At 44.7% G+C, this 112,030-nt stretch overlaps 3 protein-coding genes across 3 annotated transcripts; 2 read left to right on the top strand and 1 right to left on the bottom strand.

Annotated features, from left to right (window-relative positions):
• The first annotated feature begins 4,788 nt into the window (after positions 1-4,788).
• LOC141095336 (vesicle-associated membrane protein 1-like) lies at positions 4,789-110,083 on the top strand. The gene is made up of 5 exons (XM_073581309.1): positions 4,789-4,995; positions 57,491-57,560; positions 107,106-107,264; positions 108,991-109,042; positions 109,833-110,083. Coding segments are annotated over exons 1-5 (300 nt in total). The 5' UTR covers positions 4,789-4,993; the 3' UTR covers positions 109,850-110,083.
• On the bottom strand, positions 25,613-43,434 carry LOC141095177 (uncharacterized). Its single transcript, XM_073581057.1, has 4 exons — positions 43,055-43,434; positions 33,713-33,865; positions 32,794-33,623; positions 25,613-25,716 (listed from the first exon to the last, which is right to left on the bottom strand). Exons 1-4 carry the CDS (start codon positions 43,432-43,434, stop codon positions 25,613-25,615), a joined length of 1,467 nt encoding a protein of 488 aa, XP_073437158.1.
• Positions 69,620-70,138, top strand: LOC141095354 (uncharacterized). The gene has a single exon (XM_073581326.1). The coding sequence runs from the start codon at positions 69,620-69,622 to the stop codon at positions 70,136-70,138; it is 519 nt and encodes a 172-aa protein (XP_073437427.1).
• Positions 110,084-112,030: the final 1,947 nt, after the last annotated feature.

The raw sequence follows: 112,030 nt of genomic DNA, 5'->3' as shown, positions 1-112,030 counted from the left end.
TCCCTGAGATGTGCAATGGCGTCAGTACGCCAAGCGCGGTGGCGCCTGTTCTTTTACAGCCCCTGATGATGTCACACAGCCAGCCAATCACAGTAATGCCAATACCAAGATGGCTACGGCATTACAGTGACTGGCAGGCAATCCCCATATTCGAGCATTAAATCTGAGCACATCCAAGCACCCAGATAATCGAGTGATCTATTACCGAGCACTTTCGCTCATCACTAATTTCTGTGATTTCAAGTGCCGTACAACACATGTTGTAGTGTAATCTTAGTCTTAGAGATGTGAAGGCCGACACCTTATGATTTCAGAGCGCCTAGTTTGGAGCATTTCCTCCAGGAGCTGTTTCAGTGACATACACTTTCTTTTCTCCCACCAGGCGGGAAAAGAACTGAACAGAAATTTTTTTTTGAAGTGTGTAAGTGATTTTTCAGGCTTTTTTTTGCATGGTTTCACCCCTAGAAATTCTCGAAAAAAATGTTGCTAAGTGTAGAGAGCAGGGATACGCATGCATCCTTCCTCCATCCCTGAAGCCACTCTGCCACCAAGAGCCAGTACCTGCTGTAATTAAAGAAGCACAACACCCTATACCTCTTTTATAAAGGGATTAAATCTATACTCCGCATCATGGAAGCCCAACCCCTACACAAGCACTTATTAACAGTTCAATGTAATTTTCAGATATGGAAATAATACTTGTGCTTCTTCAGTGATCCGCAGATTGCAGTAATGGAAGACACTTTCTTGCGGAGGATCCACTCCTGCTTCTTTCTGGCATTCCTGTCCAAGGATGTGTTCGTCTCCTTGTCCTTCTCTAGATGCTTCTTGTTATGATTGCTCATGTCCAGTGCAGCAAATAAATATAAGATGAGAACCAAAAACCTGCATCAGCAGAAATAAGGATTTATTCAGTGCAAGTGCAAAGCCTCTGATCTCAGTCTAATAAGGGTCAAAAAATGTGACTAATACAGCATTCATGTGCGCCCTCATTTATAGTACAATAACTCCTGCCTCTTGTACCCTCTACTGGAAATGATAATATTACAATTTACAAGTCATCAAAGGAGTCCAGAGACCATGTAAGAGCACAAGGCTGCAAGCTGAGTCTATAATGGTGACTTATAATAGCCTTTAAAATGTATATTTAGGGGACATTATTCATTATAATGCACGCCTCATCTGCTGCAGAGCCTCTTTTCAAGCGGTAATAACTGAAGATTTTGTCTGCTATGTGTATATGACACACTTATTTCTTTCAAAAAGGTCTACAGCATGTAAGATTTTGTTTGGCAGCTGAGACATTTAACCGTATAATATCCACTTCAGATGCTGAGAAGCCTCTTTCTTAAAGGAAATATGTCATCAAGTTTTGCTCTGTAATCTGGGAACAGCATGATGTAGGGACTGAGATCCTGATTCCAGCGATGCATCACTTGCTAGTCTGTATGCATTCATTTTCATACAATCACAGTTTTCTCTGCTGCAGATCTAGCAGTGCTCAGAATGCTGAGCCCTGTATTACCCCACCCACACCACTGATTTGCAGCTTTCTGTGTACACTGTGCATTGACAGAAAGTTGCCAGTCAGTGGCGGAGGTGGGATTACACACACCAGTGGACAAAGAGGCACAAGAGACCTAGTCTTGTAGTGATAACCTCCTGCTGATAAAACACTAATTTTTTTAGAAAGAGCATCACACCACCTTATAAGTGACACATTGCTGCAATCATGGTCTCAGCTCCTACATTATGGTGCTCTCAGATTACAAAGCAAAAACCTGATGCCAAATTCGCTTTAAAGGTAAGCTAATTTCCAACTCTGAAGATTGTTTTGCAGAAATTTCTGCATTTGAAAATAAGTTAAGCTAAGTTCCCACGATGAGTATTTGGTGTGTTTTTGATGTTGAAGATTTTCTGCAGCATTTCTTCCGCTATTAGCTAACTTAATTCTTAAATGAACATGTCAGCACAATTTTGTAGTGTAAAGTAAAGACATGGCTGTAATGGGGCTGAAATACAGATTACATTGAATATTTTAGTGGAGAAATCCTTTGTTTTTCTGCATCTCCTCCTGCCTGTATGTAATTTCCTGGCTCCTCTGCCTGCTCCGGTCTGTGATTCCCCAACTCCCCTCTCCGCCTCTGGTCTCTGATTCCCTGGCCCCTTCTCCTGGCTCCACTCTTTAATTCCCCAGTCACTCCCCCTGACTTCGGTCTGTGATTCCTCAGTCCCTCCTCCTGCCTCTGGTCTGTGATTCCTCGGCCCCTCCTCCTGTCTCCGGTCTGGATTTCCCTGGCCCCTCCTCCTGTCTCCGGTCTGTGATTTCTCGACCACTCCTCCTACCTCTGGTCTGTGATTCCCCGGCCACTCCTCCTGCCCCCAGTCTGTGATTCCCTGGCCCCTCCTCCTGCCTCCAAACTGTGATTCCTCGGCCCCTCCTCCTGTCTCCGTTCTGTGATTCCCTGGCCCCTCCTCCTGTCTCCGGTCTGTGATTCCCCGGCCACTCCTCCTGCCCCCAGTCGGTGATTCCCCGGCCCCTCCTCCTGTCTCCGGTCTGTGATTCCTCGGCCCCTCCTCCTGTCTCCGGTCTGTGATTTCTCGACCACTCCTCCTGTCTCTGGTCTGTGATTCCCTGGCCACGCCTCCTGCCCCCAGTCGGTGATTCCCCGGCCCCTCCTCCTGTCTCCGGTCTGTGATTCCTCGGCCCCTCCTCCTGTCTCCGGTCTGTTATTTCTCGACCACTCCTCCTGTCTCCGGTCTGTGATTCCTTGGCCCCTCCTCCTGTCTCCAGTCTGTGATTCCCTGGCCCCTCCTCCTGTCTCCGGTCTGTGATTCCCCGACCACTCCTCCTGTGTCCGGTCTGTGATTCCCTGGCCACTCCTCCTGCCTCTGGTCTGTGATTCCCTGGTGACTGCTCCTGTCTCTGCTCTGTGATTCCCCGACCACTCTTGTCTCCGGTCTGTGATTCCCTGGCCACTCCTCCTGCCTCCGCTCTGTGATTCCCCGACCACTCCTCCTGCCTCTGGATGACAGGTCACTGCAGAGATTTCAACAGAGAAGGAAAGTCATTCACAGACAGGAGGCAGGTGGAGGGGTCAGGGAATCACAGACAAGGAGGAGAAGACCCAGGGTACCGTCCGGCCCCTGTGCACTGAAATCTAATTAGCAGGAAACTTCAGATGGTGATTACAGGAGAACCAAAAGCTGATTTCTTCACCAAAGATATCAATGGAAGCAGTATCATAGCACCTTTACAGTCAAGTCTATGCTTTACATTACAAAATACTGCTGACATGTTCTCTTTAAATTTTTCAATCCATTTTTTATTACATGTTTGCATGCATTTTTGTCTCCTTTTGGTAAGTCATGTTTTAAAGAAAACGACTTTATTTTGGAAATTATTTGGCTTTGATAAAACTTTATTGATAAAGACATGCAGGATTACTTGCACTTTTAGTACGCTTCCACAAACGCACTAAAACGTGGAAGTACTAAATGTCAATATCTGATCTGCACAAGCAAAGGAACTTCTTCCAAAATTGATCTGTAAAGATGTGATCTGTCGGAGTCATTTTCAGGAGTTGTTTAGTAGAAACTTTACAACTCTCCAAAATTCCCATTTGAACGCCTCTTTATAAAGGTCTTCTCCAAAAACTGCTTTAAAAAATACCGTAAAAGAAAACTTCTGCAAAAACTACTGCTGCAGACAAATATAATGTCCATTTTGCACCACTGACCTCTTTACAATCATCAGGTCAGAATGCGATGTTTATATGAATATTATTATATTCAGATGTCAACTGAAAGTTTTCTATGATGTGCCTTATAGTCCAATAATCCACCACTCCATGATAGTATAAAGCCTACCCCTATTAGTTTCTTCTATAACCTAAATAAAGGAACAATGATCCCTGACCAAATAATTCTCCTACATTATAATAATTTGCCCCAACTTCTATCAGAGTCATTTGTCCTTGGTCCTATTTCATTACAAAGCAGTGTCCTGATCATTTTCTGACCAAATAAATACTCATAGAAATGCCCCAAATCAGGTCCTTCCAACCCGTTTTGAGGCTCCATCATTAATCTAGTTTTTCTACATTCCTTATTGGATCATACTGCCGTCACAGGTTTCCTAAAGTTAACTTATATTTCAAACTCTAAAATTACCTGTAATCTATCCATAAGGTCATCAGGTCAAGGAAACACAGCTAAGCTCCCTCACTGACCACTGAAGTCATTACTCTAAATAATTGGCCACTTGTCAGCAAGTCAATTGTCAAATAGGTTCAGGTGGCCAAAGCAATTTACAAGTCACAGAAGTACAAACCTTCCTCGCGCTTGCCCTGCTCAGCCTCCTCGGTCTGGATGGACACAGTGGTCGGATGTGACTGGCAGCAGGTTCTCCAGAAGTGTCCATGGAGCTCCAGCACAGCCTCCTGCCCCCCTCACTGATCAGTCTTCATTTCCTCATTTTCATGTTCTAGTTCAGATATAATTGCCCATTCAGTCTTTATAATTCAGTTACCGGCCTCAGTAGGAATGTGTAATTTACTAATTATATTTTGGCCAGGATGGATTCTCCTCCAACCCAGGCTTCTGCTACTTGTTGCCCCCACATTATGCTGCCTACAGTGTAATGGCTTAATGTTATTTTCCGCAGTGTTTTGTTTTGTCGGATGGCATTGCCATAGACAACACAGGTCATTAGCTCCTGTTATTAGGACATGGGTTATCTCCTGTGGTACCTACTCAGTGGCCCAACAGTAACAGTAGTGCCTGAACTTTGCTTTATGCCCCTGAGATAGTGCATGTCATGACTCCACCACCAGTCACAGCCTCTCACACCTGCAGCTGGGGAGCCCCCCATGTATTCTCTCACCTCCTCTTATACAGAGACCCTCCCAGAGCTGGATGTTGCCTGCTCCATCACACAGACAGATCCCTGTGAGCTGAGAAGAGAACAGGTCTGTGGACTCTCCAGAAGACAATGTGAGTAGTAGACATGGGAGCTGTCCATGCACTCAGTGCTGATCCCCTTGTGACTATGTGCTGTCTGTGTACTGAGTATTGATCATCTTCACATCTGCTCAGACCCTGGATCTTGTGTATATATATATATTTTTTTTTTCTTCACTGCTAATGTATATGAGGGCAGCTCTACAACTATCTCAATGGTCCTCAGCACTTTTGCTCCCTGACTTACAGTGCAAATATTCTTATCCCCTCACTTCTTCCATGATCTGATTGCATTTATTCTTCTCTCACTCATATGGTCGGAGATCTGAACCCCTGGCGTTATTTCCAGGTCCTCAATATTCACATGTTTATTATTGATACCGTTATTATTGCGAATAGCATGCTACGGTTTGTCTTGTGATATTTATAGCTGTAGTGATGTACAATGCATATTGCCATTCTTATTTCTCAGCTATGATAATGAACACTAGAACACTCATCATTCAGTTCTTCTGATTGCCCACGATGAGGGTGGTAGCCTGTTATTGTGGTTATTAATACTATTGAAACACTGTCAATACCGTTCAGATTACTCTAAGCTCACTGTGCTGCTATGGTTCCTCACGTATCTAGAGATGATATACTAATGTCACTTGTCAGTCCAATACTTGCTAATTTTATTATAAGTTTTCTATCATCACATTTTGCACATGCGAGACTGGCGGATTATTCTCCCCACTCTAATCATATGTCTCCAGCGTATACAATTATCACCCAACACTACATAAAAAGGGCCGGTCACCAAATCAAAAGAGGCCTGTTTTTGCTGTTATTTTATTCCCATTCTTAATTTGATTTTTTTTTTATGTCACCATACGGTTCCAGAGATATGGGACGTATTATTTCATGCTTTGTCTTTGCCCATACAAGAAGATAATGCAGAGCAGCCTAAAGCCATACCCCAGACAACCTCCCTGTGTTACAGACCATAAAAATCATCAGAACTAAATAACAAGGTTCATATTTCTGGAACCATATGGCAGAATTAAAAAAAAAACTTGAATACTTAGGGGCGTAGTAGGAATAAAATAAAAGCAAAGACAGGCTACTATTGGCCAGGTGACTGGTCTCTCTTTAAAGAGTAATACATTTTTATTTTGTTTTTTTAATGATAGATATGTATTGATGAAAATCTACTTTGCTTGTGGGAAAAGCCCTTTAAATGAACAAACCACATTGTCCTTGAAATGATTCCTCTTATTCGTCAGGTTGTGGGGGGGTGGCACTCAGAACAAAATTTTAAAAAAGAATATGGAGAAGGGGCTGCATGAAGGCTCAAGATGGAAAAGGGGCAGCATGAGTGGCCAGCAGAGAGAGCTCAGTATGGAGAAGGGTCAGCTTGGGGTGCTCAGCATTTAAAAGGGGCAGTGTGAGGAGCTTGGTACAGAGAAGGACTAGTGTCAGTGGCTCAGTATGGAGTAGGGGTTGCACAAGAGTCTCGGTAAGGAGAAGCAGTAGCTTCAGGGAGCTCAGTATGGAAAAATACAGATGCCCAGTTAGTAATAGGGGCAGCATGAGTGGCTCAGTATGGAGACTGGGAGGCTTGGGGGCTCAGTGTGGAGATTTGGCAACTTGGGGGGCTTAGTATTGAAAAGAGGCAGCATGGGGGGCACAGTATAAAGAAGGGAAGCATTGGGGGCTCAGTAAGGCGATGAGCAGCATGAAAGCTCAATATGGTTAAGGGGCAGCTTGGGGTCAGTATGTGTAGGGATGTGCTATACATGACATACCTGTTGTCCCGGTACTGTTGTGTAATAAGTATATTAAGCCATTCTTTCTACTGTTAAGATAATTATTCTATTGATTGGTACTGCTACACTTAAATGTGTATTACCATTATGCTTTATTGGTATTGCTACACTTGAATGTGTGTTACCATGATGTGAACTGTGTATAATGTACAATGATGTGTTATTGTGGTCTTACAATAGGGTAAGCGTAGTTCCTAATAGTGGCCACTAGATGGGGGGCATTATAGTGTTCAAGGCTCTCAGCTAGTGTATAGTGTGTAGTATAGGAATAGGGATAGGAAATAGTTAAGATAGGATGGGCTGCTGTTTGGTAAGGCTAGATACAGGAGAGTTAGGGCCAGAAGGTGAGGGAGGCAAGAACCGTCCACAAGTGCTATAGACCCCGGATATAAAAGCAGCCATGCAATGTTGAAGGAGTAAAGCCCAGTCATCCAACACAACAGGACACCACAGCAGCAGGCAGATACAGTTGGGGAGCCAATAGTGGTTCCAGTATGTGGAAACTCATCGCATGGGCAGACACCCTCAGGGCCAGGGGCGAAACAGCTGGGGGAACCTACAAATGCAGTGATTTGGACAGAAAGGATGTGATGCAAGTGCAGGGAACAGCACATAAGGGTAGGGCACTCTCCCAGTGGCTTCTGACTCTGGGAAATAATGATCTTGCGTCTGGGGCGAAACAGACCAGGGGATGCATATTCGTAGCAGAGCTATGCAGAGAGGATGCTGAGGAAGCATCAGGGATGGTCCAACCCGGGCCCATTCCTTGTGATCACGAGCATAGTGCAGGGAAAGAAAAGGAACATTGTTTTGCGAAGCCTGTTGTAAAAGCTGTGAAGACTTTGGATGTGCTGTGTAACAAACCCAGTAAAGATGCTCTTGTTAAAGCTGAAATGGACTGTGTCTCAGTTAATGTAAATCCACCTTGAGAGGGTCCCATGCTACATAGGGAAGATCCTGAAGAAGCCGGACCTGGAGACGCAGGTATGCTGACTAGTGGACATTATTTTTCTGTGAGGGGAGACCAGGACACTAATGCCCAGGAGTCCTCGGCCATGACTACGGTCCTGGCCGAACCTTACATATGGACAAAGGGAAGCTTGACAGGCTCAGTATGGAAGGGGGAAGAAAGGGGAAAGGGGGTTCAGTATGCAGAGGATTGGCATGTGGGGCTCAAAATGGAGAAAGGACAGGATGGGGGTTCAGTATGTAGAAGTGGCAGTATGGGGGACTCAGTATGGAGAGACTGTCCCCCCATGATACTATGTGAAAAGAGGGTTCATTATGGAATGGTTGCAGTTTGAGGGGGACAGTGTGAAGAGAGGGCAATGGGGGGACATTTTGAAAAGGGTAGCAAGGGATGGGGACAGTGTGAAGATCATAGCTTATAACTCAAGAAGCTATGGTGAGTATAATTCATAATGAAGGACAGTGTGATGATTTTCGTTTATAAGGAAGTAATTTTAGTCATAAATTCACAAGGGCAGACAATGTTGAGGTCATAACATACAGTCATGGTCGAAAGTGTTAGCACCCTTTAAATTGTTCCAGAAAATGAAGCATTTCTCCCAGAAAGTTATTGCAATTACACATGTTTTGTTATACACGTTTATTTCCTTTGTGTGTATGGGAACAACAAAAAATAACTGAGAAAAAAAGCAAATTGAACATAATTCACCCAAAATCCACAAAGTGGGCTGAGCAAAATTGTTGCCGCCCAGTTTAATTGGCATTTTGGTTGTAATAGACCCCTTTTAGGCAAGCTTAAAAATCATTTCACCCAAAAAAAATAATGTTCGAAATGAAGATGCACCCTAAAAGGTAATTAAACTTTTGTGAGAATTTTTATATGTTTAGATTCATTAATTCTAAGCAGATCGGTAGGTGACTTGGTCCTGGGACGCCTGGGACGCCTATTGCTCAAAATATCGTGTAGAAGAGCATGGCTCAGGAGAGTGGAGTATGAATGTGTAATGCAGGATGCAATGCACAGAGGACACGAGGCAAGAACAGTCAGTCAACTGTGTGATTTACAGTAATGATCAAACAATCGATGTTACTAAACAATGCAAATTAACAATGAACCATATAACGGTGCAATTGTAATAACAATTAAAGCTTTTCACTACATATTGCTAATGTTGATGAATATAAAACACCAGAATATAATTAACCACAATAATCACAAATATATTGACTCAAAAATGCCATATACCAAAAAAAAGAACATGAGTCACCACTCACCATATATTAAAGATATGCCAATTTTATTGATACAAATTTATCCATTAAATATCAATTGCAAAAACATTAAAAAATTGGTAACATGTATGGAGAAAAATATGATCCACAAGAAACGGAAAATAAGCAGCCGCAAATTAGGACCAGACTAGCATATTGAAACACCAGGAACCACTATCAATTATCATATTATATAGCCACATGGAAAAGAATAAAGTTGGATCAAACCACCCACCCACATGAATTGTGAGGGATTGAATGAATCCACCCAAGCTAAACCATGTATCCAGGAATTTACTACAGGCCGCCTGTGCAAACTGAAGATGTGGATGAACTCTTTATGCATCAAATGGCCAAGTTCTCCAAAAAATATGACATAGTTGTCATGGGAGATTTCAACTATCCAGACATTTGTTGAGAATCTCCCTCAGGCAAAACTAACAGGTCAAGGAAATTCTTATCCTCTCTTGCTGACAACTTCATCTTCCAAAAGGTAGGGGAGAAAGCAAGGGGAACTGCTACCTTGGATCTAATCCTTATAAACAGGGAGGAAATGGTTGAGGAGGTAAAAGTGTCTGGGACCCTAGGAGGTAGCGACCATGCTATTTTAGAATTTTGGATAACTAGAGGAGGAAGACCGGTGAAGACTCAGACGTCAAGGTTAGATTTCAGAAAGGCAGATCTTAAGGGATTCAGAAAGAGAATTGGAGGGATCCAATGGCTGGATATCCTTAAAGACAAAAATGTCCAGGAAGGATGGGTATTTCTTGAAAAATAAAATTCTCAAAGCACAATTGTTAACAATTCCGAAAAGAGGGAAGAATAGGAAGCATTTAAGGAAACCGGATGGATGAACACAGAACTTAAGCACATGCTAAAAAGGAAGAAAGAAATGTTTATAAAACGGAAAGAGGGAGGTATATCTAAAGAAGAATATAATGCTGTCTGCAGAACTTGCAGGGCACAAATCAGATTATCTAAAGCTGATAATGAATTGAGGCTTGCAAGAGACATCAAAAGCAATAATAAAGGATTCTGGGGATATGTTAAAAGTAAAAGAAAAGTCAAAGATGCTATAGGATTTTTACAGGATGAAAATGATGAAATGGTAAGACAGGATGTTGAGAAGGCCGAACTTTTAAATTCCTATTTTGCATCTGTTTTCTCTCAGAAAGGAAATGTAACATCAACTGTTCTTCACTGTCCTATTAAGGGAATAGAAGAATCCAGGATATCTATAAACAGAAGGATAGTGATGAAACACTTAGCTAAACTAAATGAATTCAAGTCTCCAGGTCCAGATGAATTACACCCCAGAGTACTGAAGGAGATAGCAGAAGAAATTTTTGAACCCCTCTCCATAATCTTTGAAAATTTTTGGAGGACAGGAGAAGTCCCAGAAGACTGGAGAAGAGCAAATGTTGTTCCTATCTTCAAAAAGGGGAAGAAGGTGGACCCAGGCAACTATAGGCCGGTGAGTCTGACTTCTATACCAGGAAAGATCTTTGAACAAATTATTAAACAACATGTATGTAAGTACCTGGATAAGAATGAAGTGATTAAACAGAATCAGCATGAGTTTGTAACTAATAAGTCATGTCAGACTAACTTAATTTCCTTCTATGACAGAATCACTGATTGGGTGGATCAGGGAAATGCTGTAGATATAGTATATATTGACTTAAGTATCTCACACAATCCTTATTAAAAAAAATGGCTAAGTATGGAATGGACAAGGCAACTGTTAGGTGGATTCATAACTGGCTTAGTGATCGGACCCAAAGAGTGGTCGTAAATGGCTGCACATCCAGTTGGAAGAATGTCTCAAGTGGGGTACCACAGGGCTCTGTCCTGGGCCCTGTGTTGTTCAACATCTTTATCAACGATTTAGATGAAGGAATTAAGGGTAAACTGATTAAATTTGCTGATGACACAAAGCTAGGACGAATAGCTAATACTAGAGAAGAGAGAGAGAGGATTCAAAAAGATATAAATAAACTGGAGCAGTGGGCAGCAACTAACAGAATGGTTTTTAACAGGGAAAAATGCAAAGTACTACATCTGGGCAATAAAAATGAAAAAAGCATATACAGAATGGGAGGAATAGGGCTAAGCAACAGCACATGTGAAAAAGACTTGGGTATACTAATAGATCACAGACTGAATGAGTCAACAGTGTGATGCAGCAGCAAAAAAGGCAAATGCAATTCTAGGATGTATTAAAAGAAGCATACAGTCTAGATCACGTGAAGTCATTATTGCCCTCTACTCCTCTTTGGTCAGACCTCATCTGGAAAACTGTGTCCAGTTTTGGGCACCACATTTTAAAAAAGACATCAACAAACTGGAGCAAGTTCAGAAAAGAGCGACCAGAATGGTGACCGGTCTGCAAACCCTGTCTTATGAGGAAAGGTTGCAGAAGAGAAGACCTAGAGGAGACTTAATAGCTGTCTACAAATATCTCTAGGGCTGTCACATTGTAGAAGGATCATCTTTATTCTCATTTGCACAAGGAAAGACTAGAAGCAATGTGATGAAACTGAATGGGAGGAGACACAGGTTAGATATTAGAAAAAACTTTTTGACAGTTAGCGTGATCAATGATTGGAACAGGCTGCCACGAGATGTGGTGAGTTCTCCTTCAATAGAAGTCTTCAAACAGAGGTTGGACAGACATCTGTCTGGGATGATTTAGCGAATCCTGCTTTTGAGCAGTGGGTTGGACCAGATGACCCAGGAGGTCCCTTCCAACTCTACGATTCTATGAATCTATGATTAATACAATCCGTAACAGACTTGTGCTTGTCACAAATAAAGCTATCATTAAATGGTATGCAGTAACAAAAATAGAGAAAATGAAGAGTTAAATAACTTTTAGTCCTAGATGCGGCCACAATCCCCGACGCGCATTTCGCGAGTGTGATAGTCGCTTCCTCAAGGGGGCGTGGTTATTGCTAATTTTCTCTTTACAAGGAAGTTATGCCCTTTTGTGGGAGTTGCCACGTAAGTTCTTCCAATTCTAACCCTAGTGGGGTTCATCAGGTTTTCCCTCTAGGCCACAAGACTTTCTGATTGTTAGGCGTCGGATTCCTGCAGCGGCACGACAGGAATCCAGAGCCTCACATGCTGCTCTTTAGCAAGCCATTCCTGAGGCTAAGTCCCTCTGCCGCTCCTCTGAGCATGCTCACGAGACGATTTCCCATTGGAGGTTGGGAGTCACGTGCTCAGGTCCTTCTCCAGATCTGATTGGTCCATCTCAGAGATCTGGAAGGTCCCGGCAGCACACGGCTATAAAAGGCCCGCATGACTGCTCGGCCATGCGCTAGTATAGACTCTTCTTGCTAGATGTGTGAATGTTGATGGATGTATGACTGTGGTGACTGACTTATTAAGATTCCCCTCCCTCTGATATTACGCATGTGGATAGGGACCTAGGGAAAGAGTCAGCGCCAGTCAGTGGCAAGTCATAGGCCACTGTGCGCTCCGCACCTCTACACTAGCATCCGATTGTGTCTCGTCTCACGGCACTATCGTATAGCGGCTGTGTTTGCCGCCGCGCTGCAGTCAGCAGCACTTACCGGTATCCATGGTAGCGACACCGCACGCATGGTAGGTCTAGACGGACACCGACCTCAGCCTTGGGCCTGTGACCGGATACCGCGCATGCAATTTTACTGAGACCTGTGAGTCTAACAGGCTCGGCGTTTATGTTACAGTGCCTCTGTGAGCTAACAAAGTCCGCTCAGTGCACATCAGGTGGCGTTTAACCCATGCACGTTATACCGCCATATAGCGTGTCTGCCATTATTCAGCAGCAGTTTTAACACCTTCTGCATGGTGGACCCCAAGCGGCGAACGCACTTTTTTTATTTAGTGCGCTCCACCGTTCCTAACATTATACTAGCGCCAGGGTCTGGCTAATAATGGCGGACCAGCAGCAGCTACAGCGGTACATTCGGCAGCTGGAGGGCAGGCTGGCAGCCCTCGAGAGTTCCACCTCAGCTGCGGATACTGCTGCGGTCGCTGCCCAGACAATTGCAGAGGCTGTCTCCCGGGCGTCCATGTCCACGTCCATGCCGACAATTTCCCGCCTCCCGTTGCCCGATAAATTTTCTGGTGACAGCGCCACCTGTAGGGGTTTCGTGAGTCAGTGCTCTATCCAGCTCGAGTCACTGGCCGCGGATTCCTTACAGAGTGGGCTAAGGTGGGGTTTATCGTCTCTCTCCTGTCGAGCAGGGCGTTGGAATGGGCCACGCCACTGTGGGAGCATGATTACCCTGTGGTACTGAGCGCTGCTCAGTTTCTAAAATCACTGAAGCAGGTCTTTTTGGGGCCCCGGGTTACTCACGACACCTCTCTCCAGTTACTTGCGTTAACGCAGGGACCCCTGTTGGTCAGTCAGTACGCCGTCCGTTTCCGGACACTGGCTTCCGAGCTGGAGTGGCCTGATAAAGCACTCATCCCTGTGTTCTGGAGAGGGTTGACTGAGCATGTCAAAGATGCTTTATCTACCAGAGAGGTTCCCATAAGCCTGGAGGAGTTGATTGCAATCTCCACCCGTATTGTCCTCTGTTTTACGGAGCACGGGCTGGAACGTACTCAATCTAGACAGAAGCTTAGGGTGGCTCCTGACTTCTCTGAATTTCTTGAACCCCCTGATCTAGAAGTTTTACCTCCTGAGCCCATGGATGTGTCTCGTACCGTCCCAAACCGTGTCCGGCACAGGGCTCCACATGCTGCTACCTGTGTCGACAGTCTGGCTACCTGGCTAACAGGTGTCCGCAGCGATCAAAAAAAGTTCACCTCCAGTAGTAGTTGGTGGGGATCTACCTAATATGAAAACTTTCTCCTCCAAACCGGTATTCCGAGGGACGTTAGACAGTGGAGCTTCCACCTGGGAGGTAAAGGTCACGGTGGACTCTGGGGCAGAAGGAAATTTTATGTCTTCAGCCTTCGCCCAAAAGCACGCTATTCCACTGGTACCACTTCCTCACCCCGTGACCGTCAGGGTGGTCAACGGATCTACCTTACCATCTCAGATTACCCACCAGACAGCACCCCTGGGGTTCTCAATCTCCCCGTCTCATCGCGAGACGTTGTCCCTGCTCATTATGCCAAAGGGCATCGACCAGGTGGTTCTCAGACTCACCTGGCTCCATTGCCATTCCCCTCATATAGAGTGGTCCTCGGGGAGTATACTGGGCTGGAGCAAGGACGGTGTGGGAAGGTGCATGGGGGGCAGTGTCCAAGTAGTCTCTGCGGAGGTGCTCGCGGATCACTGGGAATCTGAGGTCCATGGTTCCGGTCGTCCCTGAGCCAGTACCACCGGGCAAGACCTTTGTCCCGCCTCACTTGCAGTCCAAGGTTCTCGCGTGGGCACACTCGTCCAGGGTGGATGGTCACTTTGGTTACAAGCAAACCACAAAACTCCTGGCTAGCTCTTATTGGTAGCCACACAGGGCTCAGGACACTAAAAAATTCATTCAGGCATGCGCCTCCTGTGCTCGGAGTAGCTCCTCTAAACAGAGGCCGCAGGGTTACTGTATCCCTTGCCGGTTGCAGAACGGGCAATGAGGTCCGCGACAGTCTGGGTCGCACCCCGCATGTCACTCAAATCTCTAAAATGAGAATGAAGACGCCCGCTGACACACTTCGGTGCCCCGCTACAACTTCTGCTCCTGGCGATTTAGCCATCCCTGACGCCTTCCACGTGTCCCTTCTCAAACCTGTTCTCATGTCCCGGTTTTTCAAGTCATCTGCCAGGGCATCAGACTTGTCTTTGGATGAGCCTGAGGCCTATGCCTCTGTGGGACACAAGGTGTACGAGGCAAAAAACTTTATTTGGTGGATTGGAAGGTTCAGGAGGAGGGGGAATCTTGATGTTTGACACATGATATGTGGGAAAAGGTTGAAAAGTTCCAGGGGGGTCGAATACTTTCGCAAGGCACTGTATGTCAGGTGTGACTTGAAATTGCAATTAATCACGGTGCTATGCTTGGTGTCGTATTCGTATACTGATGATCGTTCTGATGATGGTTATAATGCTGCAGCCATGTACTTATGGTGTTCTTGGTGATGTGTTCACGTACTGATGGTGATTTTGGTGATGTAGTCATGTACTGATTGATGGTGGGTTTTACTTTTAGGGTATGTGCACACAGTGTCTTAAATAGGTTGTACTTCATGCAAAGAACTGTGCCCCCTTTTTGTCATCTTTAGCGCCATACAACAAAAATGGTGTAGTAAATGGCGGAATACATTGATCAATTTGTGAAAATATGAGCAAAAAATGGAACAAACTGAATATAAATGGCTCCAATTATGTGACATATTTTTATGTACAGAAATTCAGGTGTTGTAAAAAATCTCCATACAGATGCAGCCATTTATCATGACTTGTAGCTGCATAGTGTATGTTGGTACAAAGGATTGAGATTCATCTGTTCCTACCTACTGTTCTTAAATGTGTGATAATATTTTCTCTCTTTAATTGCAAGTTAATTAAAATTTCACACTGAACTCCTCTCAAAGCTGACAAATCAGGATATTTTTGATGTGTTTATAACAGCTCATTTTAAATATGTGAATGTAACAAGGGGAGATGGGAACATTCCCAGGACCCGGCTTGTTAGGTTCTCTGTAGCACAGGTACTGTGTGTTCCTGAACTCGGAAGCTAAACAATGTTGAAACTATAATGCACATTTACCAGTGTTATAATGAGTATTGGAGATATAATTTCATGTCAATCATTTGTATCCTATATGAAATGGGATTATAAAACCCCCTTCTTTTGTGCAGCTGTAACAGTACACCTTGCTCAGCAGGGGGGGGCAGCCTTATCAGCTTCAGAGAAGAAATTCACACCCCCACCAGCTAGATAGTATCAGGTACCGCTACACATAGCGACGCTCCAGTGATCCCGACAATGACACGACCTGGTAAGGATCGCTGGTGTGTCGCTACATGGTCGCTAGTAAGCTGTCAAACAGCCAGATCTACTCAGTGACGCAGCAATGATATGGCGATCCGTATAACGACCTCGGCGGTCATTGGGACCTTGTCACACAGCAGCTATTCTGACGAGTCCCTCCTGCGTCCCTGAGTTCAGAGTCGCCAACGAGGTCGCTCGTCGTTGTTATGGCATCAAACACAGCGGTGCATGCTGACCAGCGGGACACCAACGATTAAAAAATATCCTAGGACATTTGAGCACGATCAGCGATATCCAGCGAGGGGGCGGTCGCCGTTATGTGTCACACGTAGCGAGATCGCTGATGAGGTTGCTGTTGCATCACAAAACCTGTGACGTTTCAGCAATCTCGCTAACGATCTCGCTATGTGTGAAGTACCCCTAAGACCCCCTAAACTGCTTTGTTGAGTCAGCTATGATTTATTAAGGAGAATATGGACTTACTATATGTCCTGGTCACACACCGATTACAATTTCGAGATCTACATTTTGCAAATGGGTAAAGCATGAACATTGACAATGTTAGACCCTGCGGGTCAATACAATAGCCCTAGATGCCCGATACTATTCTGACAACTAGCAGGGTGGGCAGTGGAAACCTAGCCTTTTTTGTTAACATATGCGTGCACATGTCCTCCCCTGAAGATCTACAAGGAGAAATGCGTTGGAAGGCACACAGGGCTATATAAGGCAAGTACAACTTAGAGAAAGCTGTGGACTGCCCTTGTAACAGTGGGATCTATGGGGTTTCTAGGGCTATTGTATTGACCCAAAGGGGCTAACAGGGTCAAAGTCCTGCTTTTAACCATTTGCAGACCTGATGAGGCTGGTGTCGTTGTATATACTGCTTGAGGCATCTTGCACTTCATCCTAGGGACGACACATATTGGGTGAGAGATTTCCTTTTTTCCATTTGACACTCTTATAATAATATTTGCCTCCATATGTTGGAGTTTTTAGTTGCTATGAGCAAGGGGAGGGGCTTTTGGTTTAGTCCCTAGAGCAGGAGGGGAGTGACCCAAGGGGATAGAGGCTAGTGTAAGGCCATGTGGTCACTCTGTCTGTTATGCTTTGAAAGAGGGGACCAGGTCAAGTAATGTCTGTAAAGGAACTAGAAACCAGCAGGCAGCTCATGCCCCCTGCAGTCAAGCACACACGTTCGAAAATCAAACCGGTAATTGACATGATCCACAAATCCACATGTACGTATTCTCGAGTTAACTTTTCATGCTACTGGAGCATGCTGACAAGGAACTGGTGGCAGTCTGACCAGCTGGCAGCACTCTGTTTCACTGGTGCACTGCTAGTGAAAGGGGTCTGTCAGGGTTGTGAGCAAGCGTGTTGTCACATCCTCCCACTTCCCGAGCCTCCCTGGTCCCGTGTGGATAGGGGGTGTCTGTGTAAAACTGTACCAAGCTGACCTTACGTGTCCCCAGGGGGTGCAGAACGTCACGTTGGTGCAAGCGGGGAGACCTCACTACATGATCCTTCTGATGTAATAGTGACGTCAGGCAAGGTGCGGATTAATCACAAATATCGATTAGACTCATTCCAAAAATCACCAGTAACTATAATAAACCCTTGTTCATTACTGAGAAATTGCATAGACTAGTAAGTATGGAAGAGCAGACTCTTACCTGCAAAATTGCACATTTCTCCCATTGGTTACCTTGAAAATCTGAACCACAAGCTTCACATGCAAAACGGGATTTGGATGTATGCGCCTATGGGGCCATAGACTATAATAGTGCCGGTAGAGCGAAGGTGTGTTCTATGGCCCTATTAGCACATGCACCCAGATCCCGTTTTGTGGATGGTTTGGACGTATGCCCTGATGGGGCCACTAAACGAGTGCCTAAACACAATGTGAAAGCACCCTTAAGCTGGAGTCACACATAGCGACTTACCAGCGATCCCGACAACGATATCAACGTGTCAGGATCGCTGGTAAGTCGCTATGTGATCGCTGGTGAGCTGTCAAACAGGCAGCTTCACCAGCGATCAGCACAGCGATGCCGAGCGCCCGGCATCGCTGTGTTCGTTAGCGCTGATGCCATATCCCTGTAAAAAAATAGAGTTAGTCCAGCCTCTCTCCACGCTCCAGTCCTAGTAATCCTTTGCAAGAATGACCGCAAGAATGTCACGGTCTCGTGGCAGCGCGACGTCTCGTGGTCATTCGTGCAAAGGATCACTGGGATTGGGAGCGTGGAGAGAGGCGGGATGGCTGCGCGGGATGTCGGAAGGTAAGAATAACAATATTTTTTATTTTTTTTAATATTTTTTACAGCTGATTGCTGGTCTTCCGCCTGTCACACGCAGCGATGCGTGCTGGCCAGCGGGAGACCAGCGACGAAAAATATGTCCAGAGGTTTCTTGCAGCAATCAGCGATACCGGCAGGGGGGCCGGTCGCTGATCGCTGTCACACACAGCGATCTCGCTGGTGAGATCGCTGTTGTGTCACAAAAGTTGTGACTCAGCAGCGATCTCGCTAGCAAGATTGCTATGTTTGACTCCCGCTTTATTCCAGAGGAATTCACATTTTCTTATGTAAATGAGCTGTTAAGATTTATGGGATCTTAAGATTCTACCTGAGAATCTACTTCCAAGGCTTATTGTAAATTAAAGGAGGTGTTTCCAGTGTGATGTGTAATGGTTACCAGCGTGATGTGTAATGACTGCTCTCTGCTCTCCAGATCTCACTGCAGAGCTGTGTGTGATTATACCTGACACATCTGCAGGTCCCCCTCAGCTTCATCTTCCATCTCACAGGCATGCAGGGTTGTAATAGTGTTGCAGTACAGCAGAGCTGTGAGAGCTGCAGCTGCTAATGTGTTTGTAAGAAGACGAAGTTCAGTTCTACTGTTCTGTGTTAGTTATATGTTTTTCAATGGTGACACCCCTTTCATGTAAAATAGCTCTGGAGGCAGATTCTGGCCCATAGATCTTAGCAGCTCATTTACAAATCAAGAAAAAAATGGATTTCTCTGGAATAAGACCTTTGATTACAGATGTTAAGGTATATTTTTATTGAAGTTTCTTTGTCCTACACTCCCATATAGATGATTTATGAGGGTTCATCCTACTGACAGATTCCTTTTAAACGCACAGCTGCAAGCTGCCGGTTATCAGATTATTCTGACCTTGATTATTACTTTGTCCTCCTGGTTTTTACTTCTGCTATATACAAACTCATCTGTTTCCTGATTTAGCTCTGTATTTGGTCTGTATTGCCCTCTCTACTTTTGAGCTAGTTAGATGACCCTTCTCTGCCAGTGTGAGGTGATGGGGATTAAGGCGCTGACCATCATCCACCATTAACTGTTTGCATGTAATTTGCAGTTGCTGTGCTATTTCATTACTAATGTACATGGACATTGAGAACAGTTATTCAAAACTTTTAACTCCCTCCTCCACCCAACACTGCCCCCTCCAACCTCCCTCATCTCTGCTGAGGACTTTGCCACACACTTCAAAAATAAGATCGACCAAACAAGGCAAGTCTTCATTGTTCATCCACCACAAACCCTTTGTACAGCAGACCAATGCCCAAACCCCATAACTCCCTCTCAAACATCACTGACAGGGTTCCACGTTGAACTTTCCTCCCACCTCCCATCTAACTTGCTCTTTGACAGTCTACAATCTGGTTTCCGCCCCCATCACTCCACTGAGACAGCCCTGACCAAGCAGGACAAATATTCTATACTCCTGCTTCTAGACCTGTCCTCTGCATTTGACACAGTTGACCACTGCCTCCTACTACAGATCCTCTCTCCTTTGGCATCAAAGACCTCGCCCTATCCTGGATCTCCTCATACCTTTCCAACCGCACATTCAGCGTCTCCCACTTCCACACTACCTCCTCATCCCACCCTCTCTCTGTTGGAGTCCCCCAAGGCCCTGTTCTAGGACCCCTACTCTTCTCAATCTATACACTTGGCCTGGGTTAACTCATAAGGTCCCATGGATTCCAGTACCACCTTTATGCTGATGACACTCAGATCTACCTCTCTGGCCCAGATGTCAACTCTCTGCTGTCCATAATCCCGGAGTGTCTATCAGCCATATCCTCCATCTCCTCTCACTTCCTCAAACTTAATGTTGACAAATCTGAGCTCATCATCTTTCCTCCATCTCACAGATCTTTCTTATCTGACCATTCTATCACAGTTAATGACATCACGCTTTCCCTCGTACCGGAAGTCCGCTGCCTCGGAGTAACCTTTAACTCTGCCCTATCCTTCAAACCGCACATCCAAGCTCTTTCCATCTCCTGCCGCCTCCAGCTCAAAAATATTTCCAGAATCCTCCTTTACTCAACCCTCAATCTACTAAAATGCTTGTGCATGCCCTCATCATCTCCCTCCTCGACTACTGCAACATCCTTTTCTGTGGCCTCCCTGCTAACACCCTCGCACCTCTCCAGTCCATCCTTAACTCTGCTGCCCGATTCATTCATCTCTCTCCTCGCTACTCCTCTGCTTCTGCCCTCTGCAAATCTCTTCACTGGCTCCCATTCCCTCAGCGTATCCAGTTCAAATTACTAATACTGACCTACAAGGCCATCTACAGCCTGTCTCCCCCATATATCTCTGCACTAATATCCCGATATCTTCCCTCACGTACTCTGCGATCCTCCCAAGACCTCTTTCTCTCCTCCAAACTTATTCGCTCCTCCCCCAACCGCCTCCAAGACTTCTCCCGAATATCCCTCATTTTCTGGAATTCTTTGCCCCAACACGTTCGACTATCAACCACATGCGGATCCTTGAGACGGAACCTGAAAACCCACCTCTTCAAGAAAGCCTACAGCCTGCAATGATCCACGCTGCCCCCTCACCACTACTGGAGATATCGCCTCAACCAACACCGGAACTGCTGCAACCTCCCAACCTACTGTCTCCTTCCCCACCATCCTGTTGAATGTAATCCCGAAAGGGCAGGGTCCTCTCCCCTCTCTATCAGTCTGTCATTGTTAGCTTGTTTACTGCAAGTGATATCTGTAATTTGTATGTAACCCCTTCTCATGTACAGCACCATGGAATCAATGGTGCTATATAAATAAATAATAATAATAATATTGCCTGCAGTACTAATCACTGGCCACAGGAGGCCACTGTTTCCCCCATAACTGGTTTATGACTCTGGCTTAAACTAATTTGTGCAGAATTTTTATTCAGAGACAGTTACCCGGTTCTGTGAGGAGAAAGAGAAACAGCGATTCTGTTGGCAGAGACTTGTGTTATGGTAAATGGACTCTGTTCTGCTGGTCTGAACTGCAATTTTAAAAAAAAAAAAACAGATGGCACCCCAGGCCAGAGGGCAGTGCCAGCAATTGGGTGGAAGTGCCTGACAGGGATGGTTTGGCGTCTGTCTTCGGAGAGTGAGGTGAGAGCTGGAAGGACGTGTGATATTTCTGTCGAGCGCCATCCGTGAAACCGTGTGTTCCAGTGAGACAAAGACTTCACTGGGTAGCAGAAGATGTCGTCTTGTTCCAGTTTCACTGACAGGGGAGAAGTTTGGCGTAACGATGCCCACAGGAAGTAGCGGAGCTGAAATCCCCAGGATCCAACATCCGTGACGCACCCGGAAGGCCCTCCAGAAAGTCAGCTGTGGTATCACACACTGGCAGGGCCGGTTTTAGACAAAGTGGGGCACTGGGCAAAAATTTAAAGTGGGGCCCCAAATGTTCACATATTACAGCCAAAATGTTTCTGTGTGATGGTCCATTTACTTGCTCTTAGTTCAGGCCGCTAACGAGTGCGTTCGACAATACTGAAGTTGTTTGACGCTTGTTTCCCAGCCTCTTTAGGGAATGTGCCCACGTTCAGTAATTGGCAGCTCGTTGCGTCCAAAGCGCTGCTAGCTATTGAACGCAGGTGAATCCACATGTATTTATTGAACCGTGAGGATTAACCCCGTACATTGTACGAGTGAAATTTATCTTGCGGAGGATTGTGTCTCCACAAGATAAATAGACATGCTGCTGTCTGGAGAGATGCGCCCCATGTCCGTCTCCACGGGTGAGCCGTAGGCATCCGTGCACACATAGTGGACATGGGATTTCTTGAAATCCCATCCACTATGCTGCTACGTCTGGTCGCTGCACAAGTACACAGTGTCCATCCCGCTGAGGAAGAATGATTGGTACAGATAGTCCTCGATACAGTATAAAGCATGTACCATATAGTATATATAGTAAAATGCACTCCATATGGTCCTTGATAGAGTATATTGCAGCCCACTTCAGAATATAATGCAGCCCCCTCAGAGTATAATGCAGCCCACCTCAGAGTATTATGCAGCTCTGTATACTGCATCCCCCTCAGAGTATAATGCAGCCCCTTCAAAGTATAAGGCTAGTTTCACACTGCTGCAGTTTGGTTGCGCCAGCGCACCGTCAAAAAGGCGCATGCGCCGCCAAATGCATACTGCGCACGGCCTGCGCCCCCAGTGATAAAGATAGGGGACGCAGGGCACATGCAGCGTCATGCGCCGGTAGGCGGAGCTACCGGCGGAGGCGTGGCAGGGGCGGGGCTTAGCGGCGGCCGTGCGCAGGCCGTCACTGCGCTCAAAAACGCTAGTGTGAAACTAGCCTAATGTAGTCCCCTCATAGAACATAATGCAGCCCCCATCAGAGTATAATGCAGCCCCCTCAGAGTACAATGCAGCCTCACACAAAGTATAATGTAGCCCCACACAGAATAATTCAGCCCCCCACAAGCACACAGTATAGTGCAGACCCCTCACACACAGCACCCTTAGAGTATAATGCAGCCCCTCAGAGTTTAATGCAGCCCCTTCAGATTATAATTCAGTCCCACATACAGTATAATGCAGTCCCCTCACAGAATAATTCAGCCCCCCCACACACAATATAGTGCAGACAACACATACAGTATAGTTCAGCCCCCAAACATAGTATAATGCAGCCCCAACACAGTATAGTGCAGGCCCCCCACATTCACAGTATAGTGCAGTCCCCCCACATAGTATAATGCAGCCCCCACACACAGTAAAATGCAGCCCCCCACACACAGTATAGTGCAACCCCCCACACACAGTATAATGAAGCCCCCACACACACAGTATAGTGCAGTCCCCCCACACAGTATAATGCAGCCTCCGCACAGTACAGTGCGGCCCCCACTCACTGTATAATGCAGCACCTCCACACACAGTATAGTGCAGCCCCCTACACAGTATAGTGCAGTCCCCCACATACACAGTTTAGTTCAATCCCCTCACACACAGTATAATGCAGCCCCCCACACAGTATAGTGCAGTTCCCCCACACACAGTATAGTGCAGCAGACACACACACAATACAGTATAGTGCAGTCTCCCCACACACAGTATAGTGCAGCAGACACACACACAACATACTTACCTCTCCTCCTTGTTCCCTTGCTTTTCTGGCTTCTGCTGAGTGTCTCTGCATCTGATAAGTTCCACTTCTGGCACATGCTGCTGAGTCAGAGGCAGAAGGGAGATGGGAGCGTTACATGACACTCTCCTTCTTCACTGCTTTCAACCGTATTGGCAACTATGATGCCGATAAGTTGAATGCGGGGGGAGGGGCGGCGCCAGGCTCCTCTTACTCAGGGCCCCATAGCAGTAGCATGGTGTGCTGCTATTAGCAGCACGCCACTGGCTGGTGAGGGTCCCTGGAGGAGCGGAGGCCCTAGGCAGCTGCCTTGTCTGGCTGCCCTTAACGCTGGCCCTGCGCACCGGTTAGAAATTTGTCATTACTTGGTCAAATAGCTGTCGTCCAGTCGGACTTATCTCTGCAATGTCACAGCAACCAGATACAGGTTAGTAAGTCCTGAGCTCATGTCCACCGCAAGGATTCATAGGAATGTGCACACACAGTTAGTTTGCTGCCAAACTCAGACAGGCAGATACAGGCACCTGAATGTATTAGTGCCCATCAGACTCAACTTTCTGCACCACTAGTGACTTACAGAGACTACAGCATTAAAGGGGAATCTACCAAAATATACAGAGGTGATCCGAGGAACGGCCAATTGCGCTCACACGGTCCTTAAAGTAAAATAATGGTCACTTAGTCCTTAACGTGTAGAATTCCAAACTGGGAAGAGTGGTCGTAAATGGCTGCACATCCAGTTGGAAGAATGTCTCAAGTGGGGTACCACAGGGCTCTGTCCTGGGCCCTGTATTGTTCAACATCTTTATCAACGATTTAGATGAAGGAATTGAGGGTAAACTGATTAAATTTGCTGATGACACAAAGCTAGGAGGGATAGCTAATACTAGAGAAGAGAGAGAGAGGATTCAAAAAGATATAAATAAACTGGAGAAGTGGGCAGCAACTAACAGAATGGTTTTTAACAGGGAGAAATGCAAAGTACTACATCTGGGCAATAAAAATGAAAAAAGCATATATAGAATGGGAGGAATAGGGCTAAGTGACAGCACATGTGAAAAAGACTTGGGTATACTAATAGATCACAGACTGAATATGAGTCAACAGTGTGATGCAGCAGCAAAAAAGGCAAATGCAATTCTAGGATGTATTAACAGAAGCATACAGTCTGGATCCCGTGAAGTCATTATTTCCCTCTACTCCTCTTTGGTCAGACCTCATCTGGAATATTGTGTCCAGTTTTGGGCACCACATTTTAAAAAAGACATCAACAAACTGGAGCAAGTTCAGAAAAGAGCGACCAGAATGGTGACCGGTCTGCAAACCCTGTCTTATGAGGAAAGGTTGCAGGATTTGGGAATGTTTAGTTTGCAAAAGAGAAGACTGAGAGGAGACTTAATAGTTGTCTACAAATATCTAAAGGGCTGTCACATTGTAGAAGGATCAACTTTATTCTCATTTGCACAAGGAAAGACTAGAAGCAATGGGATGAAACTGAATGGGAGGAGACACAGATTAGATATTAGAAAAAACTTTTTGACAGTAAGAGTGATCAATGAGTGGAACAAGCTGCCACGAGAAGTGGTGAGTTCTCCTTCAATGGAAGTCTTCAAACAGAGGCTGGACAGACATCTGACTGGGATGATTTAGCGAATCCTGCTTTGAGCAGGGGGTTGGACCAGATGGCCCAGGAGGTCCCTTCCAACTCTACCATTCTATGATTCTATGATTCTATGGGTTCTACTTAGTGGGTTTAGAGTCGTTTTAAAAGTTTTTGAAGTTGCTGTGCTGCATCATCAATAGGCCACCCCTGGCATTCATTTGATTGTTCCAGTTCTCCAGGTAATTGCTCGATAGCCACACTAGGCGGGTGCACAATTAGGTAAATTAGAGTAACATAGTCAACATTTCCGTGCCTACTGAGTGACGCAGCACAGTGGTTCCGGACACTTCTGACCGTGTGTGTGTGAACTAACCTGTTACATTTTCTTGGTTGGTAGAAGCGTAACGAGTCTGAGTTTAAGGCCGGGGTCACACTTGCGAGAAACTCGCACGAGTCTCGCATCCCAATGCCCGACACTCGGGACCGGAGTGTGTGGCTGCATAGAAATACATGCAGCTGCACACTTAAGTCCCGAGTGCCGGCGGCAGTGCTGAGTATTGAGACGCGAGACTCATCCAAGTTTCTCGAAAGTGTGAGACAGCCTGACAGTAAAAGTTCATATGACATATTTGGTGTTTACTGCTTTCCTTGTCCACAGTTTTGTTGTATCGTGGGGAACTCTCCCAGGTCCACGTCTTGCACCAGCACGCTCCTCCAGCCAGCAAGACACTGGATGGATCCTGTGTAAATACAATTTCCTGTATAAGGGTTTAAAGGTGAAGGCCATAGTTCCTCTGGAAACTGATTAACATACAGTAGTTGCTAGAACAAAGGACACCCTATTAAGAGCTGCCAGGCTTCAACCCATTGCCCAACTTTGCAGGGACTGTCTCTTGGCTGCCTTTATGCCAGGAAAGTCAACCTCAAACACACAGAGGGCTGAAATTAAAAGCTTGGACAAATTTGTAAGCCAACCTTGATATTTATTAAAAAGAAGTTTACATTTGAGGAAGGTTTTCCTTATCAAATACTAGCTGAAGAGCCTGGCGTTGCCTGGGCATAGTAACCAACTGTGGTTAGTTATAACAAATTATAGTGATTATATTGCACATAAAAACATTTCACATTATATATTCAACACTACAGATTTGCAATGCAAATTAACTAAATGATTACCCAAGTATTGATAGTATTTTATTTTCAACTCATTCAAGATTTTTGGTTTTTCCCTTCGGTGCAAAGATGAACAGATTTTTGGCAGTTCCAACTCTTGAACAGACCACGTAAAGTTGACCATGAGAAAAGCATGGAGATTGCAAATCGATCCCTACTACTTTCAAGGAATGTCCCTGAGCATTGTTAATGGACATTGCAAATAGCAGTTGAACTGGAAACTGGAGGCGTTTAAAATAAAAAAAAACAAGATGGAATAAGTGGAATTCTTGGAATGAAAATGTCCTCTCCTTTGGCACATCCTGTTTCTGAGCTGTGTATCTATCCCTATCCTGTGTGATAATGTCTACTGAGCTGTGTACCTAATCCTCTCCTGCGTGATACTTTCTGCTGAGCTGTGTATCTAATCCTATCATGTGTTACTGACTGATGAGCTGTGTATCTAATCCTATCCTGTGTGATACTGACTGCTGAGCTGTGTATCTAATCCTATCCTGTGTGATACTGACTGCTGAGCTGTGTATCTAATCCTATCCTGTGTGATACTGACTGCTGAGCCGTGTATCTAATCCTACCCTGTGTGATACTGACTGCTGAGCTGTGTATCTAATCCTATCCTGTGTGATACTGTGTGCTGAGCCGTGTATCTAATCCTATTCTGTGTGATACTGTCTACTGAGCCGTGTATCTAATCCTATCCTGTGTGATACTGACTGCTGAGCCGTGTATCTAATCCTATCCTGTGTGATACTGTGTGCTGAGCCGTGTATCTAATCCTATTCTGTGTGATACTGTCTGCTGAGCCGTGTATCTAATACTATTCTGTGTGATACTGTGTACTGAGCTGTGTATCTAATCCTATCCTGTGTGATACTGTCTGCTGAGCCATGTATCTATTCCTATCCTGTGTGATACTGACTGCTGAGCTGTGTATCTAATCCTATCCTGTGTGATACTGACTGCTGAGCTGTGTATCTAATCCTGTCCTGTGTGATACTGACTGCTGAGCCATGTGTCCAATCCTCTCCTGTGTGATACTGACTGCTGAGCTGTGTATCTAATCCTATCCTGTGTGATACTGATTGCCGAGTCGTGTATATAATCCTATCCTGTGTGATACTGGGGTCCCCCTGAAGTCTGTGTCAGAGGGTGGTCTGTGTTGGCACGGTAATAAATTGTGTTATTTCCAGCTTTACAGGAGGATGATAACACCATAGAAATTATAAGAATAATAGGCCAAATTGTTTGGTGAATTGGAACGTGCGGGGTTAAAATGTCACCTCACAACATAGCCTATGACGTTCTCGGGGTCCAGACGTGTGACTTTGCAAAATTTTGTGGCTGTAGCAATCCCGGACATACACACATACATACAAACATACACACACACATTGAGCTTTATATATTAGATAACAATTAACTTTTTGATGTGGAAACAAAATTATTGGAGTTGTCCCACAAACAAAGTACATTTTAGTTAATAGATTTTAGAATAAAATATTGAAATAATATATGTTATGTATGAGCAGTAAAAGCATATGGCCCAATGGCCTAATTTAAATATGTAATAAAGGATAAAAAACCCTTGAATAATACAGATAATAATACAGTATAACACAGTAAAACAAACAAATAAAAATACTCTGCTGTAAAAAAGTAACAGCAGAGTATTTTTATACGTTTGTTTTACTGTGTTTTTCTGTGTTTCAGTCTTCTGGTGGTGTGAACACTGTCCTACAGACTTGTTCACTGTGTGCTTGGTCCATGTGTTTGTAGATAATATAGTTTGATGCAAACAAAAGTGACCCCAAACACAGTATGATACCCCCACAGTGAATTCCTCCACAGTACCCACCACATGCACGGTATGATGACCCCACTGTACCCCCCTCAATCTCCCCGGCAAAGAGTGGTGACCCCCATCACAGTATGATTCTCCAACTGTAATCCCCACACAGCCGTCCATACAGAATAATGACCACAAAAAGTTCACCATATAGTATAATGGGCCCCACATAGTCCTCCATACAGTACAACAGGGCCCTGCATTGCCTTCCATACAATTTAATGACCCCATATAGTGCTACATACAGTAATATGATCCCATATAGAACGCCATACATTATAATGGCCACAAAAAGTGATCCATACAGTATAATGGACATAAAAAGTGCTCCATACAGTATAATGGCCCCACAAAATGCTTCATACAGTATAAAAGCCACAAAAAATGTTCTATACAGTATAATTGCCCCACATTGTGTGCCATACAGTATAATGGGCCCCACTTAGTGCTACATACAGTATAAAAGACCCCACATAGGGCTCAATAGTATATAATGGCCCTACATAGTGCTTCATAAAGTAAAACAGACCCCACATAGTGCTTCATACAGTTTAATGGTCCCAGATAATTCTCCATACAGTATAATGGGCCCCATATAGTGCTCCATACAGTATAATGGTCCCACATAGTGGTTAATACAGTTTTATTGCCCCAGATAAAGCTCACTACAGTATAAAGGTCTCACATAGTGCTCCATACTGTATAATGGCCCCACATAGAGCTCACTACAGTATAAAGGTCTCACATAGTGCTCCATACAGTATAATGCTCTTTACATAGTGCTTCATACATAATAGAGTGTAATCGGCCCCACATTAAAAAAGCATAAATAAATACTCACCTCTGCCCGTTCCCCCACTGCTCCAGTCTTTTCATAGTGTCTTCAGATCCTCTGCACAACTCAGTGCAGCGGGCACGTTGTAATGACATCATCGCGCCAGGTGCACTGAGACGTCAGATGCAGAGAGCGACATGGCCAAGCACTGTACTCGGAAAATACGAGCTCCATATTTTCGGTCTTGCTGTTGTAGACAGACTGATACACAAAGACTATGTGTTTTTACCAAGCACTAAAAATAAATCTGCTGAGCTGAGGAATTCATCATCACCTTGTAAAACTGTGATAGAGGAACCTGAGCGTGTTTAATTGTTGGAGTGAAATGTATTCATGTGCTGATTAACCAACATTGTCTGTAACATTCCAAATAAATTTATAGAGGCAGAAAAACACAAGGTTAGGACACTACACAGTAATGGAGAGATTCTACCCAGATTATTATCATACTACAGAGGTATCATGGTGGCTCAGTGTTCAGCAGTAAAGGAAATAATGAACAGATACTTGTTGGAATCTCAGGAAAAAATTATGCAATCCACCAATAATACTAGTAAATATTAACTAAAAAAAAAGTAAAACAATTACAGAACTGTGCAAAAGTTTGACACAGGAGTGAAAAAATGTTGCAAAGTAAGAATGCTTTAAAAAAAAATCGAAGTGTTAGGCCGGAGTCACACATGTGAGAAACTCGCACAAGTCTCGCATTTTAACCCCTTAATGACAGCCAATACGTCTTTTTACTGACCTGAGTTATAAGAGAATAGCATCCTCATACAGGTGACAATCCAGCAGCGGTCAACTGTACACTATAGCTGACCACTTGCTGTATCACAAACGACCAGTGTTGGCACCGTCCATATCTGTTTAACCCCTTAGTTGCTGCTGACAAAAGTGACTACATCTAATAAATGGTTAATAGATTGTGGGGGCTTCCGCTTTAATCTAATTGACACACCGAGATCATGATTGCATGGTCCTGATGTTTGCCATAGCAGTTCATAGCCAAATAGCGGCCTTAGGCCAGGGTCACACTAAACGACGCAAAATACGCTCCGTATTTTACATGCGTAATACGGATGAATGACCCCTAAATAGTGCTCCGTATGTCATCCGTAAGCAAGGTGTGGTTGCGTATTTTGCGCATGTCAGCATCCGTATGCAATCCGTATGGCGAGATTTTCTCGCAGCCTTGCAAAATGGACATTTAACGGTTTTGAGGCCTGCAAACTATTTAAATAATTAGCCTGCACCCTAATTATTGGCTCAGGAACAGGTGGCTGCCTCCATTCTGTCCATTTATGACCTTGCCATCACTAGGTGTGTTGGTGTTGTATGTGCAACATGGCAGAGGGTCTGAGATTCAATACAACTGAGCAGGTTCTCTTTACCTGGCTTTTGTCACGGCGCTTTGGGCAACCATATCCTGTGATAGTGGATCCGCGGAGGAGGAGACGCATGTGGGTACATCCACTTTTGAGGCAACGACTCACAAGAGGTCATTTTCACCGCCTCTATTCTTCTCTGCGGGAGCATCAAGCGAAATGTTACCAATACTGTTGCATGAGCATTTCCACATTTGATCGACTCCCAGTGCGCCCTGGGATAACCTTTCAGGACACAAGGATGCGCAAAGCTATATCTGCGGAGGAGCGACTTCTACTCACAATACGGTATGTACTACACAACCACATTCTCTATGTTCATAATGTGTGGGCTAAAGTATGTTTTTTTGCCTTCTTGGACTAAGTTTAATGCCCTCATCTTAGTCCAAATATGGTTCAACTTACACACTTGAATGTTAGCTCTAATATGTACTGCATATCACCTAGTCATTGTGCAACCAAATATGTGTGTGTTATTCTTTCTCAATTCCTACCAAGTTTGGTCGGCATGTAACTGATGTTTTTGGACTTTATGCATTCTAAAATTATCCATTTCTGTTGTTCTTCAGCTTCCTGTCCACTGGCCTGTCTTATGCCGCCCTCCACCATGAGTTTCTCATTGGAAGATCTACCATTTCTGGCATAGTGAGGTCAACATGTACAGAAATCTGGACAAGATTCCATCAAGTCGTCATGCCCGAGCCCAGGATGGAAGACTGGTTGAGGATATCAAGGGACTTTGAGGAGGAATGCCAGTTTCCTAATTGTATTGGGGCCCTGGATGGCAAACACATCCGGGTGCGTAAGCCGCTGAACTCTGGCTCCCAATTCTTCAATTATAAACAATACTTTTCTGTTGTATTGTTGGCAATGGCAGACCCTCAATACAAGTTTATAATGGTTGACATTGGGGCCTATGGAAGGACGGGAGACTCTAGAGTCTTCAATACTTCCATAATGGCTCGGCGGCTACGCACCAACCAGTTGGATCTACCACCACCACGCGAGCTACCAGGCTCCACTGAAGAATCAGTCCCTTATGTCCTTGTGGCAGATGAGGCGCTTCAGTTATCGCGTAATGTCATGAGGCCATATCCCCGGCGCAACCTTGACCACAGGCGCAGAATTTTTAACTTGCGCCTATCACATGCTAGGCAACTGGTGGAGTGTTCCTTTGGCATTCTTTGTGCCAAATGGCGGGTACTCCAGTCTGCCATTCAGTTGAGTGAACAAAATGTGAATGAAGTTGTGAAAGCCTGTGTGGTTCTTCATAACTTCACCAGGATACATGATTGTTCCTCCTCTGCTGGTGTTGTGCATAGGCCGGACAATGTGCGCAGGGTGAGACCACCTATGAACCCTCAACGTAGACTGCTCTCTGGCCTCAAAGGGCGTGATATTTTCACTAATTACTTTATCTCACCTGAGGGGGAAACTTCTTGGCAAGAGCATGCTGTGTCTATGTTATAATTTGTTTTTTTTTTTAAGTGTGTCTAAATATATATATCTCTACCCCTTCTGATTCTATGACTGTTTCACTGCATTGGTTAGCGTATGTTAGTATGTTGACAGGGTTTTTGAGAAATCACACAGAGACGTTAACTGTAGTAGACACATTTTTAGTTTTGCCTTTTTTTTTTTTTTTCTTAAAGGCAAACATAATATTGCCATATGAAAAGTTTGGCAATGGGCCCAATTGCCCTTTTTGCATAATAATACTTTTTTGCAAAGTAACATTATCAAATATACCACAAAAAAACATTAGGCAATAACAACATTGCTGCATGTGAATATTTCAATACAAAGGAAAAAAGAGGTGGTCTCCAGCACCATAATTATTGCTAAAAGATAACACTCACATTTCTTCAGAATGTTTTCCAATCATATTAATATTCCACCATGACAGGCAAGGCTACCTCACGGCTTTCAGACAAATATTACCTGTCTGTAGAACAGAGAATATTTAACCATGCTATACTGGCTATACTGGTGAAGTTAAAGGATGAAAAAACAATACTCACTTGTTAAGACATAGAGAGAGCGTGATATTCTGAAGGCTGGTCGCCTTGATTTGTTACTATAGAAAGCTTGCAAAAAAGGTGACTACTTCACTAAGGCCAGCATGCCTTTCCTAGGCATTAGCAAGTGAGTAGTGTATTTTCATCCTTTGACTTTACAGTATAGCGCGGTTAAATTTTCTCTTTTGTACAGACATGTAATATCTGTCTGAAAGGCGTGAGGTAGCCTTGCCTGTCATGATGGATTATTAATATGATTGGAAAACATTGGAAAAAAATGTGAATGTTCAATTTGTAAACAAAGTTTGGTGATGGAGACCACCTGTTTTTTCCTTTGGATTTGTATTTGGAGCACCAGTGACACCGCACTGGACATCTCCGGCCATCAGACTGATTGTGGCCACATACTTATAAATTCTCATACGTTGGGGAAGGAGAACATGGAAGAGCAGCCTGTGGTTGCTGCTGGATACTGTGCCCAACATCGCCCTGTGTGGGGCCATACTGATGCCCATGATGTGGGAATTGTCCTGCCTCCAGGGAATGTTGGGGGTACTGGCCAGAGTAATAATGGGGAGGGGCATCTTGTTGGCTGTGGTAGGCACGTGGCTCATACCCACCAAGATAGCCATATCGTCCCCAACCAGGTTGGGAGCAGCCTCCAACACTGGGTGGGAACAAGTGGCCATATTGGTGGGGTTGGCTAGAGGATGACATTTGTGGCTGCTGAATTGAAGGTTGGGTAGTGGGAGGAAGGGGGTGAGGTGTAGGCCCACGTATTTGAGGATCCTCAGATCCTGCTTGAGCTTGCATTTGTGGGGAGTGCCTAAGGCGCATGAGATTTTTTGGTGAAAGCTGCCACCTCTCAATATATTCAAATAATTTGTAGGGCGTATTGGGGTATGTGCAGGCATCAAGCAGGATCTGAAAGCATCCTCTAATACGGAGCCTGACCTCACGGGAAAGGGAACGGAGATAATTGGTCAGGCTGCGAGAGTATGCCTCCTCCCCATCATCAGTGTTTACTCTGGCTAAATAATTGAGGACCCCAGTGTCCACATTAGTGCGGGTATCAGGGGCAGGTATTTGCCGTCTTCGGCTTCTTCCTCGCCGGGATGTGGCAGCAGGCTGAGGGGAGCCCCGGATGTGTCCAGTTGGGCTGCTGCTGATATTGCCCTGATCCTCTGCTGTTGCTGATACAGCTGCAGCACCAGATGGTCCTGGTGGTGGGCTTTGGGGCGCAGGCAATGGAACATCCTGACTTGATTCCTCACCCCTGCTTCTAGTAGGGGGAGAAGATGGGCCAGCCACCTCTTCCCCTGCAGACCCAGGATCAATGATGGGGTCGGTTTCCGAGCCAGTGCCTCTGTCCGTAAGGTTGGACTGAGTTCTGTGAACAAATAGAACAGAGCCAAAAATAAATACCTATTTTTGGCCCTGTAAAGTATCTGTGTAATGTGGTGTGAGGTATCTACTTACGGTCTGAGATCAAGAATTGGGGCGAGGAAGGAGAGGCGGTCATAATATACATATTTTCTTTTTACGTATCCCGCATCCCCACTCCTGGACCGCTGCTGGCGTTCCCGGCGGTATTGGTCCCGGATGCTTCGCCAGCGTCTCATCACATCTCCACTGCAATGTGACAGGAAAGATTGTCAAATTCACATATTTGATAGGTCACATTTGCTACCAGTAGTCTAGGCATGGGGCCTTCTGGGGTGTGCTTTCTACCCATGGTGGCATATCTAATTGGTGCATAAAGGGCAGATACACAGGGTCTCTTTAGCTGATGTATCAAGTAGCTACACTTAATAATTTGTTTGTCTAGGAGGATGAGGAGCATGTGGCCTAACCCAAATTATGGCTGTGTGAAACCACGTGTCACATCAAAATCTAACGGCCTCATGAGGAAAAAAGTACAAGCACAGGAAGGGGGGTGGTGATTCTATATTCATTTTTTGTTGTGCGCTAAGGTTACTCATTTTTTGGCTTCTACTTACTAATTTTCTGCTGCTCCTCACGTGGCCGATCACCAAAGTCATGGAATATCTGCCTACATATACGCCTCCATGAAGCCTCCTTTCTTGCCCGGTTTGCATAATGGGCATCACGTTGGTCCCATAGTTCGGGATGCTCCTGCACCAGGACTATTAACATTTCCACATTAAGGTAAGTGGATGCCATGATGCTGCTGTACTCCGTGGAGGCGTACTTCCTGGATGTCTGGAGCGCTTTTTGAGCTCATTTGCATGTCTAGGCTTCCTGATGATGGATTGGCCTATTCCCTGTCACCAGCCAAAAGACCTGCGTATTTCTCGCAGGTCACACGTGTGGTCTGTGTGTAATCCGTATTTTTTGCGCACCCATAGACTTGCATTGGCGTACTACGGTCGTCGTACGCTGACAATCGCAGCATGCTGCGATTGGCACGGACCGTAGAATAAGGATGAGAAATATACAGCTGGTGCGAGGTACCCCATAGAGAATCATTGGTCCGTGTCTAATGCGTGCTTTTAGCGCCTCGCACTCGTCCGTATTTCTCGCTAGTGTGACCCTGGCCTTAGAGTCTCCCAGCTCTAGCGGTCAGTTCAGAAGTTAGTGACATTTAGGTGGTAAACAAACACTTTTTCATTCCGGCTACACCACTTTGCATTAATTCCTGAAAATCACCTGAAGGGTTAATAAACTACGTGACAGAAGTTTTCAATATGTCAGGGGGTGCTGTTTTTAAAATGGTATCACGTTTGGGGTTTTCCAATACATAGGACCCCCAAAGTCACTTCAAACCTGGATAGGACCCTCAAAAAATAAATTTTGTAAATTTCCTTGCAAAAATGAAAAATTACTGCTACATTTTTAAACCTCCTAAAAGGCGAACAAAAAAAATTAGCATTTTAGAAATGGTGCTGATGTAAAGCAGGCATGTAAGAAATGTTATTTATTAATGTTTTTTGTGTGGTATGACTATCAGGATTAAAGGGATAATCATTCAAAGTTTGAAAATTGCAATTTTTTTACATTTTTGTCAAGTTTCTGATATTTTTTATAAATAAACACAAAACATATCAGCCTAAATTTACCATTATCATAAATTATAATGTGCCACGAAAAAATAATCTCAAAATCAATGGGATTTGTTGAAGCGTTCCAGAGTTATCACCACATAAAGTGATATTGGTCAGAATTTAAAAAATTGGCTCCGTCACTAAGGGGTTAATCCCTGGCACTGCCGCTGGCACTCGGGACTGGGGTGCTCGGCTACATAGAAATACATGCAGCCGCACGCTCCGCTCCCGAGTGCCGGCGGAAATTCCAAGGATTAAGATGCGAGACTCGTGCGAGTTTCTCGCACGTGTTACCCCGGCCTTAAAGGGAATCTGTCAGCAGATTTTTACTATTTAATCTGAGTGCAGCATGAGGTAAGGGCTCAAACACTGATTTCAGGGGTGTATCACTTATTACATGCCTGGGCAAACTGCAGCCCCCTGAGTGTTTCTGTGCCCCGCTGACACAGTCAGAGGGCCGGAGAGAGACTGATTTATGAGTCTGATCTTTCTCAGAAGCGATTGTAGCCCCGCCCCTGTCTTCTCATTGGTGGATGCGGGCTGCTCAGTTCCTGGCTTGCAGAGCTGGTGAAACCTGTGCAGGAGGCAGAGTGGTTAGGACAGGAGGGAATCAGGGACTACAACACCCATCTGCTGGAGATAATGGGCAAGTAGCTTCTAAGAGGAGCCCAGACACCAACTGGGAGGCAGCATCGTGCTTCTGCTGTGCAGAGTAGGTTACAGCACCTTAGTTGTCTCCTTTCATACTGTGGAAGGAAAGTTGTGGGGCTGCAGATTATGGTCAAGTAGAGCAGCTAATTAGTAGCCACTAAATCTCCCTTGCTCTTCCTGGCAGCTGATAGGAGATAAAACAGGGGCTGAGTATTCCTACTGAATATGGGGTCCAGCAGTGCAGTGCCCCCTCACCTCCACTACATGCAGCCTGCAGATGGGATATTCTATGTGTTCCCCAAACTGCTCTTCTACCCCACAATGTACTCTGCTGCCTCCTCACCTCTGTATGTGAGGGTTAACCCTTACCTCCTCTTTGCTCCTAGCTTGTGCTGTTGTATGTCCTTTGCAGGAGAGGTAAGGGTTAAGTCCCCCATAGTGCTCCCCCTGTGATCTGTGGCTTATCACATCCACTCCATAGACTGCAGTAAGGATTTCTCACCCCCTGCCCCATATGTGATTTGGATCTCTGCATGTGGACTAGAGGTGGGAGAATAACTTTTTTCCAATGTTCCGCCTGTTGAAGTCTATGGGTGTGCAAAAATAAAAAAATTGGATTCCATATGAATCATTCGTATAGCATCCGATTTTTACGAATACATTTCCTTTACTAACACAGGACACTGTATTTCTTCTTTTAAATTTGATTCATTTCTGATGTCTAAAAATGGATGCCATACAGATGACAATACAGATTCAAAATGGTCTTTTTCTGGTTGAAAATCATGATTTTTTTATACACACATGTAAACTTCATCACATAAGCAACTGCTTTTTATAAAGTGATAAAATTAATATTATGCAGAATTAATGAGTGATCCGAAACCAGAGGTGACTTTCATACTAAATTTAATTCAATAATCTAATCACTTTTCTAATATATTTCAGTAAAAAATTTCTACCATTCCCTCTCTACTCTAATTTCCTGTATGCTTGTGTTTTTGTTTTTACTTCCAATGACATTTGTTTGAGAATCCCAGTGCATTTTGGGGTACTCACATGGGACATCATCAGGGGGCAGAGGCTACGATCACTGCCACACCTGCTTTCCCCACCATAAAAAGAAGCGTCATCTGTTTCAGAGACTGGACTGGTCACTGCCGGGTCATCTCTTCTCCTTAGAGCCAGCAAGGGAGCGCACTGTCACTGTGCATTCAAAGGAATATAGCACAGAAAACTCATACTGAGTATGTGTAATAATCTGCAGGTACTGATGATGTCACCACAGATCAGAGACAGATAAAGAGTTAAAGGGTTTATTTACAGGGGATAGACTCTCCACGCAGGGAGCAGCAGGGTCTCTTTCTCCAATGTGGGCACCGTTAACAGCGGCATTTGAAGTCTCTGTAGTGTCTCCACAGGAACGATGCTGTGCACACTGAAGTCTCTCTGCCACACTCAGGAGCTCTAGCCTGTCACCGCAGGCTGCATGCACGTGTCATTGTCTCTGCACTGTCAGGGGGAAACCCTCCTCTGGTCACGGGGCTACCAAGTCCCACGTACTCACAGACCGCGCTTTCTATATCTCGTCCTTCAGCCCCAGTCCTCTGACGGGGAGTTCTCTCTCTCCTGGAGCGCAGTGCTGCAGCCTGCTTCTTACGTGATGCACGCTGCTCTGCCTCTGGCGCTCTCTGCTTTCGCGACCTCAGCCTGCACAGCTTCCGGTCCACCGCCCCTTCTCTTCCTTCACTGCCTCTTATAGTAACATGGTACAATTGGTCCAAGTCAGTAAGTCTTCCCCCCGGCAACCTTGCTGCCCGGCTCTGTGGTTCCGGACACCGAGCAGGAGAGGTAACCCCCTTCTGGCTCTTCTTCCTCTTCACCCCCTTACATATGCATCAGAATTTACGTACAATGCATTATCAGGTGAGCAGGACTAGCCTAGCCTCCAAAACAGACATCACTGATGGCGCCTAATTTCAGAGAGAGCACAGAGGCTCTAGCAGTGACCGCAGGTTCTGCCCCCTGATGACAGCTCATTCGAGTATCCCAGCATACACTGGTGAATCTCAAACAAAATGTCATGGGATGTTAAAAAAAAAAAGACAGGAAGTCAGAATATAGAGGGTACCTTAATGAAGTATATTACAAAACGAGATTAGATTATTACACTGAATAGATATACATTTAATATGAAATTCACCTTTGGTTTCGGACCGCCCCTTTAAGTTCAGCTGATTGGTTCGGCTCTCCACAGCAGTGCCAGTTTCTCATGTGACCCCTTGGGAAAATTAATTGCCCACCCCTGACTTATTAGGTTGTGTGCTGCAGTTTCTTTTTTTTTTTTAAACGTCTTTATTGAGTGTAATACAAAGTATACATATAATGTCCAATAACATAACAGAAGAACATTTATGCAATATTATTAACATTAGACGGCATTTTTTCAACTATAACCCCCCCGCCCCCTCCTCTCCCCCGGGCAAACTCCATAACTTCGTAACACAATTTCAATCCAGTCTAACAGGGATATTACCGGCAAGCTGCTCTGTCATATACCAGTTCGTGAGCTGGAAACAACTATGTATCGCCTGGCGTGTGGAAGATGTCTGAGTATTGATAAAAGAGGACCATGTGAAAAAAAAGCGTTCAGTGTCTTTTTCTTTATTAAGTAAGGCCTCTATCCAATCCATTTTGAAGAGATATGTTACTTTTGTAGTAATTAAGCTTAAAGAAGGTGTTACATCCTGTGCCCACAAATGGAGAATGCTTTTACGTGTGGCTGCCGCCCATATGAACAAGATGCGGCGCTGCTGGACAGAAAGCCTCACCAACTGGTCCTGTGCGAGAATATTAAATATGGCCCACTCCGGGGAGAGAGAGATAGATATGCCAAAAGTGTTGATGAGATGTTGCAGAAGTGTATCCCACACCTCCCTTATTTTTGGGCAGCCCCAAAGGCAAAGGAAAATATCAGCTGGAGATTGTAAGCATTTAGGGCAGGGATAGTCCCCTGAGGGGACATTTTAGACTTGACCTCCGGGGAGATGTATGCTCTATGAAATATCATAAGAGACATGGTTATGTAACTGTCATATGGTAATATAGAGTTAATACGCAGAGTGGCTTTCAAAAGGTCAATTACCCGACAGTTCGTTAATTGAGCAACCCATTTTCCAGGGCCTGGTGAAGAATCTGACCAATGTATAGAAAGCTTTAATGATTTATATATAAGACTCATAGAATAAGTTCCCATTTGGGCTTTAATGGATATTAAATTTAGAGGGTGTGTTCTAGCATCATCCGGTATGTCTCGCAATATTGAGCTTACGTAATGTCTAATTTGAGAGATAGTAAAATTGTCTTCTGTAAGGATTGGGTATTTGAAAACCATGTACTCTAAGGTAAGAAGGCATTGATTATTTGTTAACGTATCTCGGACCAGTCTACACCCATTGTTTCCAAGCACCTTGTAAATGGGAGGTGGCTTGCCTTGTAGAAAAGAGGGGTTACCTTCAAAGGGAAGAAACATCGAGATGTGGGGGTCAAGACCGCTAACTCATCTAGCTTGACGCCATCCTAAGATTACCGACCATAATAGAGGATTATCTCTAACCTCCACTGGAATTTCAGCATTTCGTAGGTGAAGCAATGCTGGAAGGCTGAAGGGTCTACACATGGCCTCATCTATTGGGGTATTAGTGAAGCGATTAAAGGCGTATATCCAATCAAGGGAATGGCGAAAAGCAGCCGCTATTCTGTAGAGGCGTAAATTTGGGAGATTAAGTCCACCCAAAGATTTGGTTTGCTGTAGTTTAAAAACACTAATTCTAGAGCCCCCTTCTGAGTCCCAAATAAATTAGCGGAAGGCTCGTGTCAGTAGCCTATCATCAGCTTTAGAAAGAAGAACTGGGAGCGTCTGTAAAGGAAAGAGTATTTTAGGGAAAGAGATCATTTTAATTAGATGGGCATTACCTGCAAAGGATAATTTAAGGGATTTCCAGGATTGAATTTCTTGTATAACTACAGAAATAAGAGGCTGAACATTCAATTTATAGATATCATGAGGATTTGATGTTAGGTCAACGCAAAGATGGTAAAGAATTTCTCCTCCACTGAAAGGGAAAAGGGAACGACCACCGTTTCTGAGCAATTTTAAAAATAGCTAAAGCATGAGATTTATTAAAGTTTATACGAAATCCCGAAACTGCTCCAAATTCATTAAAGGCGTCCATTATAGAGGAAATGGATTCCTTAGGATTGGATATCATGAGTAAGATATCATCAGCAAATGCCAACGTTTTAAGTGTATGGTGACCGACCCCTATGCCCCCAAAGGAAGGGATCATCTCCAGATATCTTAGTAAGGGATCAAGGGCAATATTAAGCAACAAAGGTGACAAAGGACAGCCCTGCCTCGTCCCCCTGAAGATGGAAAAAGGGGTTGACTGGATACCGTTAAGCCAAATCGAAGATTGGGAGTTAGTGTAAATTGTGCGTATAAAATTAAAAAAGGTAAAGCCAAACAGTCTATACTTCAGAGTTCTGATAAGATGAGACCAGGACACATGGTCAAAAGCCTTATCAGTGTCGAGGCTGACCAGTATATTCTGCTTGGCCTTAGCCTGATAACTATGTGTGATGGCCGCAAATGCCGTCCTGATATTGTAAGTGATAGACCGACCATGGACAAAGCCCGTTTGAGATGAGGTAAGAATATCAGGAAGTATAGACTGTAATCTATTAGCCATGATTTTGGTGAGCAATTTAAAATCAACATTTAAAAGGGAAATCGGGCGGTACGAGGCAGGAAGAAGCGGATCTTTGCCCGGCTTTAGTAGTAATGACAGACAGGCTTCATTAAATCGAACCGGGAGAGAACCCGAGTCCAAAATATGGTTAAAAAGAGAGGTGAGGTGTGGAGTAATTAAGGGTTGTAACAGTTTATAAAACTCTACCGAGAACCCATCCGGGCCAGGGGCTTTATGCAGTTTTGAAGATTTAGTGACTGATCTTACCTCCTCAGAAGAAATTGGTTGGTTTAGGATCTTCCGCTGAGAGTCAGAGAGCCTTGGTGGACAAGCCTTGCATAGGAATGCATATCCATCATCCCGAGAGTCCAGAGATGGGCCATAAAGATCTGCATAAAAGTCTCTAAAAACCGCACAAAATTGGGTTGGGTCACGAGTGATAGAGCCATCGGGTAAGACAATATTGGGAACCCTAGTAGCCGCTTTGAATGGATTCGGTAAAGATGCCAGGAGACGGCTTGGTTTGTTACCCCAACGAAAATAACGGTTACGTTGATGAGCTAATTGCTTGTGTGCCTGCTCATGTAATAGGTTATTTAAATTTTGTTTAGCTGTCAGGTAAGCCTCTCTGGAGGAGGGAGTATTATGTAATTTAATGTCTCTATACGACTGAGTGAGCTGGTCTAGGTGAGGCCGCAAGGAGGACAACAACTTCCTTTTTTTCTGGGACACATAAGAGATAACATGTCCCCTAAGTACTGTTTTAGCAGTGGCCCAAAATAGACTGATATCGTCCAAGTGTTCCAAGTTGTCCTCCACGAAAGTCTCCCACCAGCCTGTCATATAGCGCTTGAAATCATCTGAAGTGTAGAGATAAGAGGGGAAGCGCCAGCGCAAAGACACAGATCTATTAGTGAAGAGTTCCAGAGTAAGTAAGACCGGGAGTGGTCTGAGATAATTGAAGGGAGAATGTCAACTGTTTTTAGAAGAGAAAGAAGAGAGGCAGAAGTTAGCCAATAATCAATTCGAGTGTGAACATCATGTACCTTAGAATAGAAGGTATATTCTCTTTCCGTAGGGTGGCAGCACCTCCAGGCATCAACTAAGTCAAGCCTGTTTAAGAAGGTAGAAATCGCTCTGGATGGAGGGTGAGATGCGGGCAGGGGGGAAGATCTGCCCAAAAAAGCATCATGTAGGATGTTTAAATCTCCACCCAATAACATACTGGTAGGATGCCAGCCATGAACCATCTCTTCAAGTTTAGCAAAGAAGGAGGGGCTAGCAGTATTGGGTGTGTAAACATTTAAAAGGCAATATTCCCGCTGTTCAATAATAGCTCTGACTAATATATATCGCCCTGCCTGGTCCCTCACCACATCCTGTATAGAATAATCGAGATCCTTTTGAAACAAAATGGCCACACCACGTTTTTTCTGTGTAAAGGAAGCCTCCAAACACTCCGCATAATATCTATTACGGAGCGCTGGGTGACCCCTGCATAGCCAGTGAGTTTCTTGTAAAAAGACAATATGGGAGCGTAGACGAGTAATGTGATCTAGTACTTTTCTGCGCTTTACCGGTGAATTGAGGCCAGCCACATTCCATGATACAAGTTTCATGGAGCGTATATTAATGTGAGAAGCTATGTTATTAGGGGCGGCCATGTTAACCTATCCCACATTGGGGCCAGAACGTAGAAATGAGAATAAAAGAGTAGTTGGGCAAAGGTTTGTCCCAGCGAGCAAACCTACCAACCGAAGTTAGCCAAAAAGACCGGATATAGAGCGTGTCCAAGGAGAGGGAACCCACCCCCAACTGAACTGAGAAACAACATATAAACCAAAAAGTTAAACATGAGGTTAAGTAATCTTAACTAATGGTATCCCCTAGAAGAAAAAACATGAGATAAGAACAAAAGTTCAATATAGATCAAGCCATAAGCTCAAAATCAAATCTTAAAGGCAAAACAACACATGGCTACAAATTAGAGTCAAGTGACCGGAGAGGAAGCCCGGAAAGAGCGCTCAACTTCCTCTAATGCTTTATCTGGGTCATCAAAAAATACGGGTTTTCCTTGAAGCACCACCCGAAGGAGTGCAGGGTAGAGAAGACCAAAACGATTGCCTTTGTCATGTAATAGTTTACATACTGAAGAAAAAGCACGGCGCTTGGTCACCACCAAGGAGGAGAAATCTTGAAACATAAGGAGGGAATGGCCCTCGTATTTCAATGAGGAGGTGGCTCTGTACGCCCGGAGCAACAGAAGTTTGTCCTGGTAATTGAGTAACTTGAAAATTACCGGGCGTGGACGAGCCTTCGGATCAGAGTGCTCAGGTCCAATTCTGTGCCCTCACTCCACCACCATAGAGCCAGGCATGTCAGGCAAATTGAGTGCTCGTGGGAGCCATGAGGAAGTAAGGTGGTGTAGGTCCTTTACAGATTCAGGAACGCCGATGATCTGAAGATTGTTACGACGACTCCGGTTTTCAATGTCATCAAATTTCTCCCGAAGCTGCTCTATCTCGTGGTCTCTGTCCTTTATCTGGGTAATAAAGGATTGTACAGTGTCCTCCAAGTCAGAAATCCGCTGTTCTGCCACTGAAATTTTATTGGTGTGTTCAGTTAGCTGTGATGTGATTGATTCCAGGGCTGATTGAAAAGATTGAAGTCTGGCGTCAATCACCGGCATGAGCTTCATAGAAGCAGCAATTGCTTGCAGGGATTCCTCAGACATGATGGTGTTAAGGTGCTGTCACACTAAGCGATATCGCTAGCAATATCGCTATAACTTGTGACATTATAGCGATATTGCTAGCGATATCGCGATGTCTGATACTTACCTACGACCGCTCCCCCGCTGGTTATCGCTGATCGCGCGAGAACATCCTGGACTGTTTCTCGTCGTCAGCTTCCTGTGGAGAGACGAGCGACGAGCCGGGCAGGAGGACTCAGGATCGGCTAGTGTGACAGGTAAGTAGCGACCCCCGTCCCCAGCGATGTCACTGGTGAGATCTGCCTGTGTGGCAGCTCACTAGCGACCACTTAGCGATGTACCAGCGATCCTGACCGCGTCATATCGCTGGTCGGGATCACTGATACATCGCTAAGTGTGACAGTACCTTTTGAGTCAGATGTTTTAGGAGGGGATTTGGCAACCTGAGCTCTGGTCTTGATCGGTTTGGAGCTACCCTGATTCACGAATTTATCCATGGATGGTGGAGCAGAGTATGCAGCCATGAGATTAAAAACATATGTGACATGCACAAGTGTGAACAAGTCGGTCAGACAGTGTTCACGCCACCCACTGGCTGAAACACAACAAGAAAACACAAAAGGACAAATTTGCAAAAATACTCTGCAGTAAAAAATATGACAGTAATCAGCAAGTGCTGTATAACAAATACAGGGTATTTAGTGGATACGTTTTTTGCAAAAACTGTATAGCAAGCTGCTCCACCACGTCACGGTAACCCTTCACAGAGCAGTCCCTATCTAATGTATTTAAAACCTGAACATGTGAACAGTGTCTAAATGAACAGGATACAGAAAGGCACGGCCCAGTATGGGCTTGTGGTGCAAGGCAGCTCATTTATGTGCATGTCACACAAGAGAGGGGTGGGGTCTCCCAAGCCATGCTAAGCAAGGAAAAAATGGATTAAAAACATATGTGACATGCACAAGTGTGAACAAGTCGGTCAGACAGTGTTCACGCCACCCACTGGCTGAAACACAACAAGAAAACACAAAATGACAAATTTGCAAAAATACTATGCAGTAAAAAATATGACAGTAATCAGCAAGTGCTGGAAAACAAATACAGGGTATTTAGTCGATACATTTTTTGCAAAAACTGTATAGCAAGCTGCTCCACCACGTCACAGTAACCCTTCACAGAGCAGTCCCTATCTAATGTATTTAAAATCTGAACATGTGAATCTGTTTTTTCCTTGCTTAGCATGGTTTGGGAGACCCCACCCCTCTCTTGTGTGACATGCACATAAATGAGCTGCCTTGCACCACAAGCCCATACTGGGGGGCACCTGTCTGTATCCTGTTCATTTAGACACTGTTCACATGTTCAGGTTTTAAATACATTAGATAGGGACTGCTCCGTGAAGGGTTACCGTGACGTGGTGGAGCAGCTTGCTATACAGTTTTTGCAAAAAATGTATCGACTAAATACCCTGTATTTGTTATCCAGCACTTGCTGATTACTGTCATATTTTTTACTGCAGAGTATGTTTACAAATTTGTCACTTTGTGTTTTCTTGTGTTTTATGCAGCCATGAGGTATACAGAGAGAGAGAGGGGGGGGGATACCACAGCCAAGATATGGCTAAAGAAGCTTACATAGTCCTGTTATCGAAGGTATATCCAGAGGCGTATCTAGGCTTTCTGGCACCCGGGGCAAGAATTTGGTTCGGCGCCCCCCCCCAAAAAAAAAAGTACATATGTGACTTACACACTTAGCCATGTACCCACGAGCTGCTCTCCCTTATGCTCTCAATGTTCAGTAAAAAACTGAAAGCAGGAAGAGAAGCTCGTTGTCACAAGACCACATCTATGAAAATCGCATATGAGTGAAGTGTCCATGTGATGACACTGGAACCTGCAGAGCTGAGTCCTGACATTGGAGCTTCTGAATTCTCACAATGAATGCACTGCACACTTTTAGGATTCTCCCTTGCCGATGTACAGTCATGTCAGCACAAGTATGTGATTTGTATACTTCTGGCCACATTCCGACTAGACGTGCCCGGCCTCGCTCTGTTCATTTTCATTGAGTGAGACCACACATGTCTAGTCAGCTTGTGACCACATGTATGTAAATTACCGGCACGAGAGAATCCTGACAGCGTTCAGTGAGCACTGTGAGAATTCCGACGTCTGCAGTCACATAGAATGACTGCAGACTCAGAACAAATCTGGACATCCCCTTTAATGTTCCTAACAAATAAAAACATGAGAATTAGTCAGTATCACTAATAATATTTACATCCAGGTACCTTATAGATGACGTCGTCTCTGCAGTCGTTCTCCTTTTCTTCTTCTTGTCCAGACCCCATGATGAGTTTTCTCATCCACATCTCGTCTCAGCAGACTTCCATCTTCTCCGGTCTTCTGCAGCAAATCTTCACACGATGCCCTTAAAGATAGAAGTGTCATTATAATGCTCCTAAATAAAAATGTCTGCAATATACTGTCGCCTCACACTATTCCCCTCCCTCCTCATACTGTCTCCTCTCTCCTCCTGTTCACCATACTGTCTCCTCATATATTTACCCCCTCACTATCTATACTGTCTGCTCACACATACCCCCGACTCCCCATACTGTGTCTGCACACATCCCATCACCCTCACTCCCCATACTGTGCCCACATAAATTCATCCGTTCGCACCCCTTACTGTCTGCACCCATCCCCCATACTGCTTCCTCATATATGCCCTCATACATACTCTTCATTTTGTGTCCTCAAATCTCCCCACACACGTTAAATACCATCCCCACTCCAAATCCACCACACACATTAAGTACCCCCCATCCCCACTCCAAATCCCCCCACACATTAAGTATCCCCCATCCCCACTCAATAATCCCTTGTCCCTACTCCCAAATCCCCCCACACATTAAGTATCCCCCATCCCCACTCCCAAATCCCCCCACACATTATGTACCCCCACCCCCACTAATTAACCCCATCTCCACTCATTAAACCCCATACATTAACCCCCCTACACATTAACCCCCCCACTTATTAACTCCCATCCCCACATTAACCCCCATAGCCACTCATTAACCCCCCACACTTTAACTCCCCCCTCATTAACCCCATCCCCACATTAACCCCCACACTTTAACCCCCATCTCTACATTAACCCATCTCCACTCATTAACCCCCCACTCATTAACCCCCATCTTCACTCATTAACCCCCCACTCATTAACCCCCATCCCCACATTAACCCCCTCACTTTAACCCCATCCCCACATTAACCCCCATCTCCACTCAATAACCCCCCACTCATTAACCCCCATCCCCACATTAACCCCCTCACTTTAACCCCCATCCCCACATTAAACCCCATCTCCACTCATTAACCCCCCACTCATTAACCCCCACTCATTAACCCCAGACTCATTAACCCCCATCCCCACTCATTAACCCCCCTCCCCACATTAACCCCCCCACTTATTAACTCCCATCCCCACATTAACCCCCATAGCCACTCATTAACCCCCATCTCTACATTAACCCCCATCTCCACTCATTAACCCCCCACTCATTAACCCCCATCTTCACTCATTAACCCCCCCACTCATTAACCCCCATCCCCACATTAACCCCCTCACTTTAACCCCCATCCCCACTCAATAACCCCCCACTCATTAACCCCCATCCCCACATTAACCCCCTCACTTTAACCCCCATCCCCACATTAAACCCCATCTCCACTCATTAACCCCCACTCATTAACCCCCACACTTTAACCCCCACTCATTAACCCCCCGACTCATTAACCCCCATCCCCACTCAATAACCCCCCCCACTCATTAACATCCCCCCATCTTCGGTGGTTCTTCAGCTCCACAGTGGAGCACACTTACCACCAGCGTTTGCTCTGGGCGCCGGGGAGTGACGTCAGCAGCGTGATCACATGACATGATCACGCTGCTGACGTCGCTCTGACCCGGCGGTCAGAGCTAATTGTACAGGCGTCTGTATAGACGCCAGTACAATTGCTGCCTGGGAGCCGGCGTGGCCTCCTTCTCTGCGCCGGCTGTCAGCTTGACAGCCGTCACAGAGAACAGCCGGCTCACAGGATGGGGGGCGGCAGAGCGCAGCCGCCGGGGGGAGATACTGCGGACCGCTGCAATAGGCGGCCCGACTGCGCCCCCCTGCTGGCTGCGCCCGGGGCAACTGCCCCGGCTGCCCCCCCCTGGATACGCCACTGGGTATATCCCAAATTGGGCCGGGGTCAACCGCAATACGGAAGGCGAGCCCTGACAAAAGGGGGCTTTATCCATTATTTATCCAAACACGTGTAGGTGTAAGCAGGCGCCGTTATAAAAAAAGCAGTAGTTGCTGCTCAGCGCTGACCTCCAGAAGTTTATCTCAATAACTGGCTATGTAGTTGTAGTCAAATTTTCAGTTTTCATCCCTCGGTGTTATGATCAAGAGGATATGTAGTGTACAAACACCAAATATAAATTTATAGTGTGTTTTCCTCTCTTGGCCACAAGATGCCGTCAAAGTTCCAGCTTGTGCTGGGGATTTTCCAGCCTGTGTCTGCCAGCACTCCCTGGCCTCCTGCCTCTCACCCCTCAGCGTTTATGGCCTCACTGGTTCTGCACTGCCCTCTCTCTCCCTAGTGCCTGCACCCACCAGTCAAGTGCTGCTGTGGATCCACTGCCAGGCTGGGTGAGTCAGATTCCCTCAGGAAAGGTGGAGAGGAGGATGTTTCTAGTCCCATCTGCTGTAGGGTTCATGTGGTGGGATCATTGTCCAGGCTTTGTGCATCCAGTGGTGGGTCTGTGTGAGCTCACCCCGGGGGCTCCTTTCTACTGTCCTGCTTCTGTGGTGGCTGCAGGGATTCTGCTGTGGGTCAGCAATCACTGTTGGTCAGGCTCTCATCTGTCGGTGTAGGCCGCAGGCCTCATATCTGCTATGATGCCTTTGACTCCCCGGGCAAGAATTTACAGTCCAGATCCCAGATCCCTAGTATAATGGGCTTTCAGGGATCCTGAGATTAGGTGTGTTCCAATTGTTGTTTGTGGGGGTCCTGATTGAGCTGGATGGAGTGGATTGATAAGCCCAGTCTTGGAGCTCCTCTGTGTGTGTCTGTTCCTGTCGGCGGCCATCTTGGATCTCGTGTGCTGCAGTTTCAATACAATTAGGGTTTATGAGCAAGAGATTACACTACCGGACTACAGCCCTATGCATCCTGGTCCAACTCTGACCCCAGCACTGATAAGCAGCTCACTGTCTATGGAAAATTTACACAGAAAGCTGTGGTTTGGTGGGTCAGCATTCTGAACTCTGCTACATGCTGCATCTAAAAACTCTATGGTGTCACAACTGCTGCATCTAGTAAAATAAATGATACATCGCTGCAATCGGAGTCTCTCTTCCTACATTATGTTCCTCTCGGATGTGGTAGCAAAAACCTGATGACATATTCCCTTCAATTGCTTATTTTTATTAATTAACAAAATGCAAACTAAATGAACAAAATAAAAATCTTAGTTCAAATCAATATTTGGTATTTTGGTGTGTGCCTTCAAAGCATCATTAATTCTTTTAGGTAAATGTGCACACAGTTTAATATTGCATTGTTTACATAAAACCATCTATAAAATAAATCTTATTTCATCATCATGACCCTTTTAACCCTTTCCGACATTGGGCAAAATAGTATGCCGATGTCAGACTCCCCCTGTGTGGTGCGGGCTCTGGCCCTGAGCCCACACCTTTTTGGGCATATGACAGCTGATATATACAGCTGATATGTGTCCGCAACAGCCGTGGGTGGAATCGCGATCCACCCATGGCTGTTAACTAGTTAAAAGCTGCTGTCAATCTCTGACAGCGGCATTTAACTCACGCTTCCACCCAGCGCGCTGGAAATCTCACCCATCGGTGACCCCGTCACGTAATCGTGGGTCACCGATGGGTTGGCATGTCATAGCCAGATTGCTTTGAGCGCTGCTCGGTGGTTGGTGCACATACAGGTGCTTCTCACAAAATTTTTATATTGAAGAATTGAAATCAATTAACTTGATGTTTTTAAAAATATTTTAAAAATTAAAAAAATGTAAAAGTTCAAATCACCCCCCTTTCGCCCCATTCAAAATAAAACAATAAAAAAATTCAAATATACACATATTTGGTATCACCGCATTCAGAATTGCCCGATCTATCAATATAAAAAAAAATTAGCCCGAATGTTAAGCGGTGTAACAAGAAAAAACGTCAAAACGCCAGAATTACGTTTTTTGGTTGCCGTAACATTTTTTTTTAGCAAACTTCTGAATTTTTTTTTCACCACTTACATAAAAAAGAACCTCGACATATTTGGTGTCTATGAACTTGTAATGACCTGGAGAATCATAATGGCAGGTCAGTTTTAGCCAAAAAAAAAAAAAGTGGGCTTGCACTTTTTTTTGCAATTTTTCCGCATTTTTTTCCCCCATTTTCAGAACACGATATGTTAAAACCGATGGTGTCGTTGTTCAAGAGTACAACTCGTCCCGCAAAAAGCAAGCCTTCAGATGGCCTTTTTGACCAAAAAATTAAAGTTATGGCTCTGGGAAGAAATTGCGCAAAAAAACAAAAACGCAAAAACAAAACTACTTCTGGTCATTAAGGGGTAAATGTCCAAAATTATTTACTGATTAATATCTTCACAGCAGTCAGATCCCCTGCATAGCTGCCACTAGAGGGAGCTTTCTTCATACAGCATTGTTATTGAGTACAATGTATATCAGTAGGCAGTAGTGCCCTCTAGAGGTGGGAGCAGGCAGGTATCATGTTATCTTTAAAATCCATTTCTGTGTAGAGGATTTTTAACTCTGTAAATAGAGCTATGTTCACAATAAAGATAAATTGATGAGCACAGAATTTTGAATCTGCCAAGATTTACATTATTGTTCAATACGTATTACCTCCTGCAGACTCTTCAAGCAAAATACAACCTCATCTGACACATAAAAGATATTGTAAAATAGTATGTGTGTAGCCAAAAGTGTGAAAACTGGAGAGAATCCTGAATATCTTCATTCCCCATTGGTAGAGTAAGGGACTCTCTGGTAATTTTCTATTCTAAATCCAATAACGACATGTTTCCACCCCCATTATGTAGTAACTAGATTAAGGCCCGATGCTATCGCATCGAGAGGATAGTGACACACCTCTTGCCATGTTAACCCTCAATACACACACACCTCCTCAACACACACTCCTCTCACCTTTCACCATCTCCACTCACATCCACTCACTCTTTCACTCCACTTACGACCCTTTCTCTCACTCCGTCTCTCATACTCACACTGTCATCGTCGCTGCTCCATGATCCCCGACATCTTCTTCCGCCGGCGCCATCCTGGATCCCGACGTTGTCCACGCCGGCGACATGTTCTTGCGGCCATGCCATCTTGAGTATTCTGAAATCCTGCGAGTGGACATGAGAGGAGGGTGTGTTGAGGGTTAACATGGCAAGAGGTGTGCTGGGACGTCACCAGTTACAACTGGACGGAAGTTGTTACAACCCGGAAGCTGCTTAGCGCATTTATTATAGTAGATTAAGGCCCGATGCTATCGCATCGAGAGTATAGTGACACACCTCTTGCCATGTTAACCCTCAATACACACACACCTCCTCAACACACCACACCGCCTCAACACACACTCCTCTCACCTTTCACCATCTCCACTCACGTCCATTCACTCTTTCACTCCACATACGACCCTTTCTCTCACTCCGTCTCTCATACTCACACCGTCATCGTCGCTGCTCCACGATCCCTGACATCTTCTTCCGCCGGCGCCATCCTGGATCCCGACATTGTCCACGCTGGCGACATGTTCTTGCGGCCATGCCATCTTGAGTATTCTGAAATCCTGCGAGTGGACATTAGTGGCTCACCATTGTCATTTTGAAACACGACTGCTACTTCACTGACAGTGGGATTATTGTAGCGTCGAGGGTCTTGAGTACGATCTTGTTTAATAGCCATAGTGATGTTTGGCATGACAGTTCCGTTTTGTACATTTTTGATTTTCTTTTCATCGTAAGCGTTGTTCGTTTGCGGTAGTGGTATCGAGAATGTAAAGTTGGGCAAATGCGCGTTGCTGGTCATCTGAGGGATGTAGTGTTCCAGTTCTATGATAGATCTGGCCATGTATGTGGAAACAGTATGGGCCATATCCAGGAGGTGGTGAAATATTTGCACCCATGGAGGCAAAAGCAAAGGAACTGTTAATACTTCGAATATTATCCATGAAATTTTTGCTAAATTCACTTTGCCCTTTCAGCAAACGTGTAAAGACATCAGGATATTGTAGTATGGGTACATGGACTTTACCCTTCTGACAGCAGAGCGTAAAGTTGTTATCAGAAGGTATCTCTGCTACAAAATGCAAAGCTTCGCAATGCTCACATACATGGGTCATGTCACCACAGCTGTGTTCGGTAATACTATTTTCATCATTAGTAAAAATGTGAGGTTGTAGTAGAAGTGCATGTCCAACCGATGGGGTGCGCCTAGTTTTGAGACCAACGTATATTTGTCTTGGTTGCACTTTCTGCGGGCTAACTGCAGCTTGTATGTGAAGAAACTGTGCGTTGGTATTGACTAATGGTGGTATTGATAGGGCAGAAACAGATTGCTGATTAGTTATGTCAGTGAACGGCATATAGGATGAAGTGTGGTAGTAACTTGTTCCACATGCTGATGTGGAAGCATCCTGTTGTGAGTCTACTAATAATGATGAGGAAGAAGCCGTCTGTTGTTGGCGGTGATGGCGTGTAGAGGCTTCTTCAGCCAATGTAATAGATTTAGCGTTAGGGGATTCGTGTGTGAGACGACGGCGTTTATAAGCCTTAATCTTGTCAAGTCGATGCTGTTTTTCCTCAGGAGTCTCATTAGCACGGCGTTGTTTTTGTCGTAGTGCTAAAGCTGCTTTCCTTTCACTGGCATTGGCATACTGTGCATCGGTATTGAATGGTGGTATTGATAGGGCAGAAACAGATTGCTGATTAGTTATGTCAGTGAACGGCATATGGGATGAAGTGTAGCAGTAAATTGTTCCACATGCTGATGTGGAAGCATCCTGTTGTGAGCCTAATAATAATGATGAGGAAGAGGCCGTCTGTTGTCGGCGGTGACGGCGTGCAGAGGCTTCTTCAGCCAATCTTATGGATTTAGAGTTAGGGGATTCGTGTGTGAGGCGACGGCGTTTATAAGCCTTAATCTTCTCAAGGCGATGGTGTTTTTCCTCAGTAGTCTCATTAGCACGGCGTTGTTTTTGTCGTAGTGCTAAAGCTGCTTTCCTTTCACTGGCATTGGCATACTTTTTGTTATGACTCATTTTGGCACAGGTAAAGGAGTCTATTTGGCAGTTATCTGGCAGTGAAGAAGGCGTCCTGGAGTATTGTAGAGTAAACAGATACTAATTGACCCTGTAATTGCCCAGCAGTAGTTATGAAGTGGTAGTGGCAAATTGGCCCTGTAGTTAGACACCGGCAGAGGAGCAAGGCAGCAGTAGTTATGGCGGTAGAGGCAAATTGGCCCTGTAACTAGACACCGGAAGAGGAGCAAGGCAGCAGTAGTTATGGCGGTAGAGGCAAATTGGCCCTGTAATTAGACACCGGCAGAGGAGCAATGCAGCAGTAGTTATGGCGGTAGAGGCAAATTGGCCCTGTAATTAGACACAGGCAGTGAACAGTCAGAGGAGCAAGGCAGCAGTACTTATGGCGGTAGAGGCAAATTGGCCCTGTAATTAGACACCGGCAGAGGAGCAAGGCAGCAGTAGTTATGGCGGTAGAGGCAAATTGATCCTGTAATTAGACACCGGCAGTAAACAGGCAGATGACCAAAGCAGCAGTAGTTAAGGCGATAGAGGCATATTGGCCCTGTAATTAGACACTGGCAGAGGACAAAGGCAGCAGTAGTTATGGCGGTATAGGCAAATTGGCCCTGTAATTAGACACCAGCAGAGGAGCAATGCAGTAGTTATGGCGGTAGAGGCAAATTGGCCCTGTAATTAGACACCGGCAGAGGAGCAAGGCAGCAGTAGTTATGGCGGTAGAGGCAAATTGATCCTGTAATTAGACACCGGCAGAGGAGCAAGGCAGCAGTAGTTATGGCGGTAGAGGCAAATTGATCCTGTAATTAGACACCGGCAGAGGAGCAAGGCAGCAGTAGTTATGGCGGTAGAGGCAAATTGGCCCTGTAAATTAGACACCGGCAGAGGAGCAATGCAGCAGTAGTTATGGCGGTAGAGGCAAATTGATCCTGTAATTAGACACCGGCAGAGGAGTAAGGCAGCAGTAGTTATGGCGGTAGAGGCAAATTGGCCCTGTAATTAGACACCGGCAGAGGAGCAAGGCAGCAGTAGGTATGGCGGTAGAGGCAAATTAGCCCTGTAATTAGACACCGGCAGAGGAGCAAGGCAGCAGTAGTTATGGCGGTATAGGCAAATTGGTCCTGTAATTAGACATCGGCAGAGGAGCAAGGCAGCAGTAGTTATGGCGGTAGAGGCAAATTGGCCCTGTAATTAGACACCGGCAGAGGAGCAATGCAGCAGTAGTTATGGCGGTAGAGGCAAATTGGCCCTGTAATTAGACACCGGCAGAGGAGCAAGGCAGCAGTAGTTATGGCGGTAGAGGCAAATTGGCCCTGTAATTAGACATTGGCAGAGGAGCAAGGCAGCAGTAGTTATGGCGGTAGAGGCAAATTAGCCCTGTAATTAGACACCGGCAGAGGAGCAAGGCAGCAGTGGTTATGGCGGTAGAGGCAAATTGGCCCTGTAATTAGACACCGGCAGAGGACAAAGGCAGCAGTAGTTATGGTGGTATAGGCAAATTGGCCCTGTAATTAGACACCGGCAGAGGAGCAAGGCAGCAGTAGTTATGGCGGTAGAGGCAAATTAGCCCTGTAATTAGACACCGGCAGAGGAGCAAGGCAGCAGTAGTTATGGCGGTATAGGCAAATTGGCCCTGTAATTAGACACCGGCAGAGGAGCAATGCAGTAGTTATGGCGGTAGAGGCAAATTAGCCCTGTAATTAGACACCGGCAGAGGAGCAAGGCAGCAGTAGTTATGGCGGTAGAGGCAAATTAGCCCTGTAATTAGACACTGGCAGAGGAGCAAGGCAGCAGTAGTTATGGCGGTATAGGCAAATTGGCCCTGTAATTAGACACCGGCAGAGGAGCAATGCAGTAGTTATGGCGGTAGAGGCAAATTAGCCCTGTAATTAGACACCGGCAGAGGAGCAAGGCAGCAGTAGTTATGGCGGTAGAGGCAAATTGGCCCTGTAATTAGACACTGGCAGAGGACAAAGGCAGCAGTAGTTATGGCGGTAGAGGCAAATTAGCCCTGTAATTAGACACCGGCAGAGGAGCAATGCAGCAGTAGTTATGGCGGTAGAGGCAAATTGATCCTGTAATTAGACACCGGCAGAGGAGCAAGGCAGCAGTAGTTATGGCGGTAGAGGCAAATTGGCCCTGTAATTAGACACCGGCAGAGGAGCAATGCAGCAGTAGTTATGGCGGTAGAGGCAAATTAGCCCTGTAATTAGACACCGGCAGAGGAGCAAGGCAGCAGTAGTTATGGCGGTAGAGGCAAATTAGCCCTGTAATTAGACACCGGCAGAGGAGCAAGGCAGCAGTAGTTATGGCGGTAGAGGCAAATTGGCCCTGTAATTAGACACCGGCAGTAAACAGGCATAGGACCAAGGCAGCAGTAGTTATGGTGGTACAGGCAATGCCAAGCGTCCGCACAGCAAGTCGGCGTGAGGTAAATAACGCAATTTCACGAATGCAAGATGGCGATTCGCCGACGTCGTTAACACCTCTTGCCATGTTAACCCTCAACACACCACACCACCTCAACACACACTCCTCTCACCTTTCACCTCCACTCATGTCCACTCACTCTTTCACTCCACATACGTTCCTTTCTCTCACTCCGTTTCTCATACTCACACCGTCATCGTCGCTGCCCCGACGTCCCGCGATATTCAAGATGGCGTCGCCGCAACAACATGTCGCTGGCACGGGCGACATCGGGATCCAAAATGGCGTCGGCGTAATCTCGCGAGATTTCGCCGACGCCATCTTTTTGGATCCCGATGTCGTCCACGCCAGCGACATGTTGTTGCGGCGACGCCTTCTTGAATATCGCGGGATTTCACGAAATCCAAGATGGCGTCCCGCAAGAACATGTCGGCGGCCTGGAGAACGTCTGGATCCTGGATCGCGGCGGCGGAGGAAGATGTCGGGGCAGCGACGATGACGGTGTGAGTATGAGAAACGGAGTGAGAGAAAGAAACGTATGTGGAGTGAAAGAGTGAGTGGACATGAGTGGAGGTGAAAGGTGAGAGGAGTGTGTGTTGAGGCGGTGTGGTGTGTTGAGGGTTAACATGTGCGTGTGTGTGGTGACGTCACCGGTTACAACTGGACGGAAGTTGTTACAACCGGAAGCTGATTAGGGCATTTATTATTATAGATATTCCCCATCCTGGCCCCCTTCCTGGAATACAGTGGGCAAAAAAAAATATGCATTGAATACGTCACAAATTTTCTAAGTAGATATATTTCTAAAGATGCTAATGACATGAAACTAAAACCAGACGTCGGTAACAACCCTTCCAATCCACACAGGCAAAAGGTGTTCAACCAAATATTAAGTTGAGGGTGCCAACAATTTTGTCAGGCCCATTTTTGGGGTTTTGTGTGAAATTATGTCCAATTGGTCTTTTTTTCTCTTTTGTTTGTGTTGTTCCAACACACAAAGGAAAAAAAATATGTAACAAAATGAGTAATTGCCATACTTTTCTGGGAAAAATATTTTATTTTCTGGAAAAATTTCAAGGGTTGAAACATTTTTGGAAATTACTATGTATGTCCCCCATGCTGGTATATATGCCCCCCATCCTGAGCCCCTTCCTGGTATATACATCATATCCCCCATCCTAGGCCCCTTTCTGGTATATATCCTCCATCCTGGTCCCTTCTTGGTGTATATGTCCCTGATCCTGGTATATATGCCTACCATACTGGGCCCCTTCTTGGTATATATGTCCCTGATCCTGGTATATATACCCCCCATTCTGGACACCTTTCTGGTATATATACCCCATTTTGGTATATATCCCTTCTTGTTATATATGCCCCCCATACTGGGCCCCTTCCTAGTGTATATGTCTCAATCGTGGGCTCCTTCCAGCTTTATATGCACCCCATACTGGACTCCTTGCAGGTGTACATGTCTTCCATCCTGGTATATATGCCCCCCTTCCTGGTATATGCCCCCCATCCTAGTATATATGCCCCCATACTGGGCCCCTTACAGGTGTACATCCTCCATCCTGGTATATATGTCACCATCCTGGTGTGTATGTCCTCCATCCTAGTATATATGTCCCCATACTGAGCCCCTTACAGGTGTACATCCTCCATCCTGGTATATATGTCCCCCATCCTGGGAACCTCCCTGATATAAATGTCTGCCGCTGTTATCTAAAGCATAATAAAAAAAATCCCCATACTTCTCTCCTTCCCCCACTCCCACATCACGCGGCGCCCTCTCCTGTAGCCAGAACAGAGGCTGACATTGGCGTGCCTCTTATGGGCTATGTAGGATATCAATGATATACCAGCCAGCTGAAATACCTGCTAGTGTCGACGGCAATCGCAATTGTTATGCCCCGGCTGGTAGATCTGCAGCAGAGAAAACAGCAAGCAGCCCAGTAAGTGACACATCACTGGAATCAAGGTCTCTACCCCTGCAGGAGGTGAGGTTATTTCAACAGCTGCAACTCTATGGACAAAAAAGTGTGAAATTCTTTTAATTTCCAATAGTTCTATAAGGCATTTTACCAGCCTTTACCCTCACCCCAACCACAATAAATAATTGTTAGTTTTGAAGCCAATTGTATTACAATAGTCTCAGAAACTCTTGTAACCGCGCTGACTATGACAGATAGAAATGCTGCTGCACTCTCCTTCCATTATGTGATTATTAATTGCAAAATTAATAGTAATAGATTTCATTATTTCGTGTTTTAGGTTAGGTCCAGGTGGCATGCCCCAAACTAGCAATCGCAGACTCCTCCAGACACAGGCCCAAGTCAATGAGGTAAGTCATAGTCTCAAAGTAAGACAGCTGTTGTGTGTGTCATTATACAGCTGTGGAGCCATGACGCCTTCAGATGCATAGGGGCAACGTACAAGTGTATGGGTGGCTATGGTGGCATTATGCTATGTGTGGGGGTCATCATTCTGTGTGGGAGCACATCATACTGTGTGTGTGAGAGGCGTCATACAGTTTGGTCAACATTGTGGGGGACAGGGGGAGGGTTTGGGGGAGGATTATACAGTATGTGGGAGTCAGCTGTGGGGGCCATTATACTGTGTTGGGGTCGTTGTGGTGACATCCTACAGTGTTTAGGGCACCGCACTGTGGCAGCAATAAGCTGTGTTGAGCCACTGTTGTGTCATTCACCTGCTCATGTGGGGTGTAGTGTGGGGAAATTGACTGTGAGGTATCATACTTTAGGGGGAGGGCAATTTGGGGGATCATACTCAATGTGGGCCATGAAAGCAGTATCATAGTGGGTGAGAATAGTAGGGGACTTCAGTAGGGGCGTAATTACTGTGTTCTTGCTGCAATGTATGTTCCTCTTCTTACGGCTGGAGTCACACTAAACGCATAAAAAAATCGTTCCGATTCTCACTGCCGAGAGTCGCACAAGTGTAATGTGAGTACAGTCCGATTTTACACACTTAGCATCCGATTTACATCCGAATGCAGTGTGTTTGCTATCCAATTGCAATGAGATTTTAACATGAACTTTTACATAGAGAAATTCTCTAAGTCATTCACACATCGTTTTCAAGGGAAATATTCTTCAAAACATATATATAATAGAATGAAAGCCGGCAATTCATCTGCCATGTACAGTAACATCACAGCGTGACAGGTTAGAATAGATCTCCCTGGAAACTCCTATTACCTATCTAATGGCACTGCGAGTGTGAGAAAGTTCTCCTGCTCGCGGTGCCAATAGAAAGGTCCTGGGAGTTCACTGCCAATGAACTCACTTCACCTTACTGACGTCAGTATGAGCGCCGTGAGAAAATTTTCCACCGCGCTCTCGCTGGTGTCACATATGTGAAGTGAGGTCAATGGCTGAGAACTCCCAGGACCTTTCTATTGGCACCGCGAGCAGGAGAACTTTCTCATGCTCGATGTGCCATCAGACAGAGAATAGGAGTTCACAGGGAGACACTGGGCAGAGGTACAAGATGCTGCTCAGTATCTCTGCTGGATGACAGGCTGCATGGTTGCATCATGCAATCATGCAGTCTGCCATCTAGATGTAGCAGAGCTAGACCCGTAGTGGGACAAATGGATTATCATCTCTGCGGAAAGGTGAGGAATATTGTTGTTTATTTGTTTTTTTAACTCTTTTGCAGAAGACAATGGCATCGGTGGAATGGGCGTGATCATAAGTATGGTTTAATTATGATTTATTAAAGGAGTCTGTAATTTTTTCAATTAAAGGACTTATTTCTGAGTGTGTGTTTTTTTATACGATATGACTATGGGGGCATCTGATTGACACATCTCCATTACTAACTTCTGGGCTTGATGTCACCTGACAATACAAAGGTGAAATCAACCCCCCCAACTATCACCCCACTTGCCACCACTACAGGGCAAGTGGGAAGAGCGAATTTGTGCCAGAATTGGCACATCTTAGAGATGTGCCTTAACTGGGGCGGCCGAGAGCTGATGTTTTTAGCCTGTGGCGGGGGGCAGTATTCATGGCCCCTTCCTAGGCTACTAATATCAGCCCGCAGCTGTCTGTATAGCCTTTGCTGATTATTAATTATAGGATGACCCTGCATCATTTTTTTTAAGGTCCCTCATTTTAATAGCCAGTAAAGGCTAAGTATACAGTTGTGAGCTGATATTAATAGCCTGGGAAGCTCCAAGGGTATTACCCCCTTCCCGTACTATAAACATCGGCCCCCTGCTGTTGACTTTCCCTCTGCTGGTTAAGAAAATTATGCATGAGCCTACGCCATTTTTTTCAGAAAAATAATCTTTTATTAATTAAATACATGTACAGTAAGCTGACCACACACTGTACTAATTGTATTTGTCACTGACATCTATATATCTGCCTATTCTATTTTTATTTACTGTATGTAATCCATCTCTTCTATCCTGTCGGCTCCTGCAGTGATTTTACAGTACATGGCAGATGAATTGCTGGCTTTTCTTATATGTATATAATATAAATACATATATATGTGTGTGTTTGAGTCACTGACATCTATATATCTACATATTCTAAGTGTATATATCTATTCTAACCTATCAGTGTGATTTTACTGTATGTGGCACATGAATTGCCGGCTTTTTAAAGGACATTGGTGCGTAAAAATCAGACAACACTCGCATAGTCAGTGCTGTGAGATTTTTTTCTCGCTCCCATAGGTGAGTCTTGGTGACAATCGTAGTATGCTGAAATTTTACACGCACGCTTAATGTGTCCAAAAATGTAAACGTTCAAGCAAAAAAGGAAGCGCACTGTAGCGCCAAACCATGCAAACATGAAAAATGAATAATGAATTGCATTACTGCATTAGAAGTATGAAAAATTGAGACAGTTTAGCGCATAATATGGCCAAGTTATGTGTACCTGGAAGCCACGTTAAGGCATTTCTCGTTTTCCAGGTCCCTATTCTATGCCAATCCTCACTAAGACTGTAGTCTCCATATGAATGGGAAAGTATAAAAAATCCTCTGTTAGGACTGAAGTCTATATATGCGCTAAACTTTCTCAATTTTTCATACTTCTACTGCAGTAATGCAATTCATTATTCATTTTTCATGTTTGCATGGTTGGCGCTACAGTGTGCTTCCTTTTTTGCTTGAATGTATATGAGTTGGTGACTCTAGGTTAAGCACCTGTTCACACTATGCTTATGCTTGGATGTGACGGTCAGTTTTTGAAATTTGTATTCATTTACCTTCTGACTGAGCATTCCACCTGTTAGCTGCAGGCGTTTTTAATCAAACCAGGGCCATTTCCCCTCCACAGAGATATAGACATCAGTCCTAACATAGGATTTTTCATAGGTTCCCATTCAGATGGAGACTACAGTCTTAGTGAGGATTGGCATAGAATAGGGACCTGGAAAACGAGAAATGCCTTAACGTGGCTTCCAGGTACACATAACTTGGCCATTTTATGCGCTAAACTTTCTCAATTTTTCATACTTCTAATGCAGTAATGCAATTCATTATTCATTTTTCATGTTTGCATGGTTTGGCGCTACAGTGTGCTTCCTTTTTTGCTTGAATGTATATGAGTTGGTGTCTCTAGGTTAAGCACCTGTTCACACTATGCTTATGCTTGGATGTGATGGTCAGTTTTTGAAATTTGTTTTCAAAAAAATAAACGGTGATGTGATCTGCCCCATAAATTAATACTGGGCCGAGTGCTATGTGATATTTTCTCACATTGTTGTTGTTTTTCTGCTTTCTTTCTTAATAGACTTCTCTACATAACTTGTAATTGTCACAGGATAAAAAAGTTACCAAGGCTGGATACACACTAGCAATTTTAAAATCGGTTCCATTTTGATGCAGGAAAGTCAGACGAGTGTAATGCAAGTGTCATGCATTTTTGTTGGAATATGTTTGATGCAACAACTCCATTTCTGTCTGAGTGTTCAGTTGCTAGATTTGTATGCTGTTTATAAAGTTAGAACAAAAAAAACTCCCAGAGGCTCACACAGGGAAAGCAAGTGACTGTATTTCCTGTTTTCCTGTGTCTGTGAGAGAGAAGCAGCCTGCTGTAGATGCTGCACAAATGATTTACTCCTACTGTATATTGTTCCTGCTTGTTCCTGAATAAAGAAAATCTGTTCTCACACACTTGGAGAGTATCCTGAATAATCCGCAGCCAACAGGTTATGGGTCCAGAGTGGCAGAGAACCCCAGAGTAACACAGCAACAGAAGTCCAGCGCATAAGCTGCATAGAGCAACAGAGAAGATGTCCACTAACAGCAATCCTGTCAAGTTCTCAGTGCCAAGCCTCACGAACCAGAACTACCAGTCCTGAAAATTCAAGGTGAAGGTACTGCTCATAAGAGAAGGTACGTGGAAATATACTCAGTAAAAAGTGCCTCATCCATTCCCAGATTGGCTAGAGAAGCATCATAAAGCACAAAGCACGATCTCCCTCAGTGTAGATGATAATCAGATTGTGCTTATATGCAAATGTGCAACTGCAAAGGAGATGTGGGATGAGTTACAGAAAGTGCCTGAAAGCTCAAATCTCAGCAATGAGTTTTGTCGAATGAGAAAGCTGTATCAGTCAAAGCTAAGTGACGGACAGAATATGCAGGACTATATAAGAAACACCCTAGAGATTGTGGAGCGTCTCAGGGGTATTGGAGAAGAAATTAGATTTTCATGTTGCTCCACTTCTATTAAGTGGTCTTCCAGAGAGATATGACACACTCGTGACCACACTAGATGCACGGCCAGATGATGAGCTGACACTAGATTATGTTAAAGGCAGACTTGTGGATGATTTCCAGAGAAAAACGCAGCATGTAAGCAGCAGTAATGAATCCAGAGCAGAAACAGCATTAAAGACACAGCATTTCCCTAAATATAAGAGCAATGTAAGAGAAACTTGTGAATGTTTTGTCTGTAAAAAGCCTGGCCACCTTAACGCACACTACAGAATATGGAAAGTAGTCCGGGGCGTGGCCTAGCAGAGCATGGTGCTGGTCACATAATCCAGGAGCTCTGACGACTTCAGGCGGTGAAGCGGCTCACACATCTTACCGGCAGTTCCTTCAGCGGTGAATCTTTCTCCAGGCACTTAGTATCACCCTGGGATCAGATGAGGCGGTCCAAAACCGGGCTCTGGAGCTCCCCCAGAAAGGTATCTGACTTCTTTGCCCGAGGCTCCAGGCTGGAGAGGAGTTCTAAGATGGCTGCTGCCTCCCCTCATGCTGCAAAGTCTGCAGGATCAGCACTTTCTGCTACTTCCTCTGCCTCAAGCAGAGAAGGCTCCATGGAGACTGCGGGCACTGTGGAAATGGCAAGCCCTGACAACCAGCCTGTCACAAAGGAGGAGATGAAATCCCTCTTTGCAGCTTTCAGGAAATCTATGCAAAATGATATAAAGAGCATGTTGGCAGAGTTGAAGGGGGAAGTAGGAGCTATAGGGAACCGCACAGATCATTTAGAGAACAAAATGGAGGAGTTAACAGGGTCCCACAATGCACTGATAAATGAGCATCAGGAGCTTAAAGCTGAAGTCCGCAAGTTAACATCTAAAATGCTGGACCTGGATTACAGATCCAGGAGAAACAATGTTAGAATAAGAGGAATACCAGAAGAAGTACATGATAAAGATTTGCTCCCCCTGTTACAGGACTTTATTCAAGCTGTTGTGCCTGAAGCAGAAGGGAGAGATATCTTAGTGGACCGGATTCACAGAATCCCTAAGCCTCGAGGACTTAACCCTTCGATTCCCAGAGATATTGCCCGCATTCACTTCTATAAAACAAAGGAGGCCTTCCTGCTTGGTTTAAAGAAGAAACCTTCCCTGCCAGACAGATTTGCTCGCCTTTCGGCATTCCCAGACCTCTCAGCTGGCACGCTTGCGAGGAGGAGAGAATTCACCCCTTTTACAAAGATTCTATGGGATAAAGGCATTATATATCTTTGGGGTTTCCCTATCAAGCTCATTGTCAGTAAAAATTGTAACACTCGGGTTTGCTTCTCTACTGCACAACTTGGGAAAGTGTTTGAGGACTGGGATATTCCACCCCCTCCGCAATCTTCCTTGGGTAAAGGTTCACCCCAAAACAGGAGAATTAACCCTGAATGGTTTAAAGCTTGAAGTTCCCATAACTTTCGCCTTTTGAGGTTGTGGTCTCCATTTTTCTGGATTTTTTTTTGTTTCTGCAGAGGGTGCTGGCTACTAAATTTTGTGGCCGCATCCAGCCCACCTGCAGTTCCTGCCCCACGAGCGTCTTTATTTCGCTCTTACTGCTTTGACTGCTTGTCAGTCCTTGTGTAGCTCCGTCATGTTATGTGAGTAGCAACTTGTTTCTCAGTTTTTCTTTAATTGTTATGTCATGTTACTTGTTGATAGGTCTTGCCTGTTTGTACCGTTTCTTTCTGCAGGGTTAATACTCCAAAAGGAAGCAGATTCTCGGCTATCACAGCCACTTCTGGCCTTACATACCATGGGTTTAAAGGTATTGTCTCTAAATGTAAAGGGATTAAATTCTCCGCATAAAAGGTCATGGGTCTGGAAGGAGGCAGGGAAGGCGAGTAGTGATGTTTTGTGCATTCAAGAATCACATTTATTAGCCCAGGATAAAGGTAGAATGAAAAATGTTAATTATCCTCATCAGTTTTTTGCCAATAATGTCCACAGAAGGGCGGGTGTGGGAATCCTCATTAAAAGCTCTGTAGCCTTCAAGCTTGAAAGGGTGGTGGGGGACATTGAGGGGAGATATGTCATTTTAATTGGTCTACTAAACAATGTGCAATTTACTATTGCTTCAGTGTATGCTCCCAATGTGGGCCAGTTGAGATTCATAAGTAAATTTTTGGAGACTTTTAGGGGAATAGCAAAGGGTTCCTCGGTGATATGCGGAGACTTTAATGGCCCTATGTGTAAATTTCTTGATTGTTCCCACCAAGCCCCGGCTAGAAAAGAGATGGGCCACCTGATCCATGAGTTTCGTTTTCATGATATATGGCGATATGCTTATGCAGGAGAGAGAGACTACTCTTTTCACTCCCTAAGGTTTAATATCTACTCTAGAATAGATTATATCTTAGTAGATGATTCGTTACTGTTGGGTTGCGACCAGATTAACATTGGCCCCGTTACGTGATCGGACCACGCGCCCGTTATGTTAACAATTTCAGACGGGGTCCTATCCGGTCTCCTTCCAAATGGAAACTGTATGATTATATCCTCACTAACCAAGATACCAGCGATGAAATCGCTCGGCAATTAAAATAATTTTTTTCCATTAATGATAATCAAATGGTCTCGGATGAAAATCTTTGGGCGGCCCATAAGGCCTTTGCTAGAGGTGTCCTCATCAAAATTCAGCAATGGAGAAAAGGGAAAGGTTAAAAACATTTAATGATATTTTGTCTAAACTCCAGCTCCTGGAAAGGGCAAACAAGGTCCACCCCTCTGACATTTTCCTTGACTCTATTAGAGGTCTGATAGATCAGCTGAGATCAATTATGCTGTATTCCTATGAAAAAAATCTAAAAAAGCTTAAATCCAAATTCTATAGCTTGGGTGATAGAGCCGGTAGGGTCCTAGCAAGTCGAGTGAAGAAAAGGGAGGCTCGGATGGCCATTCCCTTTTTGATTAAGCATGACGGGTCCAAAGTTTTAAACCCTACTCATATAGCTAGTGAGTTTAAAGAATACTATTCCCAACTATATAATCTCAAGTCAGATCCTAAAACACACCAGCCCACGAAGGGTGAAATTTCTTCTTTCCTTGCTAAACTAAATTTGCCCAAACTTTCCCCCACGGCTCTAGCTGCTCTTAATGCCCCCCTTACTGAGGAGGAAGTAGTTCGGGTTATTAATTCCTCTAAGAGACTTTCTGCCCCCGGGCCAGATGGTTTTTCTAATTCTTACTACCGCCAGTTTGCGCACATCTTGGCTCCATTTTTGGTTAGAACGTTCTCACTATAGAGGGACTCATCTGATATCCAATCTAAAAGCTTGGCTGCGACAATCACTACTATTCCTAAACCAGGGAAGCCTCTAACCTCTCCTGGTAACTTCAGACCTATCTCTCTTTTGAATTATGATGTGAAGTTATATGCAAAAGTCTGGGCTAATAGACTCCTCTCAGTTTTGCCAGCCCTGGTCTCCCCTGACCAAGTGGGATTTGTCCCAGGGAGGCAGGCTAGAGATGGCACTAGAAGAGTGATTGATTTGATGGATGTTCTTGAGTCCAGTGGTACCCCCGGTGTATTCCTGTCTCTAGATGCGGAAAAAGCATTTGACAGGGTACACTGGGGCTATGTGGACGCCGTTGTGGACACATTTGGTTTCTCTGGTAATATAAAGGATGCTATTATGGCGTTATACAAAAAACCAAATGCTTCGGTCTGTGCAGCTGGCTTCTATTCTGATAGATTTGACCTGACCAATGGGACCCGCCAGGGTTGCCCCCTTTCCCCTATCATTTTTGCTTTAGTCATGGAGCCCCTGGCGGAGTCCATTAGGCTCAACCCGGAAATCTCTGGAGTTAAAATAGGCCCTGTAGAGCATAAGATCGGTCTATATGCAGACGATGTAATTCTCTCTTGCACTGATAGTGAAAGATCATTGATAGGGATCAAAAACGCTCTCCTTGAATTTTCTAAGATTTCATATTACAAGCTAAACGAAGGAAAATCGGTTCTCTTCTCGGTTAATGTTCCACCATCTGTTAGAAATAGAATCTCCTCACTTGTCCCATATACTTGGGCCCGGGACGGCTTCTCGTACCTAGGACTAAGGATTTGTAAACTTTCCAATATTGTCAAACAGAATTTTAATACTCTGCTTGATTCCATTCGAAAGGACATAGACAATCAAATACATTTACCCCTTTCCTGGATGGCGCGCATTCAGATAGTTAAAATGATGTTCCTACCAAAAATTATTTATTTATTCCGTTGTCTTCCCTTGAGGTTCCCCAAGAGGTTTCTCTCTCTTCTGCAGGCAGTTGTGAGCAGATTTATTTGGGCAGGAAAGAAACCTAGGGTTGGTATGTCTACCTTATTTTATAGTTATTCACATGGTGGTCTGGGGGTCCCGAATTTTTATTTGTACCATAAAGCAGCAGTTTTATAGGCGTTAAGGGAGTGGTATGATGATTCTAGTACTCACAAATGGGTGCTTGTGGAAAAATACTTGGCCCCGCGTGGGACTTTGAGATTTCTACTGGAGGCCCGAGTGCTTAGTTCCTTTGCCCCCTCTCTTCCCTTGCAGACAATGAAAGTGGCATTTTCTTACTGGTCTGAGCTGGTCTCTTCTCGTCAGGTGATTAAATTTGAGTCTATCTCTATTAGAGCCTCGGAGCTTCATGTGGATGGCCTCACGTTAGGCAATTGGGTGAGGAATGGTATTGTGGTCATGAAAGATATCCCCTTAATTCAGGAGTTGAAAACTTTCTCTGTCCTAATGGATGAATTTGGCCTTCACAGAAATAACTTCTACCAGTACCTGCAAATTCGGCATTTTTTAAATTCATGTGTATTTCCCTTATCCTGCCGTAATGCTGTTTGCTCGCCAATACAGCGTTTTTTTAGTTCTTCCTCCTCTCAAAAACAAGGCCTCTCTGTAGTATATAAAGTGTTTAATTCCCCGGTAATGGTCCTAAACAAGCGTATATGAGGCGCTGGGAAGGGGCTCTTGCTTTCTCCTCAACCCCGGACCAATGGTGGTCCGCTTTTGGCGACTTGCAGAAATATTCCTCCTGTATCAATCATCTTGAGCAGCTTAAGAAAGTTCACTTTGACTGGTATTACACCCCGCTGAAGATTTCCAAATTCCGTGGTTCCTATCCCCGATCCTGCTGGAAGGGCTGCTCGGGTGTTGGTTCCCTAGGGCACGTGTGGTGGGATTGCCCGCTCATCCGGCCTTTTTGGGAAGAAGTGTCTAACATTATTACCTCAGTTACAGGCCTGGCTGGAAGTTTGAGCGGTTCGCTAGCGGTTTTGGGGATCGGTTTACATATATTCCCTGGCGATTTGAGACCAATTGTATCACACATTCTAATAGCAGCACGTATGTGTCTGGCAGACCACTGGAGAGAAATAACTATCCCCTCTAAATTGGAAATTATCCAAAAAATCAATAAACATTACCAATACGAGCTCCTTCTGACCTCAGATATGTTTACCAAAAATAAAATAAGGAATCGCTGGTGCCCCTGGGTGGTGTCCAAAATCTTGTCCTTCCAGTCCTGATTGGTGGACCTGTGATCTTATTACCTATCATCCTTACCCTTGCTTCTTATGTTGCATGTTGCACATTGTATCCCCTAACCCTACTATGCAGAATTTTCAGCTGTTATCTGTTTTTACTTTGAATTTTATTGTCCTGCTGTTATAGGACAAATTTTTCAACTGTCCGCCTGTTGTTGCGGTGTATAATCTGTTTTATATAAAATCTTAATAAAAATTATTGATATAGAATATGGAAAGTAAGAATGAGTCAGCTTAAAAAGCAGAACAGTCATCAAAGAGTTAAAACAGCTGTAAAGGAAGATTCTGCATGTGTTGAAGCTGCATTTAATGCCAGTACAGGCCCATCTGCAAAGCATATATGGTGTATACTGTAGATTCTAGTGCAAGTAGTCATGTGACAAATAACAAGGATTTCTTCACTGACCTTAATGAAAGCAAGTTACAAAAGGTCATCTTAGCTAATGGTCACTATATGACCAGGAAGAGTAGGAGACGGATACCTCCACTGTCCAGTTTCCTCAGCACAAAGCAGAAAGATCCCAATAAAGGATGTTCTCTGTGTTCCCAGCCTTGAAAGCAATCTTCTGTCAGTAAAGAAGCTCATGCAAAAGGGGAATGTATTTACTTTTAGAGATAACAGCTGCATCATCCCAAAGAAGGGTCACACTCTTGCAGAAGGAAAAATCCAAGATGAACTTTATCAGCTAAACTACAAAGAAAGAGTGTACAGTACTAGACAAGATCTGCATAAGAACAGTATCCATGTATGGCACAGATGTCTTGGGCACAGAGACCCAGAAGCAGTAAGGAAGCTAGCTCAACTTGCAAATGGTATTGAAATCAACCAGTGTAGTCAATTGATGAAGTGCACTACCTGTCTTAAAGGGAAAATGTCCAGAAAATCCTTTCCTAAAATAAGCACCACTAGATCTGCACAGCCACTGCATCTGATACATACAGATGTATGCAGTCCAATGAGTGTTCAAACTCCTAACAAGAAGAGATATTTTCTCACATTTATTGATGACTGCTCCAGATATACAGAAGCCTACCTGCTTCACAGTAAGGATGAAGTTCCACAGAAACTTGAAGAATATCTTGCTGTAGTGTTTAACAAATTTGAAAGAATACCAAAATCCCTGCATGCAGATAATGGAACCGAATATACAAACGGTAAGGTGCAAACCATTTTGAAAAAGGATGGAATCGTGTTCCAGACTACCATTCCATACAACCCAGAATAAAATGGCTTTGCAGAGAGAAAGAACCGTACTCTCTGTGAAAGTGGAAGAAGTATGTTGTTTGATGCCAATCTACCTACAAAATATTGGGGAGAAGCCATCATGACAGCTTGCTATCTTCAAAACAGAGTGCCAGGTAAAGCCACAAATAAAACTCCATATTAGCTATGTAACTGCAAGAAGCCTAACCTGAAGCACCTCAGGATATTTGGAAGCAAAACATTTTTGTATGTTCCCAAAGAAAAATGTTCCAAGTGTGAATCACAGGCAAAGCAAGGAGTCCTGGTGGGCCATAGCGAAACTCAAAAGGGATGCAGAATCCTGTACCCAGAGACCAACACAGTTACAATCAGCAGAGGTGTAGTGATTGATGAAAACTCTGTATTGCTTAAATTCCATGAAGTTACACCAGTTATTCAACCTAAGAAGCAAGAACAAGAATGTCAATCACCAAACCCAGATGCCAAAAGGGAAAACACTAAAGTGTGGATAAGCTCTGAAGCCACCAAGGAAGACACAGAAGAACTAAGTCAACCTCCAGTCAGGAGATCAAAAAGGCTAAACAAAGGTATCCCAGGTCGACGCCTTTCTTATATGGTCAGAACACTTCCTGAACTAAAGCCACATTCATGGCAAGAGATGCAAAAACTGCCTGTCCACGAGAAGCAGAAGTGGTTAAATGCTGCTAATGAAGAGATGGAGTCGCTTCACCAACTCCAGACATGGGAGCTTTCTGAGCTACCACAAGGGAAAAGGAAAGCTAGGTGAAATTCTCAACCAGCACTTTAAGACTGAGACCTTGGAAATGTGACATATTATTTGGGAATCCAAATCCAGAGAGAGGAAGATTGGAGTTTTCTTCTCAACCAAAGTTCTAAAATTTCCACAATACTAAACCAGTTTGGAATGTCAGAAGCCAAAGGTACGTCAACACCAATAGATCCGTCCTACTTAAAGTTGGAAGGAGAAGATCTGCTACCCAGCAATGAGAGTTACAGAAAAGCAGTGGGGGCGCTTCTGTACATAGCAACCACAACACGTCCGGATATCACAGCCACAGTTGGAATTCTCTGCCCACGTGTAAGCAAGCCACGCCAAAAAGACTGGAATGCAATTAAGAGAATTCTTCAATATCTTAAAGAAACTCAAAGGCTAAATCTTAAGATATTTGCATCAGGAGATCTCACTCTCAGAGGTTACATTGATGCAGATTGGGTTGGAGATTCAAGTGATCGGAAATCAACAAGTGGTTACATGTTCAAGTTAGGAGAAAATTCAATTTCTTGGTCCAGCACAAAACAAGTGTCAGTCACATTACCTTCTACAGGAGCAGAATATACATCTGCTGCTTATGCAAGTCAAGAAGTAATTTGGTTGCAACAACTTTTGGGAGATTTCGGCAAGCCAATAGGGCAACTGTTATGAGTTCATTTTCCCCTTCATTACTGAGGCCCGAGGAACTCCCTCTTCTGGTAAAGAAAGGTAGTGAGCCTGATTGTCAAACACCTGAGGCTGATGATTGTGACTGGCTGAGTGGAGTTACGGACTGGATATAATCCTGCCGACGCCCTTCTGCCCTGCGGGTGATTTCTCTGTGGGATCCTTGGAGACCAGTCTGAATTCCTGCTCCTCCAAAGCTAAGTTTGCTGCTCGGCCTTTTGCTTTTGTGCTTTGACTTTGTTTTTGCTTTGTTTTTCTGGATTTCTGCCATTCCCTGCTAGGGTGTGCTGAATTCATTTAGCTCTGTCTTCTGAAAATACCTGAGTGCTGATTCAGTTTTTGAAGCCTACCTGCTTCAGGGCCTTTTTCATATCAGCTGGTTGGCTTATGTCTTTGATAGGGTTTTGGCAGATTGCAGACAGCAGCCTTCCTTTCCTTTCTTATTTAGGTAGTTTTGGGGCCCCGTCTTTGCTCAGTCTATCTTTCTGTCTGTGTTAGTATTTTCATCTTGCTTCACCGTCATTATATGTTGGGGGCTGTCTATTGCTTTGGGGTCTGCTCTGGGGCAGTTTAGATTTCCCCTTTCTTTCTTTAGGCCTATGTATTTCTCCGGCTGTGATCGAGGGGTCTAGGGCATCGTAGGAACCCCCCACGGCTACTGCTAGTTGTGTTGATAGGTTCAGGGGTCTGCAATCTGATAGTTGCCAACTTCTCTGGTTTTCTGGACTTAGCTTGTATTTCTGCTTTTGCCTCCTACGGTGACTCATTCATAACAGAATCACCCGCCTTACCGCAGATTCTAGGGTACTCAATAGCAGGAAAGAATTGTAAAAAAAAAAAAAAGTGTATATTTTTTCCTCTATATCTCTGAGGCCGTAGGGGGAATTTTTTTTTTCTCTCAATGGAGATAAAGCAATTGTCTGATCGTGTGGAGCAGCTCGCTGCGGAAGTGCGGGGAATTTCCACCTACCTTGCACATTCACATGCTGCTGAACCAAAGATTCCTACACCTGATGTATTTTTTGGGGATCGGTCTAAATTTTTGAATTTCAAAAATAATTGTAAATTATTTTTTGCCTTGAAGCCTAACTCGTCAGGGAGCTCCGCGCAGCAGGTTAAAATTGTCATCTCTTTGCTGCGTGGCGATCCCCAGGATTGGGCGTTTTCTTTGAAACCAGATGATCCTATTCTGACTAATGTGAACACATTCTTTCAAGCTTTGGGGTTGTTGTATGACAAACCTAATGCCATTGATCAGGCTGAAAAGACCCTGCTGGCATTGAGCCAGGGTCGTGATTCTGCAGAATTGTACTGTCAAAAATTCCGAAAGTGGGCAGTACTTACTACCTGGAATGATAATGCCTTGGCTGCTCTCTTTCGAAAGGGGTTGTCAGAAGCCGTAAAAGATACTATGGTGGGATTTCCTGTTCCCTCTGGTCTTGACGATTCTATGTCATTAGCCATTCAGGTTGATCGGCGTTTGCGCGAACGCAAAGCTGCACGAGAGGTGTTGCCACCTGTTGAACAAATGTCTGAACCTATGCAATGTGATAGAGTTTTTTCCAGAGAGCAGCGTCAGGAGTTCAGAAGGCGTAATAAGTTGTGTTTTTTCTGTGGAGATGCCTCGCATATTATTTCTGTCTGTCCCAAACGAGAGAAACGTTTTGCACACACGTTTTCTGTTGGGGGTGTTCAACCTAAGTTTCTTCTGGCTATTACTCTGATCTGCTCCCTGTCCACATTTTCTGCCAAGGCGTTTGTGGATTCGGGAGCAGCCCTAAACCTAATGGACTTGGATTTTGCTAAACGTTGTGGATTTTCGATGACACCTCTGCAGACGCCTATCCCTTTGAGGGGAATTGATGCTACTCCTTTGGCTAAAAATAAACCCCAGTTTTGGACCCAGGTGGTAATGCGGGTCGCCCCAGACCATCAAGAAAATTGCAGATTTCTGGTGTTGCATAATCTGAATGATACTGTTGTTCTGGGGTTTCCCTGGTTACAGATTCATAATCCAGTTTTGGATTGGAAATCTGTGTCTGTGGTGAGTTGGGGTTGTCGGTGTGCCTTTAGTGAGGCTCCTGTGTTTTCCACCTCTCCTCAGTCGCATGATGTTCCTGATTATTTGGCGGACTTTTATGATGTATTTAGTGAGAATGAGTCTGCGTCTCTGCCTCCTCATAGGAGTTATGACTGTGCAATTGAACTGAGCCCGGGGTGTAAATTTCCCAGGGGTCGGCTCTTCAATTTATCTGTACCCGAGCACGAGGCTATGCGATCCTATATTAAGGAGGCGTTGGAGAAGGGTCATATTAGACCATCCTCGTCACCCTTGGGTGCCGTTTTTTTTTTTGTAGCCAAAAAGGATGGATCATTAAGACCTTGTATTGATTATCGTGCCCTCAACAAAATTACTGTTAAATATCAGTATCCGTTACCCCTGAATTCTGATCTATTTTCCAGAGTTAAAGGTGCTTGCTGGTTTACCAAGCTTGACCTCAGGGGGGCGTATAATCTTATTCGCATTAAGCATGGGGATGAATGGAAGACGGCGTTTAATACTCCGGAGGGACATTTTGAGTACCTGGTGATGCCTTTTGGGCTCACTAATGCCCCTTCTGTCTTCCAGTGCTTCATGAATGATATTTTCCGAGATTTTGTCGATAAATTTTTGATTATCTATCTGGATGATATTTTGATCTTCTCCAAGGATTGGGATTCTCATGTGGAAAATATTCGGACTGTGTTCCGGATCTTGAGGGAGAATTCCCTGTATGTCAAGGGATCTAAATGCCTTTTTGGAGCACAGAGGATTTCTTTTTTGGGATTTATTTTGTCCCCGTCAACTATTGAAATGGACCCGGCCAAGGTACAGGCCATTCACGATTGGGTTCAGCCCACTTCTTTGAAGGCCCTCCAGAAGTTTTTGGGTTTTGCTAATTTTTATCGGAAATTTGATATGACACTGATTGGTCTCATCAGGGGAAATGCTGAAGACTTGTATCGGAGTGAGGTGGAAAGAATATGTGACTGGTGTAAAGCCAATAATCTTGTACTCAACACTAAAAAAACTGCTGAGATGGTTGTGGATTTTAGGAAAGATCAACATGAGATACTTCCAATCTACATCCATGACGAAGTGGTTCTTAGGGTCACAGAGACCAAATTCCTTGGTGTTATCATCTCTCATGATCTTAAATGGGGGAAAAACGTGGATGCTGTTATAAGAAAAGCACAACAGAGGATGTTCTTCCTGCGTCAGCTGAAAAGATATGGTTTGTCTAAGAATCTGCTGATCTTATTCTTTAATGCTGTCATCAGATCTGTGATTTGTTCCTCTCTGATAGTCTGGTATGGGGGAGCCACTGCGCATGACAAACTCCGCTTACAAAGGACTTTCAGAACAGCAGAGAGAATTATAGGTTCCCCCCTGCCTAAAATCCAGGATCTTTATGATAAGAGTATTCGATCCCACGCATTGAAAATTTCATCCGATCCCTCTCACTCGGGACACTCCTCATTCCAACTACTCCCTTCAGGACGTCGCTTCAGAGTCCCCAAATGCAGCACCAACCGCCATATGAACAGCTTCTATCCACTCTCTGTTCAACAATTAAATCGTCATGTGTAGACTATATACTGTATCTGTCTTGTTAGATGTTACTTGTTGTATCTGTTGTTATATATTATGTTGCCTCTTTGCCACAAAGAATTCCTCGTATATATGTAATATGTACTTGGCGATAATAAATTTGATTTGATTGATTGATTTGAAATTTATAGCAAAATTTTCTAGCATTGCCAAGCCATTGACTGATTTGACTAAAAAGGGTGCTGATGTGTTAAATTGGTCTCCGGAGGCTGTTTCTTCCTTTCAGGAGTTGAAGCGAGGATTCACCTCCGCCCCAGTTTTGCGGCAACCTGATGTCTCACTTCCATTCCAGGTAGAGGTGGATGCTTCTGAGATTGGTGCAGGAGCTGTTTTGTCCCAAAAGGATCCTGTAACATCTAAAATGAATCCCTGTGCTTTCTTTTCCCGAAAGTTCTCTCCATCTGAATGTAACTATGATGTGGGGAATAGGGAACTGTTGGCCATGAAATGGGCATTTGAGGAGTGGAGACATTGGTTGGATGGAGCTAAGCATCAAGTCGTGGTCCTCACTGACCACAAGAATTTGATTTACCTAGAGTCGGCTAAGCGCTTGAACCCTAGACAGGCTAGGTGGGCCTTGTTTTTTACACGTTTTGATTTTGTGGTTTCTTTTCTTCCTGGAACAAAGAATGTCAAGGCAGACGCCCTCTCTAGGAGCTTCCTTGCTGATTCTCCTGTGGTGACCAAGCCTGCTACCATCTTAGGCGAAGGGGTAGTTCTTTCTGCAATCTCGCCCGATTTGAGACGTGCTCTGGAAGAGTTCCAGGAGGACAAACCTGAGCGTTGTCCCAGTGGAAAGTTGTATGTTCCTGACCAGTGGAAGAAGAGAGTGATGTCTGAAGTTCATTGCTCTGCTTTGGCTGGTCATCCAGGTATTTTTGGTACAGAAGAGGGAGTCGTTTTTTTTGGTGGCTCTCCTTGTCTCGTGATGTCAGGAATTTTGTGCAGTCCTGTGGGACGTGCTCCCGGTCTAAATCGTGTTCTCGCTCTAGTGGGTTGTTGTTGATGCCTTTGCCTGTCCCCAAGAGGCCATAGACCCATATTTCAATGGATTTCATCTTTGATATGCCTATCTCTCAGAGGATGACTGTTATTTGGGTGATTTGTGATAGGTTCTCTCAGATGGCTCATCTTGTACCACTCCCTAAGTTGCCGTCTTCCTCTGAGTTGGTGCCCCTGTTTTTACAACAGGTGGTTCGTTTGCACGGGATTCCTGAGAACATTGTATCTGACAGAGGAGTGCAGTTTGTGTCTAGATTTTGGAGAACTTTCTGTTAAAGGCTGGGAATTCAGTTGTCCTTCTCCTCTGCTTTTCATCCTCAGACCAATGGGCAGACAGAGAGAACAAACCAGACCTTGGAGTCATATTTGAGATGTTTTATTTCTGCTGATCAGGATGATTGGGTTTCATTCTTGCCCTTGGCCGAATTTGCTTTGAATAATAGAGCTAGTTCTGCCACTTTGATGTCACCTTTTTTTTGTAATTTTGGGTTTCATCCTCGATTTTCTTCAGGGCAGGTGGAGCCCTCTGCCTGCCCAGGTGTTGACACTGTGGTGGAGAGAATGCACCAGATCTGGGACCAAGTGGTGGATAAGTTATCTTTCTCCCAGGAGAAGGCCCAGCGGTTTTCCAACCGACATAGGACCATTGGTCCCCAGTTTAAGGTTGGTGATATGGTGTGGTTATCATCAAAAAATATTGCTATGAAGGTGGCTTCTCCTAAGTTTAAGCCTAGATTTATTGGACCTTACAAGATTGTGGAGATTATTAATCCGGTCTCTTTTCGTTTGGCTCTTCCTGTCACATTTAAAATCCATAATGTGTTCCATAAATCTTTGTTCAAGAGGTTTGTTGAACCTGTTGTTCCGGGGGTGGCACCTCCAGACCCTGTATTGGTTGAAGGTAACATGGAGTAAGAGGTAGAGAAAGTACTGGATTCCCGTCTGGCTAGACGGAGACTCCAGTATTTGGTTAAGTGGAAGGGTTATGGTCAGGAGGATAATTCCTGGGTCTCCGCCTCTGATATTCATGCCAAACGATTGGTGCGTGCCTTTCATCGGGCTCACCCTGATCGCCCTGGTGGCATAGTTGAGGGTTCGGTGACCCCTCCTCAAGGGGGAGGTACTGTTGTGAGTTCATTTTCCCCTTCATTACTGAGGCCTGAGGAACTCCCTCTTCTGGTAAAGAAAGGTAGTGAGCCTGATTGTCAAACACCTGAGGCTGATGATTGTGACTGGCTGAGTGGAGTTACGGACTGGATATAATCCTGCCGACGCCCTTCTGCCCTGCGGGTGATTTCTCTGTGGGATCCTTGGAGACCAGTCTGAATTCCTGCTCCTCCAAAGCTAAGTTTGCTGCTCGGCCTTTTGCTTTTGTGCTTTGACTTTGTTTTTGCTTTGTTTTTCTGGATTTCTGCCATTCCCTGCTGGGGTGTGCTGAATTCATTTAGCTCTGTCTTCTGAAAATACCTGAGTGCTGATTCAGTTTTTGAAGCCTAGCTGCTTCAGGGCCTTTTTCATATCAGCTGGTTGGCTTATGTCTTTGATAGGGTTTTGGCAGATTGCAGACAGCAGACTTCCTTTCCTTTCCTATCTAGGTAGTTTTGGGGCCCCGTCTTTGCTCAGTCTATCTTTCTGTCTGTGTTAGTATTTTCATCTTGCTTCACCGTCATTATATGTTGGGGGCTGTCTCTTGCTTTGGGGTCTTCTCTGGGGCAGTTTAGATTTCCCCTTTCTTTCTTTAGGCCTATGTATTTCTCCGGCTGTGATCGAGGGGTCTAGGGCATCGTAGGAACCCCCCATGGCTACTGCTAGTTGTGTTGATAGGTTCAGGGGTCTGCAATCTGATAGTTGCCAACTTCTCTGGTTTTCTGGACTTAGCTTGTATTTCTGCTTATGCCTCCTACGGTGACTCAATCATAACAGGCAACCAACAGTTATCTATGAGGAACAACCAAGGATGAATTAAACTTGCCAGCCATGAGATGATTAGTGCAAGGACAAAGCACATTGATGTAAACATTACCACTTACGTGACTTAGTGGAACGTGGTATATTCAAGTTTGTTTATAGCGAGTATGACAAGATGATAGCTGATAGTATGACAAAGCCATTATGAAGTAGCCAAGTTTGTGGACTTCAGAACTGCAATGGGACAAACAGGATAAGTAGTTGTTGAGTGGGGGTGTTGGAATATGTTTGGTGCAACAACTCCATTCCTGTCTATGAGTGTATAGTTGCCAGATTTGTATGCTGTTTATAAAGTTAGAACAAAAAAAACTCCCAGAGGCTCACACAGGAAGAGCATGTGACTGTATTTCCTGTGTCTGTGTATGAGAGAAGCACCCTGCTGTAGATGCTGCACAGATAGAGACTATTAAGCTTATCATATACTGTATTGTTCCTGTTTGTTCCTGAATAAAGAAGCTCTGTTGTCACACGCTTGGAAAGTATCCTGAATAGTGTTGAGCGATACCGTCCGATACTTAAAAGTATTGTATCGGATGGTATCGGCCGATCTAAAAAAAATATCGGGTATTGCCGATTCCGATACCGGAAGTCCCATTCAAGTCTATGGGACTTCCGGTATCGGAATAAGAAAACCCTATTTTTGCCTTGTACAGCCTCTCTGGGGTCTGTACGGGCCTTTCGGGGGGCTGTGCCGGCCTGCCGGGGGGTCTGTGCAGGCTCCGGTGGTCTGTGCAGGCCTGCCGGTGGTCTGTGCAGGCTCCGGTGGTCTGTGCAGGCCTGCCGGGGGGCTGTGCCGGCCTGCCGGTGGTCTGTGCAGGCTCCGGGGGTCTGTGCCGGCCTGCCGGGGAGCTGTGCAGGCTCCGGTGGTCTGTGCCGGCCTGCCGGGGGGCTGTGCCGGCCTGCCGGTGGGCTGTGCAGGCTCCGGGGGTCTGTGCAGGCATCGTCCGATGGGACTACAAGTCCCATCGGGCGATGCCTGCTACCATGACAGTGATTGACACATTAGCCAATGATGGGACAGTAGTAGTCCCATCATCCGGCTAATGTGTTGAATGTAAAAAAAAAAAAAAAAAAAAAAAAAAATTACATGCTACATACATACAACATGCATACTACATATATACTACATGTAACATGCATACTACATACATGCTACATACTACATGCATGCTACATACATGCTACATACTACATACATACTACATACATAATACATATATACTACATGCATGCAACATACATACAACATATATACTACATGCATGCAACATGCATACTACATATATACTATATATACTACATGTAACATACATACTACATATATACTACATGCTACATACATGCTACATACTACATACATGCTACATACTACATACATAATACATATATACTACATGCATGCAACATACATACAACATATATACTACATGCATGCAACATGCATACTACATTTATACTACATGTAACATACTTACTACATATATACTACATGCTACATACATGCAACATGCATACTACATATATACTATATATACTACATGTAACATACATACTACATATATACTACATGCTACATACATGCAACATACACACTACATGCTACATACATGCAACATACATACTACATACATGCTACATACATACATACACACTACATGCTACATACATGCAACATACATACTACATACATGCTACATACATACTACATATATACCACATGCATGCAACATGCATACTACATATATACTGCATATATACTACATGCATGCAACATACATATATACTACATACAATACATACATATAGACATACAGTACATATAACATAGAGTACATACTCACCGTCAATTGTCACTTTGATACCCGAAGCCATTGTCCCCTTGAGGAATAAATATCAAAATAAAAAAACAATATACTTACCCCGATCCGCAGAAGTCCACGAGGGTCCCACGTCCATCTTGCGTGGAGAACAGCAGCATCAGCTGATGCTACCATTCCCTACCAGCTCCAGGAATACAATGACGGAAGGTAGGTATCCTTCCGCACTGTATTCCTCCACCACTTTAAAAAAAAAAAAGTCCCTAGTCTCACTTTATGCCATTGCTGCGTGGGAAATTCCCACGCAGCAATGGCATAAAGTGAGACTAGGGACTTTTTTTTTTTTAAAGTGGTGGAGGAATACAGTGCGGAAGGATACCTACCTTCCGTCATTGTATTCCTGGAGCTGGTAGGGAACGGTAGCATCAGCTGATGCTGCTGTTCTCCACGCAAGATGGACGTGGGACCCTCGTGGACTTCTGCGGATCGGGGTAAGTATATTGGTGTTTTTTTATTTTGATATTTATTCCTCAAGGGGACAATGGCTTCGGGGATCAAAGTGACAAGTGACGGTGAGTATGTACTCTATGTTATATGTACTGTATGTCTATATGTATGTATTGTATGTAGTATATATGTATGTTGCATGCATGTAGTATATATGCAGTATACAGTATATGTAGTATGCATGTATGTGGTATATATGTAGTATGTATGTAGCATGTATGTAGTATGTAGCATGTATGTAGTATGTATGTTGCATGTATGTAGCATGTAGTGTGTATGCATGTAGCATGTATGTAGTATGTATGTTGCATGTATGTAGCATGTAGTGTGTATGTTGCATGTATGTAGCATGTAGTATATATGTAGTATGTATGTTACATGTAGTATATATAGTATATATGTAGTATGCATGTTGCATGCATGTAGTATATATGTTGTATGTATGTTGCATGCATGTAGTATATATGTATTATGTATGTAGTATGTATGTAGCATGTATGTAGTATGTATGTTGCATGTAGTATATATGTAGTAAGTATGTTACATGTAGTATATATGTAGTATGCATGTTGCATGTATGTAGTATATATGTTGTATGTATGTTGCATGCATGTAGTATATATGTATTATGTATGTAGTATGTAGCATGTATGTAGTATGTAGCATGTAAGTAGCATGTAGTATATATGTAGTATGTATGTTACATGTAGTATATATAGTATATATGTAGTATGCATGTTGCATGCATGTAGTATATATGTTGTATGTATGTAGCATGTATGTAGCATGCATGTAGTATGTATGTAGTATGTATGTAGCATGTATGTAGTATGTAGCATGTATGTAGTATGCATGTTGCATGTAGTATGTATGTTACATGTAGTATATATGTAGTATGCATGTTGTATGTATGTAGCACGTATGTAGCATGTATGTAGCATGTAAATTTTTTTTTTTTACATTCAACACATTAGCCGGATGATGGGACTACTACTGTCCCATCATTGGCTAATGTGTCAATCACTGTCATGGTAGCAGGCATCGCCCGATGGGACTTGTAGTCCCATCGGACGATGCCTGCACAGACCCCCGGAGCCTGTACAGACCACCGGCAGGCCGGCACAGCCCCCCGGCAGGCCGGCACAACCCCCCGGAGCCTGCACAGACCACCGGCAGGCCGGCACAGCCCCCCCGGCAGGCCGGCACAAACCCCCGGAGCCTGCACAGCCCCCCGGCAGGCCGGCACAGCCCCCCGGCAGGCCGGCACAGACCCCCGGAGCCTGCACAGACCACCGGCAGGCCAGCAAAGACCCCCGGACAGTCGGCACAGCCCCCCCGAAGGCCCGAACTGACGGCGAATCATGATGCGCACAGACAGCGCATCATGATGACGTCATTTTGGCAGCCAATCAGAGCCACTGTGGCTCATTGCATTTTGGACTTCCGATTCCGGTATCCGATACGGTACTCGGTATCAGAATTCCGATACGGCAAATATCGGCCGATACCCGATACTTGCGGTATTGGAAAGCTCAACACTAATCCTGAATAAACCACTGCCAACAGTTTTTATGCGAGTTCAATACGATTTTTCACACCTAGCATCCGATTTACATCCGAGTGCAGTGCGATTGCTATCTGATTGCAATGCGATTTTAATATGAGCTTTTACATGCAACAATTCTGTCATTTACACATCGTTTTCAAACAAAATATACTTCAAAACACACACACACACACACACACTGATAGATAGATAGACAGATAGAAAAAAAGCTGGCAAATGATCTGCTGCGTACAGTATAATCACAGAGTGACAAGCTAGAATAAAATAGATAGAATAGATATATACACATAGAATAGATGTATATATATATATAGATGTCAGTGACGCACACATATATTTACAGTATATGTATTCATATTGCATAGAGAGATAGGTACAAGAAAAGCCAGTAATTCATCTGCCGGATTCTGTAAAATCACAGCAGGAGCCAACAGGATAGAAGAGATGGATTACATACAGTAAATACAAATGGAATAGGTAGATATATAGATGTCCGTGACAAATACAATTAGTACAGTATGTGTGCAAATTACCGAACATGTATTTAATTAATAAAGTTGACAGCTGGGGGCCACTGTTTATAGTACGGGAAGGGGGTAATACCCATGGAGCTTCCGAGGCTTTTAATATCAGCTCACAACTGTATACTTAGCCTTTACTTGGTATTAAAATGGGGGACCCTAAAAAATGACCCAGGGTCACCCTATACTTAATAACCAGCAAAGGTTATACAGACAGCTGCGGGCTGATATTAATAGCCGAGGAAGGGGCCATGGATACTGCCCCCCTGCCACAGGCTAAAAACATCAGCTCTCAGCCACCCCAGAAAAGGTGCATGTCTAAGATGTGCTACTTCTGGCACTTAGCCTCGCTCTTCCCACTTGCCCTGTAGCGGTGGCAAGTGGGGTTATAGTTGGGGGGTTGATTTCACCTTTGTATTGTCAGGTGACATCAAGCCCAGATGTTAGTAATTGAGATGTGTCAATCAGATGCCCCCATTACTAACCCCATAGTCATATTGCATAAAAAAACACACACAGAGAAAGAAAAAAGTCCTTTAATTGAAAAAGTAGCAGACTTCATTAATAAATCTTAATTAAACCACACATATGACCACAGCCATTCCACCAATGCCTGTTATGATTTGGTCACCACGGAGGAAAACAAAACCAAGCTAAGTCACAGAAAACCAGAGAGGTTGGTAACTACGCGGATTGCAGACCCCTGATCCTAACCACAAAACTAACAGCAGCCGTAGAGCGTACCTACGATGATTCTAGACGCCTCGTCACAACCGGAGAACTAAATAAGCCTAAAGCAAGAAAAGGGGAAATCTAAACTGCCCCAGAGCAGACCCCAAAGGAATAGACAGCCCCCACACATGTATTGACGGTGAAACAAGATGAAAGCACAAACACAGGTAGGAAAATAGGTTGAGCAAACGATGAGGCCCACACTAACTAGAAAGGACAGGAAAGGAAAGATACTGTCTGCAATCACGCCAAAAAAACCTGCAAAAAATGTCCAACACTTCTGATAGCAAAAAAACCCTGAAGTCAATAGACTTCACCCACTATATCAGCACTCTGGCATATTCTGAGAACAGAGCAAAAAGAGGCCAATCTAATAAGGGACAAAAAGCAAACTGGCACATACAGTAACATAAGAGTGGAAATCCAGCACAGCCCCAGCCGGGGCTGGCTGACCACACAAAAACTGAATAGACAAAACCAAATCAAATGTGAACATTAGCAGAGAAAACTTAGCTTGAGAAGACAGGAACTGAGCTGGAAACCAAGACCTCAGGAGGCAGGAAAAAATCACCAGCATGGGAATAGGGAGTCAGCTGTCTTAAATCCAGTCTGAGACTCCAGATGTCCAATCGTCATCCTCATTATCAGGTGCCAGGTCTCTGTTAATTAGATCAGCTTCATTACCTCCTGCCACCACCAGAGGGAGCCCGGAAAGAGAACTCACAACTCCTCTGTCAGCACAGACAGTTCCCTCACCAGAAACCAGAGGCAGACCAGAAAATGAGTTCACAACAGTAGCCCCCCCTTGAGGAGGGGTCACCGAACCCTCATCCACACCACCAGGCCGATCAGGATGGGCCCGGTGAAAAGCACAAACCAATCTATTGGCATGAATGTCAGAGGCAGAGACCCAAGAATTATCCTCCTTGCCATAACCCTTCCATTTGACCAAATACTGGAGTCTCCGTCTAACCAAACGAGAATCCAATATTTTCTCTACCTCATATTCCACATTGCATTTAACCAATACAGGGTAAGGAGGTGCCGCCATAGGAACTACTGGCTCAACAAACCTCTTCAACAGCGATTTGTGAAATACGTTATGGATCTTAAACGTAACTGGAAGAGCCAATCAAAAAGAAACAGGATTAAGAATCTCCAAAATCTTATAAGGTCCAATAAATCTTGGCTTGAACTTTGGAGACGCAACCTTCATAGAAATATTCTTGGACGACAACCAAACCATATCACCCACTTTAAACCGGGGACCAATGGTCCTATGCCAGTTGGAAAACCGCAGGGCCTTTTCCTGAGAGAGTGACAACTTATCCACCACTTGGTCCCAAATCTGCTGCATTCTCTCTACCACAGTGTCCACACCTGGGCAGGCCGAAGATTCCACTTGCCCTGAAGAAAATCGAGGATGAAACCGAAAGTTACAGAAAAAGGGCGACATCAAAGTGGCAGAACTAGCTCTATTGTTTAAAGCGAATTCGGGCAAGGGTAAAAATGAGACCCAGTCATCCTGATCAGCAGATATAAAACATCTCAAATAGGACTCCAAAGTCTGGTTTGTTCTCTCAGTCTGCCCATTGGTCTGAGGATGAAACGCAGAGGAGAAAGATAACTGAATTCCCAGATTGGAACAAAAGGCTTTCCATAATCTGAAAACAAACTGGACTCCTCTGTCCGACACAATGTTCTCAGGAATCCCATGCAACCGAACCACCTGTTGTAAAAACAAGGGCACCAACTCTGAAGAAGATGGCAACTTTGGGAGTGGTACAAGATGGACCATCTTAGAAAATCTATCACAAATCACCCAGATAACAGTCATTCTCTGAGAGACAGGAAGATCAGAAATAAAATCCATTGAGATATAGGTTCATGGCCTCTTGGGCACCGGCAGGGGCATTAACAACCCACTAGAACGAGAATAGGGTTTAGACCGAGAACAAGTCCCACAGGACTGCACAAAATTCCTGACATCAAGAGATAAGGCAGGCCACCAAAAAGACCGACTCATCAAATCTCTGGTACCAAAAATACCTGGATGACCAGCCAATGTGGAGCAATGAACTTCAGGCATCACTCTCTTCCTCCACTGGTCAGGAACATACAATTTTCTCATAGGACAATGCTCAGGTTTATCCTCCTGAAATTCCTCCAGGGCGCCTCTCAAATCAGGCGAAATGGCAGAGAGAACTACCCCCTCACCTAGGATGGTAGTAGGCTCGGTCGCAATAAGAGAATCAGCAAAGAAACTCCTAGAAAAGGCGTCTGCCTTAACATTCTTAGGCTAGTTTCACACTAGCATTTATTCGACGCAGCGTGCGCGCCGAAATGCAACATGCTGCGTTCGGCGCACAGGGGCGCACCTTCAAAGTGCGCAGCGCACGCCAAAATCCTACTAGCGCACGACCAGCGCACAATCTGTGCACCCTATGCTACAGATAGGGTGTGCAGATCGCAAGCGTCCATGTGCGATAGTAGGCGGCGATGACCGGATGGGGCGGGTAGGGAGCCGGCGGGGGCAAGGCTTAGCGGCGCTGTGCGCTGCGTCGAATAAACGCTAGTGTGAAACTAGCTTTAGTGCCTGGAAGAAAAGAGACCACAAAATTAAAACGCGTGAAAAACAAGGCCCACCTAGCCTGTCTAGGATTCAAGCGTTTGGCCGACTCCAGATAAATCAAATTCTTGTGGTCAGTGAGGACCACAACTTGATGTCTAGCTCCCTCCAACCAACCAATGTCTCCACTCTTCAAATGCCCTTTTCATGGCCAACAATTCCCGATTCCCCACGTCATAGTTGCGTTCAGATGGGGAGAACTTTCGAGAAAAGAAGGCACAGGGATTCATCTTAGAAGTTCCAGGATATTTTTGGGACAAAACTGCTCCTGCACCAATCTCAGAAGCATCTACCTCCATCTGAAATGGAAGTGAGACATCAGGTTGCCATAAAACCGGAGCAGAAGGGAATCTCCGCTTAAGCTCCTGAAATGCTGAGACAGCCTCTGGAGACCAATTCAGCATATCAGCACCCTTCTTGGTCAGATCAGTCAGTGGTTTGACAATACCAGAAAAATTACCTATAAATTTACGATAGAAATTAGCAAATTCCAAAAACTTCTGGAGAGCCTTCAAAGAAGTGGGCTGAACCCAATCATAAATGGCCTGTACCTTGGCCGGGTCCATTTCAATAGTCGACGGAGACAAAATAAATCCCAAAAATGAAATCCTCTGTACACCAAAGAGGCATTTCGATCCCTTAACAAACAGGGAATTCTCCCTCAAAATCCGGAACACGGTCCGGACATGTTCCACATGAGAATCCCAATCGCTGGAAAAGATCAAAATATCATCCAGATAGATGATCAAAAATTTATCCACAAAGTCCCGGAAAATATCATTCATAAAGGACTGGAAGACAGAAGGGGCATTAGTGAGCCCAAAAGGCATCGACAGGTACTCAAAATGTCCCTCCGGAGTATTAAACGCCGTCTTCCATTCATCCCCGTGCTTGATGCGAATAAGATTATACGCCCCCTGAGGTCAAGCTTAGTAAACCAGCAAGCACTTTTAACTCTGGAGAATAAATCAGACATCAGGGGTAACGGGTACTGATATTTAACCGTCATCTCATTAAGGGAACGATAATCAATGCAAGGTCTTAATGAACCATCTTTCTTGGCCACAAAAAAAAACAGCACCTAAGGGTGAAGAGGATGGTCTAATATGACCCTTCTCCAACGACTCCTTAATATAGGATCGCATAGCATCTTGTTTGGGTACAGATAAGTTGAAAAGCCGACCCTTGGGAAATTTACACCCAGGCATCAACTCAATTGCACAGTCATAACTCCTATGAGGAGGCAAAGACGCAGACTTACTCTCACTAAATACATCAGAAAAATCGGCCAAATAATCAGGAATATCATGAGACTGAGGAGAGGTGGAGGAAACAGGAGTGTCCCTAAGAACACACTGACAACCCCAACTCACCACATACACAGATTTCCATTCCAAAACTGGATTATGAGTTTGCAACCAGGGAAAACCCAGAACAATAGTATCATGTAAATTGTGCAGCACCAAAAATTTACAATTTTCTTGGTGGTCTGGGGCAACTCGCATTATCACCTGGGTCCAAAACTGAGGTTTATTCTCCGCCAAGGAGTAGCATCAATACCCCTCAAAGGAATAGGCGTCCGCAGAGGTATCATGGGAAAACCACAACGTTTAGCAAAGTCCAAATCCATCAGATTCAAAGCTGCTCCTGAATCTACAAAAGCCTTAGCGGAAAATGTGGATAAGGAGCAGATCAGAGTAGTTGCCAAAAGAAACTTAGGTTGTACACTGCCCACAGCAAATGTGTGTGCAAAACGTTTCTCTCGTTTAGGCCAGACAGAAATAGTATGAGAGGCGTTTCCACAGAAAAAACACAGCTTATTACGCCTTCTAAACTCCTGACATTGTGCCTTGGACAAAACCCTATCACATTGCATAGGTTCAGACGTTTGTTCAAATGGTGGCAACGCCTCTCGTGTAGTTTTACGTTCATGTAAACGCCAATCAACCTGAATGGCTAATTACATAGAATCATCAAGACCAGAGGGAACAGGAAATCCCACCATAACATCTTTTACGGTCTCTGATAAACCCTTCCGAAAGAGAGCTGCCAATGCACCATCATTCCATGTAGTAAGGACCGCCCACTTTTGGAATTTTTGACAGTATAACTCTGCAGAATCCTGACCCTGGTTCAATGCTAACAGGGTTTTCTCAGCTTAATCAAAAGCATTAGGTTCATCATACAACAACCCCAAGGCTTGAAAAAATGTGTCCACATTAGTCAGAATAGGATTTTCAGGTGTCAGAGAAAAAGCCCAATCCTGGGGATCGCCGCGCAGCAAGGAGATGACAATTTTAACCTGCTGCACAAAGCTCCCCGATGAGTTAGGCTCATAATAATTCACAATTATTCTTAAAATTCAAAAATTTAGACCGATCCCCAGAAAACACATCAGGAGTAGGGATCTTAGGTTCAACAGCATGTGACTGAATGAGATAGGTGGAAATTCCCCGCACTTCAGCAGCGAGCTGCTCCACACGATCAGACAATTGCTTAATCTCCATTAGAGAAAAATCCTCCTAGGGCCCCAGAGAAAAAAAGGAAAAAATACATATAAAAAAAAAAAATTCTGACCATTTTTTTTTTAACAATTCTTTCCTGCTTTTGAGTACCCTAGAACCTGCAGTATGGCTGGTGATTCTGTTATGGTTGGGTCACCGAGGAGGAAAACAAAACCAAGCTAAGTCACAGAAAACCAGAGAGGTTGGTAACTACGTGGAATGCAGACCCCTGATCCTAACCACACAACTAACAGCAGCCGTGGAGCGTACCTACGATGATTCTAGATGCCTCATCACAGCCGGAGGACTAAATAAGCCTAAAGCAAGAAAAGGGGAAATCTAAACTGCCCCAGAGCAGACCCCAAAGGAATAGACAGCCCCCACACATGTTTTGACGGTGAAACAAGATGAAAGCATAAACACAGGTAAGGAAAATAGACTGAGCAAACGATGGGGCCCACACTAACTAGAAAGGACAGGAAAGAAAAGATACTGTCTGCAATCACGCCAGAAAACCCTGCAAAAATGTCCAACACTTCTGATAGCAAAAAACCCTGAAGTCAATAGACTTCACCCACTATATCAGCACTCTGACATATTCTGAGAACAGAGCAAAAAGAGGCCAATCTAATAAGGGACAAAAAGCAAACTGGCACATACAGTAACATAAGAGTGGAAATTCAGCACAGCCCCAGCCGGGGCTGGCTGACCACACAAAAACTGAATAGACAAAACCAAATCAAATGTGAACATTAGCAGAGAAAACTTAGCTTGAGAAGACAGGAACTGAGCTGGAAACCAAGACATCAGGAGGCAGGAAAAAATCACCAGCATGGGAGTAGGGAGTCGGCTGGCTTAAATCCAGTCTGAGACTCCAGATGTCCAATTGTCATCCTCATTATCAGGTGGCAGGTCTCTGTTAATTAGATCAGCTTCATTACCTCCTGCCACCACCAGAAGGAGCCCGGAAAGAGAACTAAGAACTCCTCTGTCAGCACAAACAGTTCCCTCACCAGAAACCAGAGGCAGACCAGAAAATGAGTTCACAACAGATGCCATTGTCTTCTGCAAAAGAGTTAAAAAAACAAACAACAATATTCCTCACCTTTCCGCAGAGATGATAATCCATTTGTCCTACTACGGGTCTAGCTCTGCTACATCTAGATGGCAGGCTGCATGATTGGGCTCCCGCACAATTTTCGTAACCAGCAGAGGGAAAGCCGGTGACTGGGGGCAGATGTTTATAGCCTGGGAAGGGGGTAATACCCATGGAACTTCCCAGGCTATTAATATCAGCTCACAACTGTATACTTAGCCTTTACTGGCTATTAAAATGGGGGACCTCCCCAAAAATGACGTGGGATCATCCTATAATTAATAACCATTAAAAATTGTCACAATGATCTGCTGTGAAGACACTGAGCAAGAACTGCGGTCACCTCATCAATGGCATTTTCCCATGGTCCAGAGGTCAGCGCAGCTCAGGCTGGCTGGGAGGGCAGACTCTGTGACGTCACCGCTAGTCACGGATGCCATTCTCGCAGCATCTCATTCACCAGTGGTTTTCATCCTGAACAGTTGCATCTTGGCACCGTCCAGGTTGAAAACTGTATATCCCCCAGACATGAATTACGGTGTGGGACAGAGCGATGGACAGGTATGGTATATTGTTGTTTTTTTATTTTACTTTTATTACAGGAGATCGAAGGCTTCACAGAAATTAGTTGAGGTCATAAGTTTGGTTTAAATAAGAAAATGAAAGGAGTCTGTGTCATTATTTCAAATAAAGAACTTTATTATGGGTGTCTGGGTTTTCTTACAATGTGACTATGGGGTTAGTAATGAGGGCAATGATATCAACCCCCCCACTATTACCCCACTTGCCACCGCTACAGGGCGAGTGGGAAAAGTGAGGCTAAGTGCCAGAAGTGGCGCATATCAGAGATGCATCTTTTCTGGGATGGCTGAGAGCTGATGTTTTTAGCATGGGGGGGCCAGTAACCATGGACATTTCCTTGGCTATTAATATCAGCCCGCAGCTGTCTGCATAACCTTTGCTGGTTATTAATTATATGGGGACCCCACGTTATTTTTTTTGGGGGGGGGGTTCCCCATTTTAACAGCCAGTAAAGGCTAAGTATACAGTTGTGAGCTGATATTAATAGCCTGGGAAGCTCCATGGGTATTACCCCCTTCCCAGGCTATAAACATCTGCCCTCAGTCGCTGGCTTTCCCTCTTCTGGTTATGAAAATTGAGCGGGAGCCCACGCCATTTTTTTCAGCAATATAATCTTTTATTAAATACATGTCCGGTAATTGGCACACACACTGTACTAATTGTATTTGTCACTGACATCTATATATCTACCTATTGTATTTGTATTTACTGTATGTAATCCATCTCTTCTATCTTGTCGGCTCCTGCTGTGATTGTATACTACCATGGCTGCTGAATTACCGGCTTTTCTTCTATCTATGCAATAAAAATACATATATACAGTATGTGTATATCACTGACACGTATATATACTGTATATATGTATTTTATGTGTATATGTGTATTCTATCCATTCTATTCTAACCTGTCAGTGTGATTTTACTGTAGCCATATATGAATTGCCGGCTTTTCAAATGTGATCGGAGTGTAAAAATGATTTTTTTCTCGCACCCATTGACTTCTATTGCAGGATGTGATTCGACTTCCGATTACAATCACAGCATGCTGCGATTTTTTTCCAGTCCGATCGTGATCCGATCCGTGCTGAAAAATAAAAGGCAGATGAACACACAATCACAGAATAACATTGGTCCAAATTCAATCCGATTTTTTATCGGATTGCATTCGTCTGATTTCATCGTAAGTGGGAATGAGTCCTAAGGCTGGGGTCAGACTTGTGAGTGTGATCCGAGAAACTCGTGCGAGTCTCTCGCATCAATACCCGGCTCTCGGACCGGAGTGTGTGCCTGCATGTATTTCTGTGCAGTCGCACACTCCGATCCCGAGTGCCGGCGGCAGTGCCGGGTATTGGTATTGATGCGAGTTTCTCGCATCACACTTGCAAATGTGACCCCGGCCTAAGACTGATTATAGAAAACACAATGAAAAACATTTACATCTTGAAGCATTTTTTTTGTGGAAGAGAGAAAAAATGCAGGATAAAAATGTGTTTGTGAAGGAGGCCAAAGATCAGTTTTTCATGAGCGTCATATGCCGGTCCAACTGCAATAAATATTATACAGGTATAAAAATGTTCCATCTTTTGGGATAAGATTTTCGTTCTTTGAAGCAATTTTGAGGAGTTCAACATTTTTGGAGAGTTTAATGGATGAGCTGTAGATTTTACTTTCAAACTTCAGCATATTTTCTCCAAACCTGCAGCAAATTTGACCCATTTGGTCTAATTCATAATGTGTCTTTACTGAGCCTATGATCCCATGATTCGCTTGCGGCTATAAACCGCCGACATGGTTGTTTGATGACTGCAGAAAAGAAAACATTTGTAAAAAGTAGAAACGTTTGCAGACATTTTTTGAACTAGAAATAATAGTACTTAAAACATTGCTATTAATTAAGGAAAACTCTCCGTGACTACTTTTTTGGTGAAGCAGTGCACTGGTCATAAGGCCAGCAATGCAACCAATTTTGGATCTGGTTTCAGGTCTCTGGTCAAGCAATGTAATCTGTAAACACTATATGGCAACAAAGTCCTAATCTGTCCTAATCATGATGCACTGGAATGAGTACAGATAATACACAAGCAGGTTCTAGTCTTATTTCCCTGTAGTGTACTGCTGGAGATGTGTTTCTATATGTTTACCCAGGGGCGGACATACCATTGGTGCAAGATGTAAGGGGGCATCATCTACCATCTCCAAATCAGGTGGAAGAGTCATGAGCTATAGGACTGTAAAGGGCCCATAACCTGTTCCTGCACAGGGACTCTCTACTGTCTGTGTTCAATCATAACTAGAGTTGAGCGACTTTGGTCAGATCGGGTTTCATGAAACAAAATTTGAGTCGGATGAAAATGGTACGACTAGGGCAAAAAAAGTCGGAGTTTCGTCCGAAACCCGACCCCAATGCAAGTCAATGGGGAATAAAAGTCGACATTGAGTGGATGAATGTCATCCGCTCAATGCCGACTTTTATTTCCCATTGACTTGCATTGGGGTCGGGTTTCGGACGAAACTCCGACTTTTTTTGCCCTAGTCGGACCAGTTTCATCCGACTCAAATTTTGTTTCATGAAACCCAATCAGACCAAAGTCGCTCAACTCTACTCATAACTTTTTACAAAGGCTTCTCTACATTTATACAGGAGTACTATAGAAACTTTTGGCCCCAGAGAGAACCTTATAATTCCTCCCTTGTTTACTAAGAGGACCTTTCACTAAATGTTTCATGTTGAATTGGACATATGATGTAATAGAGGCTGCAGAGCGGGAAAAAAAAATAAAAATATATATATATATATATATATCTTATCCTGTCCGTTGCAGAGATATGAGCAATTAAACTATTTGGCACCTATTGAGTTAATTTTAGTAAAGCCAAGTGGGTGTTATCAGACAGTTTTCACTGGGGGCGTGAACTTCTCCCTGCATGATTGCAAGTGCGTGTTATCAAATAGCAACTCATACAAGGAGAAGTATGCGCCACCTAGTGAAAACTGTCTGGTAACACCCACTGGGACTTTACTAAAGTTAATTCATTAGATGCCAAATAATTTGATTGCTGATATCTCTGCAACAGAAAGGCAATTTTTTTTTAAAAAGCTAGTGGTATGGAAATACAGGTCGCAGAACAATAAAAATGCATTTGAGCCAAGTGCAAATTAGCCTAGGAGTGTCCATGTACTATGACACCCCTATTGCTTATATAAGAAAATTTGTTTGTGGCTTCAAATATGGGTTTTTCAGTCCGGTCACTTATGCGGGATTTACTGGGCCGTCTCTGGCACCATATAGCGCCTGTCATGACATTGTGGTCTAGTCAGCACCAGAGACACCAAAGATGTTAGACGCCGGCAGATGAAAAAAAGATGATTCAGTGAAGTTCACACCGGTGACCGGACTGAAGGAGTCAGGTTAGAAAAGGATAATTATTAGTGATGAGCGAGTATACTCGTTGCTCGGTTGTCCTCCAAGTATTTTGGCGTGCTCAGAGATTTCGTTTTTGTCGTCTCAGCTGCATGATTTGGGGCTGCTGGACAGGCTGAATATATGTGAGGAATGCCTGTTTATTAGGGAAGTCCAACATGTATTCAGACTGTCTATTAGCCGTAAATCATGCAGCTACTTCGACAAAAACTAAATCTCCGAGCACGCCAAAATATTCGGAGGTCACCCAAGCATGCTCGGGAAAACCCGAGCAACGAGTATACTCGCTCATCACTAATAATTTATTCATTGTGATTTTATTTTATTCTTTGAACTTTTCCCGACCCTCTGGAATTCAGCAAAGCGTCATCTTTGTGTCACAGAAAATGAGGGTGCTTTGTCTTAGGGCTTGTGCAGACGACGGTAGGTTTGGTGCAAGTGTGATCCTTCAAGACATCGAATCGAACTCGGACCAATGTTATTCTATGGGGCTGTGCACATGTTCGATATTTTTTACGGACCGACTGCTCCAAGGGAATTGCAGCATGCACAATTTGCCTCCAATAATGGGATGACACTCAGCCATACAAGTCTATAGGTCGATGAAAATAATCGTATTACGCTCATGTTTTCACAAACTGACAGAATGGAGAAAATGAAGAAACTTGTTTTTTTTATCCTCCACATCCGAGAAAAATGGATCCCACTCTGAACAGTCTGATCAGAGTGAGATTAGCATAATCTGACCATTTTCTTGGATGGAGAACATATGATCGTGTGACCCTTATCTAAGTGAGGGAGTTGGATTCACTGGAGATCCTGTGAAAAGCAAATGTAGTATCTCTGCACATCTGTTGGAATGCACTAGATCTTACTGCATGCAGATACTTCTAGTTCTCCAGCGTTCAAATCACATATTTCTGCCTCTTTGCATAAGTAGCTTTAATGAGAGTCCAAGTTTCGGGGAGTATAAAACCAGCCCTTGCACCTTTGAAGTCCGGCGCTGGTTGAATCTTTACCAGATTTACCCATTTACAAAATCTGAAATCTGGTAAAGGGACTTTTTTACATTCTGTAGTAAAAATGAGACAATGTGAGGTTATGGTCCGATTACTAAAGGTTCCAACACTTCTTGTTGTTTCACCCAGTGCGTCTCCCATGACAAGCCCCCCACGCTGTGAATGTCACAGCTAGAAATCATCTTTCCAGTTCCCGATGCCTCCGGGTCAGCGGCATTGTCGTCACTGTCACGGCATGACTCGGTCATCAGGCAGACCTTCATATTTTCCATTCATAGCTTTAAAGAAATAATTTAGGTCAACTTCAGAGTGTTTTTGGTCATGGCTGCACCCAGTTATTTTCTTTGCTCTTGCAGCCCCTGCCTGACACAGAATACTACATTGTATTGATGCCTTTCGGCCCCCTGACTGCACCCTTATAACTCCTATTCATTCATTTGTTTGTGGAGCACAATAGGTGATGAACCCATTCTCTGCCTCCGGAACAGACACATTAGTGTTTTATGACCTAGATCAACCTGTCATCATGTGATTATAGTGGAAAAGCTCAAATATTATCTGAAATAATGCCCATATCACGAATCATGATAATTACTTCATTTACCAATTTTACCTTGATGTCTGAATACAACTCTGCTATGAAAATTCCCTAATCCATATGAAAATCTGTTCATAAATTCTACCTCTTCCCATAATTTACACATGAAGCCAGTAATAATATCATTTATTATAGTTAAATCAAAAGTTATTATTTAAAAAACACCAATAAAACTATCCAGATAAAAGAACGTTTTATGTTCCCTGTATTCTACCTTCCATTGAATAGAGTAAATACAGGTTAACTAAGATGATGGCAATGGCTGCATGAGGTTCCTCATCTATCAGCTGAAAGACTGCACTGATCAGTTGTGACTCCTTCCAGCAGTGAAAACAGCTTGGACACAACAAGAAAACAGATTTGCAAAAATACTCTGCAGTAAAATGTATGACAGTAATCAGCAAGTGCTGGATAACAAATACAGGGTATTTAGTCAATACTTTTTTTGCAAAAAAATGTATACCAAGCTGCTTCACCGCGTCAAGGTAACCCGTATTGAAGCAGTCCCAATCTAATGTATTTAAAACCTGAACATCTCAACAGTGTCTAAAATGAACAGGATTCGGACAGGCGCTTCTTAGTATGGGCTTGTGGTGCAAGACAGCTCTTTTGTGCATGCTACACAAGAGAGGGGTGGGGTCTCTCAAACCAAGCTAGGCAAGGAAAAAACAGATTAAAAACACATGTGACATGCACAATGTGAACAAGTCGGTAAGACAACGTTCACACCACCCACTAACTGAGACACAACAAGAAAACATATTTGCAAAAATACTCTGCAGTAAAATGTATGACAGTAATCAGCAAGTGCTGGATAACAAATACAGTGTATTTAGTCGATACTTTTTTTGCAAAAAAATATATACCAAGCTGCTTCACTGCGTCAAGGTAACCCGTAGTGAAAACAGCTTGGTAGCCTGGGACTAGTAGCACAATACCAGGCTGCCAGAACTGCGTTCACCGCTCGCTCCCCTAGTGCTCTGCTCACCTCCACTGGCCAGCACCTTCAGTCACCACTTGCTGAACACTGTGAGCAGTGATGGGGGGAAATTGTAGCTCAGAACACCGCTTTTGAGCTGCAACAAAATGTCTCCAGCTTCCCCCAGAGTTGTGAACTGGACAGCCCAAGGGGCATGCCCAGGTCAAAACTGGAGGCAGCCACAATGTAGGAGATGCGGTCAGACACCGACCGTAGTCTCCTATGCCCAAAGGCTGTTGTATTTGCAATGTGTAACACCAATAAATAAAAATGGCAGCCTTCAGTGGTTGCAGAAAAAAATATATAAATTAATGCTGAAACAGTATATTCAATTGTGTATTAATATAATTGATTACATAATAATTATTAATACAAAAATAAAAATCAACACAAATCCCTGTAACAGAGGTCAAACTGGGATATCTAGTTGACTGGTTAGTATCTACCAAAAAAACCCAAAATGAACAAATGTTACAAGACAGAAGAGAGGTCTAGAGGATCATGGTTCAACAGAAAGGAAAGATGTACCTTGCTCCCTACCAGTATTATTCATTCTTCACCATTAATTCCACAGCACTTTACAGACATCACTGTGCCCATTGAGGCTCACAATCTAAATTCCGTATCAGTATGTCTTTGGAGTGTTGGAGGAAACCAGAGAACTTTGGAGGAAAGCCACGCAAACACGGGGAGAACATACAAACTCTTTGTAGAAGTTGTCCTTGGTGGGACTCAAACCCAGGACCCAAAGCAACAGTGCTAACAACTGAGCTAAAGTGCTGCCTGTCATAAGCTCTTAAGGTGTGAAGGGCTTTTTATTTATATATACAGTATATTTATGTATAAGGAAGGAGGCCTGCCCTACAGGTCTGACTGACATTTTATGTGTAATGAGATAATTTGCTCATAATTAGAGATGGCCGAACCCTTACAGAAATGTTTGGCGATCGTACCGGGCAGTCACTATTCGGGCCTGAACGCTGACTTTGTGCTGATGTCCGACTCAGCATTCGTGGTAAGTCTGTGGTTGTGCGGCAATAGGACAGAGAGATATATTTTTCTTTTCTTAGCAGTTCGGGTATATTTTCACTGGAGTTTGGGTTCTGGTGGAAGTTCAGGTACTGTTTGGTGTTATGATTGAGTCACCGTAGGAGGCAAAAACAGAAATGCTAGCTAAGTCCAGAAAACCAGAGAAGTTGGCAGCTATCGGATTGCAGACCCCTGAACCTATCAACACAACTAGCAGTAGCCGTGGGGGGTTCCTACGATGCCCTAGACCCCTCGATCACAGCCGGAGAATTAAATAGGCCTAAAGAAAGAAAGGGGAAATCTAAACTGCCCCAGAGCAGACCCCAAAGCAATAGGCAGCCCCCAAACTATAATGACGGTGAAGCAAGATGAAAATACTAACACAGACAGAAAGATAGACTGAGCAAAGACGGGGCCAAAGCTAACTAGATAGAAAAGGACAGGAAGGCTGCTGTCTGCAATCCGTAAAAAACCCTATGAATATAAGAGCCAACAGACTGACAGTGAAAAAGGCCCTGAAGACGCTAGGCTTCAAAAAGCTATGTCAGTACTCAGGAATATTCTGAAGACAGAGCTAAAGGCAAAAGGAGATTCAGCTCACCCCAGAAGGGAATGGCAGAATACAGAAAAGCAAGGAAAACAAAAAAAACAAAAAAAAAAACAAAAATGCTAACAGGCAAAACAGAAAACTTAGCTTTAGAGGAGCAGGAATCAGACTGGTGTCCTAGAAGTCCACAGAGAAATCACCCGCAGGGCAGAAGGGCGTCGGCAGCCTTATATCCAGTCCTTGACTCCACTCAGCCAGTCATCCTCATTAGACTCAGGTGCCTGATAATCAGGCTCATTACCTTCCTTTACCAGAATAGGGAGTTCACCAGACCTCAGTGACGAAGGGGAAAATGAACTCACAACAGTTTGGTACCCGAACAGAACTTTCTAAAAAGATTGGGTCGGGTACAAGAACCCAAACTTCCATTGGTTCGCTCATCCCTATCGAATCATAATGCCACGTTGTTCTGGTTCTTCATATAGTCTTCTGGTGTTTGACATAGAAGGACATGCAGAGTGTGGATGTCATATACGGTAGTAGGATTTGGATATCTTGCTAATCTTTTCAAAACCCACATCAAAACGATCTATATGAAAATGTGTATGTTCGGGATACTATTCATGACAGCGTACGGCCAATATGGGTTTTTCTTACCTGGAAACTGCCGTTACGCCCCACCCGTGCTGGTAGCCAAGCAAACCCCTTCTATAAAATTAACAACACCACACATTATATTCTTTGGATAATTATGGCCACAGCGGCCAGTTTATTAACAAACAAAACATAAACATTGTTTAACAATAAATATTAAATATGCCATATTTAATGACATGAAGGGGAGGGTTCTTGGAGCCCATAAAAGATCTGACTTAATATTTGGCAAAATGTCCAACGAGAACTTCAACCGCCACGTTACCCTCAGCCGTACACCACCAGCTCGAGGGCACCATAAATCCCGTTCCGGGAAGGCCAACCACCAAACAGCTCCCGGGGTAAAAACCCTGTCCAGAGCCCGTAACCAAATGCCAGATCACCCACACAATTTAACTGTCCGGAATTTTACCTACAATTCCTTTTTAGGCTGAATCAGTGACAACTCCAAGAACCCCACCCCCCGCCAACCTTGCCACTGTGACGAAGCAACTTCCATACCAAAAAATTACCAAGACCACGTTGTCCCGGCACCCCACTGCAATCCAACTTAACTCCCCACCCCAACAACAAAAAGGGAGGGGGGAGGGGTTCGAGAAATAGGGGGGGTGGGTGGGTCTGCTCCCGGTGTCTTCCTGTGTCAGAGTGCGGTTTTCCCACACTTTTTCCCCTTTATCTGTAACCACTCCTCCCCACACTCCTCCCTTATCCTGCCTCCACCAATCCACACCAAGTCCACCCTGTCCAAAAAACCTTACATGTCCCAGCGCAGTCATGGGGGCCTCCACTAAGCTGCGCTCATTTTCCAGCCCCCTTCTTGACAGTGTATGGCCAATATGGGTTTTTCTTACCTGGAAACTGCCGTTACGCCCCACCCGTGCTGGTAGCCAAGCAAACCCCTTCTATAAAATTAACAACACCACACATTATATTCTTTGGATAATTATGGCCACAGCGGCCAGTTTATTAACAAACAAAACATAAACATTGTTTAACAATAAATATTAAATATGCCATATTTAATGACATGAAGGGGAGGGTTCTTGGAGCCCATAAAAGATCTGGCTTAATATTTGGCAAAATGTCCAACGAGAACTTCAACCGCCACGTTACCCTCAGCCGTACACCACCAGCTCGAGGACACCATAAATCCCGTTCCGGGAAGGCCAACCACCAAACAGCTCCCGGGGTAAAAACCCCATCCAGAGCCCATAACCAAATGCCAGATCACCCGCATAATTTAACTGTCCGGAATTTTACCTACAATTCCTTTTTACGCTGAATCAGCGTCAACTCCAAGAACCCCACCCCCTGCCACACACGAACAGCCCTGACCACCTCAGGCTCGTGAGTGCCCCAACAGTGCAACCGCTCTCTCAATTCCTTCTTGCATCGCAAGTGCCCACAAATCAATCCCTATCTCATTCAAATGAACCCCATCCTCTCTCCAAAAATTACCCACCCCAGCTTCCAATTCGAAATGCCGCACACTGATACCCCCATTCCTTGAAACAAAACTCGACACGGCCCTATTAAACTTCACCCTCGCCCTATTAATTCCTTTCACGGCTCGAGCCACTCTCCATTTTAGCCTGGGGACGATGTCCGACCATACAATCACAACCCTGGGAAAAGACATCCACAACCTAAGGAAGTCGAATCGAATATCCCTGATCAACTCCCTGACAGGTTTAACGCCCAAATCGTTCCCTCCCAAATGCACCACCAAAATGTCGGGCGCTTTATCCAGACGGGCAAATCTGGAAAACTCAGATAACGCCCTGCTCCATACCATCCCTCGACAAACCCAACCATCGAACAACGATAAGGTCCCTGTTAAATCCCAGTTGCCTACCATCCGGCCTCGCGTCCGCCCGAAGCGCCCCCCAATAAACAAACGAGTGTCCGAAAATCCAAGCCAAGTAAGGATGGCGACCTGAAATACATAACAAGAACAAGAATTGTTAATTCCCCGCATACGGGCCATACCACTTCAATCAATGACGCACATAAGTTCGATAGCGGCTCGAATTCCAGCGGCCGATATGCTTGATCACGTCTACCCCCATGCCAAGACTGTCAGCCTCTGATGCTGCCCCAATCCTAAAAGAATGGGACCCATACACGTCTGGTGGAAGGCCCAACTCCCCCAAACCCCTTTTTAGCAACGCAATGAACTGGAAACGGGACAAAAAAGCCCCGCCCTCATGGCACAAAAATGGGCCTACCCGAACTGGCCACAAACGCCAATACGACTCCAAACACCTTTTTGGGCACATCACTGTCCACGCTCCCCAACACCACCCGCCTACCTCTTCCTAGCTGATCGGTTTTCGAACGCCGAATCCAAAACACAACACCTCCCGCTCCGAATTCCATGTCCTCAGCCAACAAACCTCCAGCCCTGCCCCTACTGTGAGACACTAATTCGCCTATATGCATAGCCCCAAAGAACGCTAAAGAAAAAGCTAACTTGAACAATGCTGCCTCAAAAATAGAACCACAAATCGTCTCTAGGACTCTCCCTAACCATTCCAATACACTAAAAGTTATCGGTCTACGCCTGTCAACACTTTGGTTACCCTTCTGAAAACCTTTTAGAGCCTGCTTTACGAGGAAATCTTTCGTCACATCAACCGAACCCTCCATCTTAAAACCAAACGCCAGACCAGCAATAAATTTGTTAACCTTCGAAATAGACCAACCCATTTCCGCTGCCCTGCCGACCAAAAACAAAACCCTCGACGTCTTCTCCTCCACAGATGACAGCCGTCCCCAATGGGACATCCAACTCTGTCATATTCGCTATGATGCCTCGTATGACGCCCAAGTCTGACTCGACACTGACTCACGGATCAACCTTCCCGCTCTTCCATAACGATCCGCCACAAGTGAGAAGGGCATTCCGCTCCGGATGTCTCTGCACCTGGTGCCAGCTCCCGGAAATGCTCCCACTGCAAACGAGACAAAGCATCCGCTATAGAGTTTTGGACACCTGGGACATGCACCACCGAAATCCACGCATTCAATTCAAGGCACCGTAAAACAAGTTCTCTCACTAGCTTAATCACTGTTGGGGAAGAAGCAGACAAAGTGTTGATCACTGACACCACACTCATATTGTCGCAATGAAACCTAACCCTGCGGTTCTCAAACATGTCACCCCAAATCAAAACTGCCACAACAATGGGGAACAATTCCAACAAAGCCAAATTTTTCGTGAGACCTCTCTGACGCCACCACTCCGGCCAGCTCCCAACACTCCAACGCCCCCTACAATAAGCTCCGTAACCAACACTGCCTGCTGCATCGGTATAAATTTCACAATTGAAATCATTCAATATCTCCTGTTGTATCAGAGATTTACCGTTGTAAGTCTCCAAAAAACACTGCCAAACCGCCAGATCTTCCCGGAGTTCCTTATTTAAACGAATAAAGTGGTGTGCCAACCGTGCGCCCGATGTCGCGCCAGATAACCTATGGCAGAAAATTCGGCCCATGGGCATGATCCTACAGGCAAAATTCAACCTTCCTACTGTAGCAGCGACTGCAATACTTTCAATGTCACCTTTCGCAGTCTCCCAACTCTCTGTACTTCCAGCCTTAGCGACAACAATTTGTCCTCCGGTAACCGACACTCGATTTTCTCTGAGTCAATCAGTATACCCAAAAAACTTAAGACCGTGCAAGGGCCTTCGGTCTTATCTCTTGTCAACGGTACTCCAAAAAGCTCTGCCACCCATTCCATCAAGGCCAGCATATTCTGACATAGAGCTGAATCTGGTGGGCCTATAAACAAAAATTCGTCCAAATAATGAATCACGGACAGAACACCGGAAACATCCCTAACCACCCATTCCAAAAAAGTACTGAACGTCTCAAACAGTGAACAAGAAATTGCACAACCCATCAGCAAACATCTATCCAAATAGTAACCTCCATTCCAAAAACGTCTCAACAAGGGAATGCTATCCAGGTGTACCGGTAGTAACCTGAAGGCCGACTCACTGTCGGTTTTTGCCAGCAAGGCCCCCGCGCTATACCTGCGAACCCATTGCACAGCCATATCAAAAGAAGTATAAACTACCGAACACAACTCTTGATCAATACCGTCATTGACCGACAACCCCTTTGGATAAGATTGATGTTGGATCAACCTGAATTTATTCGGTTCCTTCTTTGGAACCACCCCCAACTGGGAAACAATCATCCCTTCTACTGGGACCAACGTAAACGGACCTACCATTCTACCCAATTCCACCTCTTTCATTATTTTGGCACTAACCCTCTGAATGCAGGTCAGCCGACCTCAAATTCTTAACCGAAAAGGGGACCGTGTGGCTGGGAGGGGGGATTCTAAAACCATCCACAAAACCATTCCGTATCACCCCAGCCTTCCCTTGAACAAGGCACCTACTTAGAAAGGGGGCCATCCTTTGAAGCCTCACCGGCGTCTCCCCCTTGAACGGCCGCCACTGCTGGCTTACCCTTTGCTTTCCTAAAACATTTTGATGCTCCATGTGAGCTACCGTTGCAATGGGAGCAAACATGCTTGAACTTGCAGGTACTGCTGTACTTGCACTGACCCTCGTTGAACTGCCAGCATGTTCCTGACTTTTCTCTCACCCCCGATGCCCCCTGGCTCCCACTTCCGTGTCCTCCCTGCTGGATGCCACTACCTCCGCCGCCGAGAAAGGACTGCCCGTACCTAACTGGCGCCTTCACCTTTAACCAAACCCCGATGTCTTTCTGGTCCCACCGAATCTCCGGCCGCACCGCCTTCCTCTGCCTGAATTGTTCATCGAATCGCAGCCAAGCCTGACCTCCATATGTACGATGTGCCTCCCCAATCGCATCCAAATAACAAAACAGGCCGGAACAATTGTCAGGAGACTTTTCCCCAATCACAATCGCCAATATTGCAAATGCTTGCAGCCAATTAATGAATGTCTGCGGGATCAGCCGCCACCTCTGCTTTTCCTCTTCCTCCTTCTTACTATCATCCTTCCCCTTATCCAAGTTAAACTTTTCCAACGGAAGGAGGGAGAAAATCTCCACGTACTCATCCCGCCAAATCTTCTCTTTCATCTCTTTTTTCAAGTGTGCTCCCAACGGCCCCTCAAAGCACACATACACCTCCCCTTTTGCTCGGTCATCCAATTTCACCGAATCCGCCTTCTCTTTCTCCGTCTGAACTGACACGGATACCCCTGCCACTGGTACCTGATCCTCTCCGACCGGCCTCAAAGCCTCGCCCCAGACCCCAACCCTGAGATCCATGCGCGTGCCGCTGATACCCCAGACATGGGCCCCACTGCCACCGGTACCTGTTCCCCCCCGACTGACCTCAATGGCTCGCCCGCTATGGCTGGCCCAGACCCCATCCCCGAGGTCCATGCCCCCGCTGGTGACACCCCTGACCCACTTGTCGCCCCCCCTATCATCCTCCTTAAAATTTGCAACATGCTAAGCAAAATATCACGCAGGCACGGCACCTCTGACCCAATAGTCCCCCCATGCTTTCGGCCAATCCTGACCCCCGACTCCCTTCCACTTCATTAGCTACAGCCCCTATGCGTGACAGACAATACATAGACTCATGCTGACCAAGCTGCACGGGTGCTGCGTCCCCGCCAGCCGGACATTCCGAATCCTGCCGCTCTCCAGCCAGCTGTCGCTCACCGTTGCAGTCGGAATCTTCAGCGCCGCTCAGCTGCCCCAGGCCCGCGCCCCTGGCCTCCTTGTCACCAGGGGGGACCGGAGCGCCCGCAGCGCGCCGAACCACCGACCTCAGCCTTGATCTTGACCTCGACCGTCCGCGAGACTCCGGCTGATTAGACCGGTACGTCCCCCGACCCCTGCCAGGCAGCTCGTCCTCGCTGCCCGCCGCTCCTCTGGGCAGCCGCTGATTGCCAGGACCCGGCAGCAGGTCGACCCCATGCTGCTGCCTGCCTGCCGGAGCCCTCTGCTGTGTCCTCTTCATCGCTGGCCCCCCAATAGGGCCACCCCCAGGGGTGCCTGCTGCGCCACTGCTCCCGTTGTCCCCGCCGTCATCATGACCAGCCGTCGCCGGCCTCCTCCCGCGTACTGCTGCCGCCTGATACCCCCGGAAAGCCCCGACCTTCCCGGGTGTGCCGCGGGCCTGTGCTGCCACCCGCGGTGCTGGTGCAGGCCGCGCTTCCGGTGCGGCCCTCACTTCCTGGGACCTTGCAGCATCCCGCAGCCTGCCGATCAGCGCCTCTACCGACTCATCAGCAATCACAGCTCAGGTATGGGGTCTGCTCCCGGTGACTTCCTGTGTCAGAGTGCAGTTTTCCCCTTTATCCATAACCACTCCTCCCCACACTCCTCCCCTATCCTGCCTCCACCAATCCACACCAAGTACATCCTGTCCAAAAAACCTTACATGTCCCAGCGCAGTCATGGGGGCCTCCACTAAGCTGTGCTCATTTTCCAGCCCCCTTCTGGATATACGGCAATGATCTGGTAAACTTCGTATACAGTAAAGGTGCTACATTTGTTTTTTAGAATTAGGTCCACACATTGTGCAGCAATAACAGAGCATGAAAGAACTGAGGTCACCAGAGACACTAATACATTTTGCATGACCTAAATATATTCTCTGCAAAACATATAAGCAGTTCTAATATGAACAGTATGAACACATTATAGTATCTTATTGCAAGCCAGTACTTTGTTGCCACCAGGAATGTCTTATATAGAAGTGTTTGTTCTGAACATTCTAGTGCATGAATACAATGCAAGTACAGAACTGCAATTTACTGTGACACAGGCAGGACCATAAAAGAGAGTAAGAAATGGCAAAAGGCACAATATCCATTGAATTACTGCAGATTTATATGGCAGGTTCGATCTGAAACACATTGAGTCTGTGACGGCCAGGGAAGGCAACATCCGAGAATGGACCCTCTGAATCGCGGAACTGGAGCTCCCGAGGGCGAGCGCGCCAGGTGGAGCCGATCCCTATACAGGGATAGTTAGGGGCAGACCCTCGGAAGACAGATACAGTGACTGCTGGAACCAAGAGGGGCGGCCCAAGGGACTGGAGAGAGCTACTGGCAGGACAAGGAGTATAGAACGGAGTGGAAGGTGCTGGACAGAGCCCAGAGTACTGTATACCAGACAGCCGGTGGAAAAGGAGGCTCAGGGAGCAGGTACTGGGCGATGGAAACAGGACAGAGCGCGGGACACCGGATACAGGAAAATAGGTACAGGTCGGAGCAAGGAGCACAAGACGGACCAGGGGCACAGGACAGGGCAAGGGCACGGGACAGAGCACGGGGCACAGGACGGACCAGGAGCACAGGACAGAGCAAGGGCACGGGACAGAGCAAGAAGCACTGGAGGTAACAAGGGGTACAGGATGGAAGTTGTAGGGAGAACCCCCTACAACGCAGCCAGAATTAGCGCTGGAAGAACACACAATAATCAGGCGTCTCCAAGAAGGCAGAGAGGCCTGATATACCCCATGCTGCCAGGTGATTGAGCGGCCAGAGCCTCTGGGCGGGCGCTGCAGCGTTAAGAATCCTGCAGAGCGCGCGCTCACGGCCTAAGGCGCCTGCGCGGGACTGCAACAGACCGGGAGGACGGGAGCGAGGAGACAGGCGGAACCCTGTGAGAGGAGGGCGCGGCACGGCGAGGGCTGGTGAGTGGGGGCGGCGGCGGACCCCGCCGCTGCTGGAAGGGCGGCGGCCACCACCGCTGACGTGACAGAGTGATCCTGCACTTGATGGGCCAATGACTCACTAGAGAATTAGGTTGACGGGTTGAATGTGCCCTTAGTTTGGTACTGCGCATGAGGAAGGGACAGTGACTCTCATGGACTTGTTAAGGTTCTGGGTCGCCCTCCCAGGGCTGTGGGGTACTCGGTACCGGGCCAGTGTCAGTGGGATGTGTCACAGCGGCGATGACCCGGTCCATGGCCCTGGACGCCCAACTAAAGGGGGAATTGAAATAGTGGAATGTAATTGTTTGAATGAATAGTTCATGACGCCACCTGTGGTGTTTGGCAAGGGAAATGTTAAGCCGACGCTGCATGCAGATCCTCTGGGGCTGGTGGTGTGTTGCAGCCATGATGGTGAAGCTCCCCACAGGTGGACCTGTAGTCCCAGGCAGTGTAGAAGTAGAGGCCAAGGGGAGGCGTAGATGAGGCAATGCCGGGCACCAAGATGTAGCGGTGCCGGGTGTGTTGGCGCAGGAATAAGTGGAGGACACCAGAGCGTGTAGTTCCAAAGCTTTACTCAGTCTGTTGTGCAACCTGGTGCCTGCCTCCGTGCCGTGTCAGGGGCTCAGTCAACCTCCAAGCAAGATGGAATGTTCCCTTCCAACACTCCGCCAACATGTGTCTTTCTGAACGTCTCCTCTTATAGCGCCTTTGGTGTGAAGTACTCCTAGTACTGAGTTACACTGGAGTTCCTCCTGACAGATGTTCCCAAGAATTATACTTGTACGGCAGACAGCTGTAGCCTGCTTAGGTGACTCCTTACTCCTAAGTCCCGGCTCACTATCCAAGTTGCTGTTGTGCCCTCAAGTCTTAGATGGGAGTAGTGCATTTACAGCTCACTACTCCACCGTTGTCTGCTGTAGGACCCTTAGTATCCATACAACCTCGGGGACCAGGCCCCGGCCTTGCACTTAGAACTTCTAGGCAGGGTTCTCTTCTAACCCACGCCCTCTGTTCCCTTTTACTCCTATGTTCCGTACTAGTCTTTCCGTCCCATGGAAGATCAGGTTTCTGTTCAATGTCTTTCTCTTTCTTTCCTTTCCCGTGCCAGCAGACCCAGGTCACTGAGATCTGCTGCGGTACCTCCTTCCTCCATCCCTCTCCCAGGGATCTTCACTCCACTTTCCTCACTCACTGACTGACTCACTCAACTGAACTGACTCCTAAACCTTCCCACTCTTTTATGTACTCTAACTCCACCCGCCTCCCAGCACGTTTCGTGTTCCAATCAGGGAGCCACCAAAGGTGCTCTGCTACAGTCCAAGCAGGGAGCCACAATGTGGCTTTGCTACACTACTTCGTGATGATGGGTACAGGTGTTGGAATGTGGTCAGGAGCCTCCAACTTACCTGGATGGTGGGGTACCACACCTCAGGAGGAGGTGCAGTACCTCTGTGGCAACTAAACCCTCAGGGGCACCACAGTTCAACTGAAATAGACATTAAAAAAAAGAGGCATAGTCTGCAGATCAAGGAACAATTTGGGCCCTTACACACCAAGGAGGAAAAGAGCTTTGTGGTTACACTTCAGAGTTGAGGGACAAAGCTTGGTGGCCACCAGAAACAGCAACAATCTCTTGGCACAATCCCTAATATTATTGGGCTTTGTGCGCTGACTCAGTCACTCTCTTAAACATGGGGATTTTAGCTTATACCTGTCCTCAACACAGACTACAGCTAGGAAGTTGGTCGTAGACACTTTGCATATCTGGAGTTCACTCTAGACCAGTTGGCCCAATAATAACAGAAGCCAAGAGCAGACTCAAGCATTGGCAGTTGTCCAAAAACTGCTCCTTTGGGTCTCACTGTTGCTACTTTTCTCAGCAGGTTCAACCAGACATGGTACCTCTCACTGTGACTAACTCAAGACAGGTGCACCTTGGGTGTTTAATAATAAAAAAAATAAAGAATAATAATGATGATGATAATAATAATAATAATAATAATAATAATAATGAAATATGGACGACATGGTGTGACTAAACTTGATGGAACATAACCAGGCAATGAGTGGCCTTTACATCAGTGGTTGTCCATGGCTTAATGATTATATCTAAAGGTCCCTACGGAGTATGCCCTTACAGGCTGGAGAAAAGAAAACACCTCAGGCAGTAGGACCTACCGCAGGGACCGGTGCTCTCTATAATGAATAGTTCTTGTATTCAGTGCAGTCCTTGTAGCACAGTATCTGTGGTTGTGTCCACAAGGCAGCAGGATTGTGACCATGTGTTATGGTGATTGCTAACATATGGCATATACAACAAACATGAACTCCGGGGGTCACACACTTCTTGTTATGCTGATCTGTCTCTTGCACCACATTAACTTCTTTTGTATACTGATAATTTTTTCTTAATGTCTGTGTTTTGTTGATGGTGGTGGCAGGTGGTGGACATCATGCGTGTTAATGTAGACAAGGTCCTGGACAGAGATCAGAAGCTGTCGGAGTTGGACGACAGGGCCGATGCCTTGCAGGCAGGGGCGTCCCAGTTTGAGACCAGTGCAGCTAAGCTGAAGAGGAAATACTGGTGGAATAATTGTAAGGTGAGCGCCACCGCTTCCACTTCTACAAGTGCCTGTAATAAACAATTTATATTAAGTGCTTTTAATAGGGTTCCTACAGAAATGAGTGCCTCCCTATATATGCCCCAGTTAGTACAAAGATACTAGAATACGAGAGGTAAGAGGAAAGGGGGATTGACGCAAAACATCGCCCTGTGTGACCGACTGCCAGTCTGCTGACTTCAATGCAACCAGCTCATACATTACTGCTTATCCACAGTACATATCATTACAGCATGGGCAGTAAATTGATGCATTCTCCCATGACACACACACATTTTTTTTTTTTTTTTTTACATTTTTGCTGATCTTTCTTACTTTTTTGTTTCATCATCTGTATTAAAAAATCTCCAAATCACTCGGGCTAATGACACTAATAGACTTGTTGGCGTATTCAACAACATCAGGCTTGAGCAGGCAGCAGATTGTGTTGTGTTACCTACTACACTTTGCTGGTGCGTGCAATAATTCATATAGTCTTTATTATACGACCGATCTGTATTGTTTGTGTCAGTTCTTTCCTGTAGTCCTCAATGCTGTGGTGGTAATGGTTGCTGTAGGCCCCAAGTAAAACAATACACAAGACTAAAATGTCCTGTTTTGCAGAGATCACTTTTCAGTAGTAATCATCACAGGCAAGATTACAAAGAAAGGTATCAACTGCATACAAAAATGATAGGATGATCCACCTCTTCATCATCTCTGCCCAGTTACCTCTGCACAGGTAACAGAGCATGCCCAGAACATAGAAATCAATGATTCATCTCTAAAGGATGTTAACAGCACCTCAGGCAAGATGGCTGCCACCATTATCATGTACAGAATATGGAATAAGAAATCTATAATCAGAAAATAAAAAAAATATATTTCAATATGGAAAAGTAACAGAATAGACATACTGTACAAATAAGAATTAGTGGTACAAAATATAGGTGATACATTTCCTCTGCTTTTTGGCTATATAAAAAGAAACTGGAGGCTGGAAAATGAAGATCCGAGCCCAATGAAGGGCTAATGATGTAATAAATCTGAGAAGATATCAATAAGTCCTGAAGGAGTTGTCCTTTTTCAGATACTTTTCCTGGCATGTACTCAGCACGGGACACGGGGGGTTACGTGAGAAATCGTTTTTTGTTTTTAAAGCTGAGGAGTAATTCATACATTTTTTTCCATCTTTTTCAGTTGATACCACTCGCAACTATGATAGTGACCGGAGCCGTTCACATGTTTGTGCATTTTGGCAGCTCACTCAAAATTTGTGGTGTCATGCCCGATGTTGATTTGAGGGTCTTTTTGTCTTTTGTTTCTCATCTTTTCTTCTGGTTTTTTGTGTCTCTTATTCAAGAAAAACTCATGAAAACCTCTGATGATTAAAAAAAAAAGCTGATGAATCTCAGACCGCTTTTCTTGTTTGAGAAAATCACTGTCGTCTGAATGCGCCCTAATGGGATATATCAGGAAAAGTTTTCTGAAAAGTGAAACAGCCCCTTTAACCTCTGAAGCATCCTGCGTAAAAAGTGATATTTAATCTCGGAGCATTTATTACTGATTCAACTATGGTTTCCCAAGTTCCTGCAAACAACTCATTTACATTACAAAGGAGGGAAACTTTCGTTTTTTGCTTTAATGGTGGGTGTAATTTTGCATAATTTGGGGTTTAGATTTTCCCTGTTGCTACCAAATAGACAGTAACTCTTTCTCTCTACAGATGATGCTTGTCATGGGTGCGGTAGGCGCACTATTGTTCATCATTCTCATCAGTAAGTCATTATGTTTCCTCACAGTCAGCTAAGGAATAAAATAAAAATCTGCAGTCTCGAAACACGCAATTGCATAAATGTCGCACTTTTGCGTCTCAGACCCAATCCCCACAATATTCTATATGAAAAGCGTGGATTGTTTTCTCCTATATCATCGCCATTATCAGTGCTCATGAGCCCAATACTGCACGATTGTGGAGCGTAACCTAAGGCACATTGGTCCCATTTTCATCCAGGAAAGTGGGATGCTTTTTTTCTCACTTGTCATCTGTGTACAATCTGTTTTTTTATAGTAGCAGCAATTATTTATTGAATCTATGTTACAGAATTGCAATGTATCCATAAAAATCAAATTCCGATTTTTTTTTTTTCTCTCGCACCCATCACTTGAATGGGTGAGTCTCAAGTTTTGTTCATTGGGTCTGTTATCTCCAATACTGGGGGTTGGCGAGGTGTGTGTGGCCAGATGAGTACGTCAGGTGAGCAACCTGCTGTTGCTATAATAACCGGCCATAAAATTCTCTCTAAATATACTTACCGTACATTTAATCCTTCCTGTATGTAACACTCTGAGAATCTAAGCCAAGGTTCAATCTCCTCCAATAACAAGAATATCAAGTGTTCACACACAGCCCTAGATTATTCTTGCTCCGATTGATGACGCGCGCACCATAGGTCATGATTAAACAGAAGCCAATGCACATGGATTTCTGTATAGACTTTATATGTAAAGAACTAGTGAGTTTGCATTTTGGATCCATTTTCTAACCATATTCTCCCTCTCTTACAGTTTTTTTCTGCACTTGATGCTGTGGTCGTCTGTGATTGTATCCTCCTTTCTGTCCACCTCTTCCTAGTTCCATTTTTATCATCTCATCCTCGTGACTTCTCTGTTAATAAACTTATGTTTTGAAATTGATAATAAATCATTAAGCTATAAATAATGCACTGTCATAGTCAATGAACAAATTGTAAAAAAAAAATGTGGGTATAAATGGAACATGTAATATTCCAAAATAAAGTATGTCTGTTTATGATGGTTGACTAGGTCTTATCGTTGGTGTAGGGACAGCTTGTAGATCAGAACAACATCTATGGCCAACATAAAGGGGTTGTCCGGGGTGAAAATAAGCTATCTATCACCTTTCCAGAAGATAGGGCATAACTTACTGATTGGTGGGGGAACTACACCAATCAGAAGACAAGATAATTTTTATCCCTCTTGCTGGAAGTTATGTGCCGTGTTGCCTCTTGGACTACCCTGCCGTTCTGGGCTCTAAGGATCCAAATACAGCCAATCCAAGAAATGCCTGCATTTGGCATGTTTGGGTTTCCTCTGGGTTCTCCTTCTTCTCCCACACATCAAAGCATAACAATAGGTTAATTGGCAGTCTAGTGCATTTGTGTGGGAAATTAGACTTTAATTTCCACTTTGCATAATGCTGCTATATAAAAGAGGAAATAGATATAGACAATCATTTTTTTTTTTTACAAGGAAAAATAGCCGCACAGTCCTAATATTGCGGGTGCACTACTTCCACAATCAACCAGCTAAAAGCCTCCAGATGTCAGTTTTTTAGAATCATAGAATCATAGAATCGTAGAGTTGGAAGGGACCTCCTGGGCCATCTGGTCCAACCCCCTGCTCAAAGCAGGATTCGCTAAATCATCCCAGTCAGATGTCTGTCCAGCCTCTGTTTGAAGACTTCCATTGAAGGAGAACTCACCACTTCTCGTGGCAGCCTGTTCCACTCATTGATCACTCTGTCAAAAAGTTTTTTGAGCATAAATGAGCATACCCCAACAGATTTCTCAGAAAACCTTTATTTTTTTTTTGAAAATCAACATTTTCTATAGGACATTTTATACAAAATACTCCCACAGGTGTAGGCCAACAAAAATGTGTTATTTTTCACAACCAAAAAATTACTTTTCCTAACAAATTGATTCAAGATCATGTTGTAAAAAGAGTAAAACTCTAATAAAACTCTTAAGAGCAAAGCTAAAGTTTTAACTAAAAAAATCTAATTAACAAGATTTCAACCACAAGAAAGTCTAATTATTCACCAAACAGGGATCCAGCAGACAGTTGAATATAAAAGGGCATTACTTTACAAAAAAAGAAAAAAAAAAAAGCCTTTTTCATTTCATGGTGTCAGCCATGGCACCACATGGAAGAGAAATGTAACAAGACCTGAGAAAGAAAAATAATTTCTTTACATAAGAAAGGTGAATGCTACAAGAAGATAATCTAAGCTTTACTTATCAGTCAGAGTACTGTAGGAAAAGTGATGCAAAAATTTAACAAAGATGGAAGCGCAGCCATCTCACAAAGTTGTCCAAGCAGACGATAGGAGTGAACACCTAAACAGGAGCTTCTTCTGCTGAGAAATATTGAAGAAAATGTACATGCAAGTTCACTGCAGTTAGCTATAGAAGGAGAAAGCCAAGCCGTGGTGTGTGTTTCCCGTGACACAATATGGCATACACTGCAGAGGAATGGCATGTTTAGGTGTCGTCCACAAAGGAAACCTGTCCTAAAGCCCATGCACAAAAAAGACTGCCTAAAATTTACCAGGGCCCATGCTGAAAAATATGGAGCCTACTGGGACTCTGTACTCTGGAGTGATGATGAGACTAAGATAAATCACTCTCCATCCAGCATCCAGGCTCTAAACGATGGCATTCTTGAAAAATGGAAAAAGATAAATGTTGCAATATCAGACCAGCTTGTTCATTCCATGACTAGCTGGTTGTTTGGGTGAAGATGGAGGGGAGAACACTTTATAAATTAAAAAATTAAGACGGAACACACCAAGCAAGTTCACAGCGTAAATATGGTCTGTTCAGTACAATCATAAATAATCAACTGCTACCTTTGTACTTCTTTGATTAATAAAAGTACATTTTTATATCATCTTTCTAAAAAGAGACAAAAAGTATTTTTAGAATGATTAATAAAAGTTCATTTTTATTTTTTGATATCTA

Source organism: Dendrobates tinctorius, unplaced genomic scaffold (assembly GCF_039654945.1).
Source record: "Dendrobates tinctorius isolate UK_male_01 unplaced genomic scaffold, ASM3965494v1 ptg000069l, whole genome shotgun sequence".
Taxonomy (NCBI): Eukaryota; Metazoa; Chordata; class Amphibia; order Anura; family Dendrobatidae; genus Dendrobates; species Dendrobates tinctorius.
The sequence above is the reverse complement of the archived record's forward strand: the minus strand, read 5'-3'. Positions and strand labels throughout refer to the sequence as shown.

Excerpts from the sequence above, each read along its gene's own strand:
- LOC141095336 (XM_073581309.1), top strand. Across the intron at positions 57,561-107,105 it reads CACAGGCCCAAGTCAATGAG|GTGGTGGACATCATGCGTGT; the intron begins GTAAGTCATAGT and ends TGGTGGTGGCAG. Across the intron at positions 107,265-108,990 it reads ACTGGTGGAATAATTGTAAG|ATGATGCTTGTCATGGGTGC; the intron begins GTGAGCGCCACC and ends TTCTCTCTACAG.
- LOC141095177 (XM_073581057.1), bottom strand. The coding sequence starts at position 43,434 with ATGTCTGAGGAATCCCTGCAAGCAATTGCTGCTTCTATGAAGCTCATG. Across the intron at positions 33,866-43,054 it reads CCTGGCTCTATGGTGGTGGA|TGGAGATGTGATGAGACGCT; the intron begins GTGAGGGCACAG and ends GTCACATTGCAG. Across the intron at positions 33,624-33,712 it reads CCAATTCTTGATCTCAGACC|AACTCAGTCCAACCTTACGG; the intron begins GTAAGTAGATAC and ends ATTTGTTCACAG.
- LOC141095354 (XM_073581326.1), top strand. The coding sequence starts at position 69,620 with ATGTCAGAAGCCAAAGGTACGTCAACACCAATAGATCCGTCCTACTTA.